Raw genomic sequence first — 144,179 nt, 5'->3', positions numbered from 1 at the left:
CTCGAAAATTGATTGGTCTTTTCTTGATGATATATCTGATGTCAATACTGCTTGCGAATTACTTTATAAAACGATTTATGAAATTTTTGAGTGTACTATCCCCAAATTTCTTTTCAAAAGTTATCATCATAAATATTATCCTCCTTGGTTTAACACTGAAATCCTAAATTGTATTCGTAATAAATCTTTAGCTCATCACAAGTACATATAGCATAAATCTACACATTATTACAATATTTTTAAATACTATCGATCTCAACTAAAAAGAATGATTAAGAATGCATAAAAAAATTATATGTCAAATATCGAGGATAAACTGCATATAGATCCAAAAAAATTTTGGGAGTATATTAACAACAAAAAAGGCCATTTGAGAATCCCCGGCTTAATGAAATAAGTATAATAATGAAAAACTCGACACTCCGAATACAATTGTTGAAGGTTTCGCAAATTATTTTAATGGAGTCTACAAAAATTCTAATTCCAACACAACTGCCAACAACTATGAAATCAATCCATCGCTACTAGTGAATATCAATAATATTTCACAAAAAGAAATTTTATCTGCTTTAAAAAGTTGTAAAAATTCGCTTACAATGGGACCTGATGGCATTCCATGTTTTCTGTTACGAGACTGTGCGCATATTTTTGTACATCCTTGCTTCCGGTTATTTCATAAAATATCAAATTCTTCCACGTTCCCAAATATCTGGAAAAGAGCAACCATCTGTCCAGTATGCAGAAAAGGAGATGTAGCAGAAATAAAGAATTATAGACCTATTTCTCTTCTCTGCAATTTTTCCAAAGTTTTTGAATCTATAATTTATAAACATATCTATTCCTCAATTAAAATGTTTTTGTCGCCTCACCAACATGGATTTATGGAGAAACGTTCCACAATTTCAAACTTAGCCTGCTTTACACAATTTACGTCCAAAGCAATTGATAATCGTCAGCAAGTAGATACTATTTATTTTGACTTTCAGAAAGCGTTTGATCAAATTGATCACTTTATACTACTCGACAAATTAAAAAGATTTGGTTTCTCAGAAGGTCTTTTAAAACTTTTTGAATCATACTTATTTAATCGTGAACAATATGTTAAATATCGCAATTACAAATCGAATATTATTAAGCCCGCCTCTGGTGTTCCACAAGGTTCTAACCTCGGCCCCTTGCTTTTCCTACTTTTTATAAATGATCTTGGAGATGTAATTTCATGTCAGAAATTATTTTTTGCAGACGACCTTAAATTGTTTTTAAAAATTACCTCAACATTGGACTGCCAACAGTTACAACAAAATATATGCTCAGTATGCGACTGGGCTTCCAAAAATAGATTGTCGTTAAACAAAGATAAATGCTTTGCTATGACCTACTCTAGAAAAAAAGAGAACATCATTTTTCCCTATCGAATTGAAAACAGTTTAATAAATAGAACTGAAAGGATTAAAGATCTAGGTATACTCTTTGATACTAAACTTCGGTTTATAGAGCACATTCATGAGATGGTATCCAAAAGTTTTAGAACGTAGGGATTTATCTACAGAAATTGCCGAGATTTTACTTATACACGAACCTTGTGTTCTCTATTCTTTTCTCTGGTGCGATCACAACTTGAATACGGAGCTTTAATTTGGTTCCCAATATATCAGATTCACATTCAACATATTGAACACGTCCAACGTGTTTTTTTTAAATTTCTATGTTTTCTACTTGATGGTACTTACCCAGCAAGAGGCTATGACCATTCTGCATTACTCTCAAGATTTGATTTTTTACCTCTCCACTTAAGGAGAATTATAATAATAATAAAATTTTTAATACATCTCATAAATAATAAAATAGACTGTCCGTTACTTTTAGAACAACTCAATTTTTTAATTCCAAGGATTAATACTAGACAAATTAACATATTCTATTGTGAATCAAGCAGAACCAACGTATTAGTAAGATCGCCTATTCCATTAATGTGCGAAATATTCAATGATATTGCCGTCTATTGTGACATTTATAGTGACTGTATTAAGTTCATTACTAATTGTATTAAAAACCATTTCTGTTAAATAGGTTTATTTTTAGTTTTTTATTTTTTTTTCTCTTTTTTAGGGTTTTTTGGTTTGTAATCAATATTATAATTATTTTGTTATCTTTATGTATTCACTCTCACTCTATTAATCAATTATTTGTCAATATTTCCTGTAACTGGGTGTAAATACCGTTTGAAATAAAGATTTATTTATTTATTTATTTATTTTTTTTTTTTATTGTCTTTTTACTCACTCTCCACAGTTCTACCCCAGAATTGTTCATATTGAAGGGTAATAAACTCAAAGTAATAATTATTTTCTGCAAAGGGATCTGATAAAATAGATCCGGTTCGGGACTCGCCAAGAGCTCACTTAAAATTCATATTTACAGTGATCATTGTTCTGAATTAGAATCTGTTTATCAAAGATTTCCAAATTGCGACTATATAATTGCGGGTGATTTTAATCTTCCCTTTCTTACTTGGGACAGGAATAAAATTACTAATCATTTGGTTGGTTCTTCTAAAGGATTACTATGACGTTTTAATTTCTACTTATTCTTTTTTAAATCTGGATCAGGTTAACACTATCCCTAATAATCGTAACGTTTTCTTTGATCTTATATTTTCAAATATTACTAACTTACAAGTTAACGCCGCCGTTGATTCAATCTTTGACAACAGTCTCCATCACATTTCGTATTCGTGAGCACTTCCTAATTTTTGTGTTTCCGTTCTGTCTTCCGAAACTGAAATATTTGACTTCGCTAATGGGAATTATCATCTACTTAATACTTAATGATTATCTGGCTTCTGTGGATTGGGAAAGTTGTTTTGTCGGTCTGGATGTGGATGATAAAGTTTCAGTTTTTTATGGTATTCTCTTCTATGAGATCAATAGATATATTCCAATAAAAACTGTTAAATTGAATGGTTCATCATATCCTAGATGGTTCAATATAGATTCGTAAGAAAAGAGCAGCTCATTTCGTAAATCGGGCACGATTGAGGATTACCTTTATTTTAGATCGTCGAGGGATCACTGCAAAGAACTTAATACAGATCTCTATAAGTCATATTTGACTAAAGTTAACAATAGTTTGTCGAGGAACCCTCAATACTTTTGGAAATTTATTAAGGATAAAAATAAATGCGATGGTATTCTAGAGGAAATGGTTTTTAATCAAGAACGTGCAAAAGGTGGAAATGCAATTTCCAACTTATTCGCTCAGTTTTTTTCTTCTGTATATGAAAGGACAATCGGAATTTCAACCTTAATTTTGTTCCGGATATGGAAGTAAATGATCATGGTTTAAAGGTGTCTATTGCTGAGGTGTTTGAGCATCTTTCCAAAATAAAATCCTCCTCCAATTATGGTCCAGATGGGATTCCAAGCATTCTCATAAAAAACTGTGTCTTCACAATTTCTCTTCCATTGATTTTGTTATTTCAGTCGTCTCTAAATGAATGTAAATTTCCTAAAGTTTAGAAATACAGTTATATTATCCCTATCTTTAAAACTGGTGAACCGAATAGAACTGATAATTACAGAGGAGTGTGTTATTGCAAAAATTTTTGACTTCATAGTGTCTAAACAATTGCAGTGTATGTCGTCCTGCATAATTTCTGAAAAACAACATGGTTTCGTTAAAAATAGATCAACTCTGTCGAACTTAATAGAATACTATTCTTTTCATAATGATGCTTTTGCCCATAAACTCCAAGTTGATGCTGTGTATACCGATTTCTCTAAAGCGTTCGATAAAGTAAATCATAACTTGCTACTTTTTAAGTTATCCAAATACGGTTTTAATAACAACACTATAAAGTGGTTAGCGTCATTCTTAAGACTTTAAGTAATAGACAGCAACAGGCGAGAATTGGGAATCACTTATCTATTCCCTTTTCTGTAACCCCCACGAGGTTCACATTGTGGTCCTATTTTGTTCCTATTTTGTTCTTGTTATTTATTAATGACATAACATCTTGCTTTCACAATTCGAATTTTTTATTATATGCTAACGATTTGAAGCTATTTAAATTTGTTCAATCTATGAGTGACGCAATGGAATTGCAAGTTGACCTTAATAGATTACATGCATGGTCTTCGAGCTATTTACTACCTCTAAATCTCAAAAAGTGTTACGCATCGGAGACCACCGACAAAAAATATAGCACGTAGCACGAGAGCGAAGATAAATTCATGTATGACTTGAAGGTAGACTTACACAAACACAACATGTAAATGTTTCTAAGTTGGAAGTCAGCTAATTTTTCTAAGTTCAGCTTTCTTCAAAATTCAGCAGAAATTCGGGCAGCGATTCGCCTTGGAGAAAAATTGTATATCACACCGATAGGACAACCGAAGGCATCTCGAGACTTGACTGAATTTAGCTTCAGGTGCTTCCGCTTTGATGGGGATTCTAGCCCATTTATTTTATCTCAGGCGACAGTTTAATGGTGTGAGCTGCCCCATTAATGCCACCTTGTGCTTGATTTATCACTAAGATGTACTTATTAATATTATTATTATTATTATTAATGTAGCGCCCTACAGAAAAATTCCAAAAACGGGCGGCAAACCGATCAGATATAAAAACCCAACTACTAAAATCTAAAGAACCTTTAAATACACCTGTCTTAAACTCTTAACAATTTGTTTCCAATTATCGTAAAATATATCAACTCTACTGCTAATTCCGTAGCAATTGTGCATTGGCGATTTCAACCCTACATGTGTCCTATATACTGGTAATTGAAATGTATATTTATGTCTCGTCTCAAGTCTTGGCACAACAAAATTAATTTTCTGTAGAATGTCAGAACTGGAGATTTTACCATGTATAAGTTTATAAATAAAAGAGACGCTGTGCACTAATTTTTCTGATTTTAAAAATGTACTTGCGATTTAGACCGTATTTGGAGCTTCATTAAGGATTACGAAAATCTTTCGAATTTACATGAGTTCTCGTCGGTTCGTAAAGTGCTCTAATTTATGGTACTTTTGTGGTGTGTCATATTTTTTCGTTGCACCAGCTCGACTCGTCGTGAAGTGTTTTTTGTCTCTGTTTTTTCTGAAGATTTATGTGTCTGGATTTCGCCTGCTAATGTTTTAGCTGGAATACCGATTTTGATGAATTTAAGTAAGATTTGCGATTTTTATGGATGTGGTATTCTGAACATGTTGTGCGCAGTATCTGACACACGTAGTGATATTTGATAATAATTTGCGAATTTTAATCTTACGTTTGGGGGTTTAATGAATGTGATTCCTCGTTTGGTTGGTACTATATGTAATTTGAACATGTGTGTAAGTAATTAATGGTTGCTAATTATTTTGCAAATTTCATTCGGAAATATTTAATGTTTGAGATGTTGTAACTGCTGTATATATTTATGGAAGTTGTCAATTGTCAAAATTGAACAAATTTTGTTGCTTTAAAATTTCATAGGTTTATGAACTTTTTCCTAAGATTTTCTTAGGAATCAACAGGTGATTTACCCAATTACAGACCAACAAATAACCGAAAGCAAATGGTAAGAAGTAGAATAACTAATCAGCAGCTACAAATTACTGTGAATCCCAAAAAGGAAAAGTTTAAAGCTACTCCAAATCCCAATGCAGATTTTCAGATTAGGTAGGTCAAAATATACGTGTAATCAATAATCATAGAAGATCAGTTAATTCAGATAATAAATTAACTTACGAAGTAATGTGAAAGCCTACTAAATTTGGGAATAATTAAAGAATTTAAGAGCCCTCAGTGATGTTGAAAAAAGATCTTATTATGTGTTCTATTACCGATCCTACACATAGTGGACATAGGAGAGAATTTGGCGATATCAGTTCTCGAGCAAGTTATGTAGAAAATTTCAGAGTGGCGAGATACTAGACTTCGAGGACGTGCATTAAATGATAATCTGGCTAGCATTAAATGACAGTCAACACTGTTATTTATCATTTTAACTAGGAACAACACAAAGAATTTTTTACAAGTTTCCGTAAAACTGGAGAAAGTGAAGCGATTCAAAAGCTCAGATTGAGGAAAACCAATAGGTGGGTAAAAACCATTCTCTCGGTAAAACAAATATTTAAGAAACCTTCGTATGACACGTTCCAGATGCATTAAATGAATGTTATGGTGAGGACACCAAATAATGCAAGCATAGTAAAGTTTGCTGCCAATTAATGAATTAAAAAGTCGAATGATAGTGTCACAGTGTTGAAAATCTCTAGAGTTCCTTATGATGAAACCCAAAGTTTTCATGCAGTCTGCCACAACTTTGTTAATATGATAAGCAAATGTGAGCCTACTATCAAAAACAACCCCAAGATCCAAAACGGTCTGAGGCCTGGCTAAGGCTACCCCATTAAGGACATATTCAAAGTGAATATTATATTGCTTTAAAGAAAATGACATTACACAACATTTATCTTGATTTAACAAAAGCCTGTTCAAATTGCACCATACCACAATCCTATTCAAATTATGTTGTAACTTAAGGCAGTCATCAGTTGAACTTATTCTATTGTATATCTTGATGTCATCTGCATATAAAAAAAATTCAACATCTAATTCATTCGAGATATCCTTGATGAACAATAAAAAAAGAAGCGGACCAAGTACAGAAACTTGTGGTACTCCCGATAAACATCAGAATCATATCCACAGCAATGGACATATTGTTTTCTGTCACCTAAGTACGACCCAAAAAAGCTAATTAATTGCATATTCAAGCCCAAAGCATAAAGTTTATCAATTAATATACCATGATCTAGTTTGTCAAAATTCTTTGAAAAATCAAGATATATTACATCGGTCTGTAGTCCACAATCGATAGAGTCTGCGATAAACCGTGTCACACAAAGAAGATTTGTAACTGTAGAGCGGCCACTCATAAAGCCATGTTGATGCTCTGTAATTGAAGCGGCTACTTGAAAATACAGTTGTTTATAAATTAAAGATTCAAAGATTTTTGCAAAATTATTAAGAATTGAGACAGGTGAATAGTTTTCAACAGCAGTTCGAATTTTGCCTTTATGAACAGGAATGATTTTGGAAAGTTTATACATATATATATGTATGTATATTTAATTCGATGCGGTCTGCGATTCCGTCCAAATTCAACCATTTTTTGAGATGGGTAGGATTTATGACAAGTTGAAACACACAAAAACTCAAAGTTGGGAGATGAATTTTTGCAAAAAATTGTAATGATTATTATTAAAACAAAAGAAAGAACGGTTACACGTTGTGTTATAAAATGTGGAATTATCAAAAAAATAACAAGATGAATGGAACAAAAGATTATCTAATGTATCCTGTGATATTTTCCAAAATTATTATCGTTTCCTGTTTTTAACAATGAAATATCAAAAAGGCAACTTAACAGTACATATATCTATCTTATTTATAAGCGTATACGTGCAGGAATGCTTATCTTCTTATCTGCATCCTATTTTTTGGATGGTCTTATAAATAGCCACTCAATATGAGTGAGTTCCAACTTAATTCAACGCCAAAATGCGTCTCCTGCTAGTGTTAACTTCATTACTATCACATTCTTTCGGTAAGTGCATAGATAAAAAAGTATACAAAAAACATACAATTTGTTTTTCATTAGCAAGTGCAACAGTAAGCGATGGTCGAATTGTTGGGGGTCACGACATTACCATCGAGGAAGCACCTTACCAAATTTCTCTACAGGACAATGACGCACATTCTTGTGGAGGTTCCATTATATCACCCAGTTATATAATCACTGCTGCACATTGTACCCAAGAGTATATACTTCCAATTATATTATTACAGTACCAACTTACGTGTATTAAAATTTTAACAGAACCACCGAGGACCAGTTGTCAGTTCGAGCCGGTACTTCAACTCGAGAGGATGGTGGTCAAGTACTAGAAGTCAAAAAAATTTACAATCACCCCAAATATAATACTGAAAATGGAGTTCCAGATTACGACATAGCTATTCTAGAATTATCAACGAATTTGGAGTTGGGATTTCAAGTGGCTGTCATAAGTCTTCCAAGTCAAAATCAAGAATGGCCAGCGGGCACTGATGCCTTCATTACTGGCTGGGGGTTGCTACATGAAGGCGACAACACACTTCCTGTTAATTTACAGGGTGCTACTGTTCAACTCACTGATGAGAACGTATGTGCAGAAAGCTATAGTGGGTTGATCACCGAAAGGATGTTTTGTGCTGGGGTTGATGGAGGTGGAGTCGACTCCTGCCAAAGTGATTCTGGCGGTCCACTACAAGTGGATGGTATTTTAGCAGGAATTGTTTCATATGGGTTTGGTTGTGCCCTGCCTGATTCTCCTGGAGTCTATACCAATGTTAGCGTTGTTTTAGATTTTATTAACGAAATTACCGGTTTAGGAGGAAGGTGGTAAATTCGGCTACTTAACCGCATAATTTCAAAAAAAAATTGAGAAACTACGGGTTTGCTTATCAGTTAGTAGATATTTATCGTTCTAGGTGTAATTTTACTGAATAGGTATCTGAAGCATTACAGACATGTGACAATATTTTTAAAAACGATAACACAAATGAATTCAGCGAGGTGGTTTCTACCACGGGAAGGAGTACTTTCGTGGAAACATCAACTTAATTTAATAATTAATTGTATTTTAACAATAAAAATAACAAAAAATAAATTTAATGAAATAAACAATATGTTCATATGTTTAAAAGGTGTAAATTCCGTTAATTCCCTTCATAACTTTTAGGACATAGATGTCAACCAGTTGTCACAAACTGTAAAACGTTATATTTATTTACGTAATTTACTTGATAAACTGTTAAATAAATAAATAAATAATAAATAAACAAATACTTTATTCCCAACAGGCAATATACACCCAATTACAGGGAACGATGTAATTTAAACTAAAACATTACTTAGGTACATGATGTTATAACTAAAAAAATTAATTAAACTAATTAATCACTTAATTAACACCATAAACTTCCATATACAATTTTGCAACATCTTAAGAGGATTAATATTTATGTCACAAACTCCCGCTATCCCATTACATAAGTCACACATTAAATTAACTGGAGATTTACGTAAAACATTGGTTCTATTCGCTGAACAATAAAATATAGTACTCTGTCAGGAGTTGATTCTTGGTACTTTAAAACTGAGTTTATTGAACAACTGGGGCACAATAACTTTATTATTCAGCATATTGAACAAAATCTTGACGACAGTAACAATTCTTCTTGTTTTTAACGAAACAAAATTAAATCTAGTCAACAAAATTTAAATGACTTAATCCTCTTTCCGGATAGAATCTGTCTAAACGAAAACATAAAAATTTGAGGAATTTGCGCTGTACCAACTCTAAATTATTAATATGGACATTATATATTGGATACCATATAAGAGCTCCGTATTCTAAGCGTGATCTTACCAAAGCAAAATACAGGGTGACTGTGAAATATATGCAAATATTTTAACCACGGCATCCCCCACCCTAGTAGAGCCGAAATATAGAAAAAACAAATTAAAAATCGGATGGGGCAAAACCCCCATGAACCACCCTCGATACGAAGGCACTGAGCCACCTTGTACACAGAGTTAGAAAAACGTTCGAATAAAAACGACCTAAACACTTTCAGTTTCAATTAAAAGTAAAACCGACTTTTTGGTGCTTATCATTCGTTCATTCATTTACTCATTCATCGTTAAAGGTCATTGTGAAAGTTTTTTGGTAATTTTGATTCTGACGGATGTTTGGTCCTTGGCACAACGATTTTACATTGTTTATTGGAACAGAAATAAGAGCAACTTAGAATGTTACTACCTTTTTACAATAAATGTTGAATATGTTGTCCTTGACTAGCAATACAAGCGTCAGAGCGTCGCAAGAGGTTTGTTGATAGGTAAAAAAACACGGGAGTAGCGGCTGCCACTTTCACTTATTGAAGCTCTTCGATAATTTCTGGACACTGTTGATTTCCACAAACGAATTGTTTCATCCAACCAATACACCTTTCTCGAAAACCGTCTCTTGAAATCGTACTTGTTGACGACTATGTGGAGTTCCATCGGACAAAAAGTGAGTTACACAACCTGGATAATCAGCGGGCTCCAAACCGTGCACTTTGTGAACATGGTATGGATCTGACCGTGTTCTTTTAATGTAGGATGCACTACAAGCTGGGAAAATCCAATTTCTTCTTTCTGGCCCATCACGACGACGATCGTGAGTTTGAGCTTGAAGGTACCATGATCTCGCAGATGCTGTACCACTGATGCAAATGTTCGCGCACACTAATTACCATATCGACACACTCTGCATTGGAAAACTGGACCATACCAGTGACTATATGTTTAACATCTATACTCACTGACCATATACCGAGTTCAACGACCGCTCGATTATGACTGGCCCTTTTCGTGTTTTTCACGTTGCGAGTAAAAAAGTGCCTGATAAAGTTACTTTTTTGGTTCTTAATCCGAGTCGTCTGCCCATTCATTGTAGTAATTATGTAGGTCACGAAACATTACCAGCGGCGCGTATTACAATTTACATGTAATTTCAAATAATTTTTTCTAGACACTGCTACCACTTAGGACCGTGAATTTTTGCCCGTGACGTAATCATATTGTGAGCTATGGTGTGGGGTATATTTCGCAATCACCTTGTATAAGAGCCGAATCATTGTAAACAATTATGATGATTATTAAAAAAAAGATTATTATAAAACGTATCAAAAAACAACAAGATGAATGGAACACAAGATTGATGTATTAACAATAGTATCATACAATCAAGATCAGTTATTGTTCTCTAAAGTATTACAAAAAAAATATATATTTACATATATACTTAAGTACTAACTTCCCTATCTACACTTCACTTGTTAATGTAAAACTATAAAAGTTTACTTGATTGTACAATAATTGGAAATAATATTATAGTGTTATCTTCACTATTATCTTGACCTTCTACAAAGAGTGCAAAGTTACATTAATATTAAGAGTTAAAAAATTGGTTGAAGGTTGTTTTGGCAGAACTTCCCTCGTACCTGAAGTATAATAAAACTGTTCAGCATTTTCGAAAAGCTATAAAATTTGATTATTAATTTTATTCTCGTCCCTTAATCATTTGATTATGTTTTTGATTTTTTATATTTTGATTTTGAAATTTACCATGCTAATGATAACTTTAAAACGTCTGCAAGATTTCAGAGCATTCGGTTTTGCGGATTCAAAATTGAACTGCTTGTTGTATATATCGCACTGTGAGAACAATACTCACGTAAGTCAAAATTTGCCGAATTCTTAAATTTATCATTAATGCATAAAACAGTTAATGTAGTTTTAGTATATCTATACTTATATAATAAAGCTGAAGCTTTTGTTTATTTGAACACGCTTATCTCAGAAACTACTAAAATCTTTTTGTGTTGGATAATCCATGTATCATATCTACATATAGGCTATATAACATCACGCTACGATAATTAGGAGCGAAGTAGCAATGAAAAATTCGGAAAAACGGGAAAATTATTCCTCCTTTGAGAGCTTCCGTTGCTTACGCTGCTTAAACGGTTAAAGTTACGTGAAAATCATTTATGACGAAATTGTTCCCCTCTAAAAGATCTAAAGAAAAGTCCGCGACAGCATATGTCTATCTTTTAAGGTCGAGTCAGTATAACCTTTTTTATAGTAATGAAATTTGTTCTAAAATAATAATGCATTATGTATAAAATTCTCGCGTCACAGTGTTTGTAACCGAACTTCTCCGAAATGGGTTGACCGATTTGTATGAAATTTTTTATGCATATTCGGTAGGTCTGACAATAAGTTCTAAACTATTTTTTAAACCCCTAAGTGATAAGGGTGGCCCACCCTAAAAAATGTTTGTCTATTTTTTGGACAAAATTTTTTATTTTTATTTTTTTAAGATTTGGCATCAAAAAATACACATAACCCTAAATTTTCACCTTTCTACCACCAACCCCCATTTTTTAATCGTCTATAAAATAAAAATCAATTGCTGTTCTGTTAGTCTCGCTTAGACTCAAAAACGGCTTGACCGATTTGAAATTTTTTTTATATTACGGGGATGGTTTATAAATAAAAAAAAATAAGGATAACTTAAAAGAACAGTTAAAAAATAAAAAAATTCTAAAAATTTTGTATGGGAATCGCCCTTCGAATTAATTTCAATAGTTGGCGTTTCTGACGGACCTGTCGTCTAAGTGACGTGTCATACAAAACTAATTCTTCCGTGCGATTGTGAAAAGTATATTGCATTTCAAATAGTTCTTTGTTTTTTCGTAAAAAAAAAACGTCGTTTATTTTAAGAAAAGTCTTGGTTAAAGTGAATTTAATTACACATTGCGAAAGTTTCTTATTCATTTTGATATGCCATTCTTTTTACCTATATTCACTTTGTTGGTTTCGACAAAACCTCAAACTTTACCGTTATTCGAGGATTTAATTTGGAGTTTTCAATATTTTAAAATTCTCAAGACAAAATTTACAGATTTGATTGACTGTGAAAATAATTCTGTGTCGTTTTATGAAATTCATTAAAATGCTGAGAAGACGACAAGCTCACATAGGTCCACGAAGTCAATCAAATGTGTGACGAACTACCTCAGGTGCAAACCGCAATGATTTATTTCATGGGTAATTCGCATATGGAAGTTGATCAGCGTTGTGCTCATAATAATCAACATAATCAAACATTAAAGCGAGACATTGGGTGGTATGAATAAAACTGAGTAGATACTCATATTCGAAGTACGAAGTACCTACTTCATTATTAGTCTTATATACCTGAGCATCTACTCTATGTACTGAGTACCTACTTGGAAACACTGTATCTCCCCGGATACAAACTGAACATCTACGCGTTTTGTGAGCATTTAATCTAAAAATGAGCATCGGCGTGGCAAATAACTGAGCTGTCTGTAAAGCAGCTTAGAAATCCAGTAGGATCGTTGTAAGAGTGAATTTTAACTAAACATAGTGACTTTCATGAACGTGGAACGTCGTCAAAAGGTGCATTCAGTTTGAAAAACACATTAGGAGCAGGAATATCGAAAACTTTTCATGTAATTAACTTTTATTTATGCATAAATTGTGCAGTGCGTTTTTTCTAACACTGGCTATAGAGAATCGCATCTCAAGGTGTCTACCCCATGCTCACTTATATTTTGGTGACTCGATTTTTGCCTTGATGGTTGAACACTGTCACTGTTGTCCTTTTTTGTTATATCGAGATGCTACTTGAGCATCAACTGTTACTTACTGAATTATTAGTATCATCTAGAAAAACTAGAAATATTTTGATTTGATATTCGAGTAGATACTTCGTATTTCGAGTATGAGCATCTACTGAGTTTTATTTATATCAACCATTGTCAAAAAATTGATCGAACGTTGTTTCGACAGAACTTCCTTCGCACCAAAAGTATAATGAAACCCATTCAGCATTTTCGAGTTGAGTCTGTTCTTCACACAATTTTGTGATGACCTAATCAACATTTACTATCAACACGTATACCACCTTGGATTGGTGCAGTGTAATACTAAAAATAACTGTATTGTATTTCCAACATTATCTGCGAAAATCGAGTGAGCCATTCCATCAATTTTTTGAGGGGAATAAATAAATATTCTCAAGAATTTACCATGCTTACAATAACTTTAAAAAACGTCTGCAAGATCTCAAAGTATTTATTTTTGCAACTCTTGAGTTATTCACTAAAATAAATTGACTGATCCATATATTTTTTTGAGTCACTGTAAAAGCAAATCTAAAAAATATGAATGCAATGATAAATTACGAAAATATACTGATGATGTTTTCCACATTTTAGATAGGATTTATTCGGCAAAATTTTGAGATGACGTCTTCAAGTTTTTGGGCTTGATAAACAGATATATTTTGATTGAAAACCTACCATGTCAAACAGTAACTTCAAAACGTCTGCAATATTTCAAAATTCAGTTTTGCAATTCTTGATTCAATCAATAAAATAAATTGACTCAGTGATTAATTTTTTTGAAACACCCCCTATAAGCAAAACTAAAAAATATGAATGGAATGATAAATCACAAGTATACTATAGTCTCATCCTATTTTGGACATTTTAGATAGGATTCATTTGGCAAAATTTTGGGCTGACGTCATCAATTTTTTGGAGGGGATAAGTAAATATATTTTGAATAAAAATTTATTATGCTCATCATATGTTTAAAACATCTGCAAGATTTCAAAGCATTCGATTTTGCAGATTCAAAATTAAATTGTAGGTGAAACGAAGTTCACGGGGTCAGCTAGTGTAAGTATAAACGGTTTTTAATAGTTGCGTAATGCTCAAATTCATCAAAATGTTTGTATTGCATTTCCGAACATTACGTGTGCACTTAATGCAAGACTGCCGTATCTCAAAACTAAGTGAGATCCACGTAAGCTATGAAGCTATGAGATTTCAGTCGATGTTGATAATCTGATACTCCTACTAATTTAGGTACAAGTTGAACACAACAAATGCACAATGTCTTCTGATATAGTTGAGAATTGACCGAAAACATGGAAATCAATTTTTATTTGAATAGGAAAAGTAGGAAAGTTAATTAGAGCGAAATAAAAAATTTTAAATTTGTCAAAAATCCCTATGGAATTTTGTAACTTCGTATAGAAAGGAAGTACCTATATCAGGAAATAATAGTCAATCAATTCCCGAACATCACGACAACGGCGGCATCAGACTTAAATGAAAATGATTAAACAATATTTATGAAGGTCCTTTAGTAATACGTAAAAAATATGATGGACTGAATTAATTATTTTATAACAATCTAGCCGCAGTACACTGACCGGTAAAAAAAAACCAGCCACCCTGAAAACTTTCGCAAAACGAAGCTTTAAAAATTATTAATTTAACTAGTGATTGTTATTTTACTAAAGAACCATTTACTATTGACATATAAGGTATAAATTAGCAAAAAAAAAGAAGCCAATTAAACGCAGAATTAAATTTAATTTAACAAAATAACAGAAACAGAGCGACACTTTGAAAGACGTCTGTAAGAATTAACGGAATTATTTTCGCGTGAAAACGTTTATTAATTGCCAAATTTATAATCAAAGATGAAAAACACTATTTACAACAACAGCCTCCTTTATTGTTTTTTTTTTTAAGAAAATATCGTACTTGGTCTGTTTCTGTTATTTTGCTAAATTAAATTTAATTCTGCGTTTAATTGTCTTCTTTTTTGTGCTAATTTGTACATCATGTGTCAATAATGAATGATTCTTTAATAAAATAACGATCACTAGTTAAATTAAGTTTTAAAGTGGTTTTGCGAAATTTTTCAGGGTGACCGGTATTTTTGCCGGTCAGTGTAGATGTTGAATGAATTAATACTGTGATCGTTTTGTGTTTTGTTATATATTTTTCATTACAATGTGTTGCTAGTTTGTTCTTATCTTAAATTTATTAACACGCAAGCCAAAATATTTGATATGGTGTAGCAGTGCAATAGTCACGTAAGTCAAAATTTCTTGTTTTCTATAACGAGTAGAAGGTTCTACTCTAAAGGAATAAAAACACGATTAATAATAGATTGACAATACGACTATAATGTATTTCGAAGCCTTTGGTATTTAAGATACAAATAATATATAAAAACTTGAGAATTTTAAATCATCATTACTCAAAACACGCTCGTTTTAAGTACGTGAGTATTGCTCTCACACTGCGAATATTACAATAACGAGACCCTGACCAAATTTCAATGGATCAGAACAGCACATTTTCAAAATATGTTTATTCCATAAATATGTGGACTGGTATTATGGCATATTACGTAATTAGCCCATACTTCTTCGAAGGCAACTTAACAGAGGACACAGGTATCGACAATTTTTGGAAAATGATTTTCCAGTCTTAATAGAAAATGTTCCTCTCAACCTCCGACAAGAGCTGTGGTTTCAGCAGGACGGGCACCACCCCATTATCACAGAATCGCTAGGGACTATCTTGATGAGACGTTTGCAAATAAGTGGATTGGCAGAGGCAGTGGAAATGCATGGCCCCCTCCTAGTCCGGACTTAACACCTTTAGATTTCTTCCTCTGGGGGGTTGTAAAAGAACAAGTTTATCAAAGTCCTATTCGTAATTGTGAAGATTTAAAAACCAGAATTAGAAATGCATGTGCTGCAATAACTCCTGAAACACTTGCCCGCGTCCGGCTGTCTTGCTTAAATCGCATCGAAATGTGTGTTGCGCAGGGAGGACGACATTTTGAACAGTACTTACGCTAGTTAAATTTATTTAATTGTTCAATTTATTTATTACATTTCTTTGAATTAATAAATTGGTGTTTTTTTAATACTTCATTTGTGATATTTTGATTGACGTCTTTCAAAAACTAGTAAGGAGAGTACCTACGTTGATTCTACAAACGTATGTGTTTGTTTTGGAATCTAGCAATAACTGATAGATGTATGTTGTGTTGCCTTGAAAACTGGTCAGTGTTGAAATATTTTAATTGTGTTATTGTCCAGAGTTAGTATCATTTCCTGTTTTTAAAAATAAATGGTCAAAAAGGCAACTTAACAATACTTATCCGTTCTGTTTGAGTATACACATACACGCATCGTTTATCTTCTTATCTGCATCCAATTTTTTGGATGGTCTTATAAATAGCCACTCAAAATGATTGAGTTCCAATTCAATTCAACAGAAAAATGCGGCTATTGCTAGTGTTGACTTCAATACTATCATGCTCGATAGGTAAGTAGGTACTTGAATAACAAAAATTTACAAATAAAAAAATACAATTTGTTCTTCATTAGCAAGTTTAGCAAGTGATGGTCGAATTGCTGGGGGTCACGACATTGCCATCGAGGAAGCACCTGTGGCGGCACAATAACACGTCGGTAAGCAGAGTATTAAATAAGTCGTCTCGTGGTGTAGCGGTTAGCATACCTGCCCGGAAAGCAAGGAGACGTGGGTTCGAATCCCAGGTTCGAATCCCACCGAGGCACAACATTTTTCTCTGATTACCTACACACCTTATCAAATATCTCTACAGAACAATAACGCACATTCTTGTGGAGAATCTATTATATCACCCACTTACATTATCACTGCAGGGCATTGTACTGAAGGGTATATACACCTAAGTACGTTATTAGAGTACCACATTATGTATATATAAATTTTAACAGATACCACGAGGACGACTTTTCAGTTCGAGCCGGTACTTCAACTCGAGGGGATGGTGGTCAAGTCATAGAAGTGAAAAAGATTAATAATCATCCCAAATATAACACTCAAAGTGGAGTTCCAGATTACGATATAGCTATTCTAGAACTAACAGCGAATTTAGAGTTGGGATTTCAAGTGGCCGTCATAAGTTTGCCTACTCAAGTAATGCTTTTATGACTGGCTGGGGGGTGTTGCACGACGGCGACAACACATCTCCTGTTAATTTACAGGGTGCTACCGTTAAGCTCATTGATAAAGAAGAGTGTGTGGAAAGTTATGGTTCGGCGATCACGGAAAGGATGTTTTGTGCTGGGGTTGATGGAGGTGGAGTCGACTCATGCCAAGGTGATTCTGGCGGTCCACTACAAGTAGATGGTATTTTAGCAGGAATTGTTTCATATGGATATGTTTGTGCTGCTCCCGGTTATCCTAGAGTTTACACCAATGTTAGCGTTGTTTTAGATTTTATTAACGAAAGTACTGGTTTAGGAGGAGGGTGTTAGATTCGGCTACTTCACATCATAATTTCAATAAAAATATTTGTCAGTTTAAAGTAGATTATTATTATCGTTGTAATTTCTGAGGCAGTACAATATTTGACAATATTTTAAAAAAGTTGTTATAAATGAAATAATCCACCCAACAACGAGGTGATTTCACCCATATATGGTATATGGGTGGTACTATAGTAAAGTATACATATTTTTCGCCAAGAATCAACTTATTTTCACAATATAATTGTATTTTAATTATAAAGATAACAACAAATCATTATTTTTAAACACAACCACTTGACTCGGCAGAGATGTTTTGGTCCCATGTATCGTCGTTTGGAGGTCATAATACACTGCGTAATAGACATTAAATTTTAAATAATATATTGATTTTTTCACAGTTTAAATATTTTATTTACATGGGATCTAGTACCTATCAGTGTAATACTAATGCTATTATACAGATCAGGACTTCATCTTTATGTTTACAAACCAGTCACGTCCTGGATAAAGTCTAAAAGAACACTAACGTTGGTGTAAACTCCCGGATAATCAGGACGTCCACAACCCACTCCAAAAGAGATGAGTCCCACTAAAATACCTTCTATTTGTAATGCACCCCCAGAATCAGCGTCGCATGCGTCGATTCCGCCTCCATCAACTCCAGCGCAAAACATACGATCAGTCACAAAATAACCATAAACAGCTACACAAGAATTTCTATCAATGAGTTGAACTGTAGCACCTTGTAAATTAAGAGCTTTTGTGGAATTCTCTGTAAGCCCCCAGCCACTAATAAGAGCATCAGTACCAGCTGGCCACGTTTGATTTTCAGACGGAAGACTTATGACGGCTACTTGGAGACCTAACTGCAAATTTGCTGTTAGTTCTAAAACGGCGATGTCGTAGTCGGGAGATCCGTTATCGCGGTTATATAAGGGGTGCATGGTGAGTGTTCTCACAGTTATTACTTGACCACCATCTTCGCGAATAGAGGTACCTGCGCGGATTGACCAAGGGTATTCAAGTGTGCTGTTAAAGTTTACGTATGTAATTTATTAGATATTTTGGTTTGAGCTATAAATACCTTTCTACGCAGTGTGCAGTGGTGAGAATGTAGTTGGCTGCTATGACGGTGCCTCCGCAATAATGTGAGTTGTTGTATTGTAGAGAAACTTGGTAAGGTACTTCTTCGATTGGAATATCGTGACCTCCAACAATTCTACCATCGCTTATTGTTGGAGTTTCTAATAAAGAACAAAGAATATATTTGTCTTTTTTTTTTCTTCAAGTACTTACCTGAAGAACAGGATAATAATGAAATTAACACCAGCACTAGAAACATTTTGCTGCTGAATTAAGTTTGGACTCGTTCATTTTGAGTGTCTATTTATAAGAACATCAAAACATTAGGTTTAAGATAAGAAGATAAACGATTCCAACATGTACATACAAGCTTAAACAAGTTAGATAATTGCCACTAATTGTAACAATGCTTCAAAATTTTGTAGGATGATTAAAAGAGGGGCTGAAAGATATTTTGTGAACTCAGATATATGTAATCGTTTGTTTCGTAATAATGTGACAAATTTTCACAGTTTGAGAACTTGTGAGGTATGTCATTGTCAAAGCGTTGTTTTTTTTTACAGCAAGTGGGGCCTTCTTCATCATTAGACTTTTCATTGGTTAGTTAAACTTGCCACAAGTAATTGAAAAAACACCCATACCTTCGACATTCGAAAAACTGTTGGTAATGACTGGTTCTTTCATTTCATAGTTAGACCTGGAGGTTGTTGTTAACATTATTTCTCAAGCATAATTTGTGTAATTATGTATTCACTAAGTTTTGTACTTTAAGTAAGTGTATTAACTTTAATAAAGTTTTTTGTAAGCTAATTCCTGTTCATCATTTAGCACAGATGATGATACCACTAGGTCCCGAAACATGTTAGCCGTCACTACATATGTCACCTCGCATCTCGTTTTTGAATTTTTCAGTATCACTAAGCTGCATCCGAGCTCTTAAAAAAATCTTCTGTGTCGCTGTCTTCACTTTGTTATTCTTCTGGAAACATCACATGGTAAAAAACCGTAAACCGATTGAAAACACACACTTCCGAAAATAGTTCACTACGACTTTTCTGTAATTTTCGAAATCTGCTACAATCTCTAAATATTTGTTCACGGATTCTGATTTGATGACTACCACAAAATTTTATACCATCCATAATAGGTATACATGATAATATGGATCAATTTCTGTCAACTCGGTCAACCATTTGCCTCACTAGAGCCAAATCTATTTCGTTTTTTAAACATTTATCCGTCGTGTAGAATTATTCGTGTGTCATAATCGCGCTCTACCAATAAGTTGTAATTAATCTATAAGTTAATATATAAATTACTAGACCCTGTGAACTTCGTTTCACCTACAATTTAATTTTGAATCTGCAAAACCGATTTCGTTGAAATCTTGCAGATGTTTTAAACATATGATAAGCATAACAAATTTTTATTCAAAATATATTTACTTATTCCTTCCAAAAAATTGATGGCGTCAGCCCAAAATTTTGCCAAATGAATCCTATCTAAAATGTCCAAAATAGGATGAGACTATACTTGTGATTTATCATTCCATTCATATTTTTTAGTTTTGCTTATAGGGGGTGTCTCAAAAAAATTAATTACTGAGTCAATGTATTTTATTGATTGAATCAAGAATTGCAAAATTGAATTTTGAAATATTGCAGACGTTTTGAAGTTACTGTTTGACATGGTAGGTTTTTAATCAAGCCCAAAAACTTGATGACGTCATCTCAAGATTTTGCCGAATAAATCATATCTAAAATGTGCAAAATATCATCAGTATATTTTCGTAATTTATCATTGTATTCATATTTTTTAGATTTGCTTTTACAGTGACTCAAAAAAATGTATGGATCAGTCAATTTATTTTAGAGAATAACTCAAGTTGCAGAAATAAATACATACTTTGAGATCTTGCAGACGTTTTAAAATTATTGTAAGCATGGTAAATTGTTAAGAATAGTTATTTACTCCCCCTAAAAAATTGATGGAACGGCTTACTCGATTTTCGCAGATAATTTTGGGAATACAATACAGTTATTTTTAGTATTACACTGCACCAATCCAAGGTGGTATACGTGTTGATCGTAAATGTTGATTAGGTCATCACAAAATTGTGCGAAGAAAAGACTCAACTTGAAAATGCTGAATATGTTTCATTATACTTTTGGTGCGAAGGAAGTTCTGTCGAAACAACGGTCGATCAGTTTTTTGACAATGGTTGATATAAATAAAACTCAGTAGATGCTCATACTCGAAATACGAAGTATCTACTCGAATATCAAATCAAAATATTTCTAGTTTTTCTATATAATGCTAATACTTCAGTACGTAACAAATGATGCTCAAGTAGCATCTCGATGTAACAAAAAAGGAAAACAGTGACAGTGTTCATCAAGGCAAAACTCGAGTCACCAAAATATAAGTTAGTATGGGGTAGACACCTTGAGATGGGAATCTTTCTGTTAGAAAAAACGCACTGCACAATTTATGAATAAATAAAAGTCAATTACCTGAAAAATTTTCGATATTCCCGCTCCTAATGTGTTTTTCAAACTGAATGCACCTTTTGACGACGTTCCACGTTCATGAAAGTATCCATGTTTAGTCAAAATTCACTCTTACAACGATCCTACTCGTTTTCTAAGCTGCTTTACAGACAGCTCAGTCATTTGCCACGCCGATGCTCATTTTTAGATTAAATGCTCACAAAACGCATAGGCAGATGTTCAATTTGTGTCAGGGGAGATGCAATGTTTTCAAGTAGGTACTCAGTACATAGAGTAGATGCGCAGGTATATAAGAGTAATAATGAAGTAGGTACTTCGTACTTCGAATATGAGTATCTATTCAGTTTTATTCATACCACCCAATGTCTCGCTTCAATGTTTGATTATGTTGATTATGAGCACAACGCTGATCAACTTCCATATCCGAATTACCCATGAAATAATTCATTGCGGATTGACTTCGTGGACCTGTGTCAACTTGTCTTCTCGGCATTGTAATGAACTTCATAAAACGACACAGAATTATTTTCACAGTCAATCAAATCTGTAAATTTTGTCTTGAGAATTTTAAAATATTGAAAACTTCAAATTAAATCCTCGAATAACGGTAAAGTTTGAGGTTTTGTCGAAACCAACCAAGTGACTATAGGTAAATAGAATGGCAGATCAAAATTAATAAGACACTTTCGCAATGTGTAACTAAATTCACTTTAACCAAGACTTTTCTTAAAATAAACGGCTTTTTTTTTTACGAAAAAACAAAGAATGACTTGAAATGCAATATACTTTTCACAATCGCACGGAAGAATTAGTTTTGTATGACACGTCAGTTAGACGACAGGTCCGTCAAAATTGCAAAATTTTTAGAATTTTTTTATCTTTTAGCTGAGAGTTTGGTCTTGAAATATTTATGGAAATTCAGAGAAGGTTTAAACGGTGAGAAACAAAAATACTAAACACAGAAATTCTATTTTCCAATACAACATGTTCTGAACTGTGAAACATTTGATGTCTTTTGTCTTTTTAGAAATAAAAGATTGTCACTTGGTTGTCAAGAAGAAAAGTGCTGTTTTTAGGGTTTTACCGGCAATTATTCGAATTTTTCTCACCTTTTAAATCTTCCCTAGACCTCCACGGATATTTCAAAACCAAGATAAGATAAATCCGTTCAGCCGTTCTCGAGTTTTAGCGAGACTAACGAACAGCAATTGATTTTTATATATATAGATAAGTGAATAATTGTGAATTATAAAATAAATATTGTAAAGTAATTTATTAAATGATAAATGAGGGTTGTTATAATGTGAATAACTAAGAATAAATAATCAAATATTTAAATAATAATTGTGCTTAATGCATAGGTACATTTTCTCTATTCGTGATTTATAACTATTTATTTGGAGCACGATATCCGGCTCAATTGGACCAAAAAATGTTTTTAAGGCACGAATAAGACACGTGTTCGATGGTTTATTGTGTTCTTGGTTACATGTTATACTGCATTTATAACCGCATTCAGCGGTGCGAGATATTAATGTTAAGTGCCAAGAGTTGGCGGATGGTGGTTGAAACTCGTCAGTGACACTTCGGTTTCAGTACCGAATAAACTCCATCGGGTGACTGGCTGGATTTGTGTTTTTTCGACATTTCATGATTCCTAGAGTACGAAAAAATAGGTCCCCCGTTTCCGTCTGTCTGTCGTCTGTCTGTCGTCTGTCTGTGTCGATATTTATTAGAAGATAATCTCCGAAACTACTCGTCCCATTGTTATCAAACTTTATATGTATTTTAGAACAATATGGTAGATGGTAAAACGCTAAACAAAATTTGGCTAATCGTTACTACCAAAATTTACAATAGTAAATCTTATTTAAATTTCATAAAATAAGATACTCCTGCACTTGTAGGTTTTTGACTCTCGTGTTGAGACATCCAAATTTTTGGAGACAAAATCAAAATTGTGCAACAACAGTTTTACTTTGAAATTTCGAAACCGAAAACTCGGAAATATTACAAACGTTTTAATAAGTATGGCAAACAGTTGTTCAAAATTTTGTTGAATAAATCTTATCTAAAATATGTAATAGTATATTACATACCGAGGCGGGAAGTGTTCCATTACCGTCGAACGCCATATTGTTGGACCGAGACGCGTCGAGGTCAACGACAGACGTGAGACGGGAATGAAACACTTCCACCGAGTGTATGTATACTATTTTATTCACAATCATTATGAATAAAAATAAATGTAAATAAAAATTCACTTCACTCATTTTATAATTATAATAGCAGGCGTTCCACGTCAAACTTGACATTATAATTTGTCGAGTTTTTTATTAAATTATTTGAGGCAAATACGCTAAGTAAAATGTCTTCAGACTTGTTATGGGTACCTGTAGCTTTATTTAGGTTGTTTTCCAACCATACGCTGGGGTAGAAGTGGGTGTTTATCTAAGAAACAATTTATTTCAAAATCAAACAATACTACAGAGCGACCTTCACTGGCGTGGAGGTTCGCAAAAAATTTGCCGACCTCCAACGAGGTTCGTAAAGATGACAAACAATTGCTCACTTTCAAACTTCAAAAAGTTGGCAAATGACATATTACATACCGATTGTGAATAAATGAATTGATTCTTATGGTTTATCGCTCCAAATATTTTTACTTCCCGGGCCTAAGCTAAGGAAGTGTAGAAGTGTAATCGAGTCCATCGAACAAATGGGCACTTTTATGTTCTCTCGACGTTTCATGACTCCTACAGTACGAAAAAAGTAGTCTTCTGTTTCCGTCTGTCTGTCTGGTGTCTGTATCCATTTTTATTAGACACGTAATCTCCGAAACTGTTGGACCGATTGTTATCAAATTTTATATGTATGTTAGAAATATCATAGATTGTTAAATGCTGGCCAAAATTTTGCTAATCATCCATACAAACAATTTGATGACGTCATTTCAAAGGATTAACTGTTACACAACAATAAACTCCTAAACGTGTGGTGTACGATTCCGCTTTGAGTTTTTTCCCCAACCGTGCAAATTTTCTGAAAATAATGGCAGTTTATCATTAGCGCAAGACATGCCGATAGTGATCTAGTGGATAAGAGTGCTGAATGCGGACCGGAGGTCTCGGGTTCGCTGCCAAGCTTGGCCTTTTTTCTCTTTCTCTCACATTATTGTGTATCGATGTTTATGACATAATAACAAATTTTTTATTGGTCAAGTTAAGAACGAGTGAGAATACGCATGTTTTTATAAATAAATAAATAATAAATAAATAAATAAATTTTATTGACTAACAGAACAAAGTTCCAAAATAGACAATAGTTTTAAAAAACAAAATATGAAATAAGATGTCCTTATAACTACAAACGTCTTAAATAATTGTTAAACATATTTTACGAGCAACTGAAGATATCTTTATCTACTAAGTTATTAACCACCAATCCTATTTTATTTACTACAGAAGTGTTGTAACCGAGATTTGTTCTTTTAATCGAACATAAGATTGTGTCCTGGTTCCTAGTATGTACCAAAGGTACTCTAAAATTAAATAAGGATAAGAATTCGGCACTATCAATTTGATTATTGAACAGTTTATATGCAAACTTAAGAAGCTCAAATTTTAACTTACGTTGTGTAAGAGTCTCTAGTTTAGCAAGTCTTTGATTATAATTATAATTTGATTTATTGAGACCCATTTTAAACATTAAATAATTACAGAACTTTCTTTGTACCCTTTCGAGGCGAGTTTCGTGAATTGCATATGAAGGAAACCATATAAGAATGCCATATTCTAAAATTGGTCTAACCATGGTAATATAGAGCTTACGAATTGCTATGATGCTATGGAAATCTGCAGTCATTCTTCTTATGAAACCACTAACTCGAAAAGACTTATCGATTACATAATCTATATGCTTAACAAAACTTAAAGTCGAATTAAAAATGATCCCCAAGTCCCTAATTTCACTAACAGCCTCCAGGATTTGGCTATCAATGCTATATGAAAATTTTATAGTGGATTGTTTCCTGGAGAATGTTATTTGTTTACACTTTTTGTTATTTAATTGCATGCTATTTTCACTACACCAGTTGGTTATTTTTATAAGAGTATATTGCATAGCTTGACAATCTGCAAGGTCGTTAACTTTAATGAATATTTTAAGATCGTCCGCAAAGAATAAAAATCTAACAAAATTAAGTGATAGTGCCAGGTCATTTATGAATATTAAAAATAAAATAGGACCGATGTGACTGCCTTGTGGGACTCCCGAGGGAATAGAAATAGCATCTGATAAAAAGCCTTTAACTGAGATTTTTTGGGTACGATTTAATAGGTAAGAAGCTAACCAGCGGTGAAGAGAACCTCGTATGCCATAAATCTTTAATTTCTTTAAAAGAAGGGCATGGTTGACTCTGTCGAAAGCTTTACAGAAATCTAGATATACAGCGTCGACTTGAGCTGCCTCCTCTAACGCATCAATGATATATTCATTGTAGATGGCGAGATTTGTTACTGTGCTTTTTCCTGGCAGAAATCCATGCTGATGAGGTGTCAAAACCTTTGCATAAGATCTAGTTAATGTGTCACTGATGATTGCTTCGAGTCCCTTGCATAAAGCTGCTATAATCGAAATAGGACGATAGTTTGTAACATCTTTTTATATAATAATGATATAATAAAAATTATAATATTCAGAACATTTTGTTCCATTGTAGTTTAATTTTAAGTAATTCTAGTTTTCTGTTTTGAGAAGACAAACTAATTTCTACGTGACATTGTGTCGATGTATAAACATAAACATTTGAGCTTCAGATTAACTATTACCTAGTGCTGACGGACATTTTATCCAGTTAGTTATGTGCCTTAAATATATTTTACATTGTCCGTACGGTGCAGAAGCTGCGGGGATGTTATTTATGTCGCTGGTTTTTACTTTAGAGATTATACTTCAAGGGCGAGAAAAGTTCTGTCGAAATAATATTCGCCTAATTTTTTAAAATTACTTATTTAGGGTGACTCAAAAAAATTAATGAATGAAGCAGTTTATTGTCTTGATCAAATTAAAGACGGTTCATCCAATTTTCTGGAAAATTTGACTAAGTACTGTAAGTATTTTTACTAGTTTACATTGCATCTATTCAAACTGATACACGCGTCCTTACTAAACTGTTGATACAACATCACAAAATTCCGTTATGGAAAAACTCACTTGAAATATTCTTACGCATAGCATGCTCGTTTATCTGTACTGTTACGTTACAATTTATTTCTTAGTAACTCAAATTTACACGACTAATTACACACAGCGATTATGTACAAAATAATTCCGGTGCAGCTTGACTGGATTCTCAACATTCACTGGACTGGACTCGTTGATTGAATAATGCTCGTTCCCGAAAGTGGCCTCTATTTAAACTCATACTTCCTTCTAGAGGTTTCGCGATCGAGGTCTTTCTGGAATACCCATCGCGACTTTCGCTTCCAGGTTTTTCTTTAGCGAACGCCGCTCGTCACCTATCATCGCCGTATATATACTAGAAAACCCATAATCGTCGTACCGGGGCGGCGCGTGGGTTTATTTCGTAACAGTACTTTAACAGTACATACATGTCTTTATCTTAACTTATGGAGGAAAATGGCTAAAGTTTGTTTGACCACAAATTTTAAAATTCTGCCCCTGTTTACTTAATTAAGATATTTTATTTCTGTCAAGCGCAATGGATTTTTTAATACAATTTCTACTATTGCAGTTTTTTTGACAACAAAATTTAAAAAACGGAAGAGCAGTTTGGGTAGGGTTTTTACGCTCATTTCAACGGTCTGAAGTTTATTACAATCGGACGTATACTTTTGGCAAAAACTCGGGCTGAAGTTTATATGTATTTCACTATTTCCCTATGCTGGAATATGCTTTAGCTCACCCGTAAAATGATGAAGAGCTTATGTATATTATGATAAAAAGTAATGCATTACAATTACTCATTACTTGAAAAGGAATTGAATTACAGTAATGAATTACTCGTAATTGAATTACTTCCAACCACTGAAATTTGGTCATGCAAAATAATTTAATAACCACTTTGTATACATATATGAAATTTTAAGTCAATAGGCAAACTATTAATGCGTGAAGAGATATTGTACGAGGAAGATTTCTGTAAAATTGTATTAACACTTTTAAAGTGATTTTGTTCTCAAGGGAGCACAAATGTTGAATATAATAAATACGACTGAGTTTTATCATTAGGAATTTTCCACTTTATTAAACTGAAGATTTTATAAATAAGAAGGAAACGACATTTACATTACATTATTTATAAACCAGTAACGTCGTGAATAAAATCTAGAACGTCGCTAACGTTGGTATAGACACCCGGAAAACCAGCAAGTCCACAACCGTTCCCAAAAGACACCACTCCCGCTAATATACCTTCTACTTGTAATGGTCCTCCAGAATCATCTTGGCATGAGTCAACCCCGCCTCCATCAACACCAGCGCAAAACATTCGCTCAGTGATGAATCCACCATAAGCTGCTACACAAGAAGCCTGATCAATGAGCTGAACACTAGCACCCTGCAAATTAACAGGTAGTTCGGTATCGCCTTCGTGTGTAAGCCCCCAGCCACTAATAAGAGCTTCAGTACCAGCTGGCCATGTTTGATCCTCAGTCGGCAAATTTATAACAGCCACTTGAAATCCTAATTCCAAATTTGTTGCTAATTCTAGAATGGCTATGTCATAGTCAGGACTCCCGGAATCTGTGTTATATTTGGGGTGATTGGTGATTTTTTTCACATCGATTACTTGACCACCATCTTCACGAATAGAGGTACCGGCGCGGATCGACATACCGTCTTCGGTTTTGCTGTTGAAGTTAAAGCAGGTAATGTAGTATATAACATGGGTTTGAGTTATACCCCTCGGTGCAGTGTGCTGCTGTGACAATGTAGTTGGGTGCTACGATAGAACCCCCACAAGAATGTGAGTTGTCGTATTGTAAAGAAACTTGGTAAGGTGCTTCCTCGATTGAAATATCGTGTCCTCCAACGATTCGACCATCGTTTATTGTTGGAGTCCCTGATCAATAACAATAATATGTTTATTATATATTTTTTTGTCTCAGTACTTACCTAAAGAACAAGATAGTAAGGAAGTTAACACTAGTAGTAGGAGCATTTTGTTGTTGAATTAAATTCGGACTTATCCATTTTGAGAGCCTATTTATAAGAACATTTAAAAAAGAGGATGTAGATAAGAAGATAAATGATACCTATACATGTACGTCTAAACAAGTTAGATAAGTGCTACCAAGTTGTCTTTTAACAAAACAGGAAATGTATATAATTTTTCTCTAGACGTATGATTTTCCGAGCTACAAAATAACCACATTATTTTGAAACTCAGTATTTTTTGTGCAAATATTCAGTTATAATAAGTGTATTAAGTGCATCACGGCGTAAATAAGGCTAGTGTCCAATTATGGCATGTATGCAGTTATCACGTAATTATATGCTGATTGGTTGAAATTAGAAATATTGAGACGTTTGATTGGTCAGTTGAGATCATGAGACACGTGAGTGCAATAATCAAAGTACATGATCGTTTTCCGGGTTGGAACCGTGTAAATTGAGTTTTTGGGCTCAACGTTTCGCATACTTTCGTAAGTGGCATCTATAGGAGTAGGGTTAACTAAAATTGCACAAATTTTTCCTTCCGTCAAAGATTCTCGCCAAGCTCTAGACTGTAGAGGAATATACAGCATTCCCTGTTCCTGTGGTGGAAAATATATGGGAGAAACTGATAGGTCCATAAAAGTTCGAACTCAAGAACACAAACGTTATCTCAGAACAGGCCTTCTGACTCACTCTGCCGTAGTTGAACACCAACATGAAACCGGTCACACCATTCCGTTTGATAATTCCCAAGTTCTGTCCAAGGGACCACATTTCTATGACTGGAAAATCCGTGAAGCTATTGAAATTCATGTGTCCACATAACGTCAACTGAGACAATGGTTATTATCTGTCACATATTTGGAAGCCCGCACTCGATGCAAATGCTCGTTCATCTCCCCCCACTCCGCTCGGAGCCAGCTAATCAGCTTCAACCACGACGGTTTTCCCCCACTACGTGTATAAATATGCCATAACCAAATTCTTCCTGTCAAAAGAGTTTCGCCTCTGGCATGGTTGACATATTGAGTTACTGTGCTCTTTTGCCTTATTTTTAACCCTACTCCTGAAGATGCCACTTACGAAAGTGTGTGAAACGTTGAGCCTAAAAACTTAATTTACACGGTTCCAACCCGGAAAACGATCATGTATAATCTGTTAAACAAATGTCTTGACGCACAAGTTGTACTTGCAAATAAATTACCAACGCACTACTTTCTTCACTTATTAGAATACCCCAACCACTAACTAACGCGTCAGTAGCGGAAGGCCAAGTTTGCTCAGAAGGTGGAAGAGCTATGGTAGTCAAAAGACAATTTAGCAGATAATTCCAAAATTGCAATATCGCAATCGGTACTATATTCATCAAAATCTGGATGATTGTATTATGGTATATTTACAGTTATTGAATGTTTTAATAGTAGTTTACGATACAAGTAACGTTATTAGGGTTTTTACATTACGAGCGAGGAAAATTTCCGAGTACTTAATGTAAAACCAGATAACGTTACGTGCATCGTAACACGTTTTATTTTATCCTATAATCACAATTTAAAAATAATATAACAAAAATATTTTTAACGACAAAGTTCAAAGCGCGCAAAAAATCAGTCAGCTGCGTTGATAGCTACGGTATTAGTTGTTTACATTGAAAAAACGATTGTTTCTGATTTTGTAAATTAATTATTATTAGCATACGCTTCGGAATTCGTAAGTTTTTAATTTTTATGTAAACAGCTCTGAAGGGAAAATGTCAGTGAAGATTATGATTTCATAACAACACTAGTGTCGTTATGAAAATTCATAACAGTACTATAGTAATGTAAAATATGCCCTAACGTAACTTGTTGTTAAGGTTGTTATAGGTATGGTTACAATATACATAGGATAAAATAATAGTATATTACATAACGAGAATAGTAAACAGCATATTATGCCTCGACTTCAAAAATTGCGCACGAGCTCCGTAGGGGCGAGTGCATTTATTTAACGAGTGCGGAATAGACGTTTGTATTCGAGTTATGTACTATACTTTTTCTGCGACCACCAAAAAAAGTACATTTTAACAAAAAAATGTATTCTATTTTATTATAATAATTAACATACTACGCAACATTGACTAAATAGCCCATAAGGTTGAACTGTTTCGAAATTTCGTCAAAAGAAGCGAGAACAACATTTTCAGAAAACGATTTCACTTTGTTCTTTAATCTCCAGTCCATAAAATTTGTATAGATTATTTCATATCGCTTTTTAGATTTTGTTGCCACAAGGTAATCCGTCGCCTCATTAAGTAATTATCATTAGCTTTGTCGACAATATTTGATGATGTACAAACAATCTCGGAATCTGGTTCAGATAACATTATGTTGTTGTAGTATTAGAAAAACTCACAATTCACAAAATACCTTCTTTAGAATTTTCTGACACAACTTTTCTATTTTGTCAACAAAAGTCAAACGCACAGGCCTGCCACTACGCATATACTAAAGAAAAAAGTTCCTGTCAGCAGATAAAAAAAGGATTAATTTAATACAAAAAAAAAAAGGATAATATATGTAGAATATATTTCTTAACTAGATTTATCTTGAAAATAAAAAACATTTTCATATTATTACTGTACTGTACTGCTAACATATTTTTAGTAAAACAAATAATTTCCTAGTCTTTACACACAGTCATTACACACAACTATGCGTAATGACTGGCTAATTTTGTACAATCTAATCATTTACAATAGTGGGAGTAGAAAAAAATATTTTTTCTCCAATCGATATAGAAAGTAGCCATTTGACGCTTGGATTTGACAACGCAAAAGTCAAGTTTTCCGAGGAACGTCACTTTGTCGCTCACGCGCGACAAAATGTACAAAACGCTCACTAATCCAATTAATCAAATATTCACTGGCCAGTTCATTCCATAGCAACAGCTAAACAAACTTTGGTTTATACAAATTTTTGAGTTTTACTGTTAATAAAATTAATTTTTTTGTAAAAGTGGGACGTTTTTAATTATTGTGCAAACTGTCTTGATTGTAGAAAAAATCTTGTGTGTTTTACGAGCGCAAATTCATTGCCGATTTCGAGAGATTGCAGCGCTCCTTCGTCGCGCCGCAACTTTCTCTCTCAATCGGCAAGGTATAATTTTGCGCTCTTAATACACAAATAGCTATTTCCTAATGGCGTGCGGAAAGTGACTACTTTCCGCACGCTAACTCGTGTGGAAAGTGACTAATTTCCGCACGCTAACTCGTGCGGAAAGTGATACTTTTCCGCACTAGTGCGGGAAGTAAAATGTAAATACATTTCAAAGAACAATTTATGTAAGTGGTTATTTTTCTCTCTGTTTTCATTTCGATCTTTGTCTTCAGTGGTTTTCATCTCAAAAACTTTGCTAACCTTTGCTGCCTCCTCTTCTGGGTTGTTCAGATCCAAATTCAGCTTCTTTTTATCGGTGAAAGTACAACTGTTATTGTCTCCGAAAATCTGATTAGCGATGTTTCTTTTATTCGCCATCGAATCTTCAATGTAGCCTTTCGCAATGGAAGGAAATGTCGTGGGGGATTTTCATCCCCATGACGTTTTATCACTGTTATATCATCTCCGAAGGAATAGAATCGCTAGAGGAATCTTTGTTTTCCATCGTCAATTGAACACACAGAACACAATACGATTAGGTATTATTTGACAAATATTTTGCGAAAAACTTGGTCATGTTTAAACAACTGCATTCGCAATACCTTGACTACTCAACGATATGATTTTCGAATGTGCTGCAATTTAAAAATATGACGAAAATCTTAATTGCTGAAAGATCTAAAACCCTGAAAAATTTCGCAAAACCAAACTATAAAAATTATTAATTTAACCAGTGATCGTTATTTCATTAAAGAACTATTCACTATTGACACATGATATACAAATTAGCAAAAAAAAAAGACAAATAAACACAGAATTAAATTTAATTTAACAAAATAACAGAAACAGAGCGACAATTTGAGAGACAGCAAAAGAGCTAAATGTTCAAAACATACAGCAGCGCAGTTAGAGATAATTCTCAGATGTTGCCGGCTATTGAGAATTCATTATTTTTTGGACAATCGTGTGGTTGTGCTGGGCGATGAAAAATATTGTACGTTTGCCTATTTAGAGATGGAAGGATGGATTTTATACAAACAGTGTAGAAGAAATTACAAATAAAATTAAGTCGAAGACAAAGTTTAAAGATAAAATTTTGGTTTGGAGGGCTATATTTTCGGCTGGCGGTTCAAAACCATTCATTGGTCGTATTAGAAGTGACGCGGTCAATACATAACAATATATGGGAACACCATAATAACGACGATGTAATATTTTGGCCAGATTTAGCAAGATGCCATTATACTACAATGTCCAGGGATTGGTTAGAAAGAAATAGTATAAATTTTGTACCTAAGATAATCCCCCCATAGTGCCCCCCGTGCGAACAATCGAAAACAAATAGGCAATACTAAAAGTAGAAAGGTTTACAACAACGGCTGCCAATTTAGAAGAACAAATTACCAGACAGTTAGAGAAATGGACGTGGACACTATCCAAAGGCTGTAAGACCTGCATATGAAGACAATTTTGGGTCGTATTGAATATAACGGATCTTTATCTGTTTTCCCATTAATAATAATTAATTAAGAAATTAGCACTTTTCTGGGTTCCTTTTGAAATTCAAATAAAATTAAGTTTGAGCTTCCTATTATTAATTTAAACTTTCTCTCAAAACATTTTTTTTACGTTAGGTTTCTCAGAAATTAAAAATGTCTCTAATTTTCTTTAAAATATCTTTAAGATTTTGTTTATTATGAATTTTAAATTTTCTCTTCTGGACACCACTTTGTATTTTTTGACTGATAATGAAAGTTTAATTATACCTCAAAGAACTCAAAACCAGCATATAGTATGTACTGAATGAACCAAATTAACAGCAAAAATGACGTGTAAAAACAGACGCTAAAATGAGAGACTGGACGAAAAAATGCCGAACTTATGCATTCTTACATAGTAGCAACTAAATTAAATTTAAATAATAAAATAATTTTTTGAAGTGATTCGTTAGGGACCCTGAGCTTTTAGGGCGATCGCCGGGTAGCCGGGCGAGCCAGTCCGACGCTGTTTTAATCCCTAGTTTGTTTCTTTTAAGGATTTCTCCGAATGTATTGAAATTTTGTATCAACAATCTTCGTTTTGATAAATAAGCAAATGTCGAGTTTTGACTTGACTGGAATATTTTTAACCCCTATTCTCCGAATAGGCGGAAATTTTGCATCAATAATCCCCGATTTGAAAAACTAGCGAATGTCAAATTTTGACTTGATTCGAGTATTTTTAGGCTCCAGTCTGCAAGTTTCTTGTGGGGGTAGTTTTTAACGGTTTCTCCGAACGGATTGAAAGTTTAAATCAACAATCTTGGTATTGAGAAATAAGCAAATATCGAGTTTTAACTTGATTGAAGCATTTTTAACCCTCAGTCTGCAAGGTTGTTTTGGGGGTAATTTTTGAGGGTTTCTCCGAATGGGGTGAAATTTTGCATCAATAATCCTCGTATTCAAAAACTAGCGAATGTCAAATTTTGACGTAATTAGAGTATTTTTAAGCCCTAATCTGCAAGGTTGTTTTAGGGGTAGTTTTTAACGGTTTCTCCAAACGGGTTGAAATTTTGTATTAACAATCTTCGTATTGATAAATAAGCAAATCTCAAGTTTTGACTTGATTGGAGTATTTTTAACACCCAGTATGCAAATCTGTTTTAAGGGTTTCTCCGAACGGCTTGAAATTTTGAACCAACAATCTTCGTATTGAGAAATAAGCAAATATCGAGTTTTGACTTGATTGGAGCATTTTTAACCCCCAGTCTGCAAGGTTGTTTTGGGGGTAATTTTTGAGGGTTTCTCCAAATGGGCTGAAATTTTGCATCAATAATCTTCGTATTGAGAAATAAGCAAATGTCGAGTTTTAACTTGATTGGAGCATTTTTAACCCCCAGCCTGCAAGATAAACTGTGGTCTGCAAATGTGGCATTTATTGCTTTCTTTGCTGCTTCACATAATTCGGGTGGAGTGCAACATTCGCTACTAGAATCACTCATTTTTGAACTAGCACAAGCGGACATGACACGTAAATATGGCGACTGACATTGAAACACCTAAAATTATCAATAAAATACCTTAGCAACGCATAAATGGCACTAACATGATGGAATGTATCAATTTAGTGAAATTTTAATTCTAGATTATTTTACAGAAATCCTTCCAGTTGTAGGAAAATAGATATTTATGTTATTAGGAGTTTTAAGTGATACTTTATGTGACGGAGTATGGACGATTAAACCCCGAGCGATAGCGAGGCGAATTAAGTCCATACGAGTCACATGAAGTTACTTAAACTCCAAATGAAATACAATATTTTATTTTCAATCGATTAATCTTCTTTTGAAATGATTATTTCCTATCTTCTTGCGTCATTAAGGAATTGCCTTGATTTCATTTACCATGGTTACTATGGTTGACAACCACTATGATTTTCACATATTTTATACTCCGGCGAAAAAGGTTGCGTTCACGCGTGCAGTTTTTTTGCGGCACTTGTTATAAAAATAACTATTGAATCATGTTGACATCTTGAAATTGCTTGTAAATGAAATATATAATAGAACAAATAGAACACTTCAGTTTGATAAAATCATATACCATACTTACTAATAAAAGTAAAGTGAACAAAGATGTAATAAATTTTTATCATAATTAATAATCATTAACGGTCTGAATGACTAGAGTTAGGCACAGCCGAAGTGATAAGGAATTAATCAGATAAATATTAAAAACGACGGCGCGACGTCAGGCGTTAAATTTAGCTTTAAATTTATACATCGGAAGAATGTCACGTAGACATTTGTTTGCTTTGAATGAGTTTATTGCCTTAAAACGCATAACCAAAATTATTACTAATAAGTCTCAATTGAACAAAATATTCTGAATGGTATTATTATAATTTCTATCTTCTCATTATTTTATTGTTACAAAAACGAGCGCAATCTCACATTTTCGAGAAAATGAGTGGGCTCGTTCTTAATTTGATCAATAAAAAATGAAAGAGTGATTAATATTGTTAAATTAATTAAAAAAAAATGTGCGCCGCCCGCTGGTTACATACCATCGACCCTGTGTCTACGCAGCAGGAACTTTACCATTGAGCTGAACATCTGTTCTATGGAGGTTGGGTATTATGTTGGTAAAGACAATGCGGATTAAATAGTAAACAAATATAGCAATAATAAACAAAATCAAGATAAGATTCGTAAACCACAAACAGGAGTATACTATTTCATACAAAATCGGTGATGTGAATTATGCAACATAATGAGCGGACGTCATCGAATTGATGGTGGGGGTGATCAGCCAAATTTGGGTTAGGGTTTTACCATCTAATGATATTGCTAATATACATACAAAATTTTACTACAACAATCAGTCCAGTAGTTTCGGAGATCTAATAAATATCCGGACAGACCACAGACAGACGGACAGACAGACAGACAGACAGACAGACAGACGGACAGATGGACAGGCCGATAGACAGACACGCAGACGGACGGAAACCTATCTCTTCGCACTCTAAGTACATACATATATCGTATTGTGAGAACAAGCAAGCAAGTCAAAATTTCAAATTTCTGTAAAACGTATTTCAAAATTTACTTTATTATATTTTTTTAAAAGGAATTTATAGCCACCCGTACTCCATGTTCTACTGGCACCTAATAGTTGACTGTTATAGGAAATAGTCGGTATTAATGAAACAAAAATGTTGAGCAATTTTTTAGTTATATTTGGTGCTACGTCTTCTCATTCGAACACTCTTCTTTACTTAACTAGGTAGTAAGGTAGTACCGTAATGCACTCGTTTCCACGCAGAATTTTTAAAGTGATCACCAGAGTTATTCAAATCCGAAGTGATGAGGAATCGATCAGACCAATATTAAATACGACTGTGCGACGTCAGGCGATAAATTTGGCCGGCCGGCCGGCGGTGCAGTCTCATACTCTATGGCATTGCGTTCACTTTTTTATGCAACAAAATTTTGAGATGACGTTATCAATTTGAGGAGGGGAAGGGATAAACAAATATATTTTGATTAAGATTATACCATGCTTGCGATAACTTTAGAACGTCTGCAAAGGTGAGTGAGTAATAACACAAAATACATATGTTGTGTTGCATTGAAAATTGGTCAGGGTCCCGTTATTATGATACTGACCCTGTATAAGAGTAGAATTTATCAGGATGTGTAATATGTATCTTTTATACTTCTATCTTTTATATAAAAAGATCAAATGTATTTTGATAAGTTCAATCCAGATGTAGGTAAATATTGATATTCACGTGGTCAGTGGCCAAGCACTTAGAAAACATCTTACAAATTATTTTTTAAATAAAAACTGCGTTGGTAATGGTTTCTGATCGTCTTATTGAGATTTTTACTAGTGGTTAAAAAGTTAAATTTTCAGCAGTTACAACACGCAAAGCGAAAGTAGATGTCGCCACCACCGAAGGGGCACGAATTTGTAACCAAAGGTTGGCAACAGGCAAACTGACATTTGTGTTTTGGGTATTTGTCAGCTGCCTTGGTTAACGTTGGTTAATCAGTTTTTATTTATTAATTTTTTTTTTCGTACATTTCGTTTGATTTGAGTAAAAATTTACTATTGGTGTATAATTGAAGTGAAATATTCAGAGTTTTCCGCCGCATATACTTTGAGGGACAACTTTACAACTATCAAAGTCACTATATTTGACATTTTTTGGTGATTTTGCCCTTACAGACGTGACAATGGAATAGTCATTTTTACGAAAAATAGAGTTCTTTAAATTAACAATTATTTATTTATGTTTTTTTTTTGGTTTAAGCTTCGTAATTGGGTCACGACCTGTGGAGCTTATATGTTAATAGTAATATTATTATTAATAATAATAATAATGTATATGAAAATTAGGATTTACAAAACAGTAGTGTGACCGTCATTCTGTGTGTGTGAATCATGAAAAGTAAATAAAATTGAAGAGAAGTTAATTGCGACAGAAAGGAATTACAAAATTTGTTTTAAGAACCAAAAATCATCGGATTAATTAAAACGCAAAAAATACCTCAGTTACGTCAAAAAATAATGAGACGTCCTCATGATACCCAGACGTATACTGGGGAGTGAAATAGGAGGAAGAAAACGTAGGGTTACGTGAAAAACACAAGTAGAGGCAGATATAGAAACGTTAGGTTTCCGAAACTGAAGAAAATAACTAGGTATGTATTGATAGAAGGGAGTGGAAGAAGATCTAATATCAAGTCATGGGTTTACTAGACCTTTAGAATCACGCGTTTTTCGATATATCATTAGTTTTTACAAATAAAAAAGAGTCGTAGAATATAGTTGTACAATTTTTTGGAGACCATATACCAAAAATATTTTCAACTATACAGTGTTCATAATGAGTAACACATATCTTAATTTTTTATAAGAATGTCTTACGTATATTTTTCTATACGCTGATTGACCTTTTCTTAATTGTAGTTTATTTTTCAGTTATTCCAATTTTCTTAAAAATTGTTGGCAATGGTTCACAAAAAATTTCAGTAAGGTTATTTTTAAAATCTGTTCAATATTTTGCGGAGAGATGCGCGCTTTATTGTGGTATAAATAGAATTGAATTTTAATATAGAAAGTGTTTATAAAAAAAAAAGAACAAATTATAACTATTTTCAAAAGTCGATATTTTAGGATTTTCAAATAGAACAATTTATATTTTGTTACTTCATCTTACTCTTACTGCAATGGAAGAAGTTTAATTAGATAATTACATCCCCTCGCCAGCAGTTAAGCCAACCTGACAACTTTTCATGAGAAAGTGGGTTGAAGTTTTATCATTAACGTTATAATAATTATTGTAATAACCAGCCGATATATATAAAATACTATTGATACGATATCACTTATCACTTTGTGGTTTGCAAAGCGTGCAATCAGTGTGAATCAGTAAAACGTGCTGCAAAAACAACAGTCAACAATTTCTAAATTTCTCTCTAGAAGTAACACAGTGCAATTTTTAGTAAAAATGTGCGAAGAATCAGCATTCATAAATATGGAGCAAGAGCAAGGTATGTTCAGCCTATGGTGTTTTTGAAAACTTATTTTAATTGAAGATTGTCGTAACTACTTTTACAGAAAATTATAAGAAAATCGACGAAGAAAGACCTAATTTTTTTAAAATTGTTAGAAAATTAGCAATGACTTGCAATAAATACAAAATTAACTTTAAAGAAATTGAAAGACTCAAGGAAACGCGTTTTCGCCACAAAGTTGCAATACAAAAGTTACTGAAACGTTCTCCGCAAACGCTGTTTGTTGAAAACAAAAACGGAAAAACTGCTCTCGACATAACTGATGCTCAAGATCTTGAAAAATATTTTGATTTCTGTGTGGTTTTGGACAGATACGCGTTGGATTTCAGTGCTACTGACTACAAAATGCTCTTTCGGTTTAAATCACTAATAAATAGCAGAAATAGCGAAAATGACGAAGTCGCTATTGTTTCGAGAATTTCAAAACGTAAGCACTTGGAACAATTGTTAATTCACCCTCTAATCCACACTTTCATTGTTTTGAAGTGGTCTAAAATGGAGAAGTACTATTGGATGATTCTACTTTTACAAGGTTTGCTGTTTCTCGCTTTAAGCGTATGTTTTTATTCTTTATCTGATTCTTGTCAACCTAAATTCAAGATGTGTATTTTCTTTACGATATTGAATTTTGTTTTAAAATTAGGTATCGTGTTCGGACATAGATGTTGGATATTTAACAACTTAAGAATGCTAACTATGTATGAATGTGGCGAAGTTTTGCTAATGTTGACTCTTTTCGGAAGTTTTTTCTCTGCTGAATGTAGAGCATTTGCTTTTATCGAAATGTCACTTTTATTTCTATTGACTGTGGGCTACCATCCAAAAATAGCCAAGTGGTCAGTTATGCTAAAAAAAGTTTTTGAGAGTTTTACTTTACTGATGATTTTTTTCACTTTGATAATCATAGCTTTCGCTGCCGCTTTTCATGTACTTTTCAAAGACACAGAGCACAAATTTTTCACATCTATTGGAAAATCCATTTTTATCACTTCCGTCATGATAACTGGCGAATTTAACGTCGGAGAAGTTGATTTCAACTCATCAAATTTTGGAGGTTATATTCTATTTTTAATTTTTGCAATTTTTATGGCTTTGGTTATCGTAAATTTTTGGACTGGTGTGGCTGTCACGGATATAGGTACTATACAGCAAGATGCTGACGTTAACGCTTTTAAAAATGTTATAACTTTTATGGCGTTCGTTGAACGGAGGATTTACGCATATAAGATTGTACGGAAATTTTTACCTTGTTCTCTCTTATTTGTCAAAACTAAGACTGAAAAGTACGAAGTCGACTTCTATATAAACAAGAAAAATCAATTTGAGGGAAGAAAGAATTTTCCCACGAATGTAGGGCAAAATTGTTTAGAAAAAATCAAAGATTTTAATTCGAGACGCCAGAATGATTTAGATGCGAAACATATTTTGCTGAAATTAGAAGAAATGACGAAGATTCTAAATGAAGTAATGAAGACTGGAATTAGAAACGAGAACTATCTTAGAAAAAAAAATATTCACAAAAAGTAGGTGTATGAAAATGGCAAACGCAAATTTTATAATTTCATTTATGTCCTTAACATTGTACAAACTTTGTTATGTCTACCTGTAAATTCAGTTTATTAAACATTACTTGATTCGTATTGTTTTGTAATTTTTGAAAAATTTTTAGTGATTTACTTGGTTAGTTAACGTTGCCGTTGTAAGATAAAAGGTCGATTTATAAACTTGACGCTGACGTTGCTGTTCGCCGTTGACGTTGCCGTTGACTTTGAGTTTTCAACCAATCAAAATGTTAGGAGTGTTAGGTCAAAAGTTAATAACTTGTACTCTTTTTTAACAAACTTTGAGTATGATTTTATTTATCTGACAGAAACTGGCTAGACCCATATGTTAGTAGCTCAGAACTGATACCTAAGTCTTATGGTGTCTATAGAAAGGATCATAATTTTGAGGCGACTGGAAGAAGTAGAGGCTGTGAAGTTTTGTTAGCGCTTCATGAAAAATTTAATGCAACCGGTATTGATTTATCTAATTTTTGTTTTCCTGACTTAATAGCTGTTGTGGGATGTACATTATGCTGTCAGTCTCTAAAAATATGTATTTTAGTTGTCTATGTTCCACCTGATGTGTCGGTAGAGGACTTTGAATATTTTGCAGATTGCGTAGAAAATCTTTTAATTAAATATGATAAATATCTTTTGATTGGAGATTTGAATGTTCCAAATTTTCTTGGGAAAACTAATGACGCCAAGTCTAACTATGTGCATAATATGGTGTCTTTTCTGAATATTGTGCAGTCCAACACAATACTTAATTGTGATGGTCGGTTATTAGACTTAGTCTTCAGTAACTTAAGTAATTACATTGTGACACGTGAGGATAACCCAATTCTACCTGAAGACAAATACCATCCTGCACTTTACATCACGGTCAATGTTGTTGAAGGTTCATTTGTTAATTTTCCAGGGGGTTCTAATAACAAATATTACAGTTTTAGCAAAGCTAATTTTCCAGCACTTTATGAGGACTTACTTAATGTTGACTGAAGTTCTATCTATTCAATCACAGATGCTAACAATGCTTGTAACGTTTTTTACAGAATAATTAACAATGTTTTAGATAAGCACGTGCCGAGTGTGAAATATAGTAAACCTAGATTTCCCAAGTGGTATTCAGACGAATTGAAAGCTACATTAAACTTAAGGAAAAGAAGTTTAATCAATACAAATCAAATAACTTGTACAGAGAATCCTATAAACAATTTTGTGGTCTTCGACGCATTGTTAAACAATTAATTTCTAGAGATTTTAGAATCTACATTCGTAAGGCACAAAATTCATTAAGTAATGACCCAAAGCTCTTCTGGTCATATATTAAAGACAAGAGTGGTTCTACTTCAATCCCAGGTAAGTTTCATCTTAATGATGTGTATTTTGAAAAACCAAAGGATTTTGTTAATGCGTTTGCTCATCACTTCAGTTCAACTTTTAGTTCGTCTACTCCTAATCAAGTTAACTACAATACCAGTTTATTTAATGTCCACAATAATCGTAATGTCAACATAATTATTGATGAATCAGAGATATATAGAGCTATGAAAAAGCTAAAAGATTCTCGGACATCAGGTCCTGATCAAATTCCAAGCTTTATAATTAGAGATTGCTGTTCTGTTTTTAGTAAACCGCTGCTCTTTCTTTTCAAATTGATCTTAAAAACGTCTTGTTTTCCTGACATGTGGAAACTTTCTAAAATTGTTCCAATCTTCAAAAAGGGCGACTCTGGGGAGATCTACAACTATAGACCCATGTCACTACTTTGTAATTTTTCTAAGATTCTGAAGTCAATTATCTCCAGACAACTGTTTTTTCAGCTGAAATGTTTATTGACTCCTAGACAACATAGTTTCTTTACTGCAAGATCAACTTTGACTAACTTGACTTGCATCTCTGAAGAGATCGTCAGCACCTTTGAGAGCATGAGTCAACTGGATGTAATTTATCTTGATTATTCTAAGGCATTTGATACAGTTAATCATGAACTGCTACTTTTAAAGCTATCAAGACTAGGTCTACCTGAATCAATGATGAAATTTTTTGCCTCCTACTTGAGCAGGTCCATGAATTTTGTCATGATCAATGGCCATCTCTCAGACCATTATACGGTAACCTCTGGTGTTCCCCAAGGGTCCACTCTTGGACCCTTATTATTTTTTATTTTTATTAATGATATCACTAGCAGCATTAAGCATTCTAAAATTCTGATATTTGCGGATGACATAAAGTTATATCGCTAGGTCGTAAATAATGATGACTATGGGCTGCTGCAGACCTTAATGAAGTATATTATTGGTCCTATAATAATTCCCTTTTACTTAACAATGATAAGTGCAATGTTGTTACATATTCGAATAAACTGAATGTGATAATATTTGAGCACTCAATTAATAATGTTAGTCTTACAAGATGTTCGGAGATTAAAGACTTGGATGTATGGTACGATTAGCACTTTACCTTTAAAGTACACATTGATTTTCTTGTAACCAGTGCTATGAAGATGTTGGGTTTTATATTACGGATCTGCAAGGATTTTGATAACATGCAGACTTTGAAAGTTTTGTATTATTCCCTTGTTAGAACGAAGCTTGAATATTGTTCGCTGGCCTGGTTTCCATACTACAGATATCAATGCACTTTCCTTGAAAACATCCAGAGGAAATTCTTCAAGTATCTATATTTCAAGAAACTGAGACAATGGCCAGTGAGGAATTGTGCTCAAAATTTTTTGTTAGACAAATTTGCAGTGAGATCGCTAAGTTGTCGTAGGATTAATAGTGCTATTGTGTTTCTGTATACATTGTTACATGGTAAGTTAGACTGTTGCGAATTGCTAAGTAAGCTGAACTTTTATGTTCCCTGGTTGAATTGTAGACATAGGGTCACCTTGTATTGTCACACTCCACGAACTAATATATAAAGTCCTGTTTAAATTATCATATATTTACTAAGTAAATTGGAATTAAGTGGTGATATTGATATTTTCAACTGCAGCTTAAAAACTCTAAATCAAACAGTAGAGGATATATATGTGTAATTCTATTATTTAATTGTTAAGTTAAGTTGAGGGGTTTTTATTAATTTTAATATTTCCATATATGTAATTGTCCTATTAATGGAACTTTATATTCTGTTGGACAATAAATCTTATCTTATCTTATCTTATCTTATCTTATCAATCAAATTGTGGTAGTGTGCAGTACTGCCAACTTGGAGGTAAATCTCGTGAAGTAGGGGGGACATTTTTCTAGTTGACAGCACTAATTCCACGAAAATAAAACTTTGCTAGAAATAATGAGGTTCCATTAAAAATATTAAACCATTTAATGACCTGTTCACCGAAACTCTCATATTTTAAATAGCTGCCATCATTTTCTACACTGTACCTTTCTGTCAACACTTATGCATTGTTAAAGATAGTTCTCGATTATAGATACAAGGGCTTACATTTTGTCCATTTTTCTTAATATGTGTAGTGTAGTCTTCTTTTCACAATAAGAAAGGTAAAACATGTTTAAAATAGTAAATTTTTTGAGAAAAATATGGATTTTGCAATTAGGGTCCACCTCTCGGCCTGACAACGAATAAAAAACTCATCACGACTGAGATCGAAACGGATGGGTGGGGCTTCTCTTTTGCTTTTCTTTTTTAATTAATATATCCATTTAGTTTTCTTTGTATAACACGATTACTCAATAACTTGTTAATGTTAATGTTAAATGTTAATAACATGGTAATTTATCGTAGAAAAATAAGGATTTTACAATTATGCTTCGCCCCTCGGCTCACGACGAATAAAAAAAATTGGTCTAAAGAGTTTAGACAGTACTTCCCTCGCTGTTGGAAACGTGTATGTCTATTATGCATTTTAAAATAAATTGAGTATTAATTTTCGCAATTTTGTCATTATTTGGGATTGACATCTTTGTCATTTTTTTTCTGTGACTGCTATGATTGCTTATTAAAAAAAATTAAATTGGACGAAGTTGTAACTGGAGTGTATAATATGTTGCCTATGCAAAAATTGTCAGGCGTGCACAGATGAAATGAACACCCGGCATAGTTCTTGGAATTTAAAGGGGAACGCTAGACGAGAAACAAGTTTGAATTGGGCGCCATTTGTTGCCTTAAACGCAACCAGCAATTCTTCTTTATATCTAACTGACGCGCTGGGATAGACGACTACCGGACGTGGGTCATAAAAACGTCCTAAGCCGATAATGCAGAATAATGATAATTTATGACAGGCGGCCCACAATATACCTTCAGCACAGAATAATCATTTCTCGTATTCTTTTGACATATTAATTTTAATATTCGAGATAATTATTATATTATTCAAACACAATTTAGACACTGTAGAGCAAACAAGGTTTATCAAGCCCGTCTATTAGTTTATTCGCCTAAGTGTATTATTGATACAGTTTTCAAATTACACCAAAATTGAAAAATCGAAAACTTAATAATTGAAAAATTGAAACATTTTAAATGAACAAAATCGGTAAACCGAAAAATTGAAAAATCTATAAATCGAGAAATTGAACAATCTAAAAATTAAACAATTTAAAAATCGAAGAAATGGAAAACCAAAAAATCTAAACCGAGAACTTGAAAAATCGAATAATCGAGAAATCAAAACATCAAGGAAAACAAAAAAATTAACGGAAAATCTAGAACTTAAAAATTGAAAAATTTAAATACCTATCGAAAAATTGAAAGACCGAGAAATCGAAAAATGGAAGGAAAATTGAAAAATCGAAAAAGTGAAAAAATTCAAAATTGAAAAATGGAAAGAAAATTGAAGAATCGGAAAAGTGAACAAATCCAAAACTGAAATATTGAAAAATTCAGAAATCGAAAAATTGAAAAATCACAATTGAAGAAAGAATTGAAAAATCAAGAAATTTAGAAACGTCAAAAATTGAAAACTGAAAAATAAAAAAAATTAAAAAACTGAAACATCGGAAAATTGAGAAATCGAAAAATGAAGAAATTCTAGAAACCGAAAATAGAAGAATCGAGAAATGGAAGAATCGATAAATTGTAAAATCCCAATAGTAATATGTCGAAAAATTGAGAAATCGAAATCGAGCAAAAGTGAAGTATCGTAAAGTTAATAAATTGAAAAACTGAAAATTTTTGAAAAAAAAAAATCGTATCAAAAACTAAAAATTCAAAAAATCGAGAAATTGAACAATCAAAAAATCAAAACATTGAAATCCCAGTAAGTTGATAAATAGGAAAATTTAAAAAACAAAAATTTTAAAAATCCAAGAATTGAACAACAAAAAAAATTTAAGCCTGAAAACTCAGAAAATCGAATAATCAAAACACCAAAGAAAACAAAAAATCTAAAATTAAAAATTCGACAAATTGAAAAATAATGGAACTGAAAAATCGAAAAGTCGAGAGAGTGAGAAATCTAAAAACCTAAAACTTTAAAAACTGAAAAATTAAAATATCGAAAAATTTAAAAACCGAGAAAACACAATATCAAAAATTTGAAAAATTGAAGAAACGAAATATTGCAAAATTCCAAAGCTGAAATATTGAAAAACCTAAAATGGAAGAAAAATTAAAGAATCGAAACAGTGAAAAAATCCCAAACTGAAACATTGAAAAATTGAGAAATGGAGAAATGGAAAAATCAAAAAAATTGGTCTAAAGAGTTTAGACATTACTTCCCTCGCTATAAACGTGACGACTGCATGCCTATTATGTTTTTTTTTCACATTAGATTTCAAAGCATTTGGTTTGTAGTTCCTGATAAAATCAATAAAATAAATTTGCGCATTCATTAAATTTTTTGAGTCACCCTGTATATCCGAATCCAAAAAATATGAATGGAATGATAAATTAGAAGAAGAGACTCATCATATTTTGTACATTTTAAATAAAATTATATGGCAAACTTTTGAGCTGACGTCATCAATTTTTTGGAGAAGATAACCAAATATATTTTGACTAAAAATTTATTATGCTCTTTACAACCTTAAAACATTTGCAAGATTTCAAAGCATTGGGTTCTGTAGTTCCTGATTAACTCAATAAAATAAATTTACTCATTCATTAATTTTTGGGGTCATCCTGTATATGCAAATCCAAAAAATATGAATGGAATGATAAATCACAAGAAGAGACTCATCATATTTTATACAATTTAGATAGGATTTATTCAGCAAGATTTTGGGATGGCGTCATCCATTTTTTGGGAGAGATGAGCAAATATATTTTGATCAAAAATTTACCATGCTTATGATAAATTTAAAACATTTCCAAGATTTCAAAGCATTCGGTTTTGTAGTTCCTGATTAAATTAATAAAATAAGTTTGCGCATTCATTAAATTTTTTGAGTCACCCTATGTATCCGAATCCAAAAAATATGAATGGGATGATAAATTACAAGAGGAGACTCATCATATTTTGTACATTTTAGATAGGATTTATTCAGCAAAATTTTGGGATTACGTCATCAATTTTTTAGAGGGGATAAGTAAATATATTGTGATTAAAACGGTCCTGGTTTAATAACAAAAAAATATTGTTCGTCTATGAGACAAGCTCGTCTTAGACAAAGTATTCACAAAAAAATATGTCGTAAAAAAATGTACGTATGCTGGTCCCGACTGCGATTATTGTTTAAATATTTTTTAGAAAATCCTGTCATGGATGTAGAAACACTTGTGACAGCCAAAGAGGTTTTTTTGAGAAAATTATCTTTGAATTTAGACCAAATTGAAATAGACACTAGGCAACAGGAATATTTGGGCAAAAGAAAGAGAAATTAGGGTTACGGCTTCAAATTTTGGACGTATTTACAAACATAGACCGACTACAGCAATAGCGAAAACTGTGGAGTCTCTATTGTACAGTACATTTAGAGGTAATAGTCATACATACTATGGACAACAAAGTGAGGAAAAAGCTGTCAAGTGTTTTGAAATAAATAAAAATATAAAAACTGAACGGTGTGGCTTGTTTATTTCAAAACAATTTCCTTACTTGGCTGCTAGTCCAGACAGGGTTCTAGGGGATAGGAGTGCATTAGTCGAAATTAAATGCCCTTCAAAATCACAAGATTTGTCTCGCGAAGAAGCGGTTAGAAAAAAAATAATCAAATTTTGTACATTGACAGACAGAGAATTGAAACTAAAAAAAAATCATGATTACTACTTTCAAGTCCAGGGACAAATGCTTGTTACGGGTATTTCACAAGTTTATTTTGTTATGTGGCACCCAAAGGAATAAATATAGAAAACATTTATAAAGACGAAGAAACATGTAAAAAGATGGCAGATAAACTTGGCAGATTTTACTTTGGCGCATTATTGCCCGAAATAATTGATTCAAGAAGAAAGAGGAACCTGCCTTTGGGAGAGATATTTTTTAAATAAATAAAATTTGTTTCTTTTTTTATGTACTTTGATAATTTATTAGGAGTACATTTTTCATCACCAAGACTTGCATGTTTTTATTATAAATATATTTTGAAAATGATCTCTCGGCAAATGAAAACATATACGAGCACTTTTTTCGAGTAAACAATGAAGGGAGAAGTTACTGGGCGTAGGGCTTTTTTAAAACTTTCTGGGATAAGTAGTAGATACACTTAGCTACTTATACGTTTTAAACAAAAGTTGTATTTTATATATTTTTTATTATTATTATAAATATGTTTATTAGTTTTATTAATTAACAAAGCAAAATATATAATAACAATAATGTTACAATGAATTTTTAGTAATCATGTGTATTGAATTCAGGATCCTGAATGGAGTAAAAATATTATATTATAGTTCCCCAGTTTTAATTCGGTTTTATGATAGTAACTCATTGCGTAAAAGTTAATTTCCTTAACAATAGATTACTACGGCCGGTCCTGGCGGCTTCTTATAAAACTGAGTTCCTTGCCATAAATTAGAAAAATCAGCCGACAACGCTAACAATCAGCTTATGGTAGAACAGGCGATAAGGGTTTACCTGGAAAGTCGCTTCCGTAAATTTTAGTGGCGCTCCTATCGGCAAAGTACTGAACCAACTGCTCAAATTCTGTCGAATTGATACCCATTTTTTTTTCAATAATTGTTAGTTTTTGTTAAAAACTCTGCTAACCAATAGATCATTAATTTTCCTCTGATATTCCTGTTAAAATTATTCGACGTATTTTGCATTCATTTGTGGTATATTTTGATTTTAATATAAACATTATTATTTAAACAAATTGTACCACTACCAAACATTTAATGACTCTGTGCCCTGTAAAAAGTGATGTTTTCTCCATGTGCGAATTTTCAAGCGATTCTATGATGGTTATGACTCAAAAAACTTGAAAAGAAAACATACAATACAACAAATTTTACGATATTTCTCAGCCATATTTTTTTAATTGATTGAACTGGTCTCTACGCTCTAGAATATGAAAAAAGCTGCAGTTTGATGTAGATACATCTATATTAATATCATTTGTTAACTTGTAGACGTGACGGTGAAACACAAACTAAACTAAAACATGTTTTCTACGAATTGCAATAACCAGATGATAATGCCGACGGTCTAGACTTGCTTATTGCTCTGACTTCCGTTTATTGAATAAAACATTACATTTTATTTCGGTTTTGGACGCTGTAATTCACATTTGGTTAATTATAACTTGTCTAGATCTAGGAGAGCATCTCGTAGCCTCCCCCTAGCTACGGCCTTATGAAATATTGAGAAAATTTGGAAGTACCAAATTGACCAATGGACTCCATTACTGTACGTCCTTGGGTTATCCTCGATAAGAAAAACAACTTGAAAGTATTTATGTTTATACATCGGAGGAATGTCACGTGGAAATTAGTTTGATTCGAATGAGTTCGTCCTTTCAAAACAGAGGATCAAAAAAATTAATTAGTAATTAACTAATCGACAAAATGTTCTGAATATCATTATTATAATTTTTATTAAATAAAGACGTTTGTATTTTCACATTTTCGGGAAAATGAGGTGACTCGTTCTTAATTCGATCAATAAAAAATATGAATGCTATAATGAATCACAAGTAAAAACTCATCATATTTTGCACATTTTAGGTAAAATTTATTTGGCAAAATTTTGAGATAACTTCATCAATTTTTTGGGGAAAATAAACAGATTTATTTTGATTAACAATTCACCATGCTTAGAATGACTTTAAAATGTCTGCAAGATTTCAAAATATTCAGTTTTGCAATTCTTGATTTAATCAATAAAATAAATTGACTCAGTCATTAATTTTTTTCAGGCACCCCGCGTAAGAAAATCTTAAAAATATTAATGCAGTGATAAATCACAAGTATAGACACATCATTTTTTACACATTTCAGATACCACATTTTTTTCAGCAAAATTTTGGAGTGGCGTCATCAATTTTTTTTTGCGTTAGGCTTAATCAATCAGTTCACCTCTACATTAAATAATTTTAAAGAATTTCATAATCTTTCTCAAAATAATAATACATATAAAAAATATGCAACAACATACATTGGACTTAGTTTTTTCTAACATTGGTTGTCTAGTTGAGTTTTCCGAACCAGTCCTTGTTGACCAAGACGCTCATCATCCTACTCTTTCCATATGTGTAAATTTCAATATCAAATCATACAAGTTTATTCCTATGAACAGTCACAGCGATCAATTTAACTTTAGAAAGGCCAACTTTCCTTTGTTATACGAGATGCTATTATCAACTAATTGGGACTTTTTAGATCAAAATATTAGTGTCAATGTCAATGAAGCATGTTCCCTCTTCTATACTAAACTACAATTAATTTTTAATAAAACAGTTCCTAAGTACCGTAAACAAGGTCGTAATAATCAGTATCCTCCGTGGTTTGATAAAGAAATAATTAACTCCATTCGAAGTAAATTTAATATGCTGAAATTCTATAGAAGACATAAAATTGAAAAATATCACAGTTTGTATACCGTTCTCGCTGTAAGAACTTAATTAAAGCCTCCTATATAAAATACCTACATCAAATTGAAAATGATGAGTTTTTGGTTATTTGTAGGTACATAAAAAAGCAGGTCACACCAGAATTCCTGGCGTGATGCATTACAACAATGTTGAGTTTTCTTCTCCTGATGAAATAGTGGACGCGTTCAGTGATTCCTTCAGTGAAGTTTATATTCAGTCAAAACCTTGTAATTCATCAACCACTGACAATAAAGTTGCTGTGCAACTGTTTGTAAGTGTAACCTCCATCCTCCATATCTGAAGATGACGTATTGGTGGCGTTAAAAAAGTCAAAGGAGGATTCTTTTACGACTGGGCCTGATGGTATTCCCAGCTTTTTAGTAAAATATTGCGCATTAATCTTTGCTCAGCCTCTACAAAAACTCTTTAATTTAATATTGAAACAAAATAAAATTCCAGATATTTGGAAAAAAGCATGCATTTGTCCCATTTTCAAGTCAGGGGATACAAGTGATGTAATGAACTATCGACCGATTAGTATTTTATGTAATTTTGCAAAAATCTTTGAATCGATCATGTATAGGCAGATTTACTCTTCAGTGAAAGGTTTTATATCGCAAGATCAACATGGCTTTATGCAAAAAAGATCTACAATAACAAATCTGGCGTGTTTCACACAATATACTTCTGAAGCAATGGACAAAAAAAGCCAAGTGGATACAGTTTATACAGATTTTCGAAAAGCTTTCGATCAAATTGATCATTTCATTTTGTTAAACAACCTTCAAGGGTTCGGCTATTCAGGTTCATTACTCCGATTGTTTTTATCATATATCACTGAAAGGAGTCAAGTCGTAAGATATCGAAATTTTTGTTCTAAGGTGTTCACTTCTACATCTGGCGTGCCACAGGGTTCAAATTTGGGACCACTGTTATTTCTTCTATTTATTAATGATATTGTTCAAAATATTTCTTGTGAGAAACTTCTGTTTGCGGATGACCTCAGGTTATTTAAGGAAATAAATTCTGTCGAAGATTGTAAAATTCTTCAATATAATGTGAACGCTGTCATTAGTTGGTGTAAAGATAATCGTTTAACACTAAATAGAGACACGTGCTATTTTCTTTCATATTTATGTTTATGTTTACTTTATTTACGGAAAACTCCATTTAAAAAAAATATATATATATAAACAAGGTAAACTAACAAAAGTAAATAAGCATTTCCTACCATTACTACAAATACAAAATAATATAAAGAAGTAATAAAAACTATCAAACTGAATATAACAAAAAAGCTAAGCTAAAATAAAATAAAATAAAACTATAACTTATTATAATATAATGAAATCTGAGACCTAAACCGAGCTTTCGACAATTCAAAAACAGAAATTTCAGATCGATTTGAATATTCGTTAGCAGCTTTCATCATTCTTTTTAGCGGATGGTAATGGGCCAGAGTTGTACTTGACGTTGGAACCCTAAAAATGTTTTTACTGCGTGTGATCCGGCTACTTATTACAGGCAACAAGAAGGATAATTTTCCTAACAAATATGGTTGATCAATATGCCCATTGATAATGCCGTGAAGAAAGCAGGCATCAGCAATCAATCTTCGTCTAAATAATGACTGAATATCTAGTTCATTATCCAGTTGTAACTACCCTTAACATGTCGATGCCCATATTTGAATTCAATAGTGCGAAGAAATTTGTTTTGGACTTTTTCTAACCTTTCAGAGTCTACCTTATAAATCGGGGACCATACAGGAGAACAATAATCAAAATTCGACCGAACAAGTGAACAATAAAGAGATTTCAATGCTGAGGGTGAAAGATCGCTAGAATGACGCCAAATAAATCCCCACATGTTTAAAGCTTTTTTAATAACAAAAGAGTAATGATTTTTAAACGAAAGGGACGTGTCAAAAATCACTCCTAAATCCTTAATTTCTGAGACACGTGAAACACTATGGTTTTCTAAATGGTAATCATAAATAGTGTGTGTTTTCGTTGTAAAAAATGAAATTACCTGACATTTATTAATATTCAGAAGCAACCAGTTTTTGTCGCACCAGTCAAATAGTACATTAAGGTCCATCTGAAGTTGTTCAGCATCTTGAACCGAATTTACAGATTTAAATAATTTTAAGTCATCTGCATACAACAAATAATTAGAATAACGGAAGCCACAAGTCAAATCATTTATAAATAACAAAAAAAGAACAGGTCCACAGTGTGTGCCTTGAGGAACACCAGATGTGACGCAAAAAGGAATCGAATTATAATTCCCAATGCGAACTTGTTGAGATCTGCCAATCAAAAATGAAGATAACCACCGAACCGTTTTGTCACTGAAGCCTAATCTGTGTAATTTCATGATAAGTAAACGATGATTCACACGATCAAAAGCTTTCTCGAAGTCCGTATACACAGAGTCAACTTGAAACCGATTAGCGAGTGCTTCATTTAGGAACGTCTGATATTCAATAAGATTGGACAATGTTGATCTACCAGGGCAAAAACCATGTTGTTTATAAGAAATTACCGACCCGGATGCCCATTGCAACTGATGGGTAGTTACAATAGAATCAAGCATCTTAGGAATAACAGATTGATTACAGACACCTCTGTAGTTGTTGATTTTATCTCGCTGTCCCGATTTAAATATAGGCGCAATATAACTTCTTTTCCACAGTTTCGGAAAAACACCTTCATTTAACGAACTTTTGAATAGAGTGAACAAAGGTCTACACAATGTATATGTTACAGCTAATATCCGAAATCCGTTATTATGCATAATAACTAGATATTTTAGGAATTATGCGTAATAACTAAACTTGTCAGTTATTATGCATAATAACCGGAAAGATTAGGAATTATGCGTAATAACTGAAATTTTTAGTTATTATGCATAATAACGGAAACGTTTAGGCAATACTGATAATAACTAATAGAGGAACAGGAATTATGCATAATATTTTCAAAAAAGCTACCCACCCTGCCTCCCTTTCCTCTACATATCACATGTACAGTTGATTTAAAAAAAAAATTGGTCTAAAAAGTTTAGACAGTACTTCCCTCGCTGTCGGAAACGTGACGACTGCATGCCTATTATGTTTTTTTCGTATTACATTTTGGTAGCGGGACATTTTAAAATAAAAATTGAGTAAGTATTAATTTTTTCAATTTTATCATTATTTGCCATTGACATCTTTGTCATTTTTTTGTGATTCCTATGATTGCTTATTAAAAACGAAGTCGTCTCTGGGGTGTATAATATGTCGCCTATGCAAAAATTGTCAGGCGTGAACATATAAAAGGAACATCCTGTATAGTACTTGTAATTTAAGACAAATAGCCATAACACTTATCAACCTGTAGACGTGACGGTGAAACATAAACTAAACTAAAAGATGTTTTCCACGAATTGGAATAACCGGATGACAATGCCGACGGACCAGACTTTTTTATTGCTCTGATTTCCGTTTATTGAATAAAACACTACATTTTATTCGGTTTTTTGGATGCTGTAATTCACATTTGGTTAATTATAACTTGTCTAGATCTAGGGGAGCATCCCCTAACCTCCCCCTAGCTACGGCCTTGTCTAGGGGTTAGAGAAAATTTGAAAGTAACAAATTGCCCAATGGACTCCATTACTGAACGTCCTTAGGTTATCCTTGATAAGAAAAACAACTTGAAAGTGTTTATGTTTATGCATCGAAAAAATGTCACGTAGAAATTAGTTTGATTTGAATGAGTTCGTCTCCTCAAAACAGAGGATGAAAACAATTATCTAGTAAGCTACAATCGACATAATTTTGGGTAGAATTTATTCGGCAAAATTTTGAGATAACGTCATCAATTTTGTGGGGGAATTAAACAGATTTATTTTGATTAATAATTTGCCAAGTATGTAGTATTTCAAAGTATTCAGTTTTGTGATTCTTGATTTAATCCATAAAATTAATTAACTGAGACACCCCGTATAAGCAAATCTAAAAAATATTAATGCAGTGATAAATCACAAGTATAGTCATCATTCTTTACACATTTAGGATAGGATTTGTTCGGTAAAATTTTACGGTGACGTCATCAATTTTAGAAAGCAAATATATTTTGATTAAAAATCTTACCATACTTATGATAAATTTTAAACATCTCCAAAATTTCAAAATGATCGGTTTAATTAATAAAATAAATTCACGCACTCATTAATTTTTTAGATTCACCTTGTATATGCAAATCCAAAAAATATGAATGGAATGATAAATCACAAATACAGACTCATCATATTTTGCACATTTGAAATAGGATTTATTCAGCAAAATTTTCAGGTGACGTCATAAATTTTTTAGGGGGAGGAGCAAATACATTTTGACTAAAAATTTACAATGCCTATGATAACTTTAAAATATCTTCAAGATTTTAAGGTATTCTGTTTTGTAGTTCCTGATTAAATCAATAAAATAAATTCACGCATTCATTAATTTTTTGAGTCACCCTGTCTATGCAAATCAAAAAAATATGAATGGAATGATAAATCACAAGTACAGACTCTTCATAGTTTGTACATTTTAGATAGGATTTATTTGGCAAACTTTTGAGCTGACGTCATCAATTTTTTGGAGGGGATAAGTAAATATATTTTGACTAAAAATTTACCATGCTTATCATAACTGTAAACCACCTGCAAGATTTCAAAGCATTCGGTTTTGCAGATTTAAAATTTAATTGCAAAATGTTGCTTTATAATTTAGATTTTTTTTCCAAAAATCTGGACGTTTCGGGTAAAAACTCAATTCGGAGTCGTAAACTACATGTGTAGGACTATGTTATTTTATACAATTTAAAACCCATTTACTGAAAGTTTCAGTTATTACGCATAATTCCTAATCTTTCCGGTTATTATGCATAATAACTGACAAGTTTAGTTATTACGCATAATTCCTAAAGTGTCTAGTTATTATGCATAATAACGTATTTCGGATATTAGCTGTAACATATATATACAATTTTTAAGGACTATACTCGGAACGCCATCTGGACCCGAACTACAAGACGACTTCAAGTTAGAAATATGCGTAAAAACATCAAGGAGATTAATAGTTAGACCGGCTTCATTAACTTGACTAACAGAATAAAAATCACAATTAAAGTTACGGTTATCATCCACAATATAAACTGAAGAAAAATATTCAGCAAACAAACTCGCAATTTCATAACCCCCTTTTGCTGAACGCTGATCCAGAGACATTTCTTTTGGGAAAGTACTAGCATTACTTTTCTTGTCACGAATAAATTTCCAAAAAAATTTAGGGTTATTAAAAATACTAGCATTAACGTTGGAAATGTATAACTCATAGAGTTGTTTGCTAAGTTCCTTACACTGCGATCTTAACAATTTAAAATACAGATAATCTTCAAATTTGCCGGATTCTTTATATTTAGAATGTGCTGATCTTTTCTTTCTACAAAGATCCTTAAGCTCCTTATTAAACCAAATAAGATAATTCTGGGCATTATGCTTTACCGTTTTATATGGGATATATTTTTCAAAACCAACAAATAGAATGTCGTAGAAGATTGACACTTTCTCATCAAGATTACTACTAGTCCATAAAAAATCCCAACAAATTGAAGCAAAATATCCATTCAAGAGGTTATAATCGCCCTTTGCAAAATCATAAATACAATATTCGAAGCGTAATGATGGTGTAACACTGGTGGACATCTGCCATGAACAAGGAGTATGATGAATGCTTTGTACAAATATAGGATCTAGCGCAGGCGAAACTTGTATATCAACCACATTTGAAAATATTAGATCCAAAAAAACGTTTCGACTGTTAGGAATCATGTTAATTTGTTTAAGGTTCAAAAGCGCAGAAGTTGAGCTTATAGCATCGCAATATTCCTGCTGACTAACTGAAGAACAGCTAACATCATCTCTGTTCCAGATAAGATCGGGGAGATTAAAATCTCCGGCGATTATGTAGGATGAATTGGGGAAACGATCAAAGATTGACTCCAGATCACTGCAATATTCCTCATAAATGGAAAGTGGTGATGCAGGAGGAATATATACCCCACCCACAATCAAATCTATATCGTTATAAGTTAAACGAACAAAAATACTTTCAACAGAATGCCCGGATAGTATAATTTGAGATTTAAAAAATTTGTTAATGGCAATCAACACCCCACCACCACGTAATTTACCTGTAAAATGAACATTGCGATCCGCACGAAAGATGTTGTAATTATTTAAACACAACTCGTTATTACCAATACTACTACATAACCACGATTCTGAAATAATGATAACGTCATAGACTGACAAATTAACTTTCGAAGAAAAATCCTTTATCTTAGACCTAAGACCGCCAACGTTCTGGTAATAGAAATTTATTACTTTTTTGGAAAAGTGGTTCGGGAAGTGCCTTTTTTAACGATGAAGGCTTGATTATTTTTATATTGAAGACCTATATCCGCTTCACCATTAGACAACCTTTTCTTAAACTCATCTCGTACATTGTTGTTAAAATCGCGTTGAAATCTCGTTAAATCAGGACGAAAATGATTGTTACGATTACTATTAGCCTTGTTTGATCTAAGAATATTTTTAGCATCGATTTCGGATTCACAAACAATCTTTAAAGGTCTGGCACTGTTAGGTCTAAACGAACCAATGCGAACAACTTTTTTAGGATTTGGGAATGATCCTAGAGGAGACAAGATCGTGGAGACCTGTTGCAGATCATCCTCAATTTTTTGAGCAACAGAGGACGCCATTGATTCTGGTACATTATATAATAAAACATTTGAACTACGCAATTTACGGTCTTCAATCTCCGCTGCTATTGAGTTGAAATCAAGATCACAGTGATTAATATTTGATACCGGATGTGATGTTTTAAATGCAGCCCACTCCTCCTGAATTAAGCTTACCTTGTTTTCCACAGTTATAAGTCTATCATTAATACTTTTTAAAGAATTGTCAATATATTGTTTAAGATCTTGTTGCAAAATACTTAACTGTTTTTTCATGATTTCCTCGATTTTATCAGTTATAACTGAAGTGCAAGTTGGAGAACATTTAGGGCATAACCATGGTGATTGATTGCTAATTATTTCAGCAATCTCAGATTCGTTTAATTTCAAACATCTAATGTGCCCGTACTTTTTGCATGACCCACATTTTAGGGATGGAGTTGTAGGTGTTACGGCACCCTCACAAAATAAACAAACAACGCCCATATTGGAGAAAATAAGAAACCGGGATACAACTTTTAATAATAATAACTAAAAGAAAAGAAAAAAGAGGTTTAAGAGTAGGTATTAATTTACAAAACTAGTGCAACAATTTCTATTGAAACGTCAACAAAACAAAACCACAAAATCTATCCCACAGCGGCGCCCTCACAGCACATCACACTCGAACTAACTGTGGCGCTCACTGGAACGTGGACAATAAAGAAACTATCGTATGTAAACAAAGCAAAATTCAGAAAATAAAATTAGGAGTTATGTATGTCTGTTAACAGCTCACTAATTGACTGTTACGCCAAAAGAAGCATCATACACAAATGAGTAAAAAGTGATACAACTTACATGCAAACGAAGATCAAAAATGGCGAAATGATTAATAATAATGAGAACACCTGTCACACCTTGTAACTTCTATCTCTCTAATATCCATATTCAAAAAAACAAAAATAATAGAAGAATAACTTTTTTTGAACATATAACGACTAATATTTCACAAGTCTATAAGATATACGGTTTTGTTTATAGAAATTGTAGCGATTTTTGTAACGTTCATACTTTATGCAGCTATATTTTACTTTGGTAAGATCACGCTTAGAATACGGAGCTCTTATATGGTATCCAATATATGATGTCCATATTAATAATTTAGAGTTAGTACAGCGCAAATTCCTCAAATTTTTATGTTTCGGTTTAGACAGATTCTATCCGGAAAGAGGATTTAGTCATTTAGATTTGTTAACTAGATTTAATTTTGTTTCGTTAAAAACAAGACGAAGTGTTACTGTCGTCAAGATTTTGTTCAATATGCTGAATAATAAAGTTGATGTGCCCCAGTTGCTTATTAAACTCAAATTTACAGTACCAAGAATCAACTCCCAACAGCGTACTATATTTTATTGTTCAGCGAATAGAACCAATGTTTTACGCAAATCTCCAGTTAATTTAATGTGTGACTTATGTAATGGGATAGCGGGAGTTTATGACATAAATATTAATTCTTTTAAAATGTTGCAGAATTGTATATTGGAAGTTTATGCTATTAATTAAATGATTATTTAGTTTAATTAAATTTTTCAGTTACAACATCATGTAAGTAATGTTCCAGTTTTAATTACATCGTTCCCTGTAATTGGGTGTATATTAGCCTGTTGGGAATAAAGTGTTTATTTATTTTTGAGATGACGTCATCAATTTTTTAGGGGAGATGAGCAAATACATTTTGACTAAAAATTTAATATGCCTATGATAACTTTAAAACATCTTCAGGATTTCAAATCATTTCGTTTTGTAGTTCCTGATCAAATCAATAAAATAAATTCACGCATTCATTAAATTTGTTGAGTCACCCTGTATATGCGAATTAAAAAAATATGAATGGAATGATAAATCACAAGTACAGACTCATCATATCTTGCACATGTTAGATAGGATTTATTCAGCAAAATTTTGCGGTGACGTCATCAATTCTTAGTGGGGGATGAGCAAATATATTTTGATGAAAGATTTACATGCATATCATAACTTTAAAATATCTCCAAGATTTCAAAGCATTTAGTTTTGTAGTTTCTGATTTAATCAATAAAATACATTGACGCATTCATTAATTTTTTTGAGTCAACCTGTATATGGAAATCTAAAAAATATGAATGGAGTGATAAATCACAAGTACCGACTCATCATATTTTGCACAGTTTAGATAGGATTTATTCGGCATTTCGAGCTGACATCATTAATGTTTTGGAGGGGATAAGGAAATATATTTTGACTAAACATTTATTATGCTCTTTATAACCTTAAAACATCTGCAAAATTTCAAAGCATTTGGTTCTGTAGTTCCTGATTAAATCAATAAAATACATTTACGCATTCATTAATTTTTTGGGTCACCCTGTATATGCAAATCCAAAAAATATGAATGCAGTGATAAATCACAACTACAGACTCATCATATTGTGTACAGATTAGATAGGATTTACTGGGCAAACTTTCGAGCTGACGTCATCAAGTTTTTGGAGGGGATAAGCAAATATATTTTGACTAAACATTTATTATGCTTAAAACATCTGCAAGATTTCAAAGCATTCGGTTTTGTAGTTCTTGATTAACTCAATAAAATAAATTCACGCATTCATTAATTTTTTTGAGTCACCCGATACCCAGACGTATACTGGAGAATGAAATAGTAGGAAGAAAACGTAGGGTTAAGTGAAAAACACAAGTAGAGGAAGATATAGAAACGTTAGGTTTCCGAAACTGAAGAAAAAAAAACTGTTGATAGAAGGGAGTGGAAGAAGATTTGATATCAAGTTATGGGTTTACTAGACCTTTAGTGAGTTACTAAGCCCGCGCTTCTCGATATCTCATTAGTTTTTACAAATAAAAAAAAGTTGTACAATATAGTACAATTTTTTGATGACCAAAAATATTTTCAAGTTCACAAAAAATCTCAGTAAGGTTATTTTTAAAATCTGTTCAATATTTTGTGGAGAGATACGCGCTTTATGTATAAATAGAATTGAGTTTTAATATACAAAGTATTTATAAAAAACAAATTATAACAATTTTCAAAAATCGACATTTTAGGTTTTACAAATAGAACACCCTGTATTTTGTTACTTCGTCTTATTCTGTTTTTCATTCTCTTTCTTTTTGGTTAAGCATGTTCTATATTTAAAGTTGATAGTTATTGATGGAGGTTTTATTTAAAACTCCTCATTTCGCAAGTAAATTTATTCTTTTAGGTAAAGAATCTTAAATCTGTTATATTCTGTTTAATTACATAATTACATTTCCTCGCCAGCAGTTACGCTAACCTGACAACTTTTCATGAGAAAATGGAGAAAATTTTATCAAGTCTGCATGTAAATGATAAAAATGTTGCTGATAAAGCAGGGAAGTAACTTTTGTTGTTTTTTGGGACTACGGGGTATTAAAATAACCTTTGATATGTATGTGGTGCATCGATTTTTTATCGAATTGGAACTGAATCGTTATCAATGTTATCATACATATGTTATCAATATGATTTACTGGTGGTCGAATTTTCATTCATATTTTAATTTTAAATATAAAAATTACGCAATTTTTTTTATTTAAAATGCGAATTCTTAATCCAAATGTACATATTTAATTTGGAATAACCATCTGCTATAAATAGAATACCATTGATACGACATCACTTATCACTTTGTGGTTTGCAAAGCGTGCTATCAGTGTGACTCAGGAAAACGTGCTGCAGAAACAACAGTCAACAATTTCTAAATTTCTCCCCAGAAGTAACACAGTGCAGTTTTTAGTAAAAATGTGCGAAGAATCAGCACTCATAAATATGGATCAGAAGCAAGGTATGTACATTCTTTGGTGTTTTTGAAAAATTATTTTAATTGAAGATTGGCGTAACTACTTTTACAGAAAATTATAAGAAAATCGACGGAGAAAGACCTAATATTTTTAAAATTATTAGAAGATTAGCAAGTGCTTGTAGTAAAAACAAAATCAACTTTAAACAAATTAAAGCACTGAAGGAAAAACATGAAATGTTGCGCGAGTTAGAAATTTTGAACAGATTAGATGAAACTTGTTTTGACACACCGCAGTCTAAACTTTGTTTCAAAAAGGACGTGTTAAGGGAAGTACTGCGTAAATTTTACGAAGAATGTGACAATGATAAAATCGATTTGTGGTTCCTTGGTGCTGCAACTTGTAATTTAGAAAAATTAAAGGAAATTGCTAGAGACTGTGACATAATGTATCTTTGTCGGCCGCGACATTGTGATTCAGCTCTTGTTTTCTCTCTAAAATATGGAAACATTCTCGATGTCAATTTTTTAGAGTGTGTAAATATTTTACTTGGGGTTGGAATCAGCGTTAATGAACCCGACTTTAATGGACGAACTGCTCTCGATATCGTTTGTGAATTATATGAAGATAACAAAAATGACGAAATGGTTCTAGAGAAATTTAAAAAATTGGTGTCCAAGTTGCTCGAACAAGATGTATATCAGCCACTGTTACTGAAAAAAACAAAAAAAATTCTTCAAACTTTTCAACAAGAAAACAAAAACTCGATATCTCAAATAAAAGAGCAACATAATTCTAAAGAAACAGAGAAACTACAATTATTTGCTTGGATAGGCAAAGAACGAACTCAGGAATTGCTCCGTTTTAGAGATATACGCAATTTTGTAGACTGTGATAACGGTGAATACACTCTGTTGCAATTTGCATGCAAAAAATCCGAAAAAATGCATCCAGTCGTCAAATTCTTAGTAGACAACGGTGCAAATATCAATAATGTCACGGAAGTTTACAACATCACCCCCCTGGAAGTTGCAGCGAAGAATAATTACGAAAGAAGTTTTGAAGAAATTCTTAAAAATAAGAATCTCAAGATCACACAAAGAATGTTTAACAATTTTGTTAAGTGGCGCTCCTGTCCCATGAAATTAAAAATTTTTGACCTGTTTTTAGAATCAGATAAGCTGGACCCCAATTTTACTTACGAAACAACTGGAAACACTCCTCTGCATTATGCAACGCGTTTTCGCCACAAAGTTGCAATACAAAAGTTATTGAAACGTTCTCCACAAACGCTGTTTGTTGAAAACAAAAACGGAAAAACTGCTCTCGACATAACTGATGCTCAAGATCTTGAAAAGTATTTTGATTCATGTGTGGCCTTGGACAGATACGCGATGGATTTCAGTGCTAATGATTACAAAATGCTCTTTCGGTTTAAATCACTAATAAATAGCAGAAATAGTGAAAATGACGAAGTCGCTATTGTTTCGAGAATTTCAAAACGTAAGCACTTGGAACAATTGTTAACTCACCCTCTAATACACACTTTCATTGTTTTGAAGTGGTCTAAAATTGAGAAGTACTACTGGATGATTCTATTTCTACAAGGTTTGCTGTTTCTCGCTTTAAGCGTATGTTTTTATTGTTTATCTGATTCTTCTCAACCTGAATTCAATGTGTGTATTTTCTTTACGAGTTTGAATTTTGTTTTAAAATTAGGTATCGTGTTCGGACATAGATGTTGGATATTTAACAACTTAAGAATGCTAACTATGTATGAATGTGGCGAAGTTTTGCTAATGTTGACTCTTTTCGGAAGTTTTTTCTCTGCTGAATGTAGAGCATTTGCTTTTATAGAAATGTCACTTTTATTTCTATTGACTGTCGGCTACCATCCAAAAATAGCCAAGTGGTCAGTTATGCTAAAAAAAGTTTTTGAGAGTTTTACTCTACTGATGATATTTTTCACTTTGATAATTATAGCTTTCGCTGCCGCTTTTCATGTGCTTTTCAAAGACACAGAGCACAAATTTTTCACATCTATTGGAAAATCCATTTTTATTACGTATGTCATGATAACTGGCGAATTTAACATAGGAGAAGTTGATTTCAAATCATCGAATATTGGAGGTTATATTCTATTTTTCATTTTTGCAATTTTTATGGCTTTGGTTATCGTGAATTTTTGGACTGGTGTGGCTGTCACGGATATAGGTACTATACAGCAAGATGCTGACGTTAACGCTTTTAAAAATGTTATAACTTTTATGGCGTTCGTTGAACGGAGGATTTACGCAAATAAGATTGTGCGGAAATTTTTACCTTGTTCTTTCTTATTTGTCAAAACCGAAACTGAAAAATACGAAGTCGACTTTTATATCAACAAGAAAAATCAATTTGAGGGAAGAAAGAATTTTCCCACGAATGTAGGCCAAAATTGTTTAGAAAAAATTAAGAATTTTAATTCGAGACGCCAGAGTGATTTAGATGCGAAAAATATTTTGCTGAAATTAGAAGAAGTGACGAAGATTTTAAATGAAGTAAAGAAGACTGGAATTAGAAACGAGAACTATCTCAGAAAAAAAACTGATTCACAAAAAATAGGTGTATGAAAATGGCCAACACAGAGTTTATAATTTGATTTATTGTACAAATTTTGTTATGTCTACCTGTTAATTCAGTTTATTAAACATTATCTGATTCGTATTGTTTTGTAATCTTTTGAAAAATTTGTAGTGATTTACATACTTGGTTAGTGACGTTGCCGTTGTAAGATAAGTAAAAGTGGGATTTATAAACTTGCTGTTGACGTTGAAGTTGCCGTTGCAGTTGCTGTTCCCGCTGACGTTGCTGCTAGAGCTGAAAATTGTCATTTATAAACTCCGTTGTCAGTTGCTGTTGCCATAGGCCGTAGCTGTCAAATCCAGTTATGAGGTTACGTTTTCACGTCAACATTGCGTACTTTCGAACGAGTTTTGTTTTTTTATTAAGTGAAATGAAGCCAACCAAGATGCGACAAAAGTACTTATTAGGCTCTCTCGGCTATCTTTTGTGTGTTTACGCAGCAATTAAAATTAAATTCACTGAAGAATATAGAAACTATGTATAAAACAGAAACCAAATTTGAACACGACTACACCACCAAAACGAACGAAAGAAAATAGCATGTATGTTCAACATTTGCCATATTTAAGTGGGTTGTAGACGAAAGGTTGGGGATTTAAATTTTAAATTTGATTTTCGTGGAATCTCATTAGTTTGAACGTCAAGAATTATTATCTTTAACAATGCACAAGCACCGACAGAAAGCTACAATGATGGCAGGTATTTAAAATATGAGGGTTTCGGTGAATAGGCGATTAGGTGGTTTAATATTAGTGGGCCTCATTATCTCTACAAAAATTTGATTTTCGTGGAATTAGTGCTGGCAACCCCAAAAATGTCCCGCCTACTTCAGGGAATTTTCTTTCAAGTTGACAGCACTGCACACCACCTTAATTACCATCTCGAACGTCATCCCAACGGCGTGCCAACTTCCAACGGCAACGTCAGCGGATGATATAAACAACGCATACCTTTGCTGTATATTTATCTTCCAACGGCAACGTCAACGGGGAACAGCAACGCCAGCGTCAAGTTTATAAATTTAAAAATAGGCAGCGAAGGTATGAGTGATTTACTTGGTAATTTCGAGATGACCAACTTTTAACTTTCGCCTTTACGTTGCCGTTGACATTGGGTTTTCAACCAATCAAATTGTGGTAGTGTGCAGTACTGGCGACTTGAACGAAAATCCCCTAAAGTAGGGCGGACATTTTTCTGATCGACAGCACTAATTCCATGAAAATAATAAAATTAATATTAAGCCATTTAATGACCTGTTCACTGAAACCCTCATATTTTAAATAGCTGCCATCATTTCCTGCACTGCAGCCTTCTGTTAATACTTATGCATTGTTAAAGATAATTCTCGACGTTTAAATCAATAAGATTTATTGCTATTCATCTCAAAAAAGATAGAAGGTATTATAACTACAAGGGTTTACATTTTACCTTTTCTTAATATATGTAGTGTAGTCTTCTCTTCACCACAAGGAAGCAAAACATGTTTAAAATAGTAAATTTTTGTAGGAAAGTATGGGTTTTGCAATTAGTCTCCACCCCTCGGTCTGACAACGAATGAAAAATTTGTCACGATTGAGATCGAGACGGCTGGGTGGGGCTTCTCTTTTGGTTTTCTTTTTTAAGTAATACATACATTTAGTTTTCTTTGCATAACACGATTACTTAATAACTTGTTTCACCTGGTAATTTCTCGCAGAAAAATAAGGATTTTACAATTAAGCTTCGTCCCTCGGCTCACGAGGAATAAAAAAAAATTATCAGAATTATGATATGGCGAGTGGGGGGGGGGGGGGGGATTAAATTTTGCCTTTTTTTTTTTCTTAAAATGCATAGCCATCTTGTTACAACAAGAAAGTTAAAACATGTTTAAAATTATGGTACATGGTATGATATTGCGCATTTTGTGTGACGTCGTCTGGCTTTTTGCATGTTCGTCAACGAACGATGCCAGATTTTGAACACATGTTTTTAGCATCTGATTTCAACTCAGTACCTTCAAAGATAAGTTAACACATGAACCGAATCTCAACCTCCGTTATAACCTCACATATCATTGATAAATATAATGCTGAGCTTGCCATAAATTGATGAACTGTGATTTTGGAAGCTCAGCACGAGAGTCTTCCTGGGCTCGTGCCGGAGCTTCGAAAGGCAGAGAATGTGTGTGGTGGCCCACGGCGACATACGAGAAAACTAGGTAAGTAATTTTAAGAATTATATTTTTTCTTACGTTTCTCTAAAATTTTGAAGTTTTCATTTTTATCTTTTTCGGAATGTAATATTTTTTTTGAAGATTTTTGGGGGCACGTGACAATACTATGTATTTGAATATTAAGAACAAAACGCAAAATATAAACCCCGCCCATCCACCCCATTTCAATTGTGATTTTCTTTCATTTTTAAAAACTTAAAACACGTTTAAAATGGTAAATTTTTGCAAGGAAGTATGAATTTTGCAATTAGGCTCCGCTCCTAGGTCTGTGAACGAATGAAAACTTCATTACTATTTGGATCAGAGCTGCTATGGGTGAAGCTTTCTTTAGTTTTAATTTTTTCTTAATATACATACATACGATACTCAAAAATATGCCGGATATGGTAATTTCTTGTAGAGAAATAATACGGATTTTGCAATTAAATTCTTCTCCTTTGGCTCTTGACGATTAAAAAGAAAAATCATCACAATTGAGATAGGGCGGGTGGGCGGTACTTATATTTTGCATTTTTTCTTAACATGTGTAATCGTCTTTTCAGGACATGAACTTTAAAACAGGTTAAAATGGTAAATTCTTGTAGACAAAAATGGAGCAATTAAGTTTCGCCCTTCGATCTGAACAGGTATGAGTGGGGATATTCTCTGGCTTTATTGTTTTCTTAATATACATAGTATTCTTTGAACAACACGATACTCAAAAACATTTTTTTCATTTCTCGTAGAGAAATAAGGTTTTTGCAGTTAAGCTCTGCCCCCTTGGCTCACGACGAATAAAAAAAATCATCACAATTGATATAGGGCGGGTGGGTGGGGCTACATTTTGCCTTTTTTTCGTAATATGTGTAGACTTATTTCGACAACAAGAACTTAAAACATGTCTAAAATAGTAAATTTTTGTAGTAATCAACTTAGATACTCCACTTCTGTTCTATAACCCCTTTAAATATGGCAAAAGTTGAACATCAAAGTTACTATCAACGGCAACTTGACAATGGAGTTTATAAATGACAATTTTCAGCTCTAAAAGCAATGTCAGCGAGAACAGCAACTGCAAGGGGAAGTTCAACGTCAACAGCAAGTTTATAAATCCCACTTTAAAAGAATCATCCAATTTAATAACCTTGGCTGATATAAAACAGATTTCGAATGTTGAAAATAAAAACTACATCTAATATCTTGTAAAGGTCATGATTTTCCATCTCTACAAGTTGTGGATTGCGTGCTATATTATATAAGTGAATGCAGGATGACTTATCAGCGTTATCTCTTTCAAATTTAACCCAAACAAAGTTTTTTGGATTTTTGATGTACCCAAATATCTAAACATTTTAATGGATTGTTGCATCATATGGAAGAGTATTTTAGTTCATATATTCTCACTTCTGATAATACATATGAAGAAACTTTGGAGTATTGTTATGAAATATACTTACAACTTTTATTTTCCTTGTGAGGAACATGGTCAATTTGTGATAGCATATTTGCAACACTATTTTATTCTTATGCGAATGTAACAGTTTCATGTAATAGAAAGAAGGAAGATGTAAAACAAATCTATCAAGCTAAGAAAACTAGTGAAACTGGTAACAAACTTGTTTTATAATAAGGGGGAAAGTAGGTGAAATGGCATTTAAAAAGCTGCAAGATACCAATAGCTTAAATTTGTCAGTAAATTATATATTACAAGGCGAAAATGTAGTAAAAGATTTAAAAATGAAACCCACTGAAATTTCAAATTTGAAATATTCCTTTTACATCGTGTTATGTTGGAAGATCCGTCTCTAGGTTATCAGACAAAATGAAAAACATTTCTGCCGAAAATTTAGAAAAATATCCAATTTGTTATGCAAAAAACTAGACGCTGCGTAAAATTGATTTGTCCTTGAGCTTGCCTAAAGCGCCTATTTTGTAATTTTTTGGGCCTAAACTCCCGTTTTATCGCCTATTTTAGGCCTATTTTGCTTTTTCTTTACCCTAAAATCAGCTCTTTATTAGTAATTTTCAGAACATTCTGTTCCACAGTTTAATTAATAATGCTTAGCAATAAATCCCCTCTCCGATATCCTGAACAGCTGCAATTATGGGTTCAATATAAGAATTAACAAACAAAGAGAAAACAGAATAAGTCACTTGCTATATATGGATGACATAAAAATATATGCAAGTACACAAAATCAGTTAACAAACCTATTAAATCTGACTGAACAATTTTCCGGTGATATTGGTATGTCTTTTGGTATTGAGAAATGTAAGACCCAAGCAATCAAAAAAGGCGTCCAACACCAAGTACCACATATAACCCAGAATAACGAAATAATCGAAGCCCAAGAACGAAACGATACATACAAATATCTGGGTTACTATCAATCATCCCACATCAATCATACCAAAACGAAAACACATTTGAAAGATCAATACCTAGCAAGATTAAAATTAATATTGAAACACAGTTAAATGGAAAAAATTTAATGAAAGCAGTAAATACATTCTGAGTTCCACTGCTAACATATTCTTTTGGAGTCATTAAATGGTCCAAAACTGATCTTGAAAATTTAAACATCGCAACAAGGAAAATTTTCACACAGTATAGAAGGCATCATCCAAAATTGTCAATTGAAAGATTTTCATTACCAAGACAGAATGGAGGAAGGGGTTTCCAGAACCTAGAAAACTTATGTCAGAGACAAATCTCTGATTTGAAGAAGTATTTCTTGAAACGAGCGGAAAGAAATGAAATGTTTCACACCATCACAAGAGCAGATTTGAACCACACACCCTTAAATCTGTCGAACACCGAAGAAATCCACACCTCGCACACAATAGATAAAATAATAAGTGGGCTAAAACAAAAACAACTTCATGGAAAATTCTACAAATACTTAGAAGAAACTCATGTCAATAAGAAGATGTCATTGATTTGGTTAAAAAAATCAGTTTGTATGCCGAAACAGAAGGATTTGTGTTTGCTATTCAAGACCAAGTAATCAATACCAAGAATTACAAAAAATACATCATCAAAGATCCGAACATAAGAAACGACTGCTGTCGCCTCTGCAAAGCAAAACCTGAAACGATCCAGCACATAATTTCTTCCTGCAGCATCCTAGCACAAACTGACTACAAAGCTAGATACGACAACATCGCCAAAATCATCCACAAAGAATTAGCAACACTTATGAACTTAATCGAAGATACAACACCCTATTACACTTACATTCCATCTCCGTTCCTTGAAAATAACAAATACAAATTATACTGGGATCGCACAATACTTACAGACTTAAACATTACAGCTAACAGACCAGACATCATACTTATCAAAAAACACACGAACGAAGCCATTCTCAATGACATTGCTGTTCCTAACACAAACAACATTATTCAAACATACCACACCAAGATTTCAAAATCTCTACAATTATCGATAGAAATGAAATCCATGTTGAATCTTAAAAAAATTTCAATTCTACCCCTAGTTATGTCTAATGTAGGTGTACTTCCAAATAGCTTAGTTGAGAATTTAAAGTCTTTGCATTTGAATGATTCAATAATTATCAAAATTCAAAAAGCTGTTTTGTTAGGAACATGTCATATTGTTCGTAAGTTTCTTGAACAGTCTGATCATGTCAGTCAGATTAGGTTAGCACCAGTAGGTCAGAGTAGTGTAGGTCACTTTCCAAGTGATGCGCGGATAAATGGTCGGTAGTTACGCTAGACTTTTGGGGATGGTGTGAGATTAGAGAATAATAGCAGACTAATTTGTATGCTGTAATTCTAGAATCTCGAAAGTTGTTCTGTTCATTTAATCAATGCATATCATTACTTGGTCTTAGTACCCGTAATGATAGAAGTCTTGCCTGAATGCCGGTCATTTCCGGGTCAGTGGTGGGTCTTAAAATTTTAGTCCTCTGTTTTGAGGTGACAAACTGATTCAGAGCAAACAAATTTCTAGGTGACATTTTTCCTATAAGTATATAAACAAACACTTGCAGCTAAAGCTTATTATTGCTGAGGAACCATTTTTCGTGTTGGCTATCTGCTTTTTAAATATATTTTTCATTGTCCGTACTTGTGCAATTTGCGCCCCCACGGCGAGTATTATTTATGCCGCTGGTTTTTATTTTATAAAGGTTATCATAAAATAAACATAGCAAAATCTAATTTTACAACTTTTTAAAAAGTGGGATTTTTTGGATTTCGGAGCGAGGAAAGTTCTGTAGAAATAAAACTCGACCATTTTTTTTCTATTTCTAATAAATAATGAGATATTGGGGAGCGCTTGCTTAGATTCACCCTATATACATATACCAGATTAAGCATTCTTATTCCCCATTATTTATTGACATCAATTTTTGAAGCAGTCTGATAGAACTTATCTGCGCGAGGGTTAAAATTGTAAATTATTTTCAGATGTAGTACTAGGGCGTTCCGTTTGAAAGTTACACAACATAGTGCATTTTTTAAACGTAACACCCTACACATTTTTATAGCTTTAAATTTTTTATTGAAAAATGAGAATTGTTATGTTTTTCAAACATAAATACATGGAAAAGAGTTACATTTTATTAAAAAAAATGTAACAAAATATTCTTCGACGCTATCTCGGCTTTTTGGGATGAACAGGTTTAGTAATACCCACGTAGCCCACAACTTCTATGGGTCTAACCCCCGGAATCGTTTCCTTAACCCTCGAAAACTCCGCCTGGATCCTTTTAGCTTCAGCAGCTGCTGCTTGTTCCATTAATTCAGGAGGAGCATTTAGAGCAGCCGCTTCAGCAGCTTGCAATGCTTCTGTATAATTGGACATAGTTTCTGCTTTAGCGTATTTCTCGACAGCATCAGTCAATTCCGTCGTAAAGTCACTTTGTAATCTTGCAGCGATCTCCACCCTACTGGCACTAGCTTCAGCCATTCTTTCGGCTGCACCTTTTGATAAGTTTAAAGCATGTTTGGCTTTGATGGGCGCCAGTGCTGGATCGACTGGACTACTGGCTGTTGGGCTTCCTGTGTCTCTTCTCTTTTCAAGTTCTTTTTCCACTGAACGATCAAACCTGAAACGAGTTTGTCATAACGAAAGCATTGGTTTTGCCGTTTGGTAGGTACCATTCGATGAGACTTTCCTTTTTGGCTTCAGCTGCTTCAGGGTTGCTCTCATCTGCTGCTATTTCGGCTTGTGACATCATATAGCTATGCTCCGACGAAATGGTAGTCTCGGTACGTGGCGATCTTCCTTTTCTTCTGTTAATAGATTCCTGTTGATGGGTTTGTAAATATCAGTTTTTGGAAGAGGTGCTAGTTACCGGAGTTGTCCAAGCCAATTCGGGCTGAACACCCAGATTTGCAAAAGGGTCTTGCTCTCCAAGGGCTCCATAGGTTTCGGGCGAATTGAGAGTGGCGGCAAACTGTAAAATAAGTTAAAGAGGGTTTGTGTTTAATCTGTTAGATACTTGAGAATATTCCAGTGGTCCGAAAGATTCGATCATTCTGTGCAAGGTTTCGTCGTCCAGGTATACGTGCGTCCTGCTGGTACCGCTCGCTTCCATTTCTCGAGTTGGTGTTGGAGATTTGGAAGGATACGGTGGTCTGTAACGCTAATTTATATCGTTATATCGTAAGTTATTCCTCGAAGTGACTTACGGACTTACACCGTCAGGATTCATGTTGGAACGTAATGAAATAGCAATGCTCTACAAGGCAAATATTTTGATTTTATGAATAACCGAAAATTTTTGAGTGATGTCAAAATTAGTAGAGGTGACGACAGACGCCTACTTGTGTCTCGTTTCGAACTTCGTATTAATATTACGTAATTCACGAATTTTAGTTTGTATTAGCGTTGTGTTTTTGAAAACCGTCGTAGATCTAGAGAATTTGGCGATTGCAGGAACTGTTTCTTTTCTGAATGTTATTTGATGTCCACTACACAGCTTTTGTTTGTGATCGTTCTGTTTTTACGTGCATTTCTCGATGTCATTTATATCCAAATGTTATGCTCTCTCGTTTCCTGCTTGTGGTAAATCTTAGTTGGACTGCTTTTGACGCTGTAGTTTTAGTGAAGTCACTTATATCGTTTCTCTAGCTCTCTGTCCTTCGGTGGTTGAGTTTCATATCTTTTCATTTAGAAAAAAGTAGGAGCAATTTCTTTGGCTGTCTGATTTTAAACTTTATTGGAGTTACTTTGATCATAAATAAATTCGTTAGTATCTGTCTTCGAGAAGAATTTAAACATATTAATCAGTTTGAGTGCTTACACGTGCTATAAAAATGTAATAAGTAGTGGGGTTACTCAAAAACCATTCTAAATATAAAAAGAAAGAGAGTGAAAGATTCAACTGGTACTTATTAAGTATATGATAAAATAATACTTCTTCTATCCCAAATTAAGCGTTCGAATTGGAATTAACTTTTTTTTTTATACAGTATTATGTTTTTTTTTCTCATTACATTTTTGTAGCGGGGCAATTTAAAAAAAATGGTCTAAAGAGTTTAGACAGTACTTCCCTCGCGGTCGGAAACGGACGACTGCATGCCTATTATGTTTTTTTTTTCGCAATGGATTTCAAACCATTCACTTTTGTAGTTCCTGAGTAAATGAATAAAGTAAATATACGCATTCATAATTTTTTTTGAGTCACTCGGTATATGCAAATTCAAAAAATATGAATGGAATGATAAATTACAAGTACAGACTCTTCATATTTTGTACATTCTAGATAGGATCTATTCGGCAAAATTTTGAGCTGACGTCATCAGTTTTTTGGAGAAGATAACCAAATATGTTTTGACTAAAAATTTATTATGCTCTTTATAGCCTTAAAACATCTGCAAGATTTCAAAGCATTCAGTTTTGTAATTCCTGATTAACTCAATAAAATAAATTCACGCATTCATTAATTTTTTTGAGTCACCCTGTATATGCAAATCTAAAAAATTTGAATGTAATGATAAATCACAAGAAGAAACTCACCATATTTTGTACATTTTAGATAGAATTTATTCAGCAAAATTTTGTGGTGACGTCATAATTTTTTTAGGGGGGACGACCAAATACAGTTTGATCAAAAATTTACCATGCTTATGATAATTTTAAAACATCATAAATTTACGCATTCACTATTTTTTTGAGTCACCCTGTATATGCAAATCCAAAAAATATGAATGGACTGATAGATCACAAGTACAGACTCATCATATTTTGTACATTTTAGATAGGATTTATTCGACAAAATTTTGAGCTGACGTCATCAAGTTTTTGGAGGGGATAACCAAATATATTTTGACTAAAGATTTATGATGCTCTTTACAGCCTTAAAACATCTGCAACATTTCAAAGCATTCGGATTAACAGATTCTAAATTATATTGCAAAATGTTGTTTTATAATTTTGATTTCTTTTCCAAAAATCTGGACTTTTCGGATAAAAACTCAATTCGCCGTTACACACTACATGTGTAGGACTACTTTATTTTATACAATTTAAAACCCATTTATTATGTACAATTTTGCAGTGACGTCATCACGATTGTTGGGGATGATTAGACAAATTTTGGTTAGCGTTTTACCATCTACATGATATTCCTAATATAAATACAAAATTTCACAACAATCGGTCCAGTACTTTCGGAGGTCATCTCTCTAATAAAAATCCGGTATGTCAGACAGACGGACAGACTGGTGGAAACGGGAGACCTATTTCTTCGTCTTCTAGGGGTCATGAAAGGTCGAAAAAATGTAAAAGTAGAGAGTCGGCCGACGGACTCGATTACAATACTTCCTTTGCTTATGCTCGGTAAGTAAAAATGCATTTTTTACTCAAGAATTTTTATTACCCCAATAAATATAACATCTTACAATACGCTTTCTTTTAATAATGAACTTTCGTTATAATTAATTTACATACTTAATTACAATTTTGTATTGTATTTTCAGTTTAGTCTTATTTATTTATTCCGTTGTTATGAATCACATAAAGGCAAGTAAGGCAACATCAAAATGGTGATCTGAACTTCTGGAGTAAAACCAAGAAGTACTACCGAAACCTGTGCACAACAAATAAGTAAAAAAAACATTCACAAAAATCAGATTGATTTTCGACAGTTTTCGTTGAAACCTAATATTCATCCCATAGCTGCTAAACATTGCATAACGCCGACACCGCGCTTAATCTTCCCATTTACGCTTACTGCAAAAAGGAACTGATAGATACCCTGATGAGTTTCTTCTATTAAATTAGGCTTTTTCCTTGAATTGCAATAACTGATTTTATTTCCAGGGCCATATTTTCTCCACACGGGTATTTTAAACAAAGTTTCTTTGAATTTAAAGAACGAACAAACACCTGGGAAGGTTGTTTTAGTCAAAATATTGCATTTGACATACACCAACAATATTTGAACAAAAACCTCTGCATCTTTATTAAAATAAACGAAGGTGATATTTAGCAAAATACAGAAATCGGACACTTACTACATTAAGGATAAAATAAAAATTTGAATATGAGTAGAACAGTATACATTTTTTGTCATTAAGGGTGACGTCACTAATAACATCAATTAATTACTCATTAACCTAATTACCAGCGGTTTAATTATCCACGTTGTCAATTAATAAGTCGTATAATGAGAACATTACTTTTCAAAGAAATTAAGTCGAAATGCTAAAAAGCCCATTATCCATGAAGTCATAAATCATAATCAAGGCTTTACGATAGACGAATGATAACCAGGGGTGAATTTCTGTTATCCTGTACTGAATTTTAGCTAATGAGGTATCTCTAAGTATCGCGTATACAGTAACAGAATATTAAATTGATCTCTCCGTTTTTAAGAGGTCGGTATGTAACTGATTTTCAATTTCATGAAACTATTTTGTCTCAGTATTTCGTCGAGTGAGTCTCTGGCGATCCTAAATACAACCCTCAAATTTATACATATTTCTAAAGGTAAGCTCACAAATTTTTATTAGTATATACATACTACTACTATCTAAAATTAATTTTGCTTTGTAAATCTGCTTACATTAAAGAGATACAGATCAATACACAAAGTACATTTAATACTGTTACGTAATAAACCCATACGACGATGACTCATTGCCCGTGACGGCGGCCGGAGAAGAGACTGGACGCGAAGAAGTGGTGACGGAGTTATTGTACTCCAGACAACTAGAGCTGAATTATATCATCACATAATTTGGTTAATGAATCCTTTTCTTCTTTATTTAAATGGTTTGTTATTAATAATGAGGAAATTTGGTTTAAACGTTCGCCTTTAGAATTTTGCTCGGGGGTAGGTACTGATGATATTTAATCCTGCGATTGTTTCATTAATTTCGGGTAATGGATCTAGAACGATGTCAATTGCCTTGACGTTAATAGTCTTGTCTGTCCATGGCCGACTAGTATAAAGATTATGGCCTGTCCAAGAGGTACGATACGTGTTGCCATCTATTAATAATTACACTTAATAATTTAGCAAAATTTTAATTTGACTTGACATTATGGGACTTCAAAACGTGTAAAGGTGGTTTGTTTCGGTATGAATGCCTTTGTGCCTTTCAAAAAGTGTTAATAATTCTTTTGTCGTTTTTGAATTATTAATAGATGGCAGCACGTATGGTACCTTTGGCATTCCTTTGGACAGGCCATAATCTTTATACTAGTCGGCCATGGTCTGTCGTATTAAGAATTGTAGTGACGAATAGGTTATTTTCATCAACTTTTACTAAACTTGGGCAGATATAAACGCCTTCTAATAGATCTAGTTTTAGGACATTTCTGAACGTGGGGCTAACTGAAATTTGACATCAGGATTAAGAGAGTTAGGATTAGAATGTGGAACTGAATCTGAGGTTGAACTTAAATTTGAATTCAAAATTGAGAATGGGTTTGAATTTGGGCTGGAGGATTGATTTAACTGTTTATTCTCTTCTACAAAAGGCTCAGTGTGATGTAGTTTAAAAAAATTTCTTCCGACATAAAATCTGTCTCTTTCGTAGTCGATTAAGCAATTAAATGCCTTAAAGAAATCATTACCTAAAAGACAACTGAAAGGAACGTGGAAAGAATCAGGCACTACATAAAGGCATAAAATTCGAACATATATTTTTATTTTCAAATTGGTTATTGCTCTTATTTTGATTATTGTTAGTGAAATTTTGATTTCATTCCTGAATTAAATGACCTGGTTTTTTACAGTAATTACAAAATTTTAGTCCAGCAGGAAGAGGGTTAAGTTTTTGATGATAGGAAAAATTGTTAGAACTTGATTCTTTGGAAGTGTTTTTATAAATATGATGGATGTTTCGACCATTGTTCTTATTTCGACAGTTGTTAAAACATGTCCCGTTTTCCGACAATAAGTGCAATATTTGTTATATGAATTAAGTACTTGCAAAGTTATTATATTGGAATTTCCGGATTTCGTTTTGAGATTTCCAGTGGCGGCTCCTGACCTTTTGAAATGGGGGACACAATTTGATTGATGAGTTAAATATGAAGATATAAAACAGGTTGTTATTATCAATTAATAGACGAAATTGTGTGACGGAAATAAATACAAAAATACATTCAATAAAAGTAAAAGAGGATTTCTCCACATACCTTTTTGCCTTCGGTTAAAATTTTACGTTCGTGGCATCTAAAAGTTCATTTTGAACAGTTTCAGGCGTTTCTTTAAAAACCGTTGCTTCTTTCAAATTATTGATAAAGTTTTGATAATTATGACACAAATTTCCGGATAATTTTTTAAATACTGAAAATTACTATTTTACCATGTCTAGTGTGTTTGTAGATGTTGTAATTTTGGGGGGCACGTGCCCTTACATAATACTCAAAAATATGTGAGTTGGGTTTTTAATTATACTTACAGGCTGAGTCATTACGTGTATTTTACTCACCCTGTACATAGGTAAAGATTGTCCATAATTATATGAATTTTATGGACTCCCAAAGTTAATTTGTTTTACATCCCTGTTGTCAATTTTATTGTACAGCTGAAGAGCGGGGCGAACTCAGGTACAGAAAACATCGGCTTTCCCCTGACAGGCTCTTTACCTGTACAATAGAATTGACGCCTGGGCTGTAAAATGAATTAACGTTGGGAGTCCATAAAATTCATATAATTCTGGACAATCTTTACTTACGAATTTGACGATGGAGAATTTTCTTCAGCGATAAGACAATCTGAATTTTGTTTTGGGACGTTGTTAAGGGTCTCAGACAAAACGTGTTTTTTTGTCAAATTACTAAAATTTTTACACAATTATCACAATATTTATTAGTATAAACTGAACAGTCTGTTCTCGAATTATTTATCTCTCACAAAATCATATCAGCTACGGTCCACTACAAAGTGTACCACTTGCATTTCAGATTTATTACTTCCGGGTACGGTCCACGTTGCATTTGAGACTGATTGACGATTTCGACAGAAAACAAACGGGCCAATCCCGAAAGAATGAGGTGTTTGGCAGTCGGTCTAACAAGCGGCTAAAACCTATCTTTGTTTATTTACTGAACTAGAAGTATCTCTCATTTTATGACGTATTTCTATACTTGTTTCGTGTAACGAAAACAGTTTCCGCCTACATCGAACGAAGAAGTCCACCAAAACGAAAAGACAGCCTTAACAAATGGAGTCCAACCAGTGTTGAGAGAACCCAGTGAATGTTGCTCCGGAATTATTTTGTACATAATCGCTCTGTAATTAGTCGCGTAAATCCGAGTCAGTAAGAAATAAATTGGTGAGTTTAACCCACGCCGGTTTTAATCACCCGTTCAACGTAACAATACGTATAAGGAATAGTAACTACCTATGAAAACAATGTTCAGAGAAATAACTGTCAGTAAAAAGTCGGTGAGATCTTCAATACTATAAAACAAATTTTGATAAGAATTTGTGTGTAAATTTAAAGGCAAAGGGTTTCGTTGTTTCTTGGACCTTGTCCTTTATATTATAGGAAACGACAAGACATCATGAAATTAGTTATTCAATAAAGGGAGCATACAACAATACTCAACTAATTTGTGCTTCGAATAGTAAAAATACATCGGATTGTTACGAAATAAACCCATACGCCGCCCCGGTACGACGCCCATGGGTTCCCGAGCTTTCTTTTACGGTGATAATGACGCATCGTGGATGACGTCACCCTGGCAGCGCTCGCATAAAGACAAGTCTGGAGCCGGTTACCGGAAGATACTCGAGAAAGATCTCGGTCGGAGAAGATGGGTTTAAATAGAGGCGACCGTCGGGGACGGATTCATTCACCGAGTGGAGTCAGTCAAGAGCGTCCAGTAAAATTCGCCGGAATAATTTCTGTACATAATCGTTGCAATAGTTAAGTCGTGCAAATACCAGTTATTAAGATATACATTGTTGAGTTTTACCTACGCCCGATTAATTATTCGTCCGTTAATCGTAACAGTATTTTGTTTCTTACAAAGATTTATTACCATCACCATAATTAACAAGGACAATAAACTCAGTTATTATTATTGTTATTGTTTATATATATTTATATAAGTATATGTTATTTAAGTAGTCAACGTTTTGAATCGCCGTTTCGTTCAAGTTAATGTTCTAATATTCTTGGTGCAACTTGAAGATATTATTCACACGTCTCATTTTCGTCATCCGTGGGACATTCAAAGTGTAGTAAAGCGAAAACCTACACAAATGCAGAAAATTAATAAAAACGCCACAGTTGCACTAAAACACAAACCTTTCCAGCAACCGGAGAAGCTTCAGTTCCAGTAATTTTGATGAAAGATACATGTCTGTCAGAGAAACGTAAGACTTGCCAAGATTTATTTTCTTCGTTTCTGAGATCTGCGACGATTGTCCATTCAGTCATATTTACTGAAGTTTCAACATAATATTTGTAAAACCTATCATCGTTGTCCCACAATTTAAGCTTCATACTTGAAATCATGAATGGTTGAGCTAGAAATTTTAATTGATACAATAGATAAATGTTTTTCTTATAAATAATTTTTGGTTTCTCCTGTTTATTAGTTGTTGTAATATTACAAAGAAATGATAAAAACCTTGAATATTCAAGATAAAACTCACCTAACTGTACGATTATACTTCCCGAACCAATTTTGTGGGATGTGTAGTTCTGATAGTTGGTAGTAACCCCGTCAAGTAATGCAGCTCCATTGGTCCTATTAATTTTAATGTTACGTAATGTTTTAATGTTTATCAAAGTGTTCAGTCTTAAAATAAACTAACCCTTCAATAACTGCTGCTTTTTTTTCCGCGGTAGCAACGTTTGAAGTGGGATAGACGATGCCATTTACGATTCTAGGAATATTTTCTTTGCAATAGGCTTCGAAGAATATCAAGTGAAAGTACTATAAACGACAAAAAAGCACAAGTGGATCTAATCGATAATTAAAACAAGTCATACCTCATTTAGTGAACTGTAAGTACCAACCACTTTCACATACTGTACAACTTGTTTTTCAAAATATAAATGCTGATAAGATCGACAACCAAAGTTACTATAATCTATAACTTTTTTCCATTCCTTCTGGTCGATTGAAACTTCCACATAATACCGAAAAGTTCTAAAGTTCATTATATATAGTTTGATCTTTTTCATAAATAATTGATTTACCTTAAATTTCCATCGTACAAACACATACGAATGTGATTAATAACAGCCGGGAACCCAAGTTTAATAACCAGTCCAGTGGTATCGCCATTTAATGTCGTTGTCCACTTATTCACGTCTCTATTGCCATTTAATACATATTTGGTGTTATCGCCGGCAATCACAGTAGCGTTATATTCAGGAGTAGCAACATTAACCTCCAATACTTAAAAAGAAAATAGTTAAGAAAATGATCACAGCTACTAAATTCCTTACATAATTTTCCCCTGCAACTACTCTGTTTCGGTTTTACTTCAACAATTTCCGCAATAGCTTGCAGTAAATCTTCACAAGCGACAAGCTTCGACGGCCAAACTATGGACACAATTTCTTCAACAGTCAGCAAAGATAACCGAACACATTTCACCACTAAATCAGCATCGTGGATATTAGCTTGACACCACTGAGCTATGCTTTCAAAAATCTCGATTTCGGGAACAAAAAACGAATCTCTTTCCAACAATTTAATCAAAGATTTCTGTAAGAGACTTGTCAAAAAGCATAAAGATAAGTTCGGTTTTTACTTGGCTTAATTCCTTGAAAGATTCTTGTTTGAGGATTTCTGAAGCCTTTGGGTCTATGAAGGCATGGCAAGCGTCGCGAAGTTCGATTAGGTCATAGAGATTTGCCATGTTCAAAATAGGGATAATGTTTTTGTCATTGAGGAGAGACTTCAATTTCTGCCCTATGATGGTTTCCACGTCTGTAAGGCCGCACTGATGGGCTAAATCAAGAAGATCCAGAGCAGTGTCCAAGTTTGAAAGGTTTATAGTTATAACACCTAAAACAAAATGTTGAATTCTAGATTAAAAATTGAACTGAACGTACCAGTGTAGATAAATTTGATAATTTCTCGGAAGTAATCGGTTGAAGTATTTAGGCAGATTGTGAGTTCTTTCTAAAATTTAAAATTTGGAAAAAATATTATGCATCTCAAGGGGTTAATTTACCTGTTCTATTTCTTTTCCGTATTTGTAGAGGAGTTTCTCGAAATAGGAACTTCTTGCCGCGAGAATAACCTAAATTATTTTTTGATTAACAATGGTGTGGATCAGGTAAAATTTTAGTGATGTATAAATACAAGCAACTAGAGATATATTCGACACGAATCAAAATACAAATTCTCTTACCTTGTGGGCCAAAATTCTTTCTTTGTTAATAATTAAATCGATATCAGAACATTTTTTGGTTCCATATAACAACGCAATATCTGTCACCAACTCTGACTTTTCGTCAATAATAAAACATTCGTTTTCTGTATTATCCATCGCAAAAACAAGACAGGGTACTACACAACTTTTACAAAGGTGTGACTACTGACAAGAATAAGATTTTCAGTGCCTTTTATACCTGAAATATTGTTATCATTTTCGGTTTTATTACTAAATGCATTATCACAACTTTCTTTGAAAGATGTTTGATCAGTTGCTAAATCGATAATCTTTTAAATATATTTAGCAATAAATTCATCTTCTGCAAACTGTAAAACTCGGCTATAATATTTCATTTCCCCCGAATTTGATAACGCAAAAAAATTAAGAAGCAAAGTGTAGTGTAGATTAATACAGCTAAATTTAAAACATTAAAATTCGTGCGCATTTCGACACACAATATATTCAACAACGAATAAAATCTAAAAAGAGGTGTATAACTTGTAAGACCATTTTGAAGTGGTAACAACACCGTGTAGCAATGCGTAATTCATTAGGCAGAGGTCAATTAGAGTCGTCTTGTCAGAAATATAATGCAAAATATTTATATTATATTTTTACATTAAACATTTGTAAACCAGTAGCTGATTTTTAACATGATGAAACTATTTTGTGTTTGCGTTTTTTACTAAATAAGTAAATATTATCAGTACTATAATATCTACAATTAATACGTATTACTTTGAAAATCTGCTTATATTAGCAAGAAATAGTAGTTGTTTTTCTAGTCCTTTAAATGATGGTTTTGATTCATATTTTGATTACTATATTCACAGGCTGATTTAAGGTTAACCCAATGAATAAATTTAAGATGGTAAAATGAGTTTTTATATAAGCCAAACGTTTTTAACGGCAATTAGAACACGTCCACCTCGTTGATATTCAGATGTATAATCACGATCACACCGGTAAACCTCATACAATGTACGAAATAATTTGGATTTTTTTGTCTTTCGTTAAGCATGTTTTACTAAGTACGATATGGGCAATTCCACGAAAATGTTAACCTCAGCACATTTTTTTGAAAATTGTTAAATTAATGTAAATCTTACAATTAGTACTTCTAAAAACTTTAAATTTTACTGGCATATATTTGCTTTTACAATACCATAACACCCGCAGTAAAAATTTATTGGTATTGAGGAATAATAAAATTGTTCAAAAAATGATAGATATTATATGTGCTTTAACATTGTTAGAACCAAAGTAAATATCTTGATTTACTTACAATATAAAGCACATAAAGAGTACATCTTTATGGACAATAATGTACAATCAATACTTAGGTATCTCAACATCATCTTTAAAAAAATTTTACACTTCTTTTTTCTGATATACACTGCGTTTCATATAAAATGCACCACCTAGAAGGAGTAGGCGTAGAATGTAGAAATTTGGTGGAGAAGACTGTTGCATATAGACAAACAATTGATTAAAATTTGAAAGAAAAACTACTACTTGTTTAGATAATATACCGAGTGTTATTCGATTTTTATTAATTTTTTGATTATGTTTTAAAGATACTTGAGTAAGATTCTTTTGCAATTTTACTTGACATTTGTCATTATTGTGCTTGCAAAAATGCTACGAGTTCACACACGAGGTAATTTTCAACAGATAACACCTATTGAAAGAGGGCGAATGATTGGGATGCATGAGGCTAGTTTACCATTTCGGGAAATCACCAGAAGACTCGGCCCAACGGATTCTACGATATTAAGAACAAGTCGAGAATGGAACAACGAAGAGCTACAAATGCGTCGCAGGGGTACCGACCGTTTCAGAGTCACCCAAGAACGCGAAGATCATTTGCTAAGAAGAAGTGTTATTCAGTACCCTTGGTAACCATAACGATCAGTCGGGATGGACTGGATGACAGCAATTGGGCACAGAATCCGAGGAGTACCATCTACCGCCAAATTCGTTCCTTTGGCTTGAGATCTTATCGTCCAAACTGCAAACTTCCCTTACCACAAGAACACAAAACTACCAGGCTTCACTGGTACCAAGACAGGCAGCAATGGCTGTAATAGTGGAATGTCATAATGTTTAGGAACAAGTCTAGGTCTTGTTTGTGGCACTCTGATGGACGCATACGTGTTCGAAGGCCTTGAGGTCAAAGGTAAAATCTGGAATTTGTACAGAGATGTCATATCGCTCTAACACCTGGAGTAATGATATGGGATGGTATACACATCTGTTGAAGTACTCCCTTAGTGTTCATTCCAGGCACGCTAAATGCCCGGCATTACATCGTTAACGTGTTAAATCAATTTCTTTTTCCTTATCTCTCGAACCGTCGAAGAACATCTTTTGAACAAGATAATGCGTGGCCTCATGTGGCCATATTAACTTAAAGAGTGTTTGACGAAAATAACGTCAACTTCTTACCCTGGCCTGCCCTATCACCAGATTTATCAACAATCGAAAATGTTTAGGATTTAATGCATAGAAGGCTGCGCAATTTACCACATCCTCCAAAGACTTTGGAAGAATGTCTACAACAAATTCAAAATGCCTGGAATGAGATACCCCAGCAGGCAATAGATCATCTCATTTTAAGCATGCCTAGAAGAATACAGTCTTGTATTCGTGCACGTGGAATTTTAACACATTATTAACATTTCTTGTGTTAGACATTTTATTTTTTCTTTGAAATTTTAATCAAATGTTTGTCTACGTGCAATAGTCTTCTCCACCAAATTTCAACATTCTACGCCTACTCCTTCTAGGTGGTGCATTTTATTTGAAACGCAGTGTATGTGATAATTGGAGTAAGCAACGATAAGGGAGTAATTTTCATAGTATTCGGAAATATTAAAAATAATTGCAAATCAGGTTACATTATTTCTTTTTCTCGTTCTCGCAATCTATTTTCATTACACTTTTATTGAAATTGCCTTGTGATTATTATTAAAAATTGTTACTTACGCGAAACGGGATAATTTTCTTTCGGTGGCTTAGCTTTGGAATTAAATAATTAGTCTTGACAGCCGTCAATCTACCAATAATTTGATTTTGCTGTGTTATTCAAAATGTCTTTAACATCCACTGAAAGAGTAAGAAAACACCGACAAAAATTAGAAAGACTCATCAGAATACCTAAAATCAACCAACCGAAAATTTCAGCAGATATATAGGGCAAACATAAGTTGCACAAAGAAAAAAGACATTGCGCTAAAAAAAGTTAAGATCCCATGAAAATAAAAAGAAGAAAAACGAGAAAAGCCAAAATGAAAACAAACAAATGTAAATTTCAAATGATGGCAATGTCGTCATCAAGTTAATAAATTGTAAATTCGGTAAGTTTGAATATTTTTTCTTTCAGCACTTGATGCTTTTACATTTACATTTGTTTATTTCAACTTGCAGAGGTTTTCATAAAAAAATAAAATTTGTAAAATCAAATTTTATAATTTTCGAAAATGCTGGAAATGTTTCATTGTACCTACTTCATTGACGAGGCAAGTTCTGTCTAAACAACCTTCAACCAACATTTCCTTTTGTTTACAACACGAATTTGCAATTTTTCTTACTTTCGTGACAGCTAATATTCACAAGTTCGCTTAAGAAACGATGACATCGTGTAAGTAACGCAGTTTTTTTTTTCAGACATAATCAAAATTAAACTTCTTCTCTATATCAATATAACTTGTTTTGTATGATAGTTCACAATTCCATAGAAAATGGAGAAAATTTATCAATTTCAGAAAAGGCAGGTTCAAAGGTTTAGCGTAAGTAACGCAAACTTTTAATTAAATTTTGACTAAATTAGATATGACTTTAGTAATATCAAATTATTAAGCAAAAAGAGAAAACAAATCTCTACGATTAGGTTAAAAAATGAAAGTGTAAAACCACTTATGAGGAAAGTTTAAAATCAAAAAACTTTGCAGTCCCGTAGCCTAAGTAACGGTGAAATTGCCCATATATGGATGATCGTCACACAAAACTGAAGTATAGAAGCTCACCAGTTTGGACATGAGTCCGTGAACATTTTGGTAGTACACTTGTGCAACGTCTTTAACGCAGCGAGATGTAATTAAGCCACTGTTCAAACGCACTTGTTTATATTCGCCTATGTTTTCATTTGTTGTATGGGTTGTTTCACTAAGGGAAAAATTGATGGTTTTTCTTTCATGGGTCGTCTTTGAAAATATCTTGAAATATACGTTCCCTGGGGCCATTTATCAGCAGCCATAACTTTATCTTTATTAAGAAGGTCGACTGTTATTTTGTAAGACGAATAGTGTTCAGGGTATTTGGATAGAACGGATTCGCATGTTCCTACTTCCGGGAAATCCGCTTTTAAAAAATTAACCACTTGATCAGAGGTAGTCTCGGGACTAAGCCCTGATATATAGAAGAATGCTTTTTTAGTAGGTACTTGTAAAGTGAACGAATTGTTGGACTGCTTAGTACCAATTACATAATTTGTTCTCTTATTAACTAAAGTTTTTTAGCTTTTTGCGCTTTCTTGTTCTCGACTTGCTTCATATTGGTAGTTACATTATCATTTTTCGGAGAAGGATGAATGTGTGCAATAATAATATTAATGATGATGATTGGGTTAATTAAAGTAAATATCCATGCATTGTCATTTGTTGTTTATTATAAAAGATGCTTTTTTTATTTATTTATCATATAGAAATATCATAATTAATTATTATAAAACCCGACATCCTATTGCGGCGTGCATCGTATACGTGTTTCGTAATACTAAAAGAAAGGAGTTAAAATCCAGTAAAAGGATTTTCTCAGAAAGACATTTATATCCAACTTCAATGAATTCCTCTACAACCAAAATGAAAAGGTATTTGCCCTAGAATCCGATTTTTAGACTAATTGCTAAGTTTTGTGCTTGTGGTAAGTGCATTAACTTTAATATTTTTTGTAAGCTAATTTTCTGTACGTCATATAGCTCTGATGATAATACCAGTAGGTGACAAAATATGTTAACCCTCACTTTAGAATAAAACCTTAACTTCTGTGGCGTCGACCTAATTTTGACCATCGTTTTAGTACAATATTCTAATTATGGCCACTTTGAAAAAAGATCTGAACTACTAGATTACTGATAAGCTTTCGCCATATTATTACAGCTTTTCGACAAAAATACCAACCTTCCAAAATACAAGCTTTTCCATCATCACATTGTTTTGATAAAGATTCAGTAACAGAAACTAGCAAAATTATAATAGTATTTTTTATTTTGTTAGGGAATTAATAAAAAACTAAAACCGAAGGAAATAATTTGTATAAAATTATTTGAACAGAACTTCCTTCGCCTCTAAAACACAATCAAACAAATTCAATTTGATCTTAATAATAATGAAAAAACTTTCAGAGTTTAAATAATATATTCGTAGTCACTGCTACACGTGTTTCGGTACACAGTACCGTCTTCAGGCAAAAGAGAAACTACGAATTTATTATTTAAACTCTGAAAGTTTTTTCATTATTATTAAGATTAATATGGAGTTTAAACACGTATCAGCCTCATCAATACAAACAAAAAAAAATCCAATTTGTTAGATAAATTATAAAAGATAATTCTGCAAATGTTTTTTATTTAATCAATAAAATGTACTTTTCAAAACAGTTTTGTAATAAAAATATATTTTTAAAGCGCAAACAACGTTATGTTTAAGATTGCATTTATCTGATAAATTTTTATGATAACTGGAATCCATTGACTTTTTAGAACTGACGAACAGGGAAATTTTAATGCGATCATTAATTTTGTCTTAAACTGTCTTATCGAAATCTTAAGAGAAAATCCGTTTTATAGATTCTAAGAATAGCTTGGATCAACAAATTTTATTTTTGTATTTATAGATTTTGAAAAAGATGAACAAATGAATTCTTAGCAAACGTTCAAAGCAATCGGTTGTGTAGTTCGTAAAAAATTGTAAAATTCTATTGTAGAATATATAAGTATTTTAGAAACCTACCCTGATGTTCTAGATCCTGAATACGAGTATATACTTTACAATGGGGAAAGCCTACTATCGACTCATACTCCCGTTTACTTCTCACGACCGCATTATAAATTTGCATTAAAGCTGAGATGTTAGAAAAACTCTTAATGATACGTATAATATATCCGTAAGTCTTAAGTGAAATGTTCCCAGTACTTCCAAAACGCTTTGTAAACGTCAGTTTTTATCAAAATATACCCCCAAGTCCTTTACAATATTCGGTCTTTCTAGTAGGGAATTATTTACTTTGTAAGGAAATTATATTTCTTGCCTTTTAACATCAAATGACACACATCAACTACGCACTTTTTTTTGTTGTTGGGCCGTAAATTAATGACACCAGGAGCGTATTTTGAAAGGTGTGATAAAATTATCAGTTATTTTTCAATGCTCGTTGAAACATTTGTATGAGAATGATGCTACATTACAATATTGGAATAACTATTGTAGTTTTTTACTTCCCGAGCGTAAGCAAAGGAAGTATTGTAATCGAGTTCGTCGGCCGACTCTCTGCTTTTACGTTTTCTCGATCTTTCATGACCCCTAGAAGACGAAGAAATAGGTCTTCCATTTCCGTCTGTCTGTCCGTCCGTCTGTCCGTCCGTCTGTCCGTCCGTCTGTCCGTCCGTCTGTCCGTCTGTCCGTCCGTCTGTCCGTCCGTCTGTCCGTCTGCCGTCCCGGATTTTTATTAGACAGATAATCTCCGAAAGTACTGGACCGATTGTTGTGAAATTTTGTACTTATATTAGGAATATCATGTAGATGGTAAAACGCTAACCAAAATTTGTCTAATCATCCCCACCACTAATGCGATGACGTCACTTCAAAATTGTACATAGTAAATAGGTCTTAAATTGTATAAAATAACATAGTCCTACACATGTAGTTTACGACTCCGAATTCAGTTTTTACCCGAAACGTCCAGATTTTTGGAAAAAAAATCAAAATTATAAAACAACATTTTGCAATTTAATTTTGAATCTGCTAACCCGAATGTTTTGAAATGTTGCAGATGTTTTAAGACTCTAAAGAGCATCATAAATCTTTAGTCAAAATATATTTGGTTATCCCCTCCAAAAACTTGATGACGTCAGCCCAAAAGTTTGCCGAATAAATCCTATCTAAAATGTACAAAATATGATGCGTCTGTGCTTGTGATATATCACTCCATTCATATTTTTTGGATTTGCATATACAGGGTGACTCAAAAAAATTAATGAATGCGCAAAATTTATTTTACTGATTTACTCATTAACTACAAAACCGAATGCTTCGAAATCTTGAAGATGTTTTAAAGTTATCATAAGCATGGTAAATTTTTTATCAAAATGTATTTGGTCGTCCCTCCTAAAAAATTTATGACGTCACCACAAAATTTTGCCGAATAAATCCTATCTAAAATGTACAAAATATGGTGAGTCTCTTCTTGTGATTTATCATTCCATTCAAATTTTTTCGATTTGCATATACAGGGAGACTGAAAAAAATTAATGAATGCGTCAATTTATTTTATTGATTTAATCAGGAATTACATAATCGAATGCTTTGAAATCTTGGAGATGTTTTAAAGTTACCATAAGCATGGTAATTTTTTTATCAAAATGTATTTGCTCTTCCCCCCTAAAAAAATCGATGACGTCACCCTAAAATTTAGTGAATAAATCCTATCTAAAATGTGAAAAATATGATGAGTCTGTACTTGTGATTTATCACTCCGTTCATATTTTTTCGATTTGCATATATAGGGTGACTGAAAAAAATTATTGAATGCGTGAATTTATTTGATCGATTTAATCAGGAATTACAAAACCGAATGCTTTGAAATCTTGGAGATATTTTAAAGTTATTATAAGCATGGTAAACTTTTGTTCAAAATGTATTTGTTCATCCCTTCTAAAAAAATTGGTGACGTCACCCTTAAATTTTGCTAAATAAATCCTATCTAAAATGCAGAAAATATGATGAGTTTGTACTTGTGATTTATCATTCCATTCATATTTTTTAGATTTTCTTAAAGGGTGGCTCAAAAAAATTAATGAAGTCAATTTATTTTATTGATCAAATTAAAGGCAACACTTATTATTAGTATTACATTGGACCAACCCAATTTGGTAGACACAAAATTTTTTAAAGTTAAAACTCGGTTGAAACATAGCTGACTAGGTTCCGCGAATGTGGTATAGACATGTTTTAAATCAACCAATTGTGAATTCCACCGTCAAAAATTAAAATAAAATCCAATGTTTTATATAATAAGCGGAAGTCGACTCAATAAAACCGATTGTCGTTTTGTTTACAGTTTCTTTGTTTGACTCTCACGTATGCTGTTACGCCTGTCATCTTAAATTAAGAATGTTTATACATACACGATTTTCAGTTGCCTCTGATATGCATACGTGAGTAAATTGTTTCGTTATTTTATTGATTATTACAAATCAATATTCAAAACGACCCAATTCATTTTCCCGAAAATTTGAGAATATAATAATTTTATTCTTAGTATTACACTACATCTATCCCAACTGATATACGTGTCCTTGCAAAAATGTTGATGACGTCATCGCAATTTTTTTTAAATTCCCACTACAAAAATGCAATGAGAAAAAAAACACAATAAGCATGCAGTCGTCAAGTTTCCGACAGCGAGGGAAGTACTGTCTAAACTCTTTAGACCAATTTTTTTACTTAAAACTGGGGTTTGGATATTAAAAACATTGAAAGTTTTGTTGGTTGAGTAAAAGTAAAAAACAGTTTACATATATATTATGCATTTTTTTTTTATTTCTCAACATTTTTAGTACAGTACACTTTAGTTACTAAAGAAGCTGTTGGCTGTTTTAAGCGATTTTATATTTCTAGAAACAGAAAATGGAAAAGCACTTTAATACCAAAAACATAATGCTTTATGAATTCTAGTTTAGCTGGCCCTTCAACACATTTGAAACTACTTGGTGAGCCACTCTAGCATGGCTTTTCGCACTTCTTTTCGCTTCACTTTGCCAGTCGGTGTTTTGAGGATCCCCTCCACAAAATACACTCCTCCTCTCAATTTTTCCCTATCGGAAACCCTACTCGAAACAAAGTCTTCAATTTCGTTTTCGCTAACATTGGAACCTTCATTGACAACAATACAGGCCGCAGGAACTTCTCCCTCTTCTTCGTTTCTTGGAAAACCAAAAACAACAGCTTCCTTTACACCAGGATGTTCTAAAAGTACTGACTCTATAGCTGTCGGTACTATATGCCAAGACAAATACTTAAACATCTCTTTCAATCTTTCAACGTAGAATATGCAACCGTCTTCATCGAAATATGCCACGTCTCCTGTTTTCAGAAAACCTTCGTCGTCGAAGACTTCGGTACTATCGGTCTTGTAGTAACCTTTCATAACACCGGAAGATTGAAGTCGTATTTCGCCATTTTGATATGGACCCATGATTTGGTTTGTCTCAGGATCAACTATCTAGAAGTGCAAATTTATTAGTCTTGATTTAAGAGGAAGGAAAAGTACCTTGAGCGTAATTCCGGTAACAACTTTCCCTGCAGATTTATTCTTCGTACGAATAAATTTCTTGTCGAATTTAGTGTCAAAGAGTGAGACCATACCAACTTCTGATTGGCCATAGCAAACAATAATATCTACTGCTGGGAAAATAGTATTCAATTTATTAAATTGAGTGGTACTCAAAGGAGTACCAGCCGCCATTATAACACGAAGCGAGGAGGTATTATAGGACTGATAATTCTCAAAGTTTGTAAGCTGATAAGACAAAATCGGTGCTATGAACATATAGGTGACTTTATATTTTTCGATAACTTTGAAGGTTCTTTCAGCTTCTACTTTGTTTCCGCAGACAACTCTGTGCCCACCTCCTATAAATGTGGAAGTAAGGAAAAGCACTCCCGTTATCCAGTAAAAAGAACTGAACGAAAGGATTACGTCCAGGTGGTCAGAAGAATTGCTTTAAAAAAAATATTAAAGCGAGAAGAGTTTTTTATCACCACTTACCAAAAGAAGAACGTAAAGTTTAGAACGCTACGGTTGCTATGACATACAGCTTTGGGTAAACCGGTGGTACCACTACTGAAGAGTATAACTGCGATTTCTTCTAAATCAACAACAACGGGTTCAAACTGGTCTTCAGTTTCTTGAAATTTCACGAAATCAGAGAAAGTACTATACTTTGACGATTCTCCAAAAACTACAATTTCTGTTTCTAAACTTGCATTCTCTAAACCCTTTTCGATTAAACCGATAGCAGATTCTTCAACAAAAATCATCTTTGGGGATACAAGAGACAGCAGATGGGTAACTTGTCTAACGGATAAAGTAATATCTAGATTAGCAATTTTAGCTCCTAGATAAAAAGTAGCTATAATTGGTATAGCGGTATCTATGGTACTTGAAGAGCACGTAACGACCACATCTTCAAACGTTATTCCTCTCTTTTGCATTTCTATGGCAACTCTGGTACTCCTTTTTCTCACAGAAGCGTAAGATTCATGGTGGTCGCTAAACGGATCGATCTATAAATTACTTAGAAAAAAGTTCACTAAAAATATTTAGTACCTGACAAGTACGTTTCTCGTACTTCTTAGCAGATTCGAAAAAGTACTGACCCAAGGTGGTACTCGGAACATAATCCACAGAAGGACCCCGCAAAATGTTTTCACTCATCGTGCTCACTCTCAACTGATAACAAGTAGTTCAGTTTCTAATTTTTTTTGTTTCTCTTGTGAAGATTAGTTTATCACTTAACATATACATATAACGTTTAACTTCCGATAAGTCAATAAGTAAATAACAGACAGCAAGAACAAATTGCTTATAATTATTTCAACAACGTTGTCTTCAAACATTTGCCGCATCACGTCATGAACTGCTGTCCGAAATAATTCTTTTATAAAATAAAGTATCGGTTTGTTTTTGTAGGATGTTGCTCTTTTTTCCAATTAATACTATCAGGTTGGAAAAATGATGAGTAGTACCGACTGATAAGTGTACGTAATGACTTAATGAGCATGACATTTGATCCTTGTTTATTCTTCCTGGTTGATAATGACTCCCAAATAGATACAAGAAAGAAATTTAAATTATAACTCTTTAAAAGATTTTTACAGGTTTTTTTGCTACATGAAATTTTGATAATGTATTTTTTTCATTACTGCCACTAGTAGATAATAAAAGCAATTGACAATGGTATGGTTAACCTAGATGTCGTAGTTGACGTGTTGTATTGACTTGATATTAAGATAATTAAGTATATTTATATACTATTGTTATTAATGATTCATGATAGCTTCAAAATGTAGAACTCGGGAGCTGGAGTTTCAATAAAACTTAAAAAAATGTTGCTAGTAGTGAAAAAAGTAAACATAAAAACCATGGGATAGAAGACTTCTCGGATTCTTGTTTTCTAATTTCCTTCAATCATTCGGGGCGCGGGGAACAATTCAGCTCGGGCCAGAATCGTGTCTTCTCTCCCTTCGCATATAATTAATTACTATTTTTATTTGTTACAGCGTAAGCAAGTCTTGCTTATAATGATTATTCAAAATGTATAGTCTGAAAAATCATAATAGGAGCTAATAAAGTGATATTAAATTATAGTTATTAATAAATCTTCAAGAGTCGTCATAAATTCTAATCAATAGACTTCTTTTTAATTTGTTTTATCGTATCATTGCATATTGTACTCATTTAATCGAAAACTTTTAATGAACATTATTCACATAATAATACCTAGTTGGATACATATGGATAATACATTTTACAACAAAATTATTTATGGGTTTGTAAGTCCTGGAAATCCTTTCTGAATTATGATCTTTTTGTCTGCTGTGGGATCAAAAAAAGTGAGTATATCATCAGTTTCGGTTAAACCGTAAGCGAAAATAACATCGTACTTTATGCAGTTGTGTGGCACTCACAGCGGTACCACCGCACAAAACCGTGTAAAACGAAGAAGTGTCATATTTTTTTTAATCTGCGAAATTTGTAACCCCGTAACTTAAAACAGGACCAAAAAAAAATATAAAAATTTTCACCAAAGGAAACAAAACATTACAGTACCTTCTATTTTTCAGTGTTTTGGAAAAGTTGTTTAGGTTTTACAGTACTACCGTATATGATTCTCAGGCCACTTTGTATGAAAGAAGTAACCAGAAAAATCATTGCCGAAATCTAATAAAAAAAAAGAGAGAGAATAGTTTCGATTTTAATTTCTGATTTATTAAATTAGTTTTTAATTAATGCTAAAAATGAGTAAACGTTACATGACGGTGTTAAAAAGCTGTGATGACTATGACAGACAGCTTTTGGAACCTATACTCCATCAGGATGCAGGTTTCTCCAAAATCAGGACGAAACCCATTTTCGTTAGTTTGTGGTTGATCCCACTACGAAAATATTTTATATTTCTTAAACTGCCCAAAAACTACGACCACTGTTTCAACCTTTGCCTCTGGTAAACTTTTTTCAATTAAATTAACGGTAACCTTTTCCACGAAAATGATTTTTGGAGAAACCAGAGACAACAAGTAAGATGTTTGTTTCGCTGAAAAGATGTCAAGAGGGTTATAGTACAACAGATGTAACCACATTTTGAGGTACCACTTCAAGTTTCATAATGGCAAGAGATACTCTGACACTTTTTTTGGTTGAATCCAGAGTAGGTTTCGTGTTGATTGATGATGGCGTCAATATAAAAATCTGAATCTGAACAGTAGTACCGTTGAGAATACTTACGTATATGACATACCCGACTTTCAAATTGTTTTGCTGTATTAAAGCAAAATTCGCCCAGAGTGGAAATGGGGATGGAACTGAGTTTAGGCTGAGTTAAAATGTTTCCAGGCATTTTGTGACTGTGTCAAAAGTGAACCGTTTTTAAATTAATTCCATGTACTTAATACTGATAAAAACAGGTTGGTTATCTGTCAGTATTTACCCTCTTAAGTAAGTATATCCTTAGTCAAAAACCTTGTATATTTGCAACAAGTTATTGTTATATTTTTGAATTTAATGGTAACTTAGAGGATGATGAGCTGAATGATAAATTACTGTTGCTCAAAATAAACTTTTTTTTTTCAAAATAGTAAGGATCTGTTACTGCTTATTGCATATCTTATAAAAAACGGAGTTATTCAAGAGATGATCCATGGCTAAAAAATTCAAGACGCAAGCAGAAATGCAATTTCAGAACAACCTTTGATATTTTACACCATTTACGGGTCATCACCCATAGAGAAAATATTAAAGCAACCAGTTGCCCGATATAAGCATTTGGGTTCAATGACTTTTTATGGTGCTTTTATGTGTTTACTCATGTACTAACGTGTTATTAAAAGAAAAACAGATTTAATTAACATTCTGTGAAAAATGATTTTTTTTGGTTTTTATCTTCAGATTTGTAGATTTTAATTCACTTTTTGTTTTACCTCTTTTTTCACGATATGTACCCAACGGGTCAAAAATAATGTACCAACTTATTTTTTTAATGGAAGATACATTTGTTTTTATTAATATTGCCTTACATAAATGACGATATTTCACTGACTCACGGCTTCAAACGAAGCTTGCCATCCAGTTCCATTATTATTAAAAGAAGATTGATATTTTACTAAGAGGTGTGAATTTGAGTAAAGAACAGCTGGGTTTTCCTAAAATTAAAGAAAGATTAATAAATTAAGCCAGAAAAAAAGAATGTATGTACATTTTCACAAAATCGGTGTTCATTTCCGTCTTCTTTCTCATATGTGGTAACCTTTACATAATTGTTGTCGCACTCGCCTCGAATGTCGAAAACTAAAATGTACACACAAAATACAGGGTGTTATCGAACTGAATGCAAAAAATTTAACCAGCACTAGAACTCATTATTAGCATAAACTTTTCTGTATAACATTTTATTCAAAAGTCCACCGTTCAGGAGTTAAAACTGAAAATAAATTTTTTGATTTTTCAAGGTTTTATTCAATCTTTCGATTTGCAATTTTTCGTTTTTACAATTTTTCATCTTCTAGATATTTTAATTTTTCATGTTTACAATCTTCCAATGTTCCAATCTATAGATATTGTAATTATCCATTTTTAAAATTATTAGATTTTTCAGTTTTTCGACTTTCTAACTGTTAATCATAAAATTTTTCATTCATTCTTCAATTTTTCGATTTAAAATTTTTCAGTGTCTAAATTTTTCCATTTGCTATTTATGGATTTTAATTTTTCGATTTTTCAGATTCTAGATTTGTATTTTTCGAGTATTCAATTTAAAATTTTTAATTTTTTCGATTTTTCAAATTTTCTTTTCCTCAGTGATTATATTTTACAATTTTTGAATTTTTCATTTTCTCGGTTTTCAATTTTTGGATGTTTCAGTGTTACGATTTGCAGTTTTTCCAGTGTTTAGTTTTAGTTTTGAAATTTTCAATTTTTATTTCTTCGATTTTTGATTTTGAAATTTTTCAATATTTCGATTTTTCGATTTATCGAGATTTTGACGTTTCGATTATTCGATTTTCCAATTTTTCGGTATTTCGAATTCTTTTTACTTTAAATCTTTCAGGTTTTCAGTATCTAATTTTAGTTTTCGATTTTTCAACATTTCAATTTCTCGATTTTTAAATTTTCGATTCCTCAGTTTTTGATATTGCAATTTGTCAGTTTTATAAATTTTTGCGTTTTCCTTTTCTCGATTTTTCAATTTTGGATTCCTGAGTTTCCCCATTTTTCATTTTTTTGATTTTTAGCCTTTCCAAATTTTCGATTTTTGTATTTCTCGATTAATCGATTTTTCGGCTTCTGAATTTCTCGATTTTTCAATTTTTCGATCCTTCAATGTTTCAACATTTTAAAATTTCGATTTCTCGATTTTTCGGTTATTCGTTTTTTCAATTTTTCTATTTTCGAATTTTTCGAATTTTCGAATTTTAAATTTTTCAGTTCTTCGATTTTTAATTTTCGATTTTTCAATTTTTCTATTTTGAGCTTCTCGACTTTCAATTTTTCTGTTTTTCAACTTCGCGTTCGATCTCAAATTTGTCGATTTTCTATTTTTCAGCTTTGAATTTTACAATTTTTCAATTTTTCTAATTTTTCAATTTTACAATATTTGGATTTTTCAATTTCTAAATAAGTATTTTGTTTTCTCTTTTTAAAATTATTCAACTTTTCAAGTTTTCTATTTTTCAAGTTTTGGATTCTGGATGCTTTTTTAAAATTTTTCAATTTTTCGATTTTTCTACTTTTCTACTTTTGCCAATTTTTTGTTTTTAGGTTTTTAATTTTACAATTTTTAATTTTTGGAATTTTCAGTTTCTTTATTTACAATTTTTCATTTTACTCGATTTTCTATTTTTCAAATATTAATGTTATAATGTTATACCTATAGCCAAGGTTCATGGATTGATGAGTTCTACCACCAGTTAATTTTTTTGCGTATTATGGAGGCTGTGTAGTTACCAGAGAATTTAATACCGACTTTCATGCCTATGGGAACTCGAATATCCCACTCACATGGAGTGCTGTTTTTATAGTCTAATGGATAGAAAGGACTGGTAAATGATCCCTTGTAGTTGTATAAAGTACCACCGCATCCTCTTCCTTGATCCGACGAAGTATAAATAAAATCGTAGCTTGGTAACCAACCAGTGCTCATTTTATTCCAAGAGTACACCCACAACTGACTGGTCGTCGAGAAAACTGGATTTGGTAATGCGCCACCACAAATTTTTTGCAGCAGAGTAGCGGATTTGTGTCCTCCATCGCGTATTTCTAAACCAGCCTTTTGGCAGTCGTGCCAGCGGTACGTCATGAACTGCTGGAAATAAACCGAAATCGTGTAGTTCTTAGGTACGGTAATTGTTTGAAAACACTCGTTCGCGATTGTGTTGACAACGCGTCCTTGTAAGGAGGTGTAGTTTCTGTTGCAACCTGTTTAACAATAACACCATTGTGGACCACTTATTGCAGTGTTCTATATTTACTTACCTATTGTGTGATACTCCGCTTTGAATCCTTTGCCGCGGTTTCGGTCATTGTTACCACTTGAGAACTTGATTACTATAGTATTTAAGTTTGAGTAGTAGTCAAACGGTCCGTCGGATTTACCGCAAAACTGATGAGTGCCTGTCATTAAGGAATATCTCTGGAACATTATAAACCAAAATATACATATTGTAAGAATTTTTTGATAAAATTAGCATTTGGAGATGTATAAAATGTAATGTATATCCAAGAAGATTGGTTATTTTAACTAAAATCTTGGAATTTATTAAATCAACCGGCTGTTATTCATAGTCTCCACTACCAACTGGCAAATGTAATTAAACACGGGCAAACTGATTCTGGGAATGAATAATGATGAATTTCCAAGAATTGCTCACCGACTTCTATATTATTTATTCATACGATTTTAGCTCAGCGTTTAGCTGTTTCAATGAGTGTGAGCGTACTACTACTTAATTAAATAAATATAAATTTGTGATGAAACTGCATTTTTGTAAGACATTAATTATAATTAATGTTTAACAATTATTAATTATTATTTCTTTGAAGTTAAAACGTTATTTTATTATAATTAGACGTATGTTTGATTACCATGCAAAGATTAGCCTCAAAACTTCAGATCTTCCCAATGAAATTATTTGAATTCGAATACAGAAGAAGAACTTGAGATAATCTTCCAAAATATAAATCAATGCGAGTTGAGGTAGTTCGTGATGTAAAAATCTTTCTACGGGAGGGTACATATAAATCATCCCTGTATGTGGTGGATAAGGGGATAAAAGATGTTTTTGTAAGGGTCAATCAATATCAAAGAAATGTAGTTGGAAAATAACAGTAAGCTATGTAAATCTAAATGATATAACAATTTATTTTGCCTCAGTAAGGTAACGAAGGTAATAGTAACTTTTAATGTTATGGAACACTTGTTCCAAATACAGGGTGATTTCGAAATATATGCAATAATTTTAACCACGGTATTACGTAATGTAGTAGTGTGGGAAAAAAAACAAATTAAAAATCGAATGGGGAAAACCCCCATGAACCATCCTCGATACGAAGTCACTGATCCACCTTGTAAACAGAGGTGGAAAAACATTCGAAAAAACGATGTAAACACTTTCAGTTGCAATTAAAAGTACAACCTACTTCATGGGACCAAATGTTAGTGTTGTGGTTGTCAGTGGCGGCTCGTGGTGATTTTTGATGGGTGGGCAAAGCATTATAGGTAGGTTATAACATGTATGAAAAAAATATATATACCTATATATAATTAATCATTTTTGTGAGAACGTGTTTTTGTTTTGGTGCTGCATGTCAATCAATATAATATAACAAAGATTTTAGGCATATTACATATATGTATATTATTTTATAAATGTTACTTACAATGTCGGTCAGCAAGAACCAACGAGAACGTCGAAGACTCTTGCTAGAAGAGGAAAGAGGAGCAAAAAAAAGGTTCAGCACATAAATAGATTTGTTAGGTATTTATAGAACTATAAACTCAAATAATGATCCCAACATGTAAAGATTTTGAAATAACATGACGAGAAAACATTAAATTTTAAACCTTTGAGATAAGCTACACTTAGAAAAAGCAGCAATTTGGAAAATTATTGTAAAAGCAAAATTAAAAATGCCAAATGAAACAAAAAATAAGTTCTCAAAATATTAACAAAGTTAACAATAACAAATAAAATAAAAATAATTCCAAAATAATCGTTCTGAAGACCACTAATTACCAAAGACTCCTCCAAAAAACTTTTTAAATTTATCATCGAATTTACTTTAAGAGAAATTTGCGATTCATCTTGTCCCCGAAATGTATGTTTTTGTGTACCCAAGAAAATTATCATATCGAATAAACGCCGAATTTAAGAGAATTTTCTATAGTTTCACTTCGTTTTCCATGTAATTTTCGTTTATTCAGATTGGTCATGTTTTTGTAAAGCAGTAGCAATATATTTTATATCGCTCTTCTTGTGGAATTTTAAAGTGTTCGTAATTTAATTTTATGTTAAATAGCAGATAATTCCAACAGTTTTGTTTGTTGTTTCACTGCCGATCAACCAACCAATAGGTACCTAATATTTATTGTCCGAACTTTGATTAAAGCCTTTATTACTGCCACGAGAGTTTGTGATGACCAATTGTTTCATTTCGGGACATGATCTTAATTTATAAACAAATAATTCATAAATATCAAGTTCCATACTACTGAATTTATTTATTAAAAACAAAAACTTAATGTTTTTAATGCCTTCTTTACCACCTCTCTAATATTATTTGCACAGCTTACAGTAGGATTTGCCATTAAAAAAAAATTGCTAGAAAGTACCTACTTTGGTACCCGCCTAACTATTTGGTAATTTGAATAAGCTACATTTTATAATTAAATGCACTATCCATCCACAACGCAGTTTCTGATCTGACTGAATTCAATTCAGTCGTGTCTCCAACGAGGACGAACCATGCCGAGTGCTTACGATTTTCAGGGTGGATTTGCCCACCCATGCTAGAGCGAACGCGTAACAACCCTGTGCGGACAGTCTAAATTAAATAATAAATTAAGCGTATATTTAACTTTTGTTGACTTTGCTACAGTTATATTTATGAAACAAAAATGCATATGTAATAATAAAAAAATACACATGTCAGATACGTACTGCAATAATAAATGTATTACTTATTCTCATCATTGGTTATTCGGATTTTTAAATTTATAATTCATTATAAAGTTTACACGGTGTCATAATACAAGAATATGGTTATTACAAATTTTCATTTGATATGAAAAAGTATTTATTAATTATTATGGTGTTGCTCTTTTCTGTAACAATAGTATTCAAGAATTTTCGCATAACATTATTTTCCTTACTACCTTACCCATATTTCAATAGAGTAATAAAAATAATTACCTCTATACTTTTACAATACAGAAGAAGTAAAAAAATCGAAATTAATTTATTGAATCCTTGAATCGAATATCGAGAGATCCGATTCTGCAGCGTTTGAGATATACGTTGAGACCAGGGCGTCCTGCCCCGCTTGAAACAAGAAAACACGGATATGCAAAGACGCGCGTTTCGAATTCTTTACTCTCAATTACGTACATAGAAAACCGAACGTATGTCGTTGCTTACAATCAAGAGGGTGGACCAGGGTGGACTAGCCCATCCTCACATGAACCGTATAACGCCGAGATCTGACGCACTTTTTTACAACTGCAATTTCTCAGTTGCGGAAACTGCGGGATGTAATGAAGAAAATCCGTTGGCTTAAATGATGTTTACGACGATAATTATTTGTGTATACATATAAAATATTTTAAAAAAGAAAAAAAATCAATATTTTACTTCGTATCATAAACAATCAAATAGGGTGGGCATTGCCCACCCTGCCCACCCCGAGGAGCCGCCACTGGTGGTTGTTGAAAACAGCATTGCGAGTGAATCCCGCTTCATCCGTAAACAAAATACACTTTAAAAAGTTAGGGTGTTCACGACACTGCGGTAACAACCATTTGCAGTAAATTACACAACGTGGACAGTCAACGCGCTCCAAACCTTGCAGTTTTTGAATGTACGATGCACTACAAACTATGAAACTCCAACTTCAGCTGCAAGTCGGCGAGTGCTGAGTCGGGCTCTTCTCTGTCGCCTTCTAAAATTTGTTCTTCAGCTTGCACTATTCTTTCTGTCCTATCACGGCCACGATCGTGAATGTGAGGTTGAAGGTACCATGATCTCAAAGATGCTGTACTACTGATGCAAATGTTCGCGCACACCAATTGCCATGAATTGGAAACATTCACCATAAACCGACTTCACCGACCGCTTGATGATGACTGGCCGTTTTCGTGTGTTTGCACTTTTATTATCAGTACTTTTTTGGTTCTTAATCCGAGTCGTTCTGTGCCGTTCATTGAAAGAAGTAGGTCAAGAAATACTACCAGCGTATAACAATTTACATTTAATTTCAAATATTTTTTTCCAGGCGAGGCGTTGCTACCACTTAGGATCGTGAAATTTACACAGAGCCATAATCTTATTGTGAGCTATTCCCCATTTTTTGTATTGCACATATTTCGAAATCACTGTGTCTATTTATAAAAATGTTACAACCCCAGAAACCTCACATTCGACAAATCAATCTTCCACCAATAAATTTAATACTCTAACTGAGGTAATAGGATGATTTTTGAAATTTATTTGAGTACATTAACAATTTTCATCCTCTTTTTGCGAGAAATTCCAAACCACTCTAACTTTGTAGTATTAGTCCACCGTCTTTTAGTAAGCTCCAATTCTTAAATGTGTTTTTGCTTTTCAGGCCTTTTCTGTTCACATTCCGCCTTCATTTTCAATTATTCGAAGGTGCCTTATTTTTCTTAAACTGTTGCATCATCGCATTTTCTTTTTTTCTTTTACTATTTTCATTTTATTTTAATTGAGTTCCTTCACTACCGGCGTTACCGCAAATAACAAAATTATACTGTGCACTTACGACATCGAAGCCTAACTGGTCCGAACCACTAAATTATTGCCCGAAATGGTTCACTGTAATCTCGGGTTGGTAAACCTGTGAACCCCGATGAAGTAGTTATCTATTATTTGAAGTCACACTTCTTTCCATTTACGTTGCATTCCAGTACTCTTTTTGGAAAATTATCATCAATTGCTTTTAGAATGTTTTAATTTTATCTTTCAATTTATTTTTTCACGATCTTCCGTGAATACAGAACGAGTCAAACGTGGTCGATTTGTGCATTAGTTTGGTTTCCTAGAACTCCATATGACTTCAGTCCATCTTTCTCTCAAATTAAATTTCCACATGATACACGTCGAGTACAAATATATGGTGGAAGTTCTAGAAGTTTCTAGACTGGGGAAAATTTGGCATTATTTTTAACTATATTGATAAAATAATAACTTTTGCTTGCAAATGTTGCTGTTATTCTTCCAATGTGAATACTCATTTACTGTGGACGTAAGTGCGTCGTAGTAGGGAAGATTAATTTGCTTTCTAAATATGTAACACTTGAAATATCATAGCATCGTCTTTGCAATATTGTTTTAATTTGGATTTTTTCAGATGTTATATTTTTAAAATATTTGAAAATTTCGACTTTGCTAATGTGAAAGATTAATATAGGAGTACTATGTAGCTGGCTCGTTCTGCTACGTTGAAAACTGCGTTGTCATTTCTAAGATGTTTCCGGTTTTGAATGTACACTATTTCAGGGAATACTGCTTATGATATAAAAATATATTAAGCGTTTTTAGTTTAGTACACAAACACAGGTATTTTACTTACAGAGAAATCTGTAGTTTTCCTACTATTCCCAGAAATCAAAAATCCAGGATCGAAACCATCCGAAAGTAAATGATTATTCTGAAAATAACATGTAACTGTTTAGGAAAGAAATTGTGCAGTACTTATAATTAGATTCGAATAGAATTGTCTCTGATGTTTGATGTCTTTTTCTAAAAAGACTTACTAGAATAGAATTTATAGTGTCCAAACTTTATTTTTTTAAATATAAATATATGAACTTATAGTAGAAGATATTGTTTAGTAATTTAAAAACAAAAAAGTAGTTATTTATATAGCGACGATAGACGAGTCTACCAGCAGGCGAATCTATAATAGGTACGTTTTGCCGAAGTCCATTATTACATTTTACCGTCAACCTTCACGGTTCTAGCAAACTAAAAATCAATATATTATATTATTTTAAGTGCAACAATTCTTAATTTTAATTATTGGAATGCCAAAATGACAATTTTAATGTTTATATTAAACGTACACGTTGCTAAAATAATTCGCCCCGTGCCGCATCCACAGCAAAGGTTTACGGACAACAATGTTAGATATTCAAAAAAGTGTAATTTTTCGTAGATGGCGACGGTCAAAGAATTTATATTATAAACTATTTTTCCACCGATTTGTACTTGTTTATTGAAATCTAAATAATTATTTCATCTAACGATATTTAGGCAACATTACAATAATTTGTGTCATTTGTTAAAAAAAAAGTAGATACTGTTATACTAACCGTTTCGTCAATAATCTCTACTTTATCTTCGCCACAAATGTTGTTCACAATATGTTGATTATTATTTTCTTCGTTCAAGTCAAAATCGGCAAAATGAACAACGAATTTTGCACCTGCATTATTATTTTTGATGATCCATGCACATTTTATATCATTGGGGTATTTATTAGGATAACCAGGAGAAACTACGGTCTGGATGTCTTTTGTAGCATTTAAGTAAATTGTACCGCAAATAGCTGAAAACCGAAGCGCAATTAAGAATTTCCATTTCTGTGGTAAATATTTACATGGCGTGGCTGTCAAAGTTATTTTAAAAGCTCTCCTGATAACTCCTCTTGTAAAAAGTCTAATGCCCATGCTGTTGCTTGTACTCGACAGTTCTCTTGCAAAACTTGTGCTTGTAAGGCCACAGAATTTTTCGATTATCTCAGCCACGCGTGGGTGTCCATCTCTGACCTACGATTAAAGATTAAACGAACTAAGAACAAAGTCGTGGAATGAATAATTTACTTCCAAAAGTCCGCAGCTACAATTCTTATAATTATGACTGTTTGAACCGCACGTGGTAGGTAAATTGACTTCATCAAAATGAACTTTTATTGTGGTGCTAATATCTGACTGAATTGTCCAGGAACAATCCATATCTGGTAGATCTGGTGCAGTCAGTGTTGCAGCTACGCTTCCGTTAAGTTTTAATTTTCCACCGCATCCAGAAGCAGGTCCTGAAATTATGGTAATTCAGTGGCACTAGGAAGACCGATATTTTAATTACATACCATCCGCAAAGTAAACTTCAGCTTTAAAACCAGCATGATTTCCAGTTCGATCAGTGATCAGCACTATGAGGACTGTATTGTTTTCTGATTTAATGACCGGAAGATTCTTATTCAAATTACCACATAAATTAGCAATTCTTTTCGATCTTAATGTAGTGAATCCTTCGTAAATCTCAACGTTATCGAAGTAACAGTTCTGTTTGTATTCGAAATTGAACTCTTGGAAATTAATTACAATTGTTTTTTTTGGTGGAGCTGTGATCTTCCACATGCAGTTTATGTTCCCGTAGTATAAACCAGGTGATTTTTCGATATTCATGGGAGGTGAATTTATTACTCTTGGTGACTTAATTTCACCACCACAAGCTAGATATAATTTGATGTTTTGTTTGAAATTATGGTATTATAAGATTAAACTTACCGTCAAGTTGATAAGAAAACTTAAATCCTGGCTTATGCTCCCACGCATTTGTTTCCAAAAGTATAAAGATTTTGCTACCCATTCGAATATCTGGGGGAATACGCTGACCACAAACGGGTTGACGATACATGGTTGCTATGGGAACATATCTTATTCCAAGAACAAGATTGTAAATGGTTAGTTTATCGTACTTGCAGTTGGCTCCCGCTAAAAAATACAAAATGAAAACCGTTGTTTCTGAAGATAAACACTTACCGTCTTCTAATTCGAAATGATAAAATTTTATGTTGACATATTGCCACATTTCCTTTCCAGATATATAATATTCGCAGCGCATATTTTTCTTAGAAAGAAATGGATATCCTGGACTTACAACGAAACGTTCAGTAGTATCAGCAATGAAAGTACCTCCACAGATCCATTCCCATTTCGCCTGTAAAGTAAGTAACAAAGTAAGAAATTTGCTCTAGCATCAGTTGTTAAGCCTACACTGAAACCTTTACCACCAATTCTTTCGTTACTTCTAAACAAAATCTTCATCCTGTTAGAGGTCCCGTTGATCGACTCTGGAATTTCTCGGCCGCATTTCTTTCCTAAAGAAAACCACTCATCATTTCTCCAATCCCATATTTCAACGAAATCGTTTTTGCAGTTGTCGCTTTGTTCGATTTGGAATCTAGTGATAAACGTAAGTCCAATGTGGTACCCTGCATCACTCCTAAGTTCCCATAGACACTCTGCATTGTTAGGGTAATCGTCAGGGAAAGAGGGGGTTTGGATTATCCGACTTTGGCTACGGAACAAACCACCGCATCCTAAAAAATTCACTTTCACTATTTGAGGCTTTGATTTGTTTACATTACCTTGTATTCTTGGTTCGTATTTTAAACTGAAACTTTTTCCATTTGACTCTAGGTCATATTTATATTCAATCCATAAAATATTAGACTCCGATCTTATCGGCTCAGGTTTGTTACTCTGACAGTATCTATCAATCTTCGGACTGCTCGGCGAATCCCCGTTGTATATATCCAAGTAGCTCTTTGCGCAATTGTCTCCTAAATCGAGGTTCTCAAATGTTAAAAGAATCGCTTGCTCTTCTGGTAATTTTAACAACCAAGCACATTCAATCGATGATGAGTACTTGTTTGGGTAACCAGGGCTTCTGATAGCCCCTATTTCACCATTTATGACTCCACCACATTGATACGTGTTATAAGACATTGTATAATTGACAACACTTCCACTGTTAGTTTGCATGAATGTTAGTTTTAAGTTTGAATAAGGAGATCGGATTATTGTTGTACTAGGAATACACTGTATTGTTTGGATAGGTGTTTTGGCGTCTTCTAAAATAGATTTCTTATTAATACATATCTTTTATGTTAGGTGATCATTTAAATCTAGTATCGAGAAGGCTATAACATTGATGTCTTCCGTAAGTTATATGATTTTAAGTTAGTTGTAGGTTCATACGTAACGAACTTGGTTTAGAAGTCCTACCAACGGAAAGATAAACGATACAAAAGCAAACTTGAGACCGTTTTGGTTTCTACTTAAAAAAATTACTGTATTGGTTATTTTCGATAAGTTTTTTGTTTCATAATACTTCTCGATTCCAGAAATAATTATCCGACGGGAAACCTATACCTGACTCCACTTTAATTACGGCTAGATATTGGAAGCAACTAATTTTACCACCAGGATTAGTCTTATTCGTAGTACTGGTAATAGTCATCGCAACAGTTTTTCCTTGGGACTGTTGATTTCGAATGTAAGTACAAAAATAAGGATATGGAATATTTGGCTGAGTGATAGTACCACTATCTTCATTTAAATCACCTTGACAGCCTAGATTTTAACAAACTATAAAATATTGATCAAATATAGCAAATGCCGCATACTCGTCGGTTCATTGGAAGAGAACTTTAATTTAAATCCACGTCCAGTTTTCCCCGGAGACCCGTAGTAAATAAACATGTGATTTTCCGAAGAGTCGACTGTTTTCTCGTTATTCGAAGAAATTTTTTTAAGCAAACCTTGGAAATCGTTTTCATTATAAAATGCCAATTCATTTACCGACGGACTTATGAATCTATTGTCTAAGTCGAAGTCCTCTATGTTTACAGTTACGCGTCGGCCACGTGGTACCTTGATGTACCAAGTACATCTTCTTGGGCCTTCATGGGATACTGGATAACCTGGAGATTGAATTGTACCTCCTGTGGCTTCAATGGTACCACCACAAACTGAAACCAAATTATGTAGCTACTTCAAATTTTTTGTCATTACAAAAGTACCTTCCTGGCTGGAATTAAAGTTTAACGAGAAACCGCTTAAATCTTTTTTTGCTTCGTTGGTTACGAAATTAACGAATACTTCGTTTCCAGCTGAGTTTACTTCATTCGGGAGTTTTTTACCGCAGAATTTACCGAGAGTAATTTCTAAAATTTTCCCATATGATACATATTTATAGTGTACCAGCTTTTAAACATACTCGTGTTGTCCACATGATTTTCTTCATAAAGCCACACATGGTCAACTGTACATTTGAAACTGTTTTCTAAATCGATTTTATTGAACTTTATGTTCATACTATGACCAGGTGGTCCCATTAAGTGCCAAGTGCAGGTTGCACCGATGGGATACTTAGAAGGATTGTTGAAGAAGGGTGACCGAATTTGACCCATTTTACTGTGGATGGTTCCACCACAGTTGGCTGAAATCGGTCTTAATTTGAATTACATGAGCATTCCGAGGCTGTGCACAAGCTGTGTTTGAGAAATGGTTTAATTTAAAAATTTAAATTAAGTATGTTGTAATAAATGTCAAGCTAAATCTTGGATTCAGGTTTTAAAGTAACTAAAACCAGACTTACTGAAAGAGTGAAATCTTTACTTAAGAGTTAGCAGGCAAGAAATTTTGTATACAACAGAAAATGGTTGCTGATACGTTGTGACAATTGTTGATCCAGAAGAGCATATCCCAGAGTGTACCGAATAATACTAATTAGCATATGGCTTAAGTGAACTTTAACTGAAATTTTAGAAAACTTTGATAGCATTTTACTCACTGTTCTTAGGTGTTTTAGAAGACAGCAACTCGAAATAGTAAATTTATCAGTTCGTGAATCATCTGCAGTTTAAACTAAAATTTGTTTGAAGTTATAATAAATCTGCGGCAAAGAACTGACAATTTCGCGTTAACATAAACGTTACAAGAGAATAAAATTGTAACGATTCAAATACGAATCGGGAGGAAATTGGCCATGAATCTAATGATCGGTGTAGAACGACCAGAATGAAAATTGTTAATCTTTTCCTATTCTTTCTTACCAAGAGTTAATTTCGCCTTAAAACCATTGCTCGGATGGATTAACTGAGTAAAGAATTTTACAAACATCATGTTGTCAGTTGTGAATCGTGAATTTGGTTTTTCGCCGCAGAATTTTCCGATTAACTTCGAATATATCGTTGCACCATCCCGTACTTCCACATACTCTTTATTACATCTTAAACACGATCTTCTACAAAATATTCATATTTATAACAACTTACTCTTTGTCATTGGCCACGTCAAATCTGTATGGAAAATCAATTCGGATGATTTCGCCAGGAGGAGCAGTGATTCTCCAAATACATTCAACATGCGGGGGAGGTATTTGAGGGTAATTAGGTGAGTTAATTTCAGTAACATTTTCGAACTGGTTTAATGTTATTTCTCCACCGCATGCGTAGGAAACTTCTCGGTAACGTATTTTGAAATTCTGTTAGAAAATTTAATAATTAAAAAAAAAGCTGACTGTTATTCATACATTACGGCTGCGGAAGGCGGTCCTTCGTATTTAATGTACGCATTATTGCCAGTGGTATTAAGTCTCGAGGGAACTTGATCACCGCAGTATTTACCATCTCCTAAAATCGGAGAATCCGGAAAGATACCATTACGTATCTGAATTACGAAAGTACATTACTGTGAATATTAAGAATATTATACTTACCATTAAATAGTTATTACAGCCTATTTCCTCGTGTACTATATCGAACTGTAAGAATTCTAGCTCTATTGTTTTTCCAGCACCAACCGTGATGTTCCATTGACACTATAATTTCTTTAAGAATAAAGAGTGTGTTAAATGAATAGTCTTACTATGCTAGAGTGTCTTGGAAGAAAACCCGCCCTTATATTGTTGTCATATACGATGTAACTCGTAGGTTCCGTCAAATAACCACCACATGCTAAAATTTTTTTAATTCTTAATTTATAACTGAATTAGGTTAATGAATTACTTTCTCCTACAAAGGCCGCAAATCCAGTACGATTTTGATAGTCGTCCGTTTTAAAAGTTACCTTCATCATGTTTAAAGTATAGATGAAATATCTAAAGGTCACGTTTTCGTGACAAGTTTTTATAACACTCTCCCAGTCCTCATTTTTCTTTTCAAAGACTTCAACGTAATCTCCGTAACAAGAAGAGCCGTAAGGAGGTGGTAAATCCATATCCGTGAAATAAATAGCTATCCGATTCATCGGAATCGTAGTGAATATCCATTCACAATTTAGATCTTTTCCGTACCCGTTAGGATATCCAGGAGATGTAATTTTGGTATAATTTTTCAAAGCATTTATATTTACGGGTTCGCTCGTTCCACAGCCTGTGGATAAAAGATATTGACTGATACGAAAAATTAACTTAGAAGTAGTGTTATATTACCAGTAGGGGTCTTATTGATTTCTCGAGTAGTTCCATCGATTGCCAACCATTCTAGAATGAATCTAATTATGGATCGGGTCGTGCTGTAACCTCTAAACTTGATGAACAAAATATTGGAAGTGGATTTAATATCTTTTGGTAGCGACGTCCCACAGTACTCATTTATAAGAGCGTCCGTGTCGCTGGAGCCATCGTAAATCTAAAAATACGATTCTAGTTCTTCTATTTGTTAATTTTTCAACTATACCGTGATCGCCGAGAAACACATACTGTCACCGCTTTCTAAATTTATTTCTTTAAAAGTTAATAAAATGCGTTTTCCGTAGTTTACGGTTATCCTCCAAGAATAATCACCATAGAGTGGATGACCCTGATTATACAGTGGTGACACTATTCTTCCGGAATGTCCAGTTAGATCATTTTCACGGTCTGTAATTAAAAGTTTATATTTATTAGGAATTTTCGTTGAAAAATATGTTCTACTTAGAATATATTCTGCTTGGAATCCTTTAGCGGTGATAGCTGATAAATCACCGTCCATAAGGCTGGTTTTTAGGAAAAACCATAAACTACCCATATTAGTGATATTTAACGGTAGATCATCACCACAATATGTTCCCAGAACTTTACCAGTTCCATTACTTTGTCTTACTTCCAAGTAGTCGGTATTACAGTGTTCGGACTCTAATAATTTAAAGTATGTAAAAGTCACCGATAGGTGGTTTCCTTCGGGAATATCAATTGTCCATTCGCATTCTGTTTCCATAGGATATTTTTTTGGATAACCGGGAGACGCAAAAATACCTTCAACTGATGTTAGAGTGCCTCCACAATCTAAAATACACAAATCAGAATAAAAAATTATTATATTTAAATACCAACGATTATCGAAAATGGAGTAAGTTGCAAACAATACCGAGTTGTATTCTATATCTATGTGCATTGCCGAACCGTCAGTTGTTAAAGTAGGTGGACTCTTCGTTCCACAGTAACTGCCCAATGAGGGGGCATCGGAAGAAGCACCGTTGTAGATTTTTAGAGCACTGAAGCCTTCATCGCAATAATTGCTCATTGTGTCTAAATGAGTAATGGTTAAGGAAACGTGTTTGCTCGGATCTTTAGATACGATAGTCCAGGAGCAATTAAATTCTTCGTAATCTAAATCGTTGGGGGTTAGTCGTATGTATCCAGTACCATCAGTTTCAATTCGAGCACCACATGTCTGAAATTGGCTAAATTAGGTTTGAATTTCGATTTTTATTAATTTACCCTTTTATAATTTGCTAAGAAGCCTTTAGCTACTACATCTGTTTGTGTCACCATTTCCACATACATTTTATTTGTAGTTGAAATAATAGTGTGATTAGGAGCATCTTTGCCACAGACTCTGGCTAAAATAGGATAGTCTATTGTTGGACCATCGTACACCTTCACAAAGCTGTTATTGTTTGAACCACAGTTGACACCATCTGGTGTAAACAGATCGAAATCTTCGAACTTCAGCGAAATCATGTGTCCTTCTCCGATTTCAATCTGGTAGTTGCATGTATCGTTAACTTCGTAATTTTGAGGATAATTTGGAGACATGATAGTTGCTTTGTCGGCAACATATTTTCCTCCACATCCTATTAATGAAAGAAAAATAGATATTGAAATGATTACTTCTTGTCTAATAAATCACTACTTACTTGTAGATTTTGTAGTATAGTTAGCAATAAATCCTACTCCTTGAACTGACGGATCAGCTTTAAACTTAACATACATCATATTGCCCGAGCTTCTTAAAGTTATCGGTTTATCTTGGTGACAAATGCTAGCGATTATGGGATAAGTATCGTCTTCACCGTTATATAGATTAATGTAATCCAAATGGCATGTGTAAGTTTTTTCAAGTTCGATCTTATCAAACGTGATCTCTATGTGTTGCCCAAAATCAACTTGAATGTTCCAATTACATTCAACTGAAGGTGGGTAAGCGTTGGGATAATTTGGAGAGGTGATTGTCCCATTGGGTTGAGTTAGAATGTCACCACAACCTATATCAGCAGCATAAAATTTTGGAATGAGGTAAATAAATAATTATGTATTAATAAATACAGGGTCATTATAAAATATTGTAGTCGAAGAAGGCCATGATTTTGGTGACATTTTGTGCCGCCTTTTTCAGTTTTGTGGAATGGATTACACTAATATTGGAATTTTTATTTTTAGCGCCACATTAGTTGACATTAGCGGCTGCACTGTTTCAACGCTTCATCAAATTCTGTCAGATGTCAATAATTTTTTCGTTTGTACTGGTACGTTTTCCCTCACTTTGTGCGTTAATTGACTTGTCTTGTTTTCATTTTTGCTGTCTTCCCCTTTGTTAGAACTTTAATAAGTGTCTCAAAAAACAGTTTTTATCAAAACTACAGATCATTGTGGAATAATCTCAGGTAATGAACAGAGAGGAATAACTATGGTCAGTGTTACAAATGATTTTTTTAGTCCTTTGGCGCAATCATCATGCCTATTACCGTAATGGGGTGTTAAATGAGGATGGGGATGGAGTGTACTCTGTGGAGGCGTCTAAAAACGAGTATCTAGTGAAATGTTCTGTTGTCATTGATGAAGAATCTTTGAAGACGCTATATGGCGAATTATGGCCAGATTTAACGGCACTGGTAGCATTTCTAAGTGAAAACCGACGGGGAGACCTCAAGTTAGTGAAGACGTTGTTGAAGATTTAAGGATGAGAATGGAACAAAGTCCGAATAAAGCTTTGTCAAAAATCTTTACTGTCCGGAGTACCATACAGCCCATGTCAGAAAATCGTAAAAGAGAAGTTACATATGCATCCATACAAAATTTTGTTGGTTCAGGAGCTGCAACCAGCTGATTTTCCTTGCCGCGTTGGGTAGTGTAGTTGGTTTCAAGCTGATATGGACGATAACGGGATTCTCGATTTGTCGTTCTTTTCTGATGAAGCCTGGTTTCATCTGTTAGGCTATTATGTCAATTGACAGAACTTCAGAATTTGGTGTATAGAAAATACTCACGCTTTTGAAGAAACACCATCACACGCAATGAAGGTTGGTGTGTGGTTAGCAGACGACGATTCATAGGCCTGATACTTTTTCAAGTAAATGAATGTGATCAATAAACAAAATTAGATGTAGAAAGTGTATGTAGGTACTGCAATAAAGTTTCTTATTTTCAGTAACTTTCATTTTTCTTTCGGTGTTAGTTGCATTCTCTTAATTTAAAACTTACTTCAACTTACTGTTTAGTAATAATTGTAATTTTACTATTAGGAAAGTTAAAAATCTTTATTAAACATTCTGTTGTTTCAAGAGAACTCATAATCATCTACAGAACTCTTAACACTATGCTCCTGAAATTTTATTGGTTTTTTCATCTTTTGTGTTATAGAAATTTTGAAAAATCTTGATATTAGGATGGCCATGTGGGCGTGTTTTGGGTAGAACCTCTTTGACATTCCTGTTATGCAGATCTGGCATGTTTCAGATATCTAGAAACTGCAAAGCTGAAGGTAATGTTTGGACATAGCAGTTTTCACCTATTGTAGGGATGAAGATCAAGGATTTCAGTTGTGTTTTTTCAAGAGAAAAGCACCGGTCACAAACCATGTCTGCACCAATATTTTGACGATTCCTTTCAATTTACAAACAGAACTTTCGCGGGATCACAACTTTGGCAAAATTATTTACTGCAAAAACTCATTAGGTACTCATAGTGTTCGTTAACTGTGATAAGACTTGCTCTGCCATTGTCCATTACGTGATTTTTCACAATTTTTACCTTCAGGGTACCTATAAAAATGTAATTTTTTAAATAATTACCGTGTTCATTTGTTTCGACAAACTTAACCTCACTTTTTGGATTTCATTATTTGAAAAATTATTGCTTCTTTGCAAAACAGACCAGATGATTTATTCTGTTCAACTCCAATCGACTTTCCAAGGTGTAATTCATGACAAAGCCCTTAAACGTTTTTCTGACAATTTACAATTTTTGAAACTGAAATGTATTGCAGTGGCGTTCACAAATGCCCGATAACACTGCAACCCTTAATGCTCTGGCCTGGCGTCTTTTCGTGTCTATTTAAAATGAAATTAAACCGCGAACCGGGCATTTCAATTTTTGACACATCTGACAGATTTGTTTGGACGTTCGTGACATTTCAAAACAGTTCAAATCATTTTGGTGATTAGCGGCACGAGAAAAATTTCATTTGTTTTTCATAGGTGAGTTGACTACAATATTTTATAATGACCCTGTATAAACACAACAGTACAAATGGGGTGAATAATAACAGACTACGTTATTTGTATTAAAAGTGCAGTCGTTTATTTCAAAGGTACATTAATGGTAATTGGTAAATGACATTGGGTGGTTATTGGTGTTCACAAAATTAGTGCCATCGCGCAAAATTTTTCAAATTAGAAGCCTGGAAGTAGTACACAGGCCACTCGTACTGTTTATTCGAAAATTAAAAAAACAACTACGTACTAGTAAGGCCCTTTCAACACCCAACATTTTTTCAATGACTACTCTGTTTTTACAGGTTCCCTTTTTGTAAAGCCAAAATTAAAAAAAAAACTCAAAGTTTGTCATGTTTTTCCAAAGGTGAATCTGATTTCGGTCAAACAAATTCACTTTTAAAAACGCTTAAAATTTAAAGGTTTTGACCTGTTTATATTTTTCTAAAATTTTCTTTAAAACTCTCTTAATAATACGTGCATTGAGTGGGAGATATCCATCGCCCATTGGATTTTCATATCCTTTATGTACACATTTTATAATTTCGTTTGCGATTAAAATATCTTTTTTTGCAAATGCGAATAAGCTAGAGAAATTATATACAGATGTTCTAGCAAATTCAAGAAATCAATACAAATATGCTACAAGACAAATATGATGAAGACATATTACATTACTTCTTGAAAAGTTAGAAATCTGCATCAAATCGGTAAGACATGTACACTTCGACTGCTCAACGATGAATCATTCGTTAAAAATCTATGTGGTATAAAACGTGAGTACAGACCTGCTTAAAAGGAATAACTTTAATTATAATATAAAAAAGAATAACGAAAACTTTATGAACATTGTTGTAAAAAATATGATAAACAAATATTTAAATATGGGCTAAAAACATATTTACGTACGATCGAATAATAATAGGTTGTTTTTGGCCCCCATTTCCGGGCGTAAAAAAGCTCTGTTTGGCCCGAGGGCCAAAACCAACTCTTATTGCCTCGTTCAATACATGTATAAAAATTTTGACTGTAGTTACTCAATTTTTATTTGTTAATATGAATATTATTATCAAATACACATTTTTTACAATTGCTAACATTAAATCCAGGAACGTTAACCTCCGCACCAAGATCATTTAACACTGAAGCACTATGACCTGTTGAAGGCTGTTGAGGGTCACCTACGTCTTGGCAATTTTAATTTTATTTTGGATGAAATCTTCAATGTATGATACTGCAACAGAAGACGGTCGCCAATTTGCCTTTATCATGGAGTACTGTGACCAAAGTGAAGAAGGCTTGTAAGTCGTGATCAGCTTGTTGAAATATACCAAGAACTTCCTCAGTAACACTCACAATTTTTTACATTTACACCAGTCACGAAATCACAAAATGAACACGCTTGTTTACAGATCAACATGGTTATTCACAATGTTTATTATTTTATTTTAAATTAACACATCTTCGTTGTAACATTTTTTACGAAACTTTTTTCTTAAAATATTGTGTTGAATGTCGATCGTACTAAAGTTTTGTATGTACCTCTGGCGTAAGCAGCGTGATTGGCCCTTGGCGTGTTAGTGCACTCAGGCCTTACGCCCTTAATACATAAATAACTATTAATGATTAAATTAGAAAATATGAAGTTAGATAGACATTAATTTTTCATGTCATAAAAGTGTGCTACAATACTTCTGTCACGCTCGAACTGTAAAAATGTTAAAAAATTAAACATAGGAAAAAGAGAAATACCCGCACTTTTGGGTTAAACTTTCAAAGATTGACGTTTGGTATTTAGTTCTCTTAAAACTCTAGATACACAGATACATACCTTCAATTTGCCATTCTAATCGAAAACCACTGCCTCTTATTAAATTATCAGAAACGAAATGAATTTTAGCGCGACTAGATTTCAAAGTAATTAGTGGAGGGTTGTTATTGCCGCAGTACACTCCATACTTTTGGAAGGGACCTTCCCCTTCTTGATCAGGTTCAATATAGAGTATCTAAAAATTTAAGTAAATATTTTTTATCATACACAACACATTTGAGAATACTTCTACATAATCATAAATGCATTTATTGCCAGACTCGGCGGGGCCGGCGTAATTTGAGTCAATTCTTCCTAAATCAAAATGAGAGAAAGATATGTTGATATTATTTCTTTCAGCAACTTCGATTTCCCAGTTACAGTTGATAGAATCAGGATAGCTATTCGGAAAGTTTGGACTTTCTATAGCGCCTCGGAAGCCTTTCAGTGTATTATTACACACTATAAAAATGTGGTAAATCCAAATACAAACTGATTACATAATTTTAACTTACTTGTTGTATACTGAAGTTGGAATCCTCTACCGTTTCCACTTAAATCCGATCTGAATCTCACCGTAAGACTGTTGCCAGTAGATCGAATAAACGATGGATGCGACGTACAAAATCGTCCCAACGATTTACAATTTAAAGATGGACCGTCGAGAATCTACAGCTTTTAGATTTTAATTGTTTAACAAAAATTGTGATAATACCTCAACGTAATCCAGCTGACATTTCGAATGTTCTTCTAAATCTAACTCGGAAAAGACGACCTGAATTAAAGAACCAGCACTAACAGCAATTCTCCATGTACAGTCTGTAGCGACTGAATATGGTTCTGGGTAGTTTGGAGAAATTATGGAACCCGTTGGACTGCTTAGTGACCCACCACAGCCCGTTGCTGTAGCTTCCCATTTGATTTTAAATCCACCTTCTGATCTCGTCATGTCTGAGTGAAAGCTGACGTAAATTTTATTAGCATGAGATGGAATTGACTTTGGAATATTTGTTCCACAGAATTTTCCTAACAGAGGGGAAGCAACACTGCCACCATTTCTATAAATTTGGAACGGGGATTATGTAAGGAAAAGAGTATCTGAGAATTACCTTATCTCTAGCCAGTCGTATCGACAAAGAGAATAGCTTTCTATGCTAAAATCGATTACTTTCAATAGAATTTGATGGCCGGGTTTAACTTGTATGGTCCATGTGCATTCCATATTCAAAGGGTAGTTTTGGGGATACCCAGGGGATTTCAATGTTCCAGCATCCGTAAAGTAATTTCCCCCACATACTAAACAAAATAAATAGATTTATTGAAACAAATCAGAATATTTACCATTAGCTTCCAAAATAGTACTGTATGTTGCTAGGAAACCACTCAGATGTTGTGTTGGGTCTGAATGAAAGTTGACCGTGACCAAGTTGGAGGTGCTAAGCATTGTCGCTGGAATCGTTTGACCGCAGAACTTTCCAATGGAAGAGCCTTGTCCGGTTTCTGTATTGTTGTCGAAGATTTCTACGTAGTCGCCCACACATCTGTAACTTGTCTCAAGTTGAAAATTCATCCAAACTAACTGAATTATATTTTCCGGGGGAGCTGCGATAATCCATTTGCAGGTTTGGTCTCCTGGATAGAGATCTGGGTAACGTGGTGTGGAGAAGGTGCCAGTTTTTTCCTTTAGAATTCCTCCGCATCCTGTAAAAATTGAAATGTGTTTGGTCTCTCTTTTCTAACCAAATACGTGGGACATTTAGAGAATCACACGAAGTGTTCAGGAAATGGAGAGATAACTTTGTATTTAAACTACATAATTTCTTTTGAAAAATTGATTGTCCTCAGTTACTGAGGATCTACAACATAAAGGCCATGTTGTTGTAGATAGAATTCCTAAGAATGGTATCCTAAGTGGGAGTGACCATGGAAGAGGCATGAGTATGAAAGAGCTTAGAGAACAATTCTAGATTTACTGAACTGAAATTGGCAAAAGAATGTAGACTACGACGTCTCAAGAATGTCTCAGACAATTATAATAGCAAACAAGAATTTTGATCATTCAAAAAACAACTGTTTATAAGGATTCTAAATTATTTTATTCAATTTTGACATGTAAACAAACGTTTATTTTGCCGTCAGTAGGCCACTAAAGCTTTGGTTTACCGGATAAACCAAAGCTTTAGTGGCCATAAAATTTTTAAACCGCTAGCGAAATAAAATTTTTATTTTGCTGTTTTAAAACCATGGTTACCATTTCTGTAATTTCTCCAGTGTCTTGCTGCTCTTTCCATCTGAGGAACTTTTGATACACTTTCTGATCTGGTCTTTTCTGGGAGCAAGTTTTGTCGTTAGAATCTTGCATGATTTTGTAATTTTTCGATAATTTTAGTTTGTTTAAAATAAACAAACACCGTCGCCAGAGTCACATACTACACACACACACACCTGATCTTGTAACCTAAATTCTACGCATATAAAACTTTTATTTGGTCGCTGTCAATTCTGACGTTTCTCGAGTCTGAACTTTGAATCACCAATTTTTTCACAATTTGGGACTTGGGGTTGTCAAAATTGAATAAAATTTTGTATTACACTCGCGGTTAAAATGAATGTGTAACTCGCGGTCTTAAGGCGCTCGCGGCATACGCCGCTCTCGCCTTAAACTGACCGCCCATTAAACATTCACTTTAACCGCTTGTATAATAAATAACTATTATTGATAAACAAGGAATAATCCATAACAGGTCATCGAAATAAGTTTAAAGACCAGTATTCATAAAATTCTAAAACGATTGAGAATTGAAGCTGCCATTCTTAAACTTTATTTGAGTACGAACAGATGTAAATAACTATTCAAATTTTGGTATATGGTCGCAGTTTTACAAGACAGTCGATTTCATGTGAAGATGCCACTTAATCACAATATTTTGGAGCTTATTTTTAAAATTTGAAGAAAAGAAAATGAAACGTCTTTTTAATTTTAAAATATAACTGATTTTGCGGAAGTAGGTATACTAGTTGAAGAATTGAGGAAATACCGGAAAATTTAACATGACAAGAAGAATACTCAATACACCGAAGTAGTCTAAGAGTGTAATTGGTGTTAATAAAGATCATTATCTGTCAGTAATTTTGTTAACGAAATGGAAAATTTGTGCAGTAATGTTGATAATTACTTTGATTAGTTTAATGATTTTGATAATTATGTAAAAAACCTTTGATTTATAAACACCAAGTTAATTTGTGTGAAATTGGCAAGAAAAGGTTTTCATAAGAATATTTATTTCCCAAAATACATCTCTTTAACAATCACTCACAACTGTCCACACACCTTTTAATTTTTACTAGTCTAATCAGTGAAACTGCACAAAAAACCCTATAACACAAAGACTGCTGTATTTTAGGGATGATGCAGTTCCTTGATTAGAAATACAAGTAAAGTTAAAGGTAACTAAGTTAATTTTCACAGCAACGGGAAAATGCTGACACCATGCTACGAATAGCTTAACGACTATTGATTTCTAAAAAAATGTATTTTTGGAAAATAAGTATTCTTGTGAGAAATATGTATTTTTGGCAATTTGACACAAATGCTTTTAGTGTCAACATCAATTTTGGTTAAGTTCGTGTTGAAGAGAATAAGGAAACATTGATAATAAAACCAATGTGCGTGAGAACAATTGGTCGAAGTTTATTTTGACAGAACTTCTATCGCCGCTGAAGTGCAGTCCAACAAATCCAGCTTAGCTGAAAAATTATAGAATTTCATTTTGTATTTTTTGTTTTGTGATAACCTCTACATCAAGTAAAAACCTGTAAATAACACCTTTTGATTGGCACTAGTCAATCATCACTAGACAGCGGATTTCTGTCGGGCTACGTCACGATTATAGGTGGGGACGGGCTGGATCGCCGGGACTCAGTAGCGGCTGATAGATAATCACTGAATTTGAATATCACTTATTCCATAAGTACAATTAACAATTTATTAATCAAACGGCTAAGTAAATGAGAACTGGAATTAACAGCAGAGTGCAACGAAGCAGCGTTATTCTAATCTCAAATAAACGAAGTGCAGCCCGTAACTGCAATGAATTCCCATCCCGTACGAGCCGTACCGAGTTTGGCCTTGTCTAGCCCGACAGAAATCCGCTCTCTAATCATCACTAATTGCACCCCTAAACTATTTACAATAATGTTTTTATTCTTCTCTTGATACAACAGTTTCAGAGCCAGAAGCCTAGGGAGTAAGAGTAGGAGATCAGCGAACTTGCGACACAAATCAGAGATGATATGAGAGAAAATAATAAACAATTATTGAAAAAATGGAATACGCAGCTTAAAGAGGAGCTTAAAACAATAAGAGAAGAATTAAAGCAAGCAAGAGATCAACTACAGGAGCAAAATCAAGAAATTAGAGAAGAATGGAAGCGAGCTAAGGAAGAAATCGGAAAGAGAGTGGGTGAACTAGAAAGTCAACTAGATCGAATGGAGAGAGAAAAGATAAGAAACAAAGTAGTGGTGATGTGATGGGATTGGAAATAGGAACAGGAGAGCAGAAGCAGATAATTGAAAAGGTGACAAAATTTTTAGAAGAGAAAGCCAACGTAGAGAGTAAAGTTAAAATGCGCGTACAAAATTGCAGAGAAAGTTTATGTAGTGGAATTCGAAAACAGAGAAGAAAAAATAAATGTAATGAAAAGCAAGAAGAACTTAAAAGGGTCGTCGATTTACATAAATGTTGATCTGACGAAAACTGGATAACAATCGATGGGAAATAATAATCGTTTATAGCAAGAAAATGGAGAAAACCAAGATAAACATAAAAAAGGAAACAAAAGAAAAAATACTTACAGGAGAGGGTTTTAACGCAAGACTGGGCGATAAGGGGACAATAATAATAGATGAAGAAAAGGGAGAGAAAAGAGGATCAAAAGACAAAGTAAATAACAAAGAAGTGAAAATATTTTGGAAGATAATAGAAGAAATGGGATGGGGGAATTTTGAATGGAAACAAGGAAGGAGATGAAGAAGGAATCAATTATAGACTATGGGATTGTCAACGAAGAGGTGTGGAAAGAAATAGAGAGTTTCAAAGTGGGGGAAAAGGTAAAATCAAACCACATGCCACTAGAAATAAAAATCAAAGGAAAAGAGTAAAAGTACGAAAAACAAAAGAGAAGAAACGAAAGAAAAGAAATAGAAAAAAGAATATGGAATGAAGAGGGAATTCAAAGATACAGAAGTAGACTAGAAGAAAGGAAATTCGAAATAAAAGAAGATATAGAAGCTATGATAGCAGAGCTGATCAACATAATTGTAGAAGCTACGGAAAAAAGAAAGATATACATATGGCAAGGGAGGAGTAATGGATGGAACGGAGAATGTAGTGAGTTGAAGAGAAAAGCAAGGGAAAAATTAAGAAAATGGAAGAATAAGAAGGGAAGGAAAGAAGAGTACTTGAAAGCAAGAGAGAATTATAGGAGAAAATGTGATGAAAGAAAAAGAGAAAAACGAGAAAAAGAAGAAAAGACAATAAAGTCCCTGAAAACAGAAAAAGAAGTATGGAGATATACAAACAAGGAACGGAGAAGGAAGACTGAAGTCAGTAGGAAAATCAAAATACATTTATTAATGAAATTATTGGGAGGTTGTGAGGAAAAATGCTGCAAAATAAATTAAGGAATCACAACGAGGGAAGAAATGTGGAGAGGTTCGGAAATAACAGAAGATGAAATAGGAAGACAGATTGAAAGATTGAAAAGAGGATAGACACCAGCAGGGAATAAAATCCAGAACGAAGCGTGGATGTTCGGGACAGAAGGAGTGAAGGAAAGGATATGGGGAGTGGTAGATGGAGTTTGGTGGGGAAAACGGTTTCCTCGGCAGTAGAGAAAAGGTATAATAGTCTCATTATTTAAAAATGGGCAAAAAAGTGATGTGAAAAATTACCGAGGGATCACCTTGCTCAATACGTCATACTAGATATACGCAATGATACTAGATGAGAGGTTACGGAAAGAGATTGAATCAAGGGGTATGTTACCAGACGGTCAGGCAGGGTTTATGAAAGGAAGAGGTACTATGGACAATGTGTACATCCTGCGGCATTTAGTAGGAAGAGAAATAAGGAAAGAGGGTGGAGGAATGTACCTACGCATTGTTCATAGATTTCAAAGCAGCGTTTGATAGCGTGAATAGAGAAAAAATGTGGGAGTATTTGAGGAGAAAGGGAGTAGATGCGTACCTGGTAACGAAAATGGAAGAAATATATGAAGAAACAGTAAGTAAGGCGAGAGTGAATAGAATAGAGAGCGAGAGTTTTTATACAAATAGAGGAGTGAGATAGGGATGCCCACTCAGCCCCGCATTGTGTACAGCGTATCTAGGACATATGGTTGAAATGTTCAGAAAAGCACAGACAGGAGAGTTAGTAGTAGGCAAAGAGAAAGTGTGGTCGTTGGCTTACGCAGATGATTTGGTGATTCTGGCAAAGAAAAGAGAATAAATGAAAACAATGATTAAAAGTTTCGAGAAGTGCGTACAAAAACGGAAAAAACAAAAATGGTGGTGTTTGGAAAGAAAGTAAGAAAGGACAAGGAAGAGTGGATATGGAGCGGGAAGAAGATTGAACAGATGAAAGAATTCCAGTACTTAGGATATACATTAAAAAGCAATAACTCAGATAGAGCGCATATTCAAGAAATGGTCCGAAAAGTGAACAAAGCGATAGGAATAGTATGGGCAACAGGAGAGAGAAAAGTTGGACATGATTATAAGAGAAGTATGATGACGTTTGATAGTTTGATCAAAAGTCTATTTATGTACGGAGCTGAGTTTTGAGGATGGAGGGAATATGAAGAAATAGAGAGAGTGCAAGAAAAATACTTAAAATGGACATTGTGATTGGAAAAACATACGCCGGGGTATATAGTGAGAGAAGAAACAAAAAGGGAGAAAATGGGAGGGGACGCGGATAAAAGGGAGTTGGATTTGAAAAGATGTTTAGTAATAGAGATGATTGTAAAATATTGCAAGAATGTTGGAAAGAAATAAGAAAGGAAGGGGGAAAACATGTTTGGAACGAAAGAGACAAGTATTATGAAAAAAATGAATGTGCATGTCAAAAATTAGAGAGAATGAGAGAAATGGGAAGGAGTATGAAAGAAGAATTGAGTGTAAAAGATAAGGATATAGATAAGCAAGAACGCAGATCGGGAATATCGGAGTCTAGATATAATGCAGAGTATAGAAAAATAGTAAAGGATGAAGTACCAAAGTACACACATAGTGAGAGTATAAACGAGAAAAGAGTGATGGCGAGATTTAGGTGTGGAAGTGAAGAGAAAGAGAATAATTTTTTTGATGGATGAAACTGACAGAAGGTGTAGGATATGTTGGAGAGAGGGTGAGAGGGAGAAACAATAGAACATGTGCTGGAAGGATGTGAAGGATTGAGAGAATTGGAGGAAAGTAGGGAAGAAGTGCTAAACGAGGATGGAAGATGACTGGATTCGATGAAAGCAGTATGGAAGATAAGGGAACTAAGGCAAGGGGTGGCTAAGCAGAAAGAATAGAACAATTATTATTGTATAAAACTCGAATGAGTATTTATTTTATTTATTTTTATTGATTTATTTGTATTATGTAGATTAAGTTAATTTGTACTTCTACTGAGATTCTTATTAAGCCTGTAAGGCAAATAATAAATTAATACTACTACATTGTTAAAAGAAAGAAAACAGAACTTCAAACAGGTTCTAAAATGGCACGTGATAAATCGAAATACTTTCTGAAAATATACACATTCAAACATGAGAATGGTGATTCGCAAAGAAATTTCAAAAACAGCGTTTTAACGTCGATGCATGGGGATTGGTAAAGGTAAATTGTGGACAATTTGTAAATAGACTTTTTAAACTTTTATAATTTTTTAACAAACTGTGTACTGCACTATATGCTATCAATCTAAGGTGAATTTTATTAAGTAACGGCTCAGACTTGCGTTAATAAATATCTAAATTATACACATGGAAACTTCATCCAGATTAGTACGATGTTCTTCAGAGTTGTAACTATTCAAATAAGGTGGTGTATTTATACTTACTAAATACTTCCAATTTTAAGTTCTTACTACTTACCCAAATTGGAAGTTGTATAATTAGCTTTAAATCCTCGACCATTATTGTTAGAATCTGATTCGAATTTTAACCATAAGTAATTATAACTTGAAACAATAAGTGGTGGAACCTCTTCGCAATATGTTCCCACCAGAGAAGAATTTGCGTCATGTCCGTCTCTAACCTGTTTGAGATTTAAAACGTTTTCGAGAATAATAATTCATCACATAAAAACTTACCTCTAGATAGTTGTACGTGCACTTTGGATACGAATTGCTTTTGAAATCTAAGTCTTGAATTTTTAGCTTAATGATCTGTCCAAGAGGTTGTATTATTTCAAATATGCATTGTAAGAAATGGTCATGATCGTTTGGATAGCCGGGAGACGAGATAACTCCAGAAGGTGCAGTAAACTTACCACCACATACTGAAAGCATTAATATTTTAATACCGGAAAATATTCGAAGATTGACACATTTTCTGAAAATTGTTATTTAATTTTGACAAGAAATTTAAATTTCTTTTATGCTTGGTCATCATGGTATGAATAAGAACAGAGAAGAAAAAGTTTCAAATCACTGGACATACAAACCTGTTTCGTATTTGATTACAAATCCAGAACTAGTTACGGCCCAGTTAGTTTTAAAAACAATTAGCAAAACATTATTATCTGTAGTGTAAGGTGCAGGTACGTCTGTTCCACAATATTTCCCGATCAGAGGAGCATCAACAGTACCACCAGCATAAATCTGAAATTAAAGTGTTAATTAATAAACATAGAAACTATAATTTGATGGTTCTTATACAGCAACATAATCAAACTGACATCCTTCCGTGTTCTCGAACTCCAATGACATAAACGTGATCTTTATACGTGACTTTTCCGACAGTTGAATTGTGTATTGACATTGAATATCGTTCGGATAATTTACGTTAAAAGATGGTGAACGAATTTCGTCTTGGTATCTGGTATATACGCCACCACAACCTGGCATTCCTTCTACGACCGAATATGATATTTGAAATCCTGGATAAGTACGACTTGCATCCGTATGGAAATGCACCAGAACTTCAGCTCCTGGCGAAAACAACGGAGTCGGGTGTGTAGTGTTGCAGAATTTCGAAAAAACTGGATCGCTATATTCGGTTCCTGAAATAAACTAAGTAGAAAAGCATCAATAGGAGCTTTGTTCTAATTGTGACTTTAACTTACTTCTAGGTAGTCGTTGTCACAAGTGGAACTGTTACCAATCATTAATGAGAAAAAGTGGAACATTAGCCGTTTTCCGGCTGGAGCTTTTAAAGGCCAGTAACAATCTCTAATAGTGGATATTACTTTTAGAAATGCAAACATATTAGAAACTAAAGTGGTTACCTATTGTTGGGATAATTGCCAGGGGAACCGGGTGAGTGAATGCTACCCTGAGATATGATTTGTTTTAACTCTGCGCCGCAATCTGTATTATTAAAACATGTAAGTTTTCGTTTAATTAACTTGTCGACAATTGTTTCTTACATGGTAGTAAAGAAGTCCAAGTCAAGTTGAAACCTCGAGACGCCACAGAATGATCTGACCTGAACCATAGATGAACTACATTATGTGTAGTGATAATTGTACCACCGTTTGGTAAACTGTGTCCACAGAAACGACCTATAGAGCGTGACAATGTGTTTTTTCCGTCGTGAATCTACAAGTTGTGTAATGTTATGTCTATTTTTGAAATGTTTTTCCGAATTTACTTGTAGCCAGTCGTATCTACACGCAGGAGATGCTTCCACACTGAAGCTTGAAAAAGTAATGTTCAGTACCTTAGTTACGTTAGTTTCAATAGTCCACGCGCAACTTAACGCATGCCCATATGTCTCGAATTGAACTGAAGGGAAAGCCAACGTACCGTTTTCCGAAGCTAGCTGACCACCACAAGCTTTAAATTGAAAACTAAATTTTGATAAAAGTGATACAGAGGAGCACGGAAGGTGTATAAGAAATTAAGAAATTACCTTGCCTCTCCGTTTCACATTTAGATCCAGTGTACGATGACGGACAGATACATCTGTATGAAATACCAAGAATCGATCTACAAGTACCACCATTTTGACAAGGATTAGTGGCACATAAATCTCTAAATGAATCACAATTTCTTCCTGTTAAATTTCTGTAAGGAGCTGAACCGACGGCGACTATGATTTTCACTTACCCGTATACCTGCTGTAACATTCACATACGTAATCACTAGTCCCATTAAGTCTACACCTTCCATGTCTGCAAGGATTTGGATAGCAGGGGCCTTGGCTGGGTAGTAGCGAGCGCACGCATCCGTTGAGACCAATACCATTTCCAACGTAACTAGCTGGACAAACACACTCGACGAAGGTTGAACTAATTCCTAGAGTATTAAAATTAAAAGAAGAAAGCAAAATTTTTCTACATACTTGGGTTATTTCGACAAGTAGCTAAACTATGGCAGCCACCATTGTTAACACTGCATACTCCTTGATAGGAGCAGATGACACCATCGCCCGTATATCCCGCAGGACAATTCCCACAAATTCTGGAACCCTATAGCAATGGTTGTGTATGTCATGATGTTACAAGCAATATGAATCTTACAAGAGTATTGATACACTGTACCACCGGATTTGTACTACATCCACCATTTGAAGTTGCACATTCGTCGACGTCGGTACAGTAGTATCCATTTCCGCTATAACCTGCAATCTGTGTTAAAATTTTGTTCCCACTTATGCTTCGATTTTACCTTGAGGACAGTTTCCACAGCGGAATGTTCCAGGTAGATTTACGCAGGGTACTGGTGGGTCGACTGAACATGGAGCTTTTTTCATTTCACACTCATTGACGTCCGTGTTGCAAGCGGATGTGTTACTATCGTTTGTCCAACCCTAGAACATATGTAAAGAATCCTAACCAAACAAAACAAGAATTTACTTGGTCGCAAATGCACTTATAACCAACATCGTTGTACTGAGTTACGCATGTTCCATGTCCACAGAGTTCTACGTTAGATCCTGATTTGCAGTCATTTGACCTTCTGGTACAATGAATACCGAACCATTCGTGGGCGCAAATACACCTGAGAACATTAGTTTTAAGTAGTTCAAATTAAATAGAATAAATTTATTTACTCGTAAGTCCCTGGACGATTTATGCAAGTGGCTCCATTCTGGCAACCTAAATCGGTACCAGCAAATCTAGCACACTCATCAACATCTTTATTACAAAGCGGCCCCTCCCATTCATCAGGACATTGGCAAAAGTAATCGTTATATAAATCTTGGCAAGTTGCCCCATTTTTACAAGGATTACTAGAACATTCATCCGTTGTCAGTAGAAGAGTAAAAAGTCGTATCGTCTTTTGCAAGTTGTTTACTTTTCTGGTTAATATCCTAATTCTCCGCACTACGAACTACAATTTAAAATGAATTACTGTAGCTGTAAATAAAGCCTGTGAAGCGGAATTAACTGCATCCTGCGGAAACTGATTAGATGCGGATGTCAGGTTTGCACCCCCTTGTAGTGTCTTTATTTTTGTCAAGATGCCATCATCAAGGAGTTGTTCGAATGTAGAAATTTTTGCAAGTGATCTTTGTGCGCTTATTTGATATTTTTTTATGGATTCTAAGACTTTGTTAGTCTAAAACGAAATATCTTTTAAAATGAATACTTGCATTCGATGTAAATTACGATTTTGGATGATTTTAATATGTCTGCGCTATTTACGTGAATTCCACCACGTCCTACAGTTTGAAAGCTGATGTTTTTATTCTCTGCCGCATAAAATATCAAATGTCCATTTTGAGCAACTATCCTTGATCTGAAACACAATGTGGTTAATAAATGTTGTTAGTTTTAGTTAGCAATGCAGACATGTAAGCCATGCACTAGAAAATTTTATTTATTTTGTAAATTTTGAAATAAATTGCTATGGACGATGCTAACATCGCAATACAAATTTATTAAGTTTTATTTTATTTTTATAAACTGAGTATAAATTTCGTTTAAATCTCGATATTTGAGTAAACAGTACTGTCTTTATTAGTATTACACTGCAATTATTCAAATTTATATGTATTCTTGCTAAAATGTTGACGCCTTCATCACAAAATTTTGTTTCGGAAAACTCACTTGAAACATCCACATAGCATGCTTCTTTGCCTTCACTTTAACAGTCCACACATACCTTTATTTTAACGTGCACGAGTTATCATAAAAAATAAAATTCGCAAAATTTTATTTTATGTTTTTCGAATAATCTATATTTGTTCGCCCGTACTTCAGGGGAAGGGAAGTTCTGTCTATAGTTGTAAAGACATAATTTTTCTATCGTTTAAATATTTGAAAAAGCAATAGTATATTTTACAGTAATTATTACTAAAAAAATATATAAATATCACTCCAAGAATTGGATGTAAGTTGAAATTAAACTAATTAAATTCCTCGGGATATTCCTGCCTAGGCTAAACTGAAAAAAAAATGTGTGGTGGTTATGGACAACGCACCATATCATTCAGTGCAGTTGGACAAGCCACCAAAATGTTCTGGTAAAAACGCCAAATGCCACAATGTCTGCTTAACCATAGCACATACATTCTCAACCTTCATCCAAAGATAGGGTGGACTTGAAGCTCTCTCTTAAGGTACTCCAAACATTTGGGAAAATTTTTGTAGACATTGTGAAAAACTTATTTTGGTAGAGTGGAAAAATATATCGGAAATTTTTCGTATGAAGACTTTCCTCCTTCCATTATTTCACTAGGTGAATCTGATTTAGAGTAAGAATTAGAAGACGATAATGACTAAAATTTTTCTAATGATAATAATATTAATAATAATAATAATATTTATTGATTCCAACAGGATACACCCACTTACCGGAATCAAGTAAGCACAAGAGTTACATTGTACTAAGTACATGAAAGAATTAGAAAAATTAAATACCATAACAGTGATTGTAATAATGATAACAACTACTTAAATTTTCCCTTAAATTAACTAACTAAATAACTTAAAATAATAACTGATAATATATAATGCAATAACTACGACTACATCTGGATGCTGTATTTGAATGAGCTGAATATACGCAAATCGTTTAAAATTCTACACTACTACAAGCCTTTCATACAGGAACAAACATAATTGCAAAATCAAAAAATATATCACAACCGCTAGCAATACCATTGTAAAGAGAGCGAGCAAATTAAGGCAACAGGAGATCTAGCTAGTGCGTTGTTACGAGAAGCAGACATGTAAAATAATACATGTTGGCGAACTGCAGAAGAACGAGGCACTAAAAAATTTATTTTGCCAAGAAGTAAAGGGCAGTCTAATTTATTATTGAGTAGGTTGTACAAAAATCTTATTGTTAAAATATTGCGACGTGTATAAAGAGATAAAATATTAAACCTATCTAGCAGAGTAGAGTGATTGAAACCCTGAGGAGGATAGATATACAGCATCTTGTTTAAAAGCCAACCATTTAAGAAATTTTCTTTGAACGGCCTCTAGATTACTACGATGAACTGCGTAAATTGGAGACTAGATAACTGCTCCATATTCCAGCCTCTAACGCACTAGGGACAAAAAAGTAATTTCAAAGTGCTTTCGTTATGAAAGTCACTCCAGTTTCGGTAAATAAATCCATAAGTTTTATATGCCTTAATGATAATCTCAGTAATATGTTTTACAAAAGTTAATCTATTCTCCGTACACCATGTACATGCAAGATCTAGACACATTTGTAAAACAACACAATCTTGTATACCATTTATCTTAGTGAAAAGCTTAAAGTCATCCGCAAACATTAATTTCTGACAAGTAATTTTATTAGCTAGATCATTAATAAAAAGTAAGAATAGCAGAGGCCCCAAATTTGATCCTTGTGGTACACCCGACGTCGGAACAAAAGGCTTAGAAGTGAAATTTCTATACTTGACACAAAATTGTCTCTGACGCAAATAGGAACAGAAAAGTTTAATTAAGGATTGAGAGAAGCCAAAGTGATTTAATTTTTCAGTCAATATAAAATGATCTATTTGATCAAAAGCCTTTGTAAAATCGGTATATATCACATCGCATTGCCCTTTTTTATCTATGACTTCTGATGCATACTGAGAAAAAATGGCCAAATTCGTAATCGTCGATCTTTTCTGAGTAAAACCATGTTGATGTATAGAACTTAACTGCTTAGTTTGATTATAAATATCAGAATATGAAGTTGTTTCAAATACTTTGGCGAAATTGCAGAGTAGAAAAATACCTCTGTAATTGGTAACATCATTTGAATTTCCTTTTTTTAGGATCGGACATATATACGCATGTTTCCATAAAGAAGGGAAAACTGAGTGCTTAAGTATAAGATTAAATAATACACTTAACGGATGCGCCAGCGACAATGCACAGTCTTTAAGTATGAAAGAAGGAACGCCATCAATTCCCATTGTGAGGGAGTCCTTTGATCGTTTCAGAATTTCCAGCACCTCCTGTGATGAGATCGGAGAAGCGATAATTTGTGTAGAAGAACTAATTATAGGGGGTGGTTGTGTGTGGTCCCTAGGAGTAGAACAAATAAAGACACAGTTAACGATGTCTGAGGGGGTAGAGAGTTCGGTACCGTCAAACACCATAAGACCAGGAATTCTGGTAGTCCCTTTTTTGGATTGAATAAAACCCCAAAACTTTTTCGGGTCTACAGAAATAGACTTCTCAGTGTTTGATATGTACCTCTTGTACGCTTCCTCTATAAGATATTTAGATCTTGACCGTGAAGCTTAAACAACTCCTCATACTGGATCGTTCTGCATTTTTTGTAATTTTTATAAGCTAAAGTTTTTTGTTGAACGGTACGTATTATTTCACTCGTGAACCACAGAGGATAGTATTCTCTATACCTAGATGAAGAGTATTTTGGTATAGCTAAATTAAACACTTCGTAAAGCTTGTTATAAAAATGAAGACAAGCTTTTTCAACGTCGTCTATATTCTGTAGAGGACTCCAATCGATGGACGAAAGACTTTCATAAAGTAAAGAGTAGTTGGCTCGTTTACAATTATATCCATTGTTACAGTCCATCATGTGAAACGAAGGTGTGCCTTGAGTGAAGACGTTAGAACAATTAATGCAGACAGCCGGATGGTGTGGATCATCCTTAACTAAATAATATTTGGCTCTATCGACAACACATTAAAAGTTAGAAAAAATTAGATCTAGACAACGAACATTGGCATTTTCAATATGATTGTGTTGTTGTAATGAATGTAATTTTTTAAAAAAATTTAATATTGAACAGAATTTATCGTTTGAATTGGAGGAGACGCCCGGAGCATTGAAATCGCCTATAATCAACGTTTGGTGATTTTCCATCAGTATTTCAGGAGACGGAAAAGCATCGAAGAATAATTCATAGTTCTGAGAAGAAGTGTGAGGTGGAATATATAAGACGAAAACTAGTAATTTACGGTTGTTGTGACTAGTAATTTTAACACCAACAATATCTATGCAAGAAACAACGTCATTGATGGTCGATAGATCCAATTCAGTGGCAGTGATAGAGCTCCTCACAGCAAGAAGCACCCCACCACCTCTTGTTACATCTAGAGATTCTAAGGGACGGTCTTTTCGATAAATAGTAAATATATCTGTGGATAATTCACTGTTCAGGATATCATTGGTTAACCATGGTTCGCTTATAGCAACAAGATCAAATTCACACTGTGTAATTGTATTGTAAAAGTTAGCAACTTTAGACCGCAAACCCCTTACATTTTGATAAAGGATGTTTAAAGACTTGCAAGTGGGTGTTGGGGTTAGTTTAAAGACTTGACTATTTTTGGAATGCCATTGACATGTCGAATTCTCAAGTTGGTTTCACCATTGTTCAACCTAATAGTCATGTCGTTTTTGACTTGCTTATAATAGTCAATTTGTCGTGGGGTTTTGTCAAAAGAAATCGATACCTTTTTGTGCTGAGGTGAATTCCGTAAAGTCTTGGCGTTCTTTATAAAACTTAGAACTTCCAGGTCATTACGTAGAATGATTTTTATAGGTCTGGCCTTAGTATCGGATCGTCGACCCAATCGTTGAATTATAATATTATCGTCATCACAGCTGGGGTTAATACATTTTAAAATATCCTTTACTGACCATTGATCACGCTCAGACGAATGAACTTGGTCGAGCTCGACTTGTTGTTCGTCAACACCGAACATAATCAAATTTTGCTTCCTATTTTGACGCTCCGTTACTTCCGTAACAATATCTTCAAAGCGATCTGACTGTTTGTTGTTGATAGATATTTGTAAATCGTTCAATTTAGCTTCAAAATTAGCTTGTAAGTTGGTGATAGAAGTGGCGATCTCATTTTGAAGCACGGCAATTGTAGATTTTAGATCTTTAAATTGTGATATATTGTTGTTACAATGTCTGCAGACAACTTTGGATATTGATCTTGTCCATTTCACGTCGTTTTCGGATAAACCGATACATAATAATCGAAATGAAAAAAAACACTAAAGCTTAACTTGCCAGGGGATGATTTTTTTATTTCAGAAATTGTTTAATTGAAAAAACAGGTATTATCATTCTTTAAATGACCATTTTATTTTATGTTGTATCTCAGAAAATTTTGATTAAAGCATTCCATATTTTCTTTAGAAACAAAAATTACATCATCCAAGTATACAGAATTCGTCATTTAGTTTTTAACTAGGTACATTTTAGCCGGCCGTCGCGCAACACCCCCTTTCAGCATATAATTCCCGTCCAATTCCCGTTTCAGCGTCGCCGCCTCCCCAGGATCTGAAGAAATCAGAAAACAACCGCCGCCAGGGAGGTCAAAGAACGACCGTGACCGAATTTCATTTCTGTTTTTAGCCGTATTTCTTTATCCAATAAGTTTTCTCAATCATCAATTTTTGGAAAGGAATAAACTGATTAATTTTGGTTAACTATTTACCAGAGTATTTAGTTTTGCAGTTTCACTAATAAAATTTTTATTTTCTTTACCCTGGATTTTCACGACAACTTAGCACGTATTCATAAACCACAAGTGTAGGAGTATATTATGTTATAAACTTTAAGTAAAATTTACTATTGTAAATTTTCGAGATGACGTCCTTCCATTCTTGGTAAGGATGATCAGAAACATTTTGGTTATCGTTTTACTAATTACACAATATCCTTGACATACATACAAAATTTGACAAGAATTGGTCCTGTAGCTTCGAAGATCATCTGTCTGATAAAAATTGAAGAAAAAGGAGCCAAACGTCAGAACTTTGAACACGGGATTTTTTGGTTGCAAGGGGGTGATGGTTTCATTGCTGCTACGAACGGATTGGCGTGCTGCTTGCACATATATAAAGGTAATCATGATCACAATGTTTGCGAAAATTTTGATGTTCAAGGGGAAAAACTCAAAGCGGATTCACTATAAATGTGGAAGCATATTATTGTATAGCATTTAAATAATTTTAATATGGAATCTTTTGATATGACTTCATCAAATTCTTGATGATTAGTTAAATTTTGCTTGGTGTTTTACCATCTACATGATATTCCTCATACACTAGACAACAATCGGTCCAGTAGTTTCAGTTATTACTGTCTAATGAAATCGACACGGACGACAGTCAGACTACAGAACGACGGGAAGAGGAGACCACTTATTTCGTACTCTAGGGGTCATGAAATATTGGGAGAAAATATGAAAGTAACCAGTCGCCCGATGGTGCTAGTACAATACTTCCTTCGTTAACGCTCGCTTGGAGTAAAAATCAAATTGTACTTACTGCCTTCCATATTCATTATTTGTATACACAATGTTCACAAGCGTATAAAAAAATAAAAAATATATAAAAGTCATTTTTAAAACCTAATTCTGTTTTTCACTAAACACATTTTCAGCGAACGATCAAATTGAATTAGAGATAGTGGTAATAGATAACTGAGTTCTGGCGGTGTCAAGGGGCGTTATATATATTAGGTTGTACTAATTATAATTAACATTTTTATAGCCCAAAAGATTGAATTACATCATGATTGAATTACGTGTTAATGTGGGACCAGAATTAGTACATCAAGGTGGTAAGGGTGGCTCGAGTGACAACTGTAATATAAAAGCAATTATCATTTTCTGAGATTATTATCATAAAAAAAATTATCCAAAATGCTACAGATTACTCCCACAAAGAAAGACTAGCTAGTTTTTAATCAATGTTACTGGGGTGTGTACGATTGGAATATCCAACTGTTACAAACATGGTTACATTTAGTTGACCCACGTGTCTTATTAACTTATTAGATATATTTTTAGTTATTTCATTCTTCTTTACTTTAGCCCTTTATAACTGGGCCTTCAATCTATTAAGGGCTCCATTTAAAATTATTACATATTATTATTTAATAAGCAAATATTTTTATAAAATAACATATATTTAAGACTATTTCCTCAAAAAAAAGATCCAATCAAATCAATTATATTTCTGTATGACAACCAATAAAAATTAAATTTCAGCCATAATTTTGCATTCGTGGAAACTTATCACTGTAAAGACGTGCGAAAACGTATTTGCCTATTCTAAACTACTGGACATATCGACTCGAAACTTCTACAGATGTGTTTTTTTGTTTCTGCTTTCAATGAAGCATTTTTTATTTTGCATGTTTTGATATACCTGTAGGTATAGCGGCATATTACATATACTACTCCATATTTTTGGTTTTACTGTTTTGCTGTTATTTTCATTGCTAAAAAGTTTTCGCTTGGCATCTGAGTAACCAGGTAAATGGGTATTAAGGGGACAATGCGATTATATATGTTAGGGAGCGGTAATTCAATGGCTGGTGGACCAAGGGATTTGGTAAATTTTCCTAGAACCGTTTGCTTCTTCAACGAAAATTTTAGTTGTTAATTACTTCCCGAGCGTAAGCAAAGGAAGTATTGTAATCGAGTCCGTCGGCCGACTCTCTACTTTTACGTTTTCTCGATCTTTCATGACCCCTAGAAGACGAAGAAATAAGTCTCCCATTTCCGTCTGTCTGTCCGTCTGTCCGTCTGTCCGTCCGTCTGTCCGTCCGTCTGTCCGTCTGTCCGTCTGTTGTCCCGGATTTTTATTAGACAGATAATATCCGAAAGTACTCGACCGATTGTTGTGAAATTTTGTACTTATATTAAGAATATCATGTAGATGGTAAAACGCTAACCAAAATTTGTCTAATCATCCCCACCACTAATGCGATGACGTCACTTCAAAATTGTACATAGTAAATGGGTTTTCAATTGTATAAAATAACATAGTCCTACACATGTAGTTTACAACTCTGAATCAACTTTTCACCCGAAACGTCCAGATTTTTGGAAAAAAAATCAAAATTATAAAACAACATTTTGAAATTTAATTTTTAATCTGCTAACCAGAATGCTTTGAAATGTTACAGATGTTTTAAGGCTATAAAGAGCATCATAAATCTTTAGTCAAAAAATATTTGCTTATCCCCTCCAAAAACTTGATGACGTCAGCTCAAACGTTTGTGGAATAAATCATATCTAAAATGTACAAAATATGATGAGTCTGTACTTGTGATCTATCACTCCATTCATATTTTTTGGATTTGCATATACAGGGTGACTCAAAAAAATTAATGAATGCGTAAATATATTTTATTGATTTAATCAGGAACTACAAAACGGAATGCTCTGACATCTTGCAGATGTTTTAAGGTTATAAAGAGCATAATAAATGTTTAGTCAAAATATATTTGCTTATCCCCTCCAAAAACTTGATGACGTCAGCTTGAAAATTTGCCGAATAAATCATATCTAAAATGTACAAAATATGATCAGTCTGTACTTGTGATCTATCACTCCATTCATATTTTTTGGATTTGCATATACAGGGTGATTCAAGAAAATAAATGAAAGCGTAAATTTATTTTACTGATTTACTCAGGAACTACAAAACCGAATGCTTCGAAATCTTGAAGATATTTTAAAATTATCATAGGCATGGTAAATTTTTGATCAAAACGTATTTGGTCGTCCCCCCTAAAAAATTTATGATGTCACCACAAAATTTTGGTGAAAAAATCCTATCTAAAATGTACAAAATATGGTGAGTCTCTTCTTGTGATTTATCATTCCATTCAAATTTTTTCGATTTGCATATACAGGGTGACTCAAAAAAATTAATGAATGCGTAAATTTATTTTATTGATTTAATCAGGAACTACAAAACCGAATGCTTTGAAATCTTGCAGATGTTTTAAGGTTATAAAGAGCATTATAAATTTTTAGTCAAAATATATTTGGTTATCTTCTACAAAAAACTGATGACGTCAGCTCAAAAGTTTGCCGAATAAATCGTATCTAAAATGTACAAAATATGATGAGTCTGTACTTGTGATTTATCATTCCAATCATATTTTTGGATTTGCATATGCATGGTGACTCAAAAAAATTAATGAAGGCGTGAATTTATTTTATCGATTTAATCAGGAATTAGAAAACCGAATGCTTTGAAATCTTGGAAATATTTTAAAGTTATTATAAGCATGGTAAACTTTTGTTCAAAATGTATTTGTTCATCCCTCCTAAAAAAATTGATGACGTCACCCTTAAATTTTGCTGAATAAATCCTATCTAAAATGCAAAAAATATGATGAGTTTGTACTTGTGATTTATCATTCCATTCATATTTTTTAGATTTTCTTAAGAGGTGGTTCAAAAAAATTAATGAAGTCAATTTATTTTATTGATTAAATTAAAGGCAACACTTATTATTAGTATTACACCCCAACCAACCCAATTTGGTAGACACAAAATTTGTTAAAGGAAAAACTCGGTTGAAACATAAGGGTAGCACGCTTATTTACATCGACTTTAACATTACAGACCTGCATTTGTTTTATGCGCTCACTTGGTTCCGCGAATGTGAAATAGACATGTTTATAATCAACCAATTGTGAATTTCACCGTCAAGAATTAAAATAAAACCCAATGTTTTATATAATAAGCGGAAGTCGAAGCAATAAAACCGATGGTCGTTTTGTTTACAGTTTCTCTGTTTGACTCTCGCGTATGCTGTTACGCCTGTCATCTTAAATTAAGAATGTTTATACATACACGATTTTCAGTTGCCTCTGATACGTATACGTGAGTAAATTGTTTCGTTATTTTATTGATTATTACAAATCAATATTCAAAACGACCCAATTCATTTTCCCGAAAATTTGAGAATATAATAATTTTATTCTTAGTATTACACTACATCTATCCCAACTGATATACGTGTCCTTGCAAAAATGTTGATGACGTCATCGCAATTTTTTTTTAAATTCCCACTACAAAAATGTAATGAGAAAAAAAACACAATAGGCATGCAGTCGTCAAGTTTCCGACAGCGAGGGAAGTACTGTCTAAACTCTTTAGACCAATTTTTTTTTTATTGCTTGAAAGTCCGGTTTTATGACTTTATTAGTGATAATGTAAGCTTAAAAATATAGGAGTAATTAATTTGGTAGTAGAGAATTTTAAACCGAATCATTTAGTTTTTTATGAAAAGTATGTATATTACACCACAATTTCGCATCCCCTACACAATAGGAGAAATAATACTGCGAATCTGTTCCATTCTGTTTACTTTCTTCGAGATAATACATGTGTGGAAATGACTAACACCAGGTAGGGTTTCTCTATAGTTTATTTACACATTCGAATATCTTACACGTGGAACAGGAGACGATGCCAGTCTTCTTCGTTTCGATGTCGGCGGCAGAAGAGAGTACTTGCCGTACTCGCGCCTCCTTGTGTCCCCAGTTGGTCTCTGCGTCGGCGCCAGGTTCACCAATCACGAGTGGTGTTCGGTGAGCATATTGAGTTGCCTACTCGTAGGCGAGAGGAAGTAGTACGTGTGCGTTGTGTTGCCTACATCAACATCACAGCAACGCCACATACCCCCCCCCAAGTAACGGGTGACAGCTGTCAAAACGGCTGTCAGTTGTCATTCTCTGAAACGTGCGGGGAGTGTTGACCTGCGGCCTGACCTGGTAGTTTGAGTAACTTCCTGTGTTCGTACTGGGGATGGAGCCGGTGGTGGTTCTGGTTCTTGGAGAATAAAAGCGGGTTTTACTCTGTCGATATTCACTGTTGTTTCCCTACCGCCTACATTGACCTTTATTATCTTAGCAGTACGAGACAGAACAAGGTGTGGACCGGTGTAGGGCTGTTGGAGCGGTCTTCGCACGGTGTCGTCTCTTAGGAAAACATGGCTACATTTACTGAGCTCTGTGTGGACGAAGGTGCTTTGCCTAATGTGGTGCGACGCTGGAGTTGGGCGAAGTTTCCTCATGTGGTCCCGTAGTTTTTCTACAAAAGTAGTGGGTTCTACGGATCTGTCGATACTGCTGAAAAAGAATTCGCCTGGGACTTTCAGTTGCGTTCCGTAGGTCAGCTCTGCTGGTGAGTGTCCGATGTCTTCTTTGATGGCTGTACGTAACCCTAATAATACTGTAGGTAGAACGTCTAGCCAACTTTCCGCTTCATGGCACATGATGGCTGCCTTCATGGTTCGATGCCATCTCTCGATAAGGCCGTTGCCCTGGGGCCTATATGGCGTCGTCCGAGAGCGCTGAATGCCCAAAATTTTCGCCAAGGCATTCATGGTGGATGCTTCAAATTGTCGCCCTTGGTCGGTTGTAATTTGTCTTGGGCAACCGAATCTTGAAATCCATGTTTCGTAGAATGTCTTGGCGACTGTCTCTGCGGTCATGTCGGTCATGGGTGCGATCTCTGGCCACCTGGTGAAACGGTCAGACATAGTGAGGCAATACCTGTAGCTTTGAGAGGGAGGTAGCGGACCTACTATGTCGATGTGCACATGTTGGAACCGTTCTGTGACGTCATCGAAATGCTGTAATGGGGCTTTGGTGTGTCGGCCAACTTTGGATCGCTGGCAAGGGATGCAGCTTCGTGCCCACTTCATTATGTGACTCTCCATAAATGGCCACACAAATCGCTTCTTGATGAGCTTACTGGTCGCTCGGCCGCTGGGGTGTGAGAGGTTGTGAAATCCTTCAAAAATTACTTTTCTCGAATCTTGTGGAACGTATGGTCTGACCACCCCCGTTGACGTGTCACACCAGATAGCCTTCTGGCCGGCCTGTGGGGTGAGTTTTTCTAACTGCAGGCTTGTTGTATCAGAGTTTAAAAGTGTTTTTAGTTCGGCGTCTTTTTCTTGTTCCTTGGCTAAGTCGTCGGTGTCAATGAACGTAGGAATTGTGATTTCATTGACCCTTGAAAGTGTGTCTGCAACTGTGTTTTGTTCACCTGAAATGTGGATAATGTTGGTAGAAAACTGGCCGATGAAATCTAGCTGCCTGACTTGTCTTGGGGATGCTTTGCCTGCTTTCTGCTGAAACGCGTAGACGAGGGGTTTGTGGTCGGTGAGTATGCAAAAGTCTCTGCCTTCCACCATGTGCCTGAAGAATTTTATGGTTTCGTAGACTGCAAGCAGCTCACGATCGTATGCGCTGTAGTTGCGCTGCTCCTTGCTAAGTTTTCTGGAGAAGAAACCTAAAGGTTGCCAGGTCCCATTGGAGTGCTGCTCTAGTACGCCCCCGATTGCGTAATCAGAAGCATCGGTGATAATTCTGAGCGGCAGATTTTCGGCGGGATGTGCCAGAAGCGCGGCGTTGGCTAACTCTGTCTTGCACGTTTCAAAAGCAGCTTCAGCTTCCTCTGTCCATTCGACTATTGTTTTGTCATTCTTCCGCGCGCTGTTCAGATATTGGTGAAGTGGTGTTTGGGTCTGGGCTGCGTGGGGAATGAAACGTCGGTAGAAGTTGATCATGCCAAGGAACCGTCGCAGATCTTGAACTGTCTTTGGTTTGGGGAATTCGCGGATTGCACTGACCGACGTCTCAAGTGGTTTGGTTCCACTCCCGGAAATCGTATGTCCTAAATATTTCACTTCGGCTTCACCAAACACGCACTTGGTCGGGTTAATCACTATGTGATGCTCCCGTAACCGAGAAAATAACATTTTTAGATGTTCGACGTGCTCTGCTTCATCTCGGGAGAACACTAAGATGTCGTCTATATACACATAGCAGAAATCAAGGTCACTTATTAGAGAGTTCAGGTGTCTTTGGAAAGTCTGCGCGGCATTACGTAGTCCGAACGTCATAACTGTAAACTCGAAGAGCCCAAACGGAGTGCACACGGCTGTTTTAGGAATGTCTTCTTCAGCCACGGGAATTTGATGGTATGCGCGCACTAGGTCTATGGTGGAGAACACACTCTTACCCTCGAGTCTGTAGGTGAAGTCCTGTATATGAGGGATGGGGTAGCTGTCAGGCACTGTCACGTTGTTTAGGCGCCTATAGTCGCCACATGGACGCCATTCACCAGGGAGTTTCTTTGGGACAAGGTGAAGCGGACTAGCCCAGGGGCTCTTGGATGGTCGGCACCAGCCCTGTTCCATCATGTATTGGAATTCGGCTTTCGCCACTCTCAACTTCTCGGGTGCAAGCCTGCGGGGAGCTTCTGCGACCGGGGGACCTCTGGTGATGATGTGGTGGAACACGTTTCCCCTGTGCTTCGTTCCAGGTGGCGGTGGGCGTGTAATTTCTGCGAAATCCGCTAGCAGTGCGTGATATGGCGTCGTCTTGGCCACTGTCGTGATCTGAGGCGATTTGCATATAGCGAGGGTTCCGCGAGTTGATAAGAGGGTGGCTGCGTCTACGAGGCGTCGGTTGCGGAGATCAGGTAGGAGGTTGTGATGCCTCAGGAAGTCTGCTCCGATGATGGGTTTGCCTACGTCTGCCACTATAAATACCCACTTGAACGGACGTTTCAACTTGAGATCAAGGAACATTAGCTTTTGGCCGTAGGTTCTGATCGCGCTGTCGTTGGCCGCGAAGAGCGTTGTCTCAGCTGGGCTGAGATGTTGTCTGCCTGAGAACAATCTCTTGGGTAACACGGAAACTTCTGCCCCCGTGTCGATTAAATATCGGGTACCTGATTTTGGGTCGGTGATGAAGAGGCGTTGTGTTTGCGCTGCGTCGTGGACCACCTCAATCGTCGACGGCGCCTCTAGTTTGACGGCCTTTTGTAGTCACAGGGTTTGGCGCATCTTCTGGCGTTTGCTCCAAACCGATTGTGATAATAGCAGATATTATCGTCCTGCGGATTCGACCTTGACCTAAATTTGGCGCGATTCCAGTTTTCGCCTTGCCCATGGCGCCTTCTGTCGTCTGCGAGTTGGTTTACTGTGGTCGATAAAGTTACGAACTGCTTCTGCAGTGCCGTAATGGCGGCAGCCATTCCATCTTCTTGCGCCGGTGTAACGGTTTGAGAGGCGTGCGCGGAGGTACCGCGATTTAGGGCACCAATATTTGCTGTGATGGCGCTGGTATGGTGGATTTCGGTCAATTTGTCCGCTATGGTCGCCATTTTGTCCAGCGTTTCTTTATCGTTTGCGGCGAGGATCATCTGTAGTTGTGGGGGTAAACGCTGCAACCACAGAGTCTTGAGGACGTCACCGCTGATCCCCTTACCCGCTAGGGCTTCCATTTCTCTTAGTAGTTGTGACGGCTGCTTGTCCTCTAACTCTATTTCGTACATGAGCTTCCGTAGTCGTTTTTCGGGGGTGTCTGCATAGGCGGCGATCAATCTGGATTTTATGCTTTCGTACTTTGTCTCTTCTGTTGGGGGGTTGGCGACCAAATCGGCAACCGGTTGGAGCGTCGCGCAGTCTAAGGCGGTTACTACGGTCCAGTACTTGGTCTGGTCGGACCTGATTCTCGCGCAATTAAATTGGGCTTCGACTTGTGCAAACCAAAGCACCGGGTCTCGCTGCCAGAATGTCGGTAGCTTCAGATTTGAACCACTTCTTACCTCATCAAGGGCTTGTTTGTTGGAGATGGTAGCCAGTTGTGTCTGGAACTGGCAAATTACTTCTTGTTGTTCCTGCAGTTTCTTTTGCATTTCTTCCATGGTGCTAGCTCTTCCTATTTTCTTTCCGGGGTCACCAATGTGGAAATGACTAACACCAGGTAGGGTTTCTCTATAGTTTATTTACACATTCGAATATCTTACACGTGGAACAGGAGACGATGCCAGTCTTCTTCGTTTCGATGTCGGCGGCAGAAGAGAGTACTTGCCGTACTCGCGCCTCCTTGTGTCCCCAGTTGGTCTCTGCGTCGGCGCCAGGTTCACCAATCACGAGTGGTGTTCGGTGAGCATATTGAGTTGCCTACTCGTAGGCGAGAGGAAGTAGTACGTGTGCGTTGTGTTGCCTACATCAACATCACAGCAACGCCACACATGTTTCGAGTTGAAACTTCAAAATGTCGAAAGTCGGACGTTAAAACACAAAAAATAATTTCGGTGGCTTCCATAATCGTTTTCCGGATTGGGACCGCGTCAATTGAGTTTTTGGGGAGGCCTCTGGTTATGACTGATATGCTGAGTTGCCGTGCTTTTTGGCCTTTTTCCAAATTTCTCAACCTTGAACATGCCACTTACGAAAGTGTGCGAAACGTTGAACCGAAAAACTCAGTCCCAACCCGGAAAACGATAATACACAAAAAATAGTTTAAATGGAAAGTAGATTGATGAACGGAAGAAATCAAAAAGATTTGTTTTTTTTAGAAAAGGATTATTTAAATATTTTGCGATGTGAGAAAGAGCATCTTAGACCTGATTTACAGAAACTCAATTAAATATTTAATTGCCATTACATGGCGTTAAAGTACCACGTGATCGAATCTAGGCCAATAAGACTTCGCTAAATGCCTCGTTAAATGCGTGATTAACTTAATATTAGTTAAAATATTCTATAAACTGGCCCTAAGTGTGTGAAAATACAGTGTAGAAACTACTTACGGAATGAATTCAGTAATTCTAAGACTAATGGTATTTATCAAAAACCTCGAAACACGTACATTTGTATTTCTAATTACGCCCTTTTTAAGTTGCTATATACACCTATTTGTAACTTCATTGTCTTTCGAGTTGTCATGTCTTGCATTATTTTAAATAGAATGCTCTGTTTTTTATGATATTTGCAGATAGTACCTTTAAAGAGCTTTTCAAAAAACCGATACTTGTTACACAATTTTACAAAGTGGTTAACGTCTAGAAAGTGAAGAAACCCAATAGAGTGTAATTAGAAATAAAAATTGACTTGTATGTTTTAGCGTTTTCGACATATATCAATTTTATTCGTTTTCGAGTTACTGAATTTATTCCACAAAGAAGAAAAAGGTATGCAGAATGTTAACAGTGGAGAAGAAAAAAGAACCATCGAGTAACATTTTATCGGTTAGTACTGAAGCTGCAACCACGACATCACGAGAAATTAACATGATTCCTTTAAGCTAGGGTATTTCGTTTGGGTGCTCAAAACTGTTCGTTTCATTTCATTTTGGGAAATAAGTATATAATAATATATATACCATTATTCAACACAAAAAGCGTTTGTGTTAAATTGCCAAAAATATTTCTCAAAAGAATACTTATATGTTTTCCAAAAATATATTTCTTTAATAACCAATCGTCGTTTCGTCACATGGTGTAAGCATTTTTCCAGTTGCTGTGACTATTTACTTCAAAAAATTAATCCAATTAAATTGTTTATGTTTCTGCATGACGATCAATAAAAACTGATTTTCAGCCATAATTTTACTGGTGCAAAATTATCATATTTGACATTTAGTTGAAAATGGTAAGTAATAATAAGACTAGTTTCACCTTTTTATTTACAAGATAGCTTTCGTTTTTGTAAGGTACAAAAATATTATATGCACAATTAAAGAAACTTTTGCCTCCTAGCTCTCTGAATTCTACACGAACGATGACCACCGCATTTTCTCTATTACACAGCCTTTGTTTTGGTGTTCCAGGGAGTCTTGATTATGCTTTCCTTATATTCTGTAAAATATTTTTTGATATGATCTGCATCACTATATGTTGCTCCTTCAAGGGACGAAATCTTCGATATTAAAACAGAGTCAGAAATATTTGTGTACCAGTCCATCTGAGTTTATTGTGCGCACTGCTCAAGCTATGCAGGAATCGAGATACCTCAGCTCATGGAAGCAATTAATAAGAGCCTCTTTAATATTTGCTCTTGACAATTTTCTCTTTTTTCTGCCAAGTATGATTGGAAAATTTAACGTTTTAAAAAAACTGACAACGCGCTAAATGTTTTCAGTCATATAAGTCATATAATCATCAACATAAAAAATCCCTATCGAAGGATGCACCGGTATCCAACATTATCCTCAATTTGACAGGGTTGTTGCAAAGTGAACCGAATTTTCGGCATAATAATCTTTCAGCATGGGATGTTAAATAACATCAACAACAGTTTTAGTTACATTTTATGGAAAAGTTAAACGGACTATCTTTAACTTTTAAAAAATTAGTTGCATGCCCCACAAATCCCAAACAATAATATCACTTTTTCTAATAAGATAATGTGTATTAGGAGCTTCCAAAAAAGTCTAGTTATTTATTCTCCGTTCACAACGGCCGCGTCCTTCGGCTTGTAATTTTCAGATTTTCAATTTAGAAACGAAAATAATTTTCCATATCTAAAAAAACACTTGAAATCATGACCCTTAATTTGTTTTGTCACTTACCCGGAAATATCGATACAAACTATTTGGAGCAATGTTAGAGGAGGCGGGCAGATAGGCAGGCAGGCAGACAGACAGACTAACGGAAACGGGAAACCCATGTTTTCGTACTCTAAGGGTCATGGCCCATTGAGAAAGTTTGAAAGCAGCCAGTCGCCGAATGAACTAGACTAGAGTACAATATTTCCTTAGCTTCCCCTCGGGAAGTAAAAATGAAAAATAAGTTCCTAAACCTATAATTTAACTTTAAAATCACACTATCGTGGTGTGTTGTTTCTAATAGTAGAAACATAAATTTTGTGTGTAAAATCGTTACAAAAATGTGCGATCGTTTTGGAAGCAGTTCTGTGAATGAAATCAACAAAAATATTGAGAATCTGATTACCCTGAATACGCAAAAAGCGAGGTCTTCAGCTTCGAAACAATTTGAGAGTTTCTGCGGTGAAAGAAAATATTATTTAAATGAAGACACAAGAGTAGAACAATTTTCCAGAATAATAAAGGACTTCGGATTTAATATGAAGAAGTTAAATGGTGAAGACTATAAAGAGGAAGTTGTAAAGACAATATAGGGTAAAAAAAGAAAAAAACTTCAGCGTGATATTGATAAAAGAAAAGTAGTGCAGCTAGTTTAAATCTTGAAGAATATGATAAAATTGTTGGTCTTTGTTTGGAATGAAGACGGTTTCCAACGAAAACTTTGTCACATAGCGGCCTGTGAACTTGCTTGGCGTGGCGAAGAAGCAGCTAAATGTTACACTGGTGATTACATACGAAAAAAGAAAGGAAGAAAGAAATAATACTGGCGAGTTAACTGGATGTCTAA

The 144,179-nt window shown here is 34.0% G+C and overlaps 9 protein-coding genes and 1 pseudogene across 16 annotated transcripts; 4 read left to right on the top strand and 6 right to left on the bottom strand.

Annotated features, from left to right (window-relative positions):
• Positions 1–7,524: 7,524 nt before the first annotated feature.
• Positions 7,525–8,738, top strand: LOC135137464 (trypsin-7-like). The gene is made up of 3 exons (XM_064067128.1): positions 7,525–7,600; positions 7,655–7,814; positions 7,874–8,738. The coding sequence occupies exons 1-3, from the start codon at positions 7,555–7,557 to the stop codon at positions 8,436–8,438; spliced, it is 771 nt and encodes a 256-aa protein (XP_063923198.1). The 5' UTR covers positions 7,525–7,554; the 3' UTR covers positions 8,439–8,738.
• Positions 8,739–16,895: 8,157 nt separating this feature from the next.
• LOC135137710 (trypsin-7-like) lies at positions 16,896–17,798 on the top strand (annotated as a pseudogene).
• Positions 17,799–18,156: 358 nt separating this feature from the next.
• LOC135137529 (trypsin-7-like) lies at positions 18,157–19,178 on the bottom strand. The gene is made up of 3 exons (XM_064067213.1): positions 19,089–19,178; positions 18,877–19,036; positions 18,157–18,821 (listed from the first exon to the last, which is right to left on the bottom strand). The coding sequence occupies exons 1-3, from the start codon at positions 19,132–19,134 to the stop codon at positions 18,275–18,277; spliced, it is 753 nt and encodes a 250-aa protein (XP_063923283.1). The 5' UTR covers positions 19,135–19,178; the 3' UTR covers positions 18,157–18,274.
• An 8,447-nt stretch (positions 19,179–27,625) lies between these two features.
• On the bottom strand, positions 27,626–28,609 carry LOC135137528 (trypsin-1-like). The gene is made up of 3 exons (XM_064067212.1): positions 28,523–28,609; positions 28,310–28,469; positions 27,626–28,257 (listed from the first exon to the last, which is right to left on the bottom strand). Exons 1-3 carry the CDS (start codon positions 28,566–28,568, stop codon positions 27,705–27,707), a joined length of 759 nt encoding a protein of 252 aa, XP_063923282.1. The 5' UTR covers positions 28,569–28,609; the 3' UTR covers positions 27,626–27,704.
• Positions 28,610–38,598: 9,989 nt separating this feature from the next.
• On the top strand, positions 38,599–105,507 carry LOC135137532 (transient receptor potential cation channel protein painless-like). Of its 3 annotated transcripts, none has more exons than XM_064067219.1 (3): positions 38,599–38,743; positions 38,811–39,299; positions 105,410–105,507. In XM_064067219.1, the coding sequence occupies exons 1-3, from the start codon at positions 38,701–38,703 to the stop codon at positions 105,439–105,441; spliced, it is 564 nt and encodes a 187-aa protein (XP_063923289.1). In that variant the 5' UTR covers positions 38,599–38,700; the 3' UTR covers positions 105,442–105,507. The 3 variants fall into 3 exon arrangements, with proteins under 3 accessions (XP_063923289.1, XP_063923288.1, XP_063923286.1); XM_064067218.1 differs by lacking the exon at positions 105,410–105,507 and adding an exon at positions 46,976–47,171; XM_064067216.1 differs by lacking the exon at positions 105,410–105,507 and having other exon boundaries at positions 38,811–40,407.
• Positions 60,751–63,505, top strand: LOC135137577 (transient receptor potential cation channel protein painless-like). Its single transcript, XM_064067267.1, has 2 exons — positions 60,751–60,876; positions 60,944–63,505. The coding sequence occupies exons 1-2, from the start codon at positions 60,834–60,836 to the stop codon at positions 63,442–63,444; spliced, it is 2,544 nt and encodes an 847-aa protein (XP_063923337.1). The 5' UTR covers positions 60,751–60,833; the 3' UTR covers positions 63,445–63,505.
• Positions 70,203–71,421, bottom strand: LOC135137622 (uncharacterized). Of its 3 annotated transcripts, none has more exons than XM_064067320.1 (5): positions 71,310–71,421; positions 71,120–71,255; positions 70,973–71,074; positions 70,776–70,924; positions 70,203–70,723 (listed from the first exon to the last, which is right to left on the bottom strand). In XM_064067320.1, exons 1-5 carry the CDS (start codon positions 71,330–71,332, stop codon positions 70,270–70,272), a joined length of 864 nt encoding a protein of 287 aa, XP_063923390.1. In that variant the 5' UTR covers positions 71,333–71,421; the 3' UTR covers positions 70,203–70,269. The 3 variants fall into 3 exon arrangements, with proteins under 3 accessions (XP_063923390.1, XP_063923391.1, XP_063923389.1); XM_064067321.1 differs by having other exon boundaries at positions 71,120–71,263; positions 71,310–71,399; XM_064067319.1 differs by having other exon boundaries at positions 70,204–70,723; positions 71,120–71,263; positions 71,318–71,421.
• Positions 78,101–80,637, bottom strand: LOC135137426 (BTB/POZ domain-containing protein 9-like). The gene is made up of 11 exons (XM_064067064.1): positions 80,462–80,637; positions 80,282–80,350; positions 80,160–80,229; positions 79,856–80,112; positions 79,548–79,809; positions 79,296–79,497; positions 79,086–79,245; positions 78,908–79,029; positions 78,746–78,840; positions 78,396–78,616; positions 78,101–78,341 (listed from the first exon to the last, which is right to left on the bottom strand). Exons 1-11 carry the CDS (start codon positions 80,597–80,599, stop codon positions 78,282–78,284), a joined length of 1,656 nt encoding a protein of 551 aa, XP_063923134.1. The 5' UTR covers positions 80,600–80,637; the 3' UTR covers positions 78,101–78,281.
• On the bottom strand, positions 89,302–91,560 carry LOC135137259 (uncharacterized). Of its 3 annotated transcripts, XM_064066872.1 has the most exons (5): positions 91,094–91,560; positions 90,533–91,050; positions 90,035–90,485; positions 89,781–89,986; positions 89,556–89,730 (listed from the first exon to the last, which is right to left on the bottom strand). In XM_064066872.1, exons 1-5 carry the CDS (start codon positions 91,199–91,201, stop codon positions 89,640–89,642), a joined length of 1,374 nt encoding a protein of 457 aa, XP_063922942.1. In that variant the 5' UTR covers positions 91,202–91,560; the 3' UTR covers positions 89,556–89,639. The 3 variants fall into 3 exon arrangements, with proteins under 3 accessions (XP_063922941.1, XP_063922940.1, XP_063922942.1); XM_064066871.1 differs by having other exon boundaries at positions 89,302–89,986; positions 90,533–91,036; positions 91,094–91,559; XM_064066870.1 differs by having other exon boundaries at positions 89,302–89,986; positions 91,094–91,557.
• LOC135137531 (cubilin-like) lies at positions 94,012–132,551 on the bottom strand. Of its 2 annotated transcripts, XM_064067214.1 has the most exons (53): positions 132,502–132,551; positions 126,397–126,526; positions 126,176–126,346; positions 125,838–126,118; positions 125,641–125,785; positions 125,453–125,594; positions 125,305–125,405; positions 125,127–125,253; positions 124,892–125,080; positions 124,695–124,838; positions 124,434–124,618; positions 124,210–124,381; positions 124,069–124,150; positions 123,907–124,012; positions 123,500–123,853; positions 123,286–123,442; positions 122,933–123,120; positions 122,715–122,877; positions 115,915–116,274; positions 115,683–115,869; positions 115,289–115,631; positions 115,089–115,242; positions 114,821–115,035; positions 114,595–114,769; positions 110,190–110,537; positions 109,771–110,126; positions 109,384–109,723; positions 108,985–109,335; positions 108,749–108,930; positions 108,502–108,700; positions 108,077–108,442; positions 107,937–108,025; positions 107,788–107,889; positions 107,607–107,738; positions 107,345–107,553; positions 107,123–107,298; positions 106,285–106,506; positions 106,088–106,231; positions 105,692–106,036; positions 105,438–105,638; positions 104,651–105,136; positions 104,277–104,602; positions 104,043–104,220; positions 103,788–103,994; positions 103,367–103,732; positions 103,101–103,312; positions 102,878–103,046; positions 102,591–102,826; positions 101,849–101,926; positions 96,515–96,671; positions 95,987–96,457; positions 94,239–94,330; positions 94,012–94,185 (listed from the first exon to the last, which is right to left on the bottom strand). In XM_064067214.1, the coding sequence occupies exons 6-53, from the start codon at positions 125,535–125,537 to the stop codon at positions 94,075–94,077; spliced, it is 10,338 nt and encodes a 3,445-aa protein (XP_063923284.1). In that variant the 5' UTR covers positions 125,538–125,594; positions 125,641–125,785; positions 125,838–126,118; positions 126,176–126,346; positions 126,397–126,526; positions 132,502–132,551; the 3' UTR covers positions 94,012–94,074. The 2 variants fall into 2 exon arrangements, with proteins under 2 accessions (XP_063923284.1, XP_063923285.1); XM_064067215.1 differs by lacking the exons at positions 123,500–123,853; positions 123,907–124,012; positions 124,069–124,150; ... (7 more) ...; positions 126,397–126,526; positions 132,502–132,551 and having other exon boundaries at positions 125,127–125,216.
• Between the last annotated feature and the right edge of the window lie 11,628 nt (positions 132,552–144,179).

This window comes from Zophobas morio, unplaced genomic scaffold, assembly GCF_036711695.1.
Source record: "Zophobas morio isolate AGI-343-1 ecotype UQ-CSIRO unplaced genomic scaffold, CSIRO_AGI_Zmor_V1 ptg000029l, whole genome shotgun sequence".
Taxonomy (NCBI): Eukaryota; Metazoa; Arthropoda; class Insecta; order Coleoptera; family Tenebrionidae; genus Zophobas; species Zophobas morio.
This window is presented reverse-complemented; position numbering and strand designations above follow the sequence as displayed.

Coding starts and splice junctions, on each gene's coding strand:
- LOC135137531 (XM_064067214.1), bottom strand. CDS start 125,537: ATGAAAAAAGCTCCATGTTCAGTCGACCCACCAGTACCCTGCGTAAAT. Junction 123,443..123,499: donor GTCAGTTTGATTATGTTGCT/GTATAAGAACCA, acceptor CTTTAATTTCAG/ATTTATGCTGGTGGTACTGT. Junction 108,443..108,501: donor AATCAATAAGACCCCTACTG/GTAATATAACAC, acceptor TTTTATCCACAG/GCTGTGGAACGAGCGAACCC.
- LOC135137529 (XM_064067213.1), bottom strand. CDS start 19,134: ATGTTTCTAGTGCTGGTGTTAATTTCATTATTATCCTGTTCTTCAG. Junction 19,037..19,088: donor ATTATTATCCTGTTCTTCAG/GTAAGTACTTGA, acceptor GTTCTTTATTAG/AAACTCCAACAATAAGCGAT. Junction 18,822..18,876: donor ACTGCACACTGCGTAGAAAG/GTATTTATAGCT, acceptor AAACTTTAACAG/CACACTTGAATACCCTTGGT.
- LOC135137532 (XM_064067216.1), top strand. CDS start 38,701: ATGTGCGAAGAATCAGCATTCATAAATATGGAGCAAGAGCAAG. Junction 38,744..38,810: donor AAATATGGAGCAAGAGCAAG/GTATGTTCAGCC, acceptor CTACTTTTACAG/AAAATTATAAGAAAATCGAC.
- LOC135137259 (XM_064066870.1), bottom strand. CDS start 91,201: ATGAGTGAAAACATTTTGCGGGGTCCTTCTGTGGATTATGTTCCGAGT. Junction 91,051..91,093: donor ACGAGAAACGTACTTGTCAG/GTACTAAATATT, acceptor AGTAATTTATAG/ATCGATCCGTTTAGCGACCA. Junction 89,987..90,034: donor TTACCGGAATTACGCTCAAG/GTACTTTTCCTT, acceptor TTGCACTTCTAG/ATAGTTGATCCTGAGACAAA.
- LOC135137528 (XM_064067212.1), bottom strand. CDS start 28,568: ATGCTCCTACTACTAGTGTTAACTTCCTTACTATCTTGTTCTTTAG. Junction 28,470..28,522: donor CTTACTATCTTGTTCTTTAG/GTAAGTACTGAG, acceptor GTTATTGATCAG/GGACTCCAACAATAAACGAT. Junction 28,258..28,309: donor GCAGCACACTGCACCGAGGG/GTATAACTCAAA, acceptor TAACTTCAACAG/CAAAACCGAAGACGGTATGT.
- LOC135137622 (XM_064067320.1), bottom strand. CDS start 71,332: ATGAATCCTGACGGTGTAAGTCC. Junction 71,075..71,119: donor GACCACTGGAATATTCTCAA/GTATCTAACAGA, acceptor CTTATTTTACAG/TTTGCCGCCACTCTCAATTC. Junction 70,724..70,775: donor AAGGAAAGTCTCATCGAATG/GTACCTACCAAA, acceptor AACTCGTTTCAG/GTTTGATCGTTCAGTGGAAA.
- LOC135137426 (XM_064067064.1), bottom strand. CDS start 80,599: ATGGATAATACAGAAAACGAATGTTTTATTATTGACGAAAAGTCAGAG. Junction 79,246..79,295: donor TTGTACGATGGAAATTTAAG/GTAAATCAATTA, acceptor AATGAACTTTAG/AACTTTTCGGTATTATGTGG. Junction 79,030..79,085: donor CTTACAGTTCACTAAATGAG/GTATGACTTGTT, acceptor TGTCGTTTATAG/TACTTTCACTTGATATTCTT.
- LOC135137464 (XM_064067128.1), top strand. CDS start 7,555: ATGCGTCTCCTGCTAGTGTTAACTTCATTACTATCACATTCTTTCG. Junction 7,601..7,654: donor ATTACTATCACATTCTTTCG/GTAAGTGCATAG, acceptor GTTTTTCATTAG/CAAGTGCAACAGTAAGCGAT. Junction 7,815..7,873: donor GCTGCACATTGTACCCAAGA/GTATATACTTCC, acceptor AAATTTTAACAG/AACCACCGAGGACCAGTTGT.
- LOC135137577 (XM_064067267.1), top strand. CDS start 60,834: ATGTGCGAAGAATCAGCACTCATAAATATGGATCAGAAGCAAG. Junction 60,877..60,943: donor AAATATGGATCAGAAGCAAG/GTATGTACATTC, acceptor CTACTTTTACAG/AAAATTATAAGAAAATCGAC.